Genomic DNA, 144,179 nt, shown 5'->3' with positions numbered 1-144,179 from the left:
TGAGAGGGTGTTCCAGGAGATATCCCGGCTGATGTCGGAACACAGTTATCCCCGCACCGTGGTTCAGTGCCAGGATAAACTGAAGAAACTAAAGAGTGAATATAGGCAAGTGAAGGACCACAACGGACAAAGTGGGGCTAGCCGAAAGCGGTGGAAATGGTACGACCAGATGGACGCTATCTACGGCCACCGTCCGACGAACCAGAGGGACATGGGTCTTGACACCGCAATGTCTTTTTTGGAGGCGATAGATAATGGTAAGTCACGTTTCAGTTATTTTGAGTTACCAATAGCTGCTAGACTTGGTGCAGTTTTAAACACTTTAACAACAAATGCATAGGATACTACATACCAAGCAGTACTGCAGTGTTGTGATGTGTGAACTACGTGTGTGTCCTTTGCTCTGCCATTTTGAGTTAGCAATAGCTGTTACACATTGGTGTGGTTTTTAACACAACAATGAATGCATAGGATAGTACATACCAAGCAGTATTGCAGTGTTGCCATGTGAGAACTACATGTGTGTCTTTTGCTCTGCCTTATTTCATACACCTTTTTTTCTCCCCCCAAAGACTTGGTTGAGGAGGAGTCCGCCTCGGAACTGGCATCCACCTCAGAACTGGCGCCTACCTCGGAACAGTCCGAAAATGTTACTCCCTCCCTGTCTGCGGACTTCAAGCCTGCAGGAGTTTTGACACCGGCATCGGAACCGCAAGTGCTGGCTGTGAGCGCTCCACGTCCTCACGCTGGTATGTGCAAACTAAACATACATCTTGTCTTGTTGTCACAACGAATTGCCTGAATAACTTTACGTGTACAATTCCATTGACTTGTATTCTGGGTTGCAACACAACGCATTTCAACAGTAGCCACTTCACAAGTGATCACAATAGTTCTGGGTACTCAAATCAAACCCAGTCACACCACCAGAAACACTCTGCCACTCCTGTAGAAAATCAGGCATAACATGAAGACATACAGCATTGTAATCTCTAACAAAAGTGAGCTGGCCAGCCTACATTATGTTTGGTATGGTCTCACTGGTTGCAAAGGAATCACTGCATGAAAAATGTCTACTGCCCCCCATTTATATGTTTCTCTTTGAATTTCTCCATTGTTTAGGAAGGAGGAAAAGGAGCTTGTTCCAGGAACAGGGCACTGTCCTGCGTGAGCTGCAAGCGTTCACAGAGGCCCAGCGCGAACGTCATGAGGTGCAGCGTGTGGCCCAGTGTGAACGGCGTGAGGCCCAGCGTGAGGCCCAGCGAGAACAGCGTGAGGCCCGGCGTGAGGCCCATCGGAAACGCCTCTTTGAGCTGATGTTGGAAGACTCCCGTGCTGCGAGGGAGTTAGAATTCGCCGCACGAAGCCACCAGGCAGCTCAGTCTGAAGCCTTTGGGCAAGCACTACTCGGGGTGCTGGACCGGATGGCGCAGGCAATGGCTGCCACACGCACCACAAACCTCTGACTCTGGGTTCCCTGATCCCTGACTACTGACTTTGCACAATGCATAGTCCACTGACCATTGCACAACGCACTTGTATATAGTTCATGCCCATGTACATAGTTTGCACTATTTACCATCGTCGTTGTTTTTTTGTCATTGTATGTTTGTCATTTGAATCACTTAAATTTTGCACCTTATTTTTAATTGCACGTGTTATGGTCACTGGTGAGAGTTTTAATAAACAGTTGTTTTACAGAAAAAAAACAAAATGCCTTGTGTAATAAATGTATTGACCTGGTTCATAATGTGGCAATGAACCCAGCTAACCTGACAACAGGTTTCTGAATATTGCATTGAACCATCCATTACTTAATGGGGGGACCCCAGGTGACCTGACCACTTGACCTTATCAATCTCACAATGAACCTGCCTAATACCCCTGTAATGTGTCATTTACAACCCCAAAATATTCAACCCATACTTAAGTTGGAGAATTATGCAAAGACAACTTATTTCTTGTTCTAGACATGATTTTAGCAGCTCAATTGTAGGTTTCTTCATCATGTTTTCACTTGACCTCAGGTGACCTGACTTCAGGGTTATCAATCTCACTATGAACCAGCCTAATGTCCCTGTAATGTGTCATTTGCATCATTTTCAGTAGACAAAAAGGGGGGGGTGGCTCACACTTGACCTCAGGTGACCTGACTCCAGGGTTATCTAAACATCTGCATTGCTGAGGTTATTTATTTTTTATTTAGCTTTAATTTATTTATTTTTTTTCCTGTCTGTTTTATTAACTTTATAGGCCTAGTTATTCTGCTTAATTTATTTTTGTCTACATACATCCATGTATTTTCTTCATCTGTTATCCTGATTTCTGTGGATTTTAGATTAACTCACAATGAACCAGCCTAATGTCCCTGTAATGTGTCATTTGCATCATTTTCAGTAGACAAAAAAGGGGGGGGGGGGGGGGCTCACACTTGTCCTCAGGTGACCTGACTCCAGGGTTATCTAAACATCTGCATTGCTGAGGTTATTTATTTTTTATTTAGCTTTAATTTATTTATATTTTTTCCTGTCTGTTTTATTAACTTTATAGGCCTAGTTATTCTGCTTAATTTATTTTTGTCTACATCCATCCATGTATTTTCTTCATCTGTTATCCTGATTTCTGTGGATTTTAGATTAACTCACAATGAACCAGCCTAATGTCCCTGTAATGTGTCATTTGCATCATTTTCAGTAGACAAAAGGGGGGCCCTCACATTTCACATGACTCCAGGTAACCTGACCACAGTGACCTGACCATAGGGTTATGAGGCCCCTGTAATGAGCCCAAGGGATAAAATACAAAAAGTGTTTGTGTAGAATATGTTTTAAGATCATTGTATTTATGTTTGAATTGAGATAGTACGTGATAATGTGCATGTTACACATGCATTTCATAAGCGCCAGAAAATGGCAGCTTTGACTGACAACATAAATATACATGATTAAAGACCATCACAGAGGCACCAAGTCAATCAGAATTGAAGATGTGGAGGGATTAGTTATTACATAAAAATATTGAATGACCAAGATTGCCTGTACATACAAGTAACTGAGGCCTACATCTGTAATGAAAATCATAGTTTGGGTTTATGAGATCATGGGATGCTCATTGTCTGTAAACATACTCTGACACTCCAACAGTTACAGCTGGTGAAAACTTGACCATGGAAACAATGCTTCATATGTGCACTTGATATTTGCCTCTTCGTGTATCGTGAATGCTGCACTATGAGACAAACCAAATATATGTTGCGATGTGACTAAAAGCTGAAATCAAAATGCAGATGGATCTATTGCATTGGTGTTTTATTCAAAGATTGATGGCACATTAAAAAAAAAAGGGGGGGCTGTTTCCATGAGCAAGTAGTGGGTGGACAACATCACTGAGGAGAGGGCAGGAAAACTGCAGCACAGGTATCATCAGCAATAACAAAAACTTATATATATATATATATATATATATATATATATATATATATATATATATATATATATATATAAGTGTTACTTCACATTTAACTGTTTGTCAACAAGTAACATATCAACCCCTCCCGAACATCTCTGCCCTCCTCTTCAACCTCTTGTGGCCCTGCAACACCTGGCAGTGGCAATGCTACTGCTGCAGGGTCCCACTCTCTATTGTATTTTTCACCATGACTTTCACATAGGTTGTGAAGAGCACAGCAAGTCACCACCATGGACCTCACCAGTGAGAGATCACAGTCATTCCTTTTCAGCAGACAACGCCACCTCCCCTTCAGTCTGCCAAAGGCATTTTCAACAACAACTCGACCTCGGCTGAATTTCCGGTTGAATGTCTGCTGTTCTGGAGTGAGTCGCCCTGTGTCTTGAAATGGCTTCAGGAGCCAATTCTGCAAAGGGTATGCTGAGTCTCCTAAGATGTAGTACCCGAGATTGACCCCGCCAATGTTCCTGGTGCGAGCAGGAAAGTGGTTTCCTCGGGTGGCTAGCTCCCACATGGTTGACAATCTCAGAACCCTGGCATCATGCAAGCTCCCTGGCATTCCAGCAAAAACATTCCAGAAGAGGCTCTTACCATCAACAACACCTTGCAGGATAATAGAGTGCCAGCCTTTGCGGTTAAAATAGTCACAGTGATAGTCTTGTGGAGCAATGATGGGTATATGAGACCCATCAATTGCACCAACACAATGTGGGAGACCCCATCTGTTCTCATAATATGCTGACATCTCAGCAAACTTCTCCTGGTTTGGAAACCGGATTAGTTCGGGCACCAACAGCGCCTGTGCTGCAGCACAGAAGTCTTGCACACATCGACACACAGACGGGATGCTGACTCCAAAAAGATGCCCAACCGACCTGTATTCAGAGCCAGTAGCAAGCTTCCAAAGCGCAACAGCCACTCTGTTTTTTAAAGGCATGCATCTTCGAAAGGTCGTGTCTTGCAACTTCATAGCTGGACGCAGTTTGTTGCAAAGGTAATCGAATGTCTCCTCGGACATCCGGAAGTTTTCAATCCACTGCGCTGTACTGAAACTGGGCACAATTGCATCCCACCACTCAGATGTCCGGTTGAATGACCACACTGAAGGAGTGCGGTGTGTTCCAATAACCGCCTGAAATGCACACAACACAACACATTTTAGTACTTCACGCCGATCTACAATGTTGTTGCGCTATATGAGACAGGGTGGAAAGCTAGAAATTTAACTGTTAGCTTACCATTACACGTCGTCTCTTGCTAGTGAGCTCGTACTCCGTGTCAGAAACTGTTCCATCGTCTGTGTCTGTGTCGTCCGTATCGTCTGTGTCCTCGTCGTCTTCATTGAGAAGGAATTGAAGAAGTTCCCTCTCTTTCTGAAGCCTTATGCGCCTCGCCTCATCTATACATTCTTGCCAGTATCTGTTGGCATTTTCAGTGACAACAAGCCACAGCAACAAGACCAGCAACACTAACGACTCCATGTCCTCCATGTTTATTGTTTACTATCCGGGTCGTGAGACTTCCGCTTAAAAGGTCACTGATGTCACTGTTTGCGCTGCCTAACTACATCACGTGACGTCCACCCACTTTCACTAACTCCACCCATTGTGTCCACCCACTTTCGCTAACTCCACCCAATGTGTCCACCCACTTCCAGCCAGCACGGTTCAGCGCGGTTGTAGTCAAAATGCAACTCCAACAGCCCCACTCAGCTCGACTCAGCTCGACTCAGCACGGCACGGCTCAGCCCGACTCAGCCGCGTTGGTAGTGGAAAAGCGGCAATAGAGACAAACAACCATTCACACCTACCGTCAATTTAGAGCCATCAATTAGCCTAATGTGCATGTCTTTGGACTGTGGGGGAAACCCATGCAGACACAGGGAGAACATGCACACTCCATGCAAAAACACCACCATCAGCCACTGGGCTCAAACCCAGAACCTTCTTGCTGTGAAGTGACCGTGCTAACCACTACACCACTGTGCTGCCCTGTAAATAAAAACAAAATGTGATAATTTGCAAATCATGGAAACCCAATCTTTCATTGAAAATAGTACTAAGGCAACACATCAATTGTTGAAACTGAGAAATTTTATTGTTTTTTGAAAAATATATACTCATTTTGAATTTTATGTCAGCAACACGTTTCAAAAAAGTTGGGACAGGGGCATGTTTACTACTTTGTTGCATTACCTCTACTTTTAACAACACTCTGTAAATGTTTGGGAACTGAGGAGACCAGTGACGTGCGGTGAGGTTTGTGGCTAGTGAGGCAATGACTTTTTCAAAATCAGATTTTCAAATATGCACCAAAATATTTGCCAACTACCGATTAGTTTCATATCTCATAGCAGCATTCTTTACATAAGGTACATTTGAAAGTACATATTTGGCCAAGGAAGAATGAAAAATGAATGGCGGTTCAGTAGCCTACCTCCAAAAAACACCACGGCGGACCACACAGGCCACACAGCGGGTACCATACACAGAACAAACCACACAGCACCACGGCGGATGCCACAGACAGAACAGGCCACACAGCACCACGGCGGATGCCAGACAAACCACACAGCACCACGGCGGATGCCACAGACAAAAAACACACGAACCACAGTGCTACAGAGAACAAGAGACAGGGATAACAGAAAAGGCGGTTTCTTGTAGCACAGCCACACAGCCAATCTTTTCGGTTGTACCACTCACTTTGAAACGATCAGGTTATCTTCTGCCCAGTCCTTTGAAATAATTCCTTTAGCTCCGGCGACGGCCATCCATTCTTTATCACATCCCGTTTTCCTTGAAAGTCCAACTTTGAGAAACCTTTCAGTTGAGCTATTACATCCTCCATTGTTGCAGTCAATCGGAACAAGCCAACAACAGTCCAAATTAAACAAGAATAACTGAGATCACGTACGCCCTCTGCACTGCGGCAGAGCTACTGCCTGCCTCACCTCATGTCTTTTCAGTGCGGCTTTATGTCAAATTGTTAACACTAAATAAGTGATACACATACCGGCACATAGAAAACATTACATATTATAAGGAAAGTGAGGACATATTATACACATGTCTACAATGTATAAAAAACATTTTAATACAGCATTACGTTGGTAGCATACACAGAGTAAGCAAAAGGCACGCGCTCAACCCAGTTAACAAGGGATTGCGCAATCTGACGTGAGGCACGGCTTGGTGCTGCCTCACGTTGCTGCATATTCGCTGCAATTGAATAGGAAATAGGCAAATATGGCGATTTTGATCGCAAAAATGATTGAAATTATTTGAATCATACAGAAATGGCATATATAGCACAGATGATTGGACAAATCTTTATTGTTATCATTATTTACATTCATTACATCTCATGATGGCTGGATGATGACCGGTGAGGCCCTGCCTCACCTGCCGCCCCTGACTGCACATCACTGGAGGAGACCAATTGCTGTAATTTTGAAAGAGAAACATTGTCCCATTCTCACCTGATATACAATTTCATTTGCTCAACAGTTTGGGGTCTCCTTTGTCATATTTTGCGCTTCATAATGCACCAAATGTATTAAATGGGAGACAGGTCTGGACTGCAGGCAGGCCAGTTTAGCACCTGGACTCTTTTACTACAGAGCCATACAGTTTCAGTATGTACAGAAAGCGGTTTGGCATTGTCTTGTTGAAAGAAAGATGGCCTTCCCTGAAAAATATTTTGTCTGGATAGCAGCATGTTGCTCTGAAATGTGCGTATATCATTCAGCATAAATTATGCCTTCACAGATGTACAAGCGACCCATGTCACCAATAAAACAACAATTTTCACCTTTAAAGTTGTAGGCATGTTGTGTAAATCAAATGGTGCTAACCCCCCAAAATGCATTTTAATTCCAGCTTGTAATGCGACAAAACAGGACAAACACCAAGGGGATGAATACTTTTGGAAGACACTGTATATAGTGTGTGTATCTGTCTGTCTTCATGACTGCTTTCATTAGAATATATTCAACTTTATTATCATTGAGCAGAGTACAGATACAAAACCAATGAAATGCAGTGTCATGTTATCATATTATAGCTATTAAAGCTTCATGTCTGCTGCTGGCCTGTTTGGGGAATTGACTGGTAAAATTGCTATTTAATACACTATGTCCTAATAAATCACAAGAGTGGTCCTGAATTAATTGATTGATTGATTGATTGATTGATTGATTGATTACTTTATTCTGAACAATAAAGAAGAAAGATATAAAAATAAAAATTTAAATAAAAAAAATACAATAATCAAAACATCATCATAAACAAACAGAATAGCGTAGCCACAAGGCAATAACATAACAATGTTCAGAAAGGATTAGGAAGAAGTAATAACTTATCCAATCCTAACCCTCTATACCACCGCTAATCAAATGTCACTTTCCACCATAATAAACTATATATACAAAAGAAAACAAAAGCAATAAACAAAAAAGAAAACATACCAACATACCAAAACATACCGACATGGTATAATATCGACCAAATCAAATCATATATACAGATACTTATGTTATGCATATAGACACACATACAGTGGTGCTTGAAAGTTTGTGAACCCTTTAGAATTTTCTATATTTCTGCATGAATATGACCTAAAACATCATCAGATTTTCACACAAGTCCTAAAAGTAGATAAAGAGAACCCAGTTAAACAAATGAGACAAAAATATTATACTTGGTCATTTATTTATTGAGGAAAATGATCCAATATTACATATCTGTAAGTGGCAAAAGTATGTGAACCTTTGCTTTCAGTATCTGGTGTGACCCCCTTGTGCAGCAATAACTGCAACTAAACGCTTCCAGTAACTGTTGATCAGTCCTGCACACCAGCTTGGAGGAATTTTAGCCCGTTCTTCCATACAGAACAGCTTCAACTCTGGGATGTTGGTGGGTTTCCTCACATGAACTGCTCGCCTCAGGTCCTTCCACAACATTTCGATTGGATTAAGGTCAGGACTTTGATTTGGCCATTCCAAAACATTAACTTTATTCTTCTTTAACCATTCTTTGCTAGAACAACTTGTGTGCTTAGGGTCATTGTCTTGCTGCATGACCCACCTTCTCTTGAGATTCAGTTCATGGACAGATGTCCTGACAATTTCCTTTAGAATTCGCTGGTATAATTCAGAATTCATTGTTCCATCAATGATGGCAAGCTGTCCTGGCCCAGATGCAGCAAAACAGGCCCAAACCACGATACTACCACTACCATGTTTCACAGATGGGATAAGGTTCTTATGCTGGAATGTAGTGTTTTCCTTTCTCCAAACATAAAGCTTCTCATTTAAACCAAAAAGTTCTATTTTGGTCTCATCCGTCCACAAACATTTTTCCAATAGCCTTCTGGCTTGTCCACATGATCTTTAGCAAACTGCAGATGAGCAGCAATGTTCTTTTTGGAGAGCAGTAGCTTTCTCCTTGCAACCCTGCCATGCACACCATTGTTGTTCAGTGTTCTCCTGATCGTGGACTCATGAACATTAACATTAGCCAATGTGAGAGAGGCCTTCAGTTGCTTAGAAGTTACCTTGGGGTCCTTTGTGGCCTCGCCGACGATTATACGCCTTGCTCTTGGAGTGATCTTTGTTGGTCGACCACTCCTGGGGAGGGTAACAATGGTCTTGAATTTCCTCCATTTGTACACAATCTGTCTGACTGTGGATTGGTGGAGTCCAAACTCTTTAGAGATGGTTTTGTAACCTTTTCCAGCCTGATGAGCATCAACAATGCTTTTTCTGAGGTCCTCAGAAATCTCTTTTGTTCATGCCATGATCCACTTCCACAAACATGTGTTGTGAAGATCAGACTTTGATAGATCCCTGTTCTTTAAATAAAACAGGGTGCCCACTCACACCTGATTGTCATCCCACTGATTGAAAACACCTGACTCTAATTTCACCTTCAAATTAACTGCTAATCCTAGAGGTTCACATACTTTTGCCACTCACAGATATGTAATATTGGATCATTTCCCTCAATAAATAAATGACCAAGTATAATATTTTTGTCTCATTTGTTTAACTGGGTTCTCTTTATCTACTTTTAGGACTTGTGTGAAAATCTGATGATGTTTTAGGTCACATTTATGCAGAAATATAGAAAATTCTAAAGGGTTCACAAACTTTCAAGCACCACTGTACAATACATATATACAGTACATACATATACACATACCTATAACTATACACTAAATACAAGAAGACCAGTCACAGACTTACTCTCAATTTCATCATCACCTATATAGTCTGCCTGTCCTCATTCTCATATATTTTTATTAACATGTTTTTATATAATTTTTTAAACAGTTTTATGTTGGTGCTATTTTTGAGTTCATTTTCCAGACCATTCCACAATTTCACCCCACAGACTGTTATGCACATACTTTTCATAGTTGTTCTAACATTTACTCTCTTAAAATTCATTTCCCCTCTCAGGTTATACCCACCCTGCCTTTCCATAAACATATTTTGTACCTCACCCGGAAGAAGGTTATGTCTTGCTTTATACATAATTTGTGCCGTCTTGTGTTTAACCAGATCAGTGAATTTCAGAGTGTGTGCTTTTACGAATAATGCGTTTGTATGCTCAAGATATCCCGTATTATTGACAATTCTTATTGCTCTTTTTTGTAATGTGTATAATGGCTGCAGGTTAGATTTGTAGGTATTACCCCATATCTCCACACAGTAGCTCAGATATGGAAGTATGAGTGCATTATACAGAGTATGTAGTGATTTGTAGTCCAGAATGTGTCTTGATTTCCCCAAAATTGCAGTAATCTTTGCTATTTTTGCTTTAACATGATTAATATGCGGTTTCCAGCAGACTTTATGATCAACAATCACACCCAGAAATTTTATTTCATACACTCTTTCTATGGTTATGTTGTCAATTTTCAATTCAACTTGAGGGTTCGACTTATATTTTCCAAATAACATAATCTTTGTTTTACTCAAATTCAATGACAATTTGTTTACATTAAACCACCTTTTTAATTTATTAATTTCGGTTGTGATTGTTTCCATAAGCTGCTGTGCATTGTCCCCGGCGCAAAAGATGTTTGTATCATCAGCAAATAATATGCATTTCATTATACTTGATACATTACATAAATCATTAATGTACAATATAAACAGTTTAGGACCTAAGACAGACCCTTGCGGTACTCCACATGTTATGGGCAAATACTCAGATGTGTGCTCTCCAATTTTTACAAATTGTTGCCTGTTACTTAAGTAGCTCCTCACCCAGTCCAAACCAACCCCTCTGATACCATACTTCTCTAATTTTTTGAATAGAATGTCGTGATTTATTGTATCAAATGCTTTCTTTAGATCTATGAAAATTCCCATAACATGTTTTTTATTGTCTATACCATTTGTGATTTTCTCGATAAGTTCCATTAATGCCAGGGTTGTTGATCTGTCTTTCCGGAATCCGTATTGACTGTCAGCTAAAAGTTTGTATTTTTCAATGAAGTTGTCTAGTTTTGCTGTGAACAGTTTTTCGAGGATCTTGGAGAACTGAGAGAGTAAAGAAACTGGCCTGTAATTTGTGTTATTAACTCTATTTTGTGGTAAGAAGAACTATGCATTGGAAGAACAATGTGTGGTCCCACTTTAACATATTGTACATGCAATTCAGTGTCCTTTACTCTCCTTTTTCTTTTCTTGGTCATTACTCTGTTCTCTATTTCTTTTCTCTTGCCCTTGCTCTTCATTCTGATTTTGTTATTGGAGCAGAAATTTCCCTCCTGCTGGTTCAATCATCATTCCATCTTTTGATCAACCACTTCTATCTGAAAGACTCTTGTGTGTCACCCCTGGGGGCCAAATAAACCTGAGTCCTTGATCACAGTGCCTTTCATGCACATCTGCTCACCATGTTCTTCATATTTCTCTCTCATAATCCCTGCAGTTCTCTAAAAAGATATCCTTTGACCCCTTCTCTGTTGGTGTGTTTAAAAGTCAGAAAGTCTATGTGAATACATAATTTGCTCCTTTTTGAGCTTGGTGCTCTGTTTATTTTCACACTTATTGTCGTAAATGTTAATCTTTTGACAAAAAGATTAAAAAAAATCAAATCAGTGATTAGTTGTGTCATGCTGCTTAATTTTTTGTAACATTTTATTCACATTTTATTTTGAGTAACAGCATCATTGTAACCAAAAAAAGAACTACATTTCAGGAAACAAAGATGCATACATTTTGCAAAATTTTAACAGAACAAACAAACTAAACAAGTTTAATTATTAACCAATTTTTCTGTATGTAGCAAAATTAATAGAAAATTTGTGTTTAAGGGTTCTTTTTTAATTAAAAGTTTATTTGACAGACAATGCACATTAATAAACATAAAATGTAAATGTGCCAGAACTAGCCAACATGGCTATTTTGCATCTGTTATCCATGGACCGAGTTTAAAAAGTCAAATGCACCTAAAAAAAAACCACACATCACTGTAAAAGGTAAAAGGACACAACACATAAAACAATAAGAATATGATCGATATAAATTGGGGAAAAAATAAGAGAAAGCATGGCAGGAGTTGCATAAGTAAGACAGATAGCAGAGGTGCGCAGAGGAGTTAGCAGTGTGATGTTATGTTGTTAATGTTTAGAGTTGAAAGGTCTGATTGCTGATTAGCCATTTCTTTAGATTGGATATAAATGTGATGTAGGTTTTTATATCTCTATTGTGCGTTGGTAATGTGTTCCACATATGCACCAATCTAATTGAAAATGTGGATTGGCCAAAATGGCTTTTTCTTCTCCAAAGTATACAGTCTCATCTTACTGCACTGTGTGTCGATTTATAAGCAGATAAAACTGTTTTTACAAATTGTCTTAATACTAGAGGAGCCAGTCCATTAATAATCTTATACAACCCCGATTCCAAAAAAGTTGGGACAAAGTACAAATTGTAAATAAAAACGGAATGCAGTAATTTACAAATCTCAAAAAGTGATATTGTATTCACAATAGAACATAGACAACATATTGAATGTCGAAAGTGAGACATTTTGAAATTTCATGCCAAATATTGGCTCATTTGAAATTTCATAACAGCAACAGATCTCAAAAAAGTTGGGACAGGGGCAATAAGAGGCTGGAAAAGTTAAAGGTACAGAAAAGGAACAGCTGGAGGACCAAATTGCAACTCATTAGGTCAATTGGCAATAGGTCATTAACATGCCTGGGTATAAAAAGAGCATCTTGGAGTGGCAGCAGCACTCAGAAGTAAAGATGGGAAGAGGATCACCAATCCCCCTAATTCTGCACCGACAAATAGTGGAGCAATATCAGAAAGGAGTTTGACAGTATAAAATTGCAAAGAGTTTGAACATATCATCACCTACAGTGCATAATATCATCAAAAGATTCAGAGAATCTGGAAGAATCTCTGTGCGTAAGGGTCAAGGCTGGAAAACTATACTGGGTGCCCATGATCTTCGGGACCTTAGACGGCACTGCATCACATACAGGCATGCTTCTGTATTGGAAATCACAAAATGGGCTCAGGAATATTTCCAGAGAACATTATCTGTGAACACAATTCACCGTGCCATCCGCCATTGCCAGCTAAAACTCTATAGTTCAAAGAAGAAGCCGTATCTAAACATGATCCAGAAGCGCAGATGTCTTCTCAGGGCCAAGGCTTATTTAAAATGGACTGTGGCAAAGTGGAAAACTGTTCTGTGGTCAGTCGAATCAAAATTTGAAGTTCTTTATGGAAATCAGGGACGCCGTGTTATTCGGACTAAAGAGGAGAAGGATGACCCAAGTTGTTATCAGCGCTCAGTTCAGAAACCTGCATCTCTGATGGTATGGGGTTGCATTAGTGTGTGTGGCATGGGTAGCTTACACATCTGGAAAGACACCATCAATGCTGAAAGGTATATCCAGGTTCTAGAGCAACATATGCTTCCATCCAGACAACGTCTCTTTCAGGGAAGACCTTGCATTTTCCAACATGACAATACCAAACCACATACTGCATCAATTACAGCATCAGGGCTGCTTAGAAGAAGGGTCCAGGTACTGAACTGGCCAACCGGCAGTCCAGATCTTTCACCCATAGAAAACATTTGGCGCATCATAAAACGGAAGATACGACAAAAACGACCTAAGACAGTTGAGCAACTAGAATCCTACATTAGACAAGAATGGGTTAATATTCCTATCCCTAAACTTGAGCAACTTGTCTCCTCAGTCCCCAGATGTTTACAGACTGTTGTAAAGAGAAAAGGGGATGTCTCACAGTGGTAAACATGGCTTTGTCCCAACTTTTTTGAGATGTGTTGTTGTCATGAAATTTAAAATCACCTAATTTTTCTCTTTAAATTATAAATTTTCTCAGTTTAAACATTTGATATGTCATCTATGTTCTATTCTGAATAAAATATGGAATTTTGAAACTTCCACATTATTGCATTCCGTTTTTATTTACAATTTGCACTTTGTCCCAACTTTTTTGGAATCGGGGTTGTACATAACACAGGAGTTTGTGTATTTTACCAAGATTTCCCAACTTAATTTTTATTTTTTTTAAAATGAGACGGTGGTCATGTACTGTATAGGTTTTTTGTCAAGAACTTTGAGGGTTTGTTTTTACAGGGAGTGGATTGGTATAAAAGAAGTGGTATTGGCCTGAGACAAGGTTGTTAAACAATATGTAATATGAGAGAAGATCCCCCAAAATGCCTGTATTCATTCAGTACTGGACCATATGAAAAACATGCAACCTGAAAAATAGCCTCTATGCAGCTACACCCTGATGACAAGAAAATCAATGAATGTATTTTTCTTTGTGGCAGCACAGTGGTGTAGTGGTTAGCACTGTTGCCTCACAGCAAGAAGGTTCAGGGTTTTTGCCCAGTGTCCAACGGGGGCCTTTCTGTGTGGAGTTTGCATTTTCTCCCCTTGTCTGTGTGGGTTTCCTCCGGGTGCTCCGGTTTCCCCCACAGTCCAAAGACATACAGGTTAGGCTAATTGGTGGGTCTAAATTGACCGTAGGTGTGAATAGTTGTTTGTCTCCATGTGTCAGCCCTCTGATGATTTGGCAACTTGTCCAGGGTGTACCCCACCTCTCGCCCATAGTCAGCTGGCAAAGGCTCCAGCTTGCCTGCGACCCTGCACAGGATAAGCGGTTATGGCTAATGAATGGATGAATTTTTATTTGTGCTGTATTTGTATTGTGAAATTGTATGCTGCTGAAAGAACCATTTGTGGTGTTCTATTTCTCATCCTGCAGAAATGTAGCACAAATGATCCAACATCTTTTAGTTCAGTATGGACATTGATGTGGGTGCTCGGTAACATCATTTTTGTCGTTTCACTTGTGTTATATTTTCATCAACAGTTTGGGAAAATAAAAGTTTTCATGGTGTGTAAATTTTGTTTGATTATTTTGACAGTAATTTCTTCAACGAAATTGACAGTGGCTTAAGCTGGCCATATACTGTTCAATAAGAGAAACTGTAATCTGACTGCTGCTCACACTATATCATAGCTATACTGTAAGAAAACTGTAACTTTTTTTCTAGAAGAAGCCTTTATATATCATCACGTATATACCTTGGAGCAGATAAGGTTAAGGGCTTTGCTCAACAACAGCCCATAAGTAGAGGCTTGGTGTTGAACCACTGACCTTCTGATCAGTAACTCTTAGCCTTTAAAGCACTGAGCCACCACTGCCCATTTGCTGCATGAAAACTGTTACCATGTTGTAATTGAACTGCATAAACATTGTAATTGAACTTTAACTGAACTATACAACATATGTAACTGAACTGTATGAAACATTTACATTTAAATCTATTTCTTTTATAGCAGATACCCTTATCATGAACTGAACTTTACAATAGATGGAACTGAAATGTAATCAAACTGAATTATACAGTTTGTAATCAAACTGTACTCTATGAAAACTGTAACTGTATTGTAACTGACCTGTATGAAAATGAAGTGAACTGTATGAAAACTAACTGACAGCTCCCTTCTTCTGCTCTCTCTCTCCTTTTATAGAGCTCGGTCACTGGGGAAGACACACAAACACAGGTTAACTGACATCAGGTGCAGTGATTCTGCCACTTACCTTCCCTGACTCCACCCTCTGTTCACAGACCAACGCTTGACCACGCTCCCGCTGCCACATACCCCCACCGCCCGACTCAGGCCAGGCAGCCGTCCAGCCTGCAGCTGACTCCACCCCCTGGTGGGAGAGAAAGTCCGCCACGACCATCTGCGCCCCTGGCCTGTGGACCACCTTGAAGTTAAAGGGCTGGAGTGCCAGATACCAATGGGTGATCCGCGCGTTGGCATCCTTCATGCGGTGGAGCGAGCCACTGGAGGGGCGCGTCGTCCGAACAGAGGGTGAAAGGGCGTCCTAGCAGGTAGTAGCGGAGGGCAAGGACTGCCCACTTGATGGCAAGATACTCTTTCTCGATGGTGCTGTACTTGCTTTCATGCATCAAGAGTTTACGGCTGATGTACAGCACAGGGTGCTCCTCACCCTCCACGTTCTGGGACAAAACGGCCCCCAGCCCTCTGTACAATGCATCAGTCTGCAAAATAAAGGGGAGAGAGAAGTCAGGGGAGTGCAAAAGTGGCCCCCCCACACAGTGCAGCTTTTACTTCAGAGAAAGCCTGTTGGCATTGCTCCATCCACTGGACCAGATCTGGTGCCCCCTTTTTAGTGAGATCAGTCAGCGGGCTGGTGACATCCAAATAATTAGGTATAAACCTACGATAGTAGCCAGCCAGCCCCAGGAACTGTCTCACCCCCTTTTTGGTCTTGGGCCTCGGGCAGGCCGCAATCGCTGCTGTCTTATTAATTTGGGGACGCACCCGCCCATTGCCCAAGTGGAAGCCCAGATACCATACTTCCACCTGCCCAATCGCACACTTCTTCGGGTTGGCTGTGAGACCCGCTCGCCTCAGAGACCCAAGGATGGCCCTCAGGTGTTGCAGATGCCGCGGCCAGTCATTACTATAGATTATAATATCATCTAAGGATGTGGCCGCATAAGTGGTGTGGGGGAGGAGGACCCTCTCCATAAGCTGCTGGAACAGGCGCCCCAAATAGCCCAAAAGGAAGTGTGACAAATTTCTCGGGATAATGGAGTCAAGGGGATCTGCCAATAACCCTTTGTCAAATCCAGTGTCGAATAAAAGCAAGCCGTGCCTAGTCGATCCAGCAACTCGTCAATATGAGGCATTGGGTACGCATCGAATTTAGACACCACATTGACTTTTCTACAGTCCACACAGAACCGGACTGACCCGTCGGCCTTGGGAACCAAGACCACCGGGCTGCTCCAGTCACTGTGGGACTCCTCGACAATGCCCATGTCGAGCATGGCCTCGAGTTCTTCCCGAACCACCTTTTTCTTGTGTTTGGGCAGCCTGTAAGGGCGGCTGTGCACTACCACCCCCGGGGGCGTCTCAATGTGGTGTTCTATGAGGCGGGTGCAGCCAGGCAGGGGCGAGAACACGTCCGAAAATTCGGTCTGCAACTGGGCAACCTCCGTGAGTTGGGTCGGGGAGAGATGGTCTCCACAGGGGACCGGAGAGGTAAGCGATGTCAATGTTCCCTTTTGAACCTCTGGCCCCAGCTCTGCCTTCTCCGGAACCAACAACAACGCCACGGGGACCTCCTCATTCCAAAGTTTGAGCAGATTGAGGTGGTAAATCTGTAGTGCCCCACCCCTGTCCATTTGCCTCACCTCATAGTCGACGTCCCCGACTTGCTTTGTGACCTCAAAGGGTCCTTGCCACTTGGTGATCAATTTGGAGCTTGACGTAGGCAACAGCATGAGTACTTTATCTCCCGGTGCGAACTCCCTAAGATGCGTACCCCTGTCGTACAGGCGGATTTGCCGTTCTTGGGCCTGCCGCAAATTCTCCTGGTTTAGGTGTGTGAGTGTGTGGAGTTTTGCACGCAGGTCAATAACGTATTGAATTTCATTTTTGCTCGTTGAAGGTCCCTCCTCCCAATTTTCCCGTAGTACATCTAGGATGCCACACGGCTTATGCCCATATAATAATTCGAATGGGGAGAACCTTGTGGAGGTTTGTGGGACCTCTCACACTGCGAATAACAGGGGTTCGAGCCATTTATCCCAGTTGCATGCGTCCTCGTGTACAAACTTTTTAATTATGTTCTTGAGTGTGCGATTGAACCGTTCGACTAAACCGTCCGTTTGTGGGTGATAAACGCTGGTGCGGATCGGCTTAATTCCCAGTAACCCATACAGTTCGTGCAGTGTGTGTGACATAAACGTAGTACCTTGATCAGTCGGAATCTCTTTGGGGATTCCAACTCGGGAGATGATGTGGAAGAGTGCTTCCGCAATATTACGTGCTGAGATACTGCGAAGAGGCACTGCTTCCGGGTATCACGTTGCATAGTCCACCAGAACTAAAAGCGATACCCTCATGTTGACCGATCTAATGGCCCGATGAGATCCATCCCAATTCTTTCAAATGGGGTCTCGATTAATGGCAGAGGGCGCAAAGGCACTTTTGGAATGGCTGCTGGATTTACTAACTGGCATTCGCGGCACACCGTACACCACCTACAGACATCGCCGCGAATCCCTGGCCAATAGAACCAGGCCATTATTCAGGCTAGTGTCTTATCCTGCCCCAAGTGTCCAGCCATGGGATTAAAGTGAGCCGCCTGGAATACCAATTCCCGGCAGCTCTTTGGGATCAAAAGTTGTGTGATCGGCTCCTTAGTCTGAGTGTCCTGCGTCACTCGGTATAATCTGTCTTTCATAATGGAAAAATAGGGGAAGGATGGGGTGGCGTTTGGCTGGAGCGTTTGACCATCGATTACTCTCACTTGGTCAAACGCATGCCGCAGAGTCTCATCTCGCGACTGCTCTAACAGGAAATCCGTGAGGGATTCCCCGAGAGAAGGAGGAGGAGCCTGCTGCTCCTCACTCTGACGTGGTGATGACGTAGACGGCTCTGTGACAGCTGCTCCCGCCAATGCCACACCAGGACCTCCCCCTGCTGAACTACGGCAGGCCACCCCGTTCCCCCACCGTGGAGGCAGGGGCCAGCTCCACCCCAGCCGGCCCGCCGCACCCGCGATGCCTTCCCATTTCCCACTTCCGTGTCTGTCTCTCCTCCCCCTCCGATGCCCGGGGTTCGGCACCACTGTAGAACTTCGAGCGGGTGGGTGGAGCACAGAAGTATGGCAGGCCAGAACTGAGTTTCCAAAAACTCTTTATTTTTGCACTTTTTCGTGACTTTACAATCTCCCAGCCACACACACACACACACACACACACACACACACACACACACACACATAAGTCGTCTGGTTGGGGAGAGAGCTCCCTTCCTCTGCTCTCTCTCTCCTTTTATAGGGCACGGTCACTGGGGAAGACACACAAACATAGGTTAACTGACATCAGGTGCAGTGATTCTGCCACTTACCTTCCCTGACTCCGCCCTCCGTTCACAGACCGACGCTTGACCACGCCCCCGCTGCCACAAGTGTATATATAGAAAGAGCTTGAAAAACCCTTTAAAATTATACCAAGATCAAGTTTATAAATGAGTAATGTAGGTGCAATTGGTAATTGAGAGATCAATCTCATTAAATCTGAAGGTCTCATTAAGTCATTAAATCAGTCTCATTAAATAATACCTTTAATTTTGGTGCTTAATAATAAATTACCAAACAGCTAAATTATGGTATGTTCCAAATTATTATGATCACTTACCATATTACATAACTCATATACACCTTGGAATTCTTTTGAGATTTGGGCAACTTCAAAAATATTGGGACAACAAATAAACACACACAGTTTCAATAATAATAATGGAATTTATTATTACAAAGATAAAAATGAATAATAACAGTTGAAATCTTCAGCAAACAGTGAGGTATGTATATATGTGTGTGTGTGTTTGTGTGTGTGTATTAAAAGGAAATTAAACATTAAACATGAAACATAGTGTGTGTGTAAAGCCTTCTGACCTACAACGAAGGAGTTAGCTTTGAATGCTGGCTAGGTGTGTGTGTGGGGGGGGGAGTTGACCATGTGTTTCTAAGTAAAACAAGGGAGTTAGCTTTGGTTGCTAAGACAAAAGAATTAGCTTTGTGTTGCTAGCTAAGGCAAAGGAAGGCTAGCTAGCATGTGTTTGTGTGTGAGAGGCCTGGTGACCACATGTTTCTAAGTAAAACAAGAGAGTTAGCTTTGGTTGCTAGCTAAGGTGTGTTATGAGGCCTATGGCCTAGCAAAAAAAGGCTAGTGTAGGATGCTAACTGAGGTGTGTTTGACCACGTGGTGAGGCCTTACAGTCCCTTGGAGACAATACAGTTAGCTCTGGATGCTAATGAGACAGAAGAATTAGCCATAGCAGCTAATCCACTAGCTTTATAACATTACCAAATTCACTGAAATCTTGATGAGGTCAAAATATGTGTAAATAATGAAATTAAAGTGTTCGAAAGAAAAAGGGGGGCATGCAAAACCTATCTATTAAACAATTGAGAGATTAAAACAAAATAGAACAATCATCAATTCAACACGCTGCATGTCTACAGTGTAAACAATTAAAACGTTCCTGAGTTCAAATTCACACTACTTCAAAAAACTAATTCCTAAGACTAGTTTTTATGCCCAAAATGCCAAGTCTTACTTTAGTATCTCGCCCTTTTGTAGAAAGCAGAGAATTCTTGGAGAGGCTGAGTTTCACAGGAGCTCGTGGAGACTTCTGTAGGAAACAGAGAATTCTTGGTCCGATGCTTCGTAGCTCGTGGGAAGAAAAGAGAGTCTCTGATCAGAATAATGTGCACAGCACTTTAATTAGAAGGATCCGGTCACTTCTAACATTAATTAACTGCTTGGTCTGCAGTCCATATGTACATATAATGAATAACTGAAAACCGGTTGTAACTCAAGCTGAGTTTAAAATCGCGCGATTCTGGACTCTACCGTGGCCAGAGGTAAGTAAAAGAAAAGCGCGTTAAATCATGGATCTTGCAAGAAAGAAGAAAAGACGTCTTTATCTGGTTTGCTCGGCGGAGCAAATCCTCTTTTTGCCTGCAGCCAGCTGGTCCAAACAGAAAGAGGAAGAAGGAAGTGTTGCTCAGTTACTTATGAGCTCAGGGAGGAAGTGACATTGGTGATCCTGCCCAGGCGTGACGTAGGTCAACGCGGAAATTGGCTGGGAGTTGTAGTCCTTAGATGGACTGTTGTACTTCTTAGACAGTAGGTGACGACTGTACCTACATTCCCCCTTTTGGTCTCAGGGGTATGATGGAGTCGTAGCACTGAGAGCACAGTACCGTACAGTCCACGTGTCCATAGTCCTTGAGGTAGCCTTGCTCTGTACAGTCCATGGTGTCCTGTGAAAACTGTGTAAACTTATGAGTTCCAGTAAGACAGTTGGAGGCAGAGGCATTTGGGCATATAATCAGGCTATAGGCACTTTGGGCATATAATCACTCTAACTAGGTCAAAACCACATCTATAAAGAGACATTAAACATTAACATGAAGCATGTAGTTTTTAATTCCCTATGCATTACAAAAACAAGAAAAGAGAAGGAATGAAGGAAGAAAAGAAGTATTAGTGTTTGGGTTGGTAAACCTAATCTTCTGGAGACGTAATAGCAGCGGGTGGTCTGGCCAGAAAGCGTGCGCTACTGCGGCTAAAGCTGTCAGGGACGCAGACCATCTTATCCAGCTTGGCGTGTAATGTTGTTATGTATTTGATGTGAAAATGTGACTGGGAATGTTGGTGTACGCTTATGGGTGAGTGAGGCGTACAAGCTAGGTGGACAGGATGGGCCTAACTATCGTCCACCCCCTTTTGGAGTGAGGACTGTTCAAAAGGCTTGATTTGATTGCCATGGAGTTTGATTAGGCCTGGATGTCCTACTGCGATACGCGAAGGGGGACAGTTTTCCCACGATCGAACGGTCTCGACCAGGGTGGTAGGAACTTTGAGATTTGGGCGTAGTAGGCCTTTTGTCCTTTTACGCTCGAATCGAGATTCTTTTGGGCACATGTAAAGGTTGACTGTAGGTGGCATTGTAGGTTGGCGACATATTGATGTGCAGTGTATGCAATTGCGACACTCATGTCCTCTGGTCTGTACAGGAGATGCAGGGGGAGAACCATCTCTCGCCCAGTCATCATCTCAGAGGGTGTGACTCCAGTGGTGCGATGAGGGGTGGACCTAATGGCCCTTAGCACCAAGGGAAGTTTCACATCCCAATCTTTACCATGGTGGGTGACATACTTTCGCAGCATGCTCATAATGGTCTGAATGGTTCATTCAACCTGACCAGAGGATTGAGGGTGGTGCGCGATATGGGGTTTCGCCTCAACACCTAACATGTTCCACAGCGCAACCATTACACCAGCAGGGAAATGGGTGCCTGTAGACGAGTCGATGGATAGAGGGAGGTTTTTCAAAGAATTGTGGCCACTATGGGGAGTCGCGATGTCGGGTGTTTTGACACCAGACTCTGTGTGCAAAGACATGAACTGAAGTTCATCGGAAATTTGGTCTCGCGTGGCGTTTGGTTGGTCGGTGTTCGCACTAATCTCATCGCAACGAGCTTGTGCATGTTTTGTGGGATCCAACGACTGTGGGGTCGTGGTTTGGGCGAAGCTGACTAAGTTTATGTCACAGGGCTTGGTTGGGATTGGGTCACCTTGTGAGAGCTGTGTCTGAGAGATGGTGGCGAAGACCTTAGTGCACATGAGAGGTGCGTTTTGTGTGGTTGCCTTCATCACCAGGGGGGGGGCCCTACATCCTGACCATCGCCTGCTGTTTCACAGGGATTTCCTCCCCCTTTCACAAGATCTACTCACGGTTCCTGGCCTAGTCATGCCAGCGGGTAGCTTTTGTCATTTTTCTTGGGCTCTTTTATCTTATCTGTTGAGGGGTCTGACCTCTGTTGTAACAGTTCTTTAATCTCAGCCAACTGGGCTTTCAAAGAGTCCAGCTCTGAGCGGGACTCACCAGGTTGGTCTGAGTCACTGTGTCGGTCACCTCTACCCCTACGTGGAGAGCTACGGTTGGAGTGCTCCTGCCATCTCTGGCCAGAGCGGGGATGACAATCTTGCTGCCAACCACCTTGCTCCTCATGACCATTTTCATCTGATGAACAGTTGCCATGGTCACTGTGGCCTTGCCATCGGTCTCTCCTGGCCTTACCTTGCCGATTCTCCCACTCACCCTGGTGATGGCTCGGCAAGGGGCGGTTTGGACCGTAGTTTCTCCAGGTGGGTCCCCCTTTTGGAGCTTCACCTCCTTCGAATCGCTTGACATCTTGGGCAAATAGGTCAATTTGCCGTATGTGGAGGGCTTGGTGCATGTCCTTGTGCGGCCTCCTTTGCTCTCCTGAGTACTCACTATCTGAGCTACTTTGGTATCGCTCCCGTTTTGCACGAGATGCGTGGTTTGATTCATCCGAGAATGGATCAGGGAAACTGTATCGCACTGACCTGGATGTGCTATGGGCCTGGGCTCTGGATGAGCGCAGGATGGCTCCACCTTGGCTAAATGACAAAGGAGTCGAGTAGCGAGTTGATGGAGTTTGGCGGGATGTCTGGTTCTCGACCAGGTAATCCACGGTGTCCGGTTCAGACGCCACTTCCCGCTCTGAGCTTCAGCGCATTGTTGGGGGTCTTTCACACCCCTTGCGCCCTTCTTGGGGGGTCTGCTCCTTGGCAGCCCTTTTAGCAGCCTGTTCAGCTTTATCTAGCCTTTCAGCACAATCATCAAGGGAGTTTTTCAAAAGCTCACGCTCCCAATATAAATCATTGACATCGGCTGCCAGCTCAGCATTGCTGGTGGTCAGCCTTTTAACCTCTCCGCGGAGGTGTCTGATCTCTTGATCAGTATCCTGGAAGTGCAACAGGAATAGCTTACCTAGTGCCTCTTGGACACTAATAGTTGTTCTCTTTGGATCTCTCATATGTTTTATGGAGCTATCTATGTTAATCTGGCATTCACCCTGGCTCATGCTCCTAATGTTTGCTTTTTCGGAGGCAGAGCAGTGAATGAGGTCTGCGATGATGTCAAAGAGAGACACGTCTTGAGCGTTGTCTTCAGTTTCTGAGACACGAGGGAATGCCATTTCGCTTAGTTTGGATATTGAATAATTAATTAATCAATGAGTTAATTTATTAATTAATTTTTATTAATTAATATAACTATGTAATTAATTAATCAGTTGATAAGGTTTGTTTTGTTTGACAATGCTATCTCTTATCCTAAGTTATGAATAGGTTATTAGTATTTGTGATATGGTTATCACGCTACTGTTAACCGTCTAACACACCTGGGGGATATACCTTGGCAACTGCTGAATCAAACTGGTAGTTTATCTGTTGTTGCAACAATATTCAAGAAGTCAACACCAATCGCCTCACATGGGGCACCAATTTAACTGTAGGTGCAATTGGTAATTGAGTGATCAATCTCATTAAATCTGAAGGTCTCATTAAGTCATTAAATCAGTCTCATTAAATAATACCTTTAATTTTGGTGCTTAATAATAAATTACCAAACAGCTAAATTATGGTATGTTCCAAATTATTATGATCACTTACCATATTATATAACTCATATGCACCTTGGAATTCTTTTGAGATTTGGGCAACTTCAAAAATATTGGGACAACAAATAAACACACACAGTTTCAATAATAATGGAATTTATTATTACAAAGATAAAAATGAATAATAACAGTTGAAATCTTCAGCAAACAGTGAGGTATGTATATGTGTGTGTGTTTGTGTGTGTGTGTGTGTGTGTGTGTTTGTGTGTGTGTATTAAAAGGAAATTAAACATTAAACATGAAACATATACAGTGGTGCTTGAAAGTTTGTGAACCCTTTAGAATTTTCTATATTTCTGCATAAATATGACCTGAAACATCATCGGATTTTCACACAAGTCCTAAAAGTAGATAAAGAGAACCCAGTTAAACAAATGAGATAAAAATATTATACTTGGTCATTTATTTATTGAGGAAAAATGATCCAATATTACATATCTGTGAGTGGCAAAAGTATGTGAACCTTTATTTTCAGTATCTGGTGTGACCCCCTTGTGCAGCGATAACTGCAACTAAACATTTGTGGTAACTGTTGATCAGTCCTGCACACCGGCTTGGAGGAATTTTAGCCTGTTCCTCCGTACAGAACAGCTTCAACTCTGGGATGTTGGTGGGTTTCCTCACATGAACTGCTCACTTCAGGTCCTTCCACAACATTTCGATTGGATTAAGGTCAGGACTTTGACTTGGCCATTCCAAAACATTAACTTTATTCTTCTTTAACCATTCTTTGGTAGAACGACTTGTATGCTTAGGGTTGCTGTCTTGCTGCATGACTCACCTTCTCTTGAGATTTCGTTCATGTACAGATGTCCTGATATTTTCCTTTAGAATTTGCTGGTATAATTCAGAATTCCTTGTTCCAACAATGATGGCAAATCATCCTGGCCCAGATGCAGCAAAACAGGCCCAAACCATGATACTACCACATCCATGTTTCACAGAAGGGATAAGGTTCTTATGTTGGAATGCAGTGCTTTCCTTTCTCCAAATATAACGCTTCTCATTTAAACCAAAACGTTCTATTTTGATCTCATTTGTCCACAAAACATTTTCCAATAGCCTTCTGGCTTGTCCACATGATGTTTAGCAAACTGCAGATGAGCAGCAATGTTCTTTTTGGAGAGCAGTGGCTTTCTCCTTGCAACCCTGCCATGCACACCATTGTTGTTCAGTGTTCTCCTGATGGTGGACTCATGAACACTGGCTAATGTTAATGTGAGAGAGGTCTTCAGTTGCTTAGAAGTTACCTTGGGGTCCTTTGTGACCTCGCCAACTATTACACGCCTTGCTCTTGGAGTGATCTTTGTTGGTCGACCACTCCTGGGGGAGGGTAACAATGGTCTTGAATTTCCTCCATTTGTACACAATCTGTCTGACTGTGGATTGGTGGAGTCCAAACTCTTTAGAGATGGTTTTGTAACCTTTTCCAGCTGATGAGCATCAACAACGCTTTTTCTGAGGTCCTCAGAAATCTCCTTTGTCCATGTCATGATACACTTCCACAAACATGTGTTGTGAAGATCAGCCTTTGATAGATCCCTGTTCTTTAAATAAAACAGGGTGCCCACTCACACCTGATTGTCGTCCCATTGAATGAAAACACCTGACTCTAATTTCACCTTCAAATTAACTGCTACTCCTAGAGGTTCACATACTTTTGCCACTCACAGATATGTAATATTGGATCATTTTTCTCAATAAATAAGTGACCAAGTATAATATTTTCATCTCATTTGTTTAACTGGGTTCTCTTTATCTACTTTTAGGACTTGTGTGAAAATATGATGATGTTTAAGGTCATATTTATGCAGAAATATAGGAAATTCTAAAGGGTTCACAAACTTTCAAGCACCACTGTAGTGTGTGTGTAAAGCCTTCTGGCCTACAATGGAGTTAGCTTTGAATGCTGGCTAGGTGTGTGTGTGTGGGGGGGGGGAGTTGACCACGTGTTTCTAAGTAAAACAAGGGAGTTAGCTTTGGTTGCTAAGACAAAAGAATTAGCTTTGTGTTGCTAGCTAAGGCAAAGGAAGGCTAGCTAGCATGTGTTTGTGTGTGAGAGGCCTGGTGACCACGTGTTTCTAAGTAAAACAAGAGAGTTAGCTTTGGTTGCTAGCTAAGGTGTGTTATGAGGCTTATGGCCTAGCAAAAAAAGGCTAGCGTGGGATGCTAACTGAGGTGTGTTTGACCATGTGGTGAGGCCTTACAGTCCCTTGGAGACAATACAGTTAGCTCTGGATGCTAATGAGACAGAAGAATTAGCCGTAGCAGCTAATCCACTAGCTTTATAACATTACCAAATTCACTGAAATCTTGATGAGGTCAAAATATGTGTAAATAATGAAATTAAAGTGTTAGAAAGAAAAAGGGGAGCATGCAAAACCTATCTATTAAACAATTGAGAGATTAAAACAAAATAGAACAATCATCAATTCAACACGCTGTGTGTCTACAGTGTAAACAATTAAAACGTTCCTGAGTTCAAATTCACACTACTTCAAAAAACTAATTCCTAAGACTAGTTTTTATGCCCAAAATGCCAAGTCTTACTTCAGTATCTCGCCCTTTTGTAGAAAGCAGAGAATTCTTGGAGAGGCTGAGTTTCACAGGAGCTCGTGGAGACTTCTGTAGGAAACAGAGAATTCTCCAACGCTTCGAAGCTCGTGGGAAGAAAAGAGAGTCTCTGATCAGAATAATGTGCACAGCACTTTAATTAGAAGGATCCAGTCGCTTCTAACATTAATTAACTGCTTTGGCTGCAGTCCGTACGTACGTATAATGAATAACTGAAAACCAGTAGTAACTCAAGCTGAGTTTAAAATCGCACGATTCTGGACTCTACCGTGGCCAGAGGTAAATAAAAGAAAAGCACGTTAAATCGTGGATCTTGCAAGAAAGAAGAAAAGAAAAGACGTCTTTATCTGGTTTGCTCGGTGGAGCAAATCCTCTTTTTGCCTGCAGCCAGCTGGTCCAGACGGAAAGAGGAAGAAGGAAGCGTTGCTCAGTTACTTATGAGCTCAGGGAGGAAGTGACGTTGGTGATCCTGCCCAGGCGTGACGTAGGTCAACGCGTTAGTTGGCTGGGAGTTGTAGTCCTTAGACGGACTGTTGTAGTTCTTAGACAGTAGGTGGCAACTGTACCTACAGTAATAACAAAACACTGGTAATTTGAAACTTGCATTAATTAGAATTATTTTGTCCTTGTTTTCCACTGAAATTAAAAACAAAACTTGTGACTTGAAACATAAAAATAAGACATTTTGTCATAACATATGTTTTTATTTTTGAGTTATTGACTAGCCTAATAAACTGCCTTATGTAAGAAAGTGAAGTTTCTTTAAATGTTTTGGTGTGAAACAGTCAGGAATTATATTTCCTTTCAATCTCTGTCATGATTTACATTCTTGGGCCATGGAAACAAATTTTGTGGGCAATAATCTCATGAGGTCACCATTCAAATTAATTTAACTTTTATTCACTTGTAGTTAAGTACATAAGATAAAAGCCTATTCTAGCTTAAAGACTAAAAACAGTCGGTTTCAGCAAAAATTATGCTTTTGACCCCTCCCAAACAAACAAACAAACAAACAAACAAACAAACAAACAAACAAACAAACAAACAAACAAACAAACTCAAAGAGCTCACCATCACAGCAGTTGAAACTGGAACTAAATAACTGAAATTGAGTCAGAGGTTATGCTTTTTTTCTGATGCTATCATCAATCAGAATCTTTGGAATTGCACAAAACAAGCCAGTTGTTCTGACTTTTCTGGGAACACCCCAAACTGCAAGAGGAAATCCTAATCATGGCTAGCAAAACAAAGATGGTAGCAGAAAATCATGGAAATAGAACGTATCTATTTAAAGTACAAATTTGAAATATTTGTACTTTACTTGCATTTTTATTTTCTGCAACTTTACACTTCTACTCCAGGAGGCTATATCACAGAGGCAAATATTCCACTACATTTGTTTGAACATTTTAGTTACTAGTTACTTTTCAGATTAAATTTTTTATATCAGCTGGAAAATTCACTGATACAAAGATGAAAATAGTCTTTTTTTTGAGTGCAAGAAAAGCTGATTTTTTAGAGGTAAACGGTTCCCACGCATATATAATTAAAATTAGCTCAACCTTATTCATCTACAGCAGCAAAATGCAACATACACAGTGGTGCTTGAAAGTTTGTGAACCCTTTCGAATTTTCAATATTTCTGCATAAATATGACCTAAAACATCATCAGATTTTTACACAAGTCCTAAAAGTAGATAAAGAGAACCCAGTTAAACAAATGAGACAAAAATATGATACTTGGTCATTTATTTATTGAGGAAAATGATCCCATATTACATATCTGTGAGTGGCAAAAGTATGTGAACCTTTATTTTCAGTATCTGGTGTGACCCCCTTGTGCAGCAATAACTGCAACTAAATGTTTCTGGTAACTGTTGATCAGTCCTGCACACCGGCTTGGAGGAATTTTAGCCCATTCCTCCGTACAGAACAGCTTCAACTCTGGGATGTTGGTGGGTTTCCTCACATGAACTGCTCGCTTCAGGTCCTTCCACAACATTGCGATTGGATTAAGGTCAGGACTTTGACTTGGCCATTCCAAAACATTACCTTTATTCTTCTTTAACCATTCTTTGGTAGAACAACTTGTGTGCTTAGGGTCATTGTCTTGCTGCATGACCCACCTTCTCTTGAGATTCAGTTCATGGACAGATGTCCTGACATTTTCCTTTAGAATTCATTGATCTCATCTCATCTCATTATCTCTAGCCGCTTTATCCTTCTACAGGGTCGCAGGCAAGCTGGAGCCTATCCCAGCTGACTACGGGCGAAAGGCGGGGTACACCCTGGACAAGTCGCCAGGTCATCACAGGGCTGACACATAGACACAGACAACCATTCACACTCACACCTACGGTCAATTTAGAGTCACCAGTTAACCTAACCTGCATGTCTTTGGACTGTGGGGGAAACCGGAGCACCCGGAGGAAACCCACGTGGACACGGGGAGAACATGCAAACTCCACACAGAAAGGCCCTCGCCGGCCCCGGGGCTCGAACCCAGGACCTTCTTGCTGTGAGGCGACAGCGCTAACCACTACACCACCGTGCCGCCCGAATTCATTGATATAATTCAGAATTCATTGTTCCAACAATGATGGCAAGCCATCCTGGCCCAGATGCAGCAAAACAGGCCCAAACCATGATACTACCACCACCATGTTTCACAGATGGGATAAGGTTCTTATGCTGGAATGCAGTGTTTTCCTTTCTCCAAACATAACGCTTCTCATTTAAACCAAAAAGTTCTATTTTGGTCTCATCCGTCCACAAAACATTTTTCCAATAGCCTTCTAGCTTGTCCATGTGATCTTTAGCAAACTGCAGATGAGCAGCAATGTTTTTTTTGTAGAGCAGTGGCTTTTTCCTTGCAACCCTGCAATGCACACAATTGTTGTTCAGTGTTCTCCTGATGGTGGACTCATGAACATTAACATTAGCCAATGTGAGAGTGGCCTTCAGTTGCTTAGAAGTTACTCTGGGGTCCTTTGTGACCTCGCCGACTATTACACACCTTGCTCTTGGAGTGATCTTTGTTGGTCGACCACCCCTGGGGAGGGTAACAATGGTCTTGAATTTCCTCCATTTGTACACAATCTGTCTGACTGTGGATTGTTGGAGTCCAAACTCTTTTGAGATGGTTTTGTAACCTTTTCCAAGGTCCTCAGAAATCTCCTTTGTTCGTGCCATGATACACTTCCACAAACATGTGTTGTGAAGATCAGACTTTGATATATCCCTGTTCTTTAAATAAAACAGGGTGCCCACTCACACCTGATTGTCATCCCATTGATTGAAAACACCTGACTCTAATTTCACCTTCAAATTAACTGCTAATCCTAGAGGTTCACATACTTTTGCCGCTCACAGATATGTAATATTGGATCATTTTCCTCAATAAATAAATGACCAAGTATAATTTTTTTGTCCCATTTGTTTAACTGGGTTCTTTTTATCTACTTTTAGGCCTTGTGTGAAAATCTGATGATGTTTTAGGTCACATTTATGCAGAAATATAGAAAATTCTAAAGGGTTCACAAAATTTCAAGCACCACTGTAGCTGTAGTATTAATCCATAAACATCATATATAATAGCAAAAACAAACAAACAAACAAACAAACAAACAAACAAACAAACAAACAAACAAACAAACAAATCCTACTGCCCAATGAGTACTTTTACTTTTGATACTTGAAGTAAACTTCAGTATGTTTGCTGTTTGCTGCTACATACTTTTAGTGCAGAACGGATTTGAATGCAGGACTTTTACTTGTAGTGGAGTATTTTCAAAGTGTGGCATTAATACTTTAACTTAAGTAAAGGATCTGAATACTTCTTCCACCACTGGTGCAGGTCAGCTGTCAAGAACAAGTTAGTGTCAGAAACTGAGGGTCTCTTCTGGAAAGAGAAAAAGGCTTTATGCTTCTTAAAATCAGTTGATACTTGAAATTAAAAACTTGGGTCATGGTCATTAATAGCTCAGTTTAATCAGCACTTCTGTGTTGGACAGCGTTGTCCAGGCTGGGCACCAAAAAAGAAGTGATAACGGTGCTCCGGGTGAAGTAGACCATGCCCCATGCAATGCCCTCCTCCCCCATTTACATCACCCATTCCCAGAATGTTCCGACGTCTCTGTACTTATTCATTAGAATTAACTAAATGTGCTTTTTGTCTTATACTACACTAAAACACATAGATAAATTGAATATGTTTTAACGATATACATAATTAAATTAATAATAATTTCATTAAAATGTAATTAAATCAATTCATCAATAAATCACACTGTTTCATAGAACATACTCGGAACAACGCGAACCAATCAGAAACGGTGATTTTAAGAGCGTGTTTCCTATCAGCCAATCAGAATTCGTTCTTTCTTCGCGGAGCGGAAATATCGTGTCTACTCTCGCGACAGCTGCCGTTACCATAGTGATTCCAATATACAGTTAATGGAAGGTGTTCGATGAGTCAGAAACGAACTCGTTTTTGAAAAGAATTGTACTTTTTAAAACTTGCTTTTGTTTGTTTCATGTTAGTTTCATCTCTATTTAATGTCTTTCAGGTATGACAACACTTTTATCGACATGCAACGTTAAATACTATGCTAACTGTAGGGCGCTAGTAATGGCTAGAACCTAAACGAGTAGGTACAATATTTGCTGAATTTATAGAGGTCCGATGTTTTTAAATTATAATTTATATTTTTTAAATGGATATTTCCAATATATTTACATGTATACCGTATATACAGTATTATAGTATGCATTGCACTATACTCTTATACTGCTCTATTTAGTATATATTCTGTAATTATTGTTATAATAATAATAATAATAATAATAATAATTATTATTATTATTAGCAGCGGCAAGGTGATGTGGTGGTTAGTACTATCACCTCACAGCAAGAAGGTCCTGGGTTCAAGACAAGTGGCTGATGATAGCTTTTCTGTGTGGAGTTTGCATGTTCTCCCCCTGTATGCATGAGCTTCCTCCGGATGCTCTGGTTTCTCCCACAGTCCAAAGACATGCAGGTTAGGTGAATTGGTGGCTCTAAATCGACTGTAGGTGTGAGCATGAATGGTTGTTTGTCTCTATGTGTCAGCCCTGTGATGATCTGGCGACTTCTTTAGGGTGTACCCTGCCTCTCGCCCATAGTCAGCAGGGATAGGCTCCAGCTTGCCCACGACCTTGTACAGGACAAGCGGTTATGGATGATGGATGGGTGGATCATCATCATCGTCATCATCATTATCTCTGTATTACTAGTCACTTTTACAATGTTTACTATTTTCTTTTTTTTACAGGGAGAAGCCAAATCAAGAAGCCAAATCAACAACAATGAATTTAAATGAATTTGTGGTCCTTCCCAACAAGCCCAAATCCATAAAGCTAAATGTCAGGTTGAGTATTTTCCCCCTTTGGTTATGTTTTTAATTTATTATTAGTGTAAATTATGTATTGAGTCTGTTGTGTTAATCACACTTATGTTAATCTCTGGAACATGGCAGATAGATCTTCATCCTACGGTAACAAATTGGCATGAAATAATTTGTCAGATTTGAAGCTTCTTGTCCCAAGACTGCCTGACACACTGCTTCTCTGATTAGTATTTTGTGTGTGTAAAGTGTGTTGTGTACTTTGCAGGAATTTGCATGAGCTGCGTATGGAGACAGCACAGCTCACTCAGGATAACAAGGACACAGAGGGCCGCCTGCAGCAACTCAGAGAGGTCATGAGCTGTGAGAAAGAGGAGAGAGTGTGAGTGACACATATGGGTGGCAGTAGACAGAGGGAGTAGAAAAGGGGAGTCTGATATATTTGCTCCTTTTTTTATGAATATACAACCACAACATGGTATTTCATGGTTCAACCAATGTGCTGTTGAACGCAACACCACAGTTCAGACACATTATTGATAGACACATTAACACTTTAACAGAAAGACACGTTGTTGCATAAATCTTCCAACAATGTCATGTACGGACATATTCAACAGTTATTCTATGAAATCGAGTCGTACATGAACTGATAGCTGACGAAGCACGTAGTGCCAAGTTGGCTATAAGCCATGTACAACGAGCTTGTGGATAGAATAAAACAGTTATTCTACTCATTCACTGGATTTTGAGAAACAGAGCATTTTTATTTTTTGCAAATTCGATAAATAAAAACTTTATACAAAACGTCTGACAAAATAATTTCCGTTTAGAATGTAAACAAACTGGCGAAATGACTAGCAATTTGTGAAAAATGCTATAATAATTCTTGAAAAATAAAAAAAGATATATTCTTACCAGGCGGCACGGTGGTGTAGTGGTTAGCGCTGTCGCCTCACAGCAAGAAGGTCCTGGGTTCGAGCCCCGGGGCCGGCGAGGGCCTTTCTGTGTGGAGTTTGCATGTTCTCCCCGTGTCCGCGTGGGTTTCCTCCGGGTGCTCCGGTTTCCCCCACAGTCCAAAGACATGCAGGTTAGGTTAACTGGTGACTCTAAAATTGACCGTAGGTGTGAATGGTTGTCTGTGTCTATGTGTCAGCCCTGTGATGACCTGGCGACTTGTCCAGGGTGTACCCTGCCTTTCGCCCGTAGTCAGCTGGGATAGGCTCCAGCTTGCCTGCGACCCTGTAGAAGGATAAAGCGGCTAGAGATAATGAATGAATGAATGAATATTCTTACCATCAAATACTTTTATTCCATATTTTGTTTCTTTGTTGTTTTTTTTTGGGGGGGGATTATTTTCAACTAGAGTTTTTATTTTGTCCTTCTTGTTAAGACAGGGTAGGTTCTAAATGCTAAGGGAATCTCATGATTATCTGGAGGTCTTAGACAAACTGAACCCCAGAGTTCTGTTTCATGCCTCATAACTTTCAGGGGTGGTGTGAAACACCTGGATGACATATCCACTGGATAATGTATGCCACTCCCCTGAACATATGCACCGTCTTGAAAGTGCATCTGCTATACCATTGAGTTACTCTCACTGAAGCCAGTAATGGATCTCATGCTGGCCCTGATCATTGATATAGTTGGTCATTGAGACATTTTCTGAGTAGAAAACAGTGTGGGGACATCTCAGAACCAGCAACAAGAACTTCAGGGCCAGGTGGACTGCTTCAGTTGCAGCTGGTTGATGATTGATGAGTTGGGCCCTGCCTGAATCCTAATTGAAAGTTGTCAATAAAGTTCTTGCATTGTGGCATTGCAAACTTGAACAGGTATTGTGCGAAAGAGTGCATTTGAAGTTGTGGGTTGTATTGCACCCACAATATATGCACAATCCACAATGCATGCCACCTTGGCATGCACACCTGCACAATGGGCTATTCAGGTGTTTGTTTATTTTCTACTTTCCATTTATTATAATGAGGGCAGCATGGTACTGCAATAGGTAGTGTTGGTACATACATCAGATTTACATGGTCTGTGGTTCAAGCTTGGGATTTTGTGTATTCCCGTCATCTTCATGTGGGTTTGTTTGACCACTACACACAGGAAGGTAAAAAAAAAAAAAACGTTTAGATGCTGTTTAGTTGTTATGCACTTCTCAAACACTGTGGCCGGCTGTTACTCATACCTGTGTTCAGTGATGGCAGGAAGAGGGCAGGCAGGCAGGCAGGAAGAGGGCAGGTGGTCAGGCAGGCAAGCAGACAAGTAGGCAGGCAAGGCAGGGATGGAAAGAGGTAGATAACAGGCAGGCAAGCAGGTGGTACACGGTGGTGTAAAATCCAATTGTTTGTAGAGATCCACAAAAGGGTTGTTCCAAAGATGTAATTTCCAAAGGGTAAAATCAAAGTAATCTAAGAGTTAAATCTAATTGTTCAAGCATAGATTTGAAGCTTAATGTTCAAGTGTATCTTGGAAACAGTAAAAAACTATTGATCACCAGCATCTTCCATTGTCTAACTGAGACTAGACTGAGCACATGGAAGATGCCATCTTTTACCTGAACAGGTGACCTAAGGGTATGTAAAAAAAAAAGTTCCAAGCTAAGTGCCAGTACTGTAAATCTAAAGCAAAAATATGATACTCTAAACCAAAGCAAGTTTAAACTAAATTTGGCTCGTTCATTTCCGGCCCCTTATAGCAACTTCGTGGAGCATGCTATAACAAAAGATATATCTGCAAAAAAGGGAGCCAATTACTCTTATATTGCAAAATTCATTTTCAGTTCTACTTCTAGAAAAGAAGAGTGCAAATATCACTATGTGTATGTGATGCAGAAGGATGCACGTGCACATTCCATGAGCCTCAGTTCAGTTTTCTACTAAGAGGCATATCTTGTTGATGGGCCTTTGGAGCTGTTTTGTTTTAGTCTGGAGTCGTACCGTACACTATGGACGAGGCCTTTGGAATCCTTTATAGCTTCAATGACTCTTGCCATTACCCATGAGCCTCAGGGTGCTGTAGCATCAGCCACCACAACAATGTCTCCCACACAGAAAGTCCGCTTGACACAGGACCACTTTGGTCACGCCTGCATGAGTGGAAGATACTCCCATATCCAGCATGTCCAGAAAAGATCAGCGATGCATTGTATTTGTTGCCAAGTCATTGGGGTCATCTGAAACAGCTGTCAAAGGACAGCTGTTCAAAATGGATTCTACCTCACACATCACAGTGACAAGACCCTCGTCATCCAAAGGTTGTTGGTTTGTGACAGACAATAAAATCCTTTTTACCATTCAGATTAGTCGTTCCCAAATGCTTCCATGATGGGCACCAGCAGGAGGATTAAATGTCCACTTGACACCTTTTTGTAAGAGACTACGCTTAATCTGCTTCACATTCCAAGACTTCAGTGCTTCCCTCAACTCTTTTTCAGCAGAAATTAAATTAGTTCCATTGTCTGAATTAAATTCTCTTACTTAACCTCTTCTTGAAATGAAGCGCCTGAACAAATGCATTCACACAGGAGTCTGTGTCCATAGAGTGCCCCACTTCCAAGTGAACTGCCCTACTGGTGAGCAGTGAAATCACACCATACTGCTTTGTCATGCCATGCCCTCTTCTCACCTCAATTGGTCCAAAATAATCCACTCTGACATGTGAGAAAGGAGGAAAGTCAGGGGTCAAACAGTCAATTGGCAGGTCAGACATCTTTTATTCACCTGGATGTTGCCATCTGCAGGGCATGCACTCGTTCATGAATTTTCCTTGCCAGGGAATTTGCACAGGGAATCCAATATTTCTTCCATAGGGTCGATAATATATGATTTCTTCCATTGTACCCAACCTGCTGGTGGATATTCTAAAGCACAAGTTTTGAAACATGATGCTCTTTAGGCAAGATGGCAGGATGTTTTTGCTCTTCTGGCATAGCCATTTTACTCTTCTGGCATAACCATTTTGCTCAGACGACCACCAACTCTTAAGATGCCATGGTCAAGCACTGGATCCAGCCTGAAGATGGAGCTTTTTTTTGTCTGTGGTCTTTCTGTTCCATAGATTTACCATTTCCCATGGGAATCCTTGATTTTGCCAGAACTTCACAATGACTTCTGCATGTTCAATGTCCTGAACTGATAGTACCATAGGGCCAGGTTTTAGTGCCTTCATGGTCCCTTTCAGGACATGTTGGACAAGCAAACTCTTCAACTTAAGCATCCATATTACTGCATATCCGAGTTTACGCCATGTTGAAAAATAATTAAGTAGGATGCTCGGATGTTTCTTAGAACACACTGTACAGGTGACGCGTCTTTTACAATCTTTACTCATATGGCCCTTTACTAAACAGCCAAAGCAAATACCCTTCATCTTCAACAATTCAACGCACTCATTCTGAGACTTGGATAACAATTCATCACACAAATCTATGACATGTGTACCATTACAAATGGGACAAAGGTTTGAAGTAATTGACTTGTCATTTAAAGCTTGTTTCTTTAACTTTTCCTGTTCGAGAATCTCAGCCCTGTCAAGTGTGTCTGCCACTGTGGTGATGAAGCTACTGCCTTTGCTTTTATAGGAAAGCTTGGAATCTGGTACAGACTTTGTCTGAAACACTTTGTTAGCGGGGAATGATGGTTGTATATCACCAAAGAGTGGATCTTGCATGATTCTAGCCTACTTCTCAATGAAGTTAACCAGATCAGAGAAAGTAGCTCTTGTTTTCCTATGCTCCAGGACATTAAATATGACAGACCTCCACTTCTCCTTTAACTTGTGCAGGAGCTTTGAAACAAGAAGCCATAGATTAGAAGGTAGGCTAAGCTCTTCCAGATTCTGTGACAGATTATAGCATCCTCGGAGAAAGGGCGCATAACTGGATAATGCTAAAGGTTTAATGTTGCTCCAACTTAAAGGTCATAGGCAATGGTCCGAGGTGAAACATAGAATATCAACTTTATTGTCGAGAAGAATGACGCAAAAAGCAAATTCAATTTTCCTAGTGTTTAATTTGAACCCTAAAATTGAATAAAATGGTTAAAATATACAACCCCGATTCCAAAAAAGTTGGGACAAAGTACAAATTGTAAATAAAAATGGAATGCAATGATGTGGAAGTTTCAAAATTCCATATTTTATTCAGAATAGAACATAGATGACATATCAAATGTTTAAACTGAGAAAATGTATCATTTAAAGAGAAAAATCAGGTGATTTTAAATTTCATGACAACACATCTCAAAAAAGTTGGGACAAGGCCATGTTTACCACTGTGAGACATCCCCTTTTCTCTTTACAACAGTCTGTAAATGTCTGGGGGCTGAGGAGACAAGTTGCTCAAGTATAGGGATAGGAATGCTAACCCATTCTTGTCTAATGTAGGATTCTAGTTGCTCAACTGTCTTAGGTCTTTTTTGTCGTATCTTCCATTTAATGATGCGCCAAATGTTTTCTATGGGTGAAAGATCTGGACTGCAGGCTGGCCAGTTCAGTACCCAGACCCTTCTTCTACGCAGCCCTGATGCTGTAATTGATGCAGTATGTGGTTTGGCACAAACGTGTGTTACTACCATCAGCAGTGCCTACACAGTGTTACCAGTTTGTGATTTCCAATACAGAAGCATGCCTGTATGTGATGCAGTGCCGTCTAAGGGACCGAAGATCACGGGCACCCTCTTTGCAATTTTACACTGTCAAACTCCTTTCTGATATTGCTCCACTATTTGTCAGGGCAGAATTAGGGGGATTGGTGATCCTCTTCCCATCTTTACTTCTGAGAGCCGCTGCCACTCCAAGATGCTCTTTTTATACCCAGTCATGTTAATGACCCGTTGCCAATTGACCTAATGAGTTGCAATTTGGTCCTCTAGCTGTTCCTTTTTTGTACCTTTAACTTTTCCAGCCTCTTATTGCCCCTGTCCCAACTTTTTTGAGATGTGTTGCTGTCATGAAATTTCAAATGAGCCAATATTTGGAATGAGATTTCAACATGTCTCACTTTCGACATTTGATATGTTGTCTGTTCTACTGTGAATACAATATCAGTTTTTGAGATTTGTAAATTATTGCATTCTGTTTTTATTTACAATTTGTCCTTTGTCCCAACTTTTTTGGAATCGGGGTTGTACTGTTTTGCCCAATTTCTGAAGGTTTGTTTACATCTCACTTATGTGCACTTTCACCGCCAGGGGACAGTCATCGTGACGCCATTTAAGCCAAACAGACTGGGAGCAGCTCTGTGTTTACCTGCGAACTGAGCACACGTGTACAGACTTTGGTTATGAGAGGTTGCGTAAAATGTCTGAAAGCGATAGCGATTTTGAAGTAGGAATTCTCCAAATTAAATATCGAGAGGTGAAACCATATATGTATGAACCTATGGCCGTTTCGAAGCAGTCGGTGAATGTGGCTCACTGGTTTGACTGTGCAGCCTCGGAATCGGACAGTGACTCGGCCAACTCTGATCGCGGTGACCCCAGACCTCAGCAAGACTCACGCCCAAACGATTTATCCTGGTAGTTATGATAAATTCCTACTTTCATCGTAATACTAAATAAGAGCCCTTTTGAAGAATAATTAAACTGCCCTCCCTAGTGGATATAGGCAACAATTACTTGACAGTGCGCCGGTAGGCCACATTAGCCTGCCATCCGCGGCATTATATTATTTATAGCCTACTTTAAGCGAGGAAATATCCCTTTGTCTCATTTCCACAATGATTGTACAGGATCCCTCTGGCTTCATGCACACAATCCACTCTCCGCCTCGTGTCCTCTTTCGGAAAAAGCCAACCCACTCTCTCCACCTCTTCTCCTTTTTCGGAAAAAAGCCAACCCTCTCGCTCTGCCTGTTCTCCTCTTTCGGAAAAAGCCAACCCACTCTCTCCACCTCTTCTCCTTTTTCGGAAAACACTAACCCACTCTCTCCGCCTCTTCTCCTTTTTCAGAAAAAGCCAATCCTCTTGCTCCGCCTCTTCTCCTCTTCCAGAAAAAGCCAATCCACTCTCTCTGCCTCTTCTCCTCTCTCAGAAAAAGGTAAAAACTTCTTCCTGAACCGGTCCCGTTGTTACAGTTCACTGCACAACAATAAGGCATGGTTTTTCTTTGGAAATTCCTGAATGCACATCTGCACTCAAGCCAAATGGCAATGTAAGTAAATGGAAGTGGACTCAACTCAAGTGGTTTGTTTGGTTTAAATGATGTCACGCGCCGAGTGGTCACAAAAATAGCCGAACAGAAATTTGCCGCGAACCGTGCTAACTTATTTTAATTATTACTTATTAACAATACTTCTTGGAACCAGAAGAAAATTACAGAGGGTTTTTTAACATATAAAGTTTCAAATGTGCATAAAATTAAAACTGTTGCCTATGAGCTTTAAGGCCATGCATGCACTCATGAGCTTTATTTTATCACCAAAATGATACTCCAACAATCTTTTTGCCTCTTCATATCCCTCATACGTATCCATGTGTAAACAGCTCCTGACCAGTTCCCTTGGTTGGCCGGAAGTGTATTGTTTCAGGTAATACAAGCAGCCCTTGTTACGGATGGCCTTATTTTCAATTCCATGTATGAATGCCTGCATCAAAGTTCAAAGGTTCTGCATCAAACATGGGAATGTCCCTGGTGGGAAGTAAAGATAGCCCTTGTTGTTGAACAATAAGTTTTGCTATGTCATTCAAGCCACTATTTGCATTTAAAGTGCTGATGACACGTTTTTGACATCTTTGGCGATGTTTTATATCATAAAAAGTAATTCCCGATGATCCATATATTAATTCACGAAGGCGCCTATTTTACAAGTTATGATAAAAAACGCGGCTATTTGGGCAAATTTGACGGGGCTGCAGCACCCAGGAGATGAAAGAGGAGGAGGGGCTATATGACGTCAGCGAAAGAACCTTCCTCCTAACTTACCAGTTTGTTGTTGATGCGGCAGGTATTCAGTTTATCATTATTAGTATTTTTATTAGACATTATACATTATTATATATATATGTGGCAGATCACAGAATCCAGGGACACATGTCGGCCCGGGGGCATTTTGAGTTATTGACAGATTCAGAAAGTACAGTTTCTAAGCTTTCCAATGATGCCTTCCATGTGGAGATCTGACAATATTTGAAGAATGTGTGGCCTTTTGAAAGTGTATACTTCTTAAAACAGAAAAGGGAGAAAATCGCCCTCAAAGTTTTCCATCTCAGCTACTCTGGGTGTAGGGTGGGCACATAATGGTGCTCATTTGCATGACATTAAGGAAAGCTCTACCCCCTACGAGCTAGCACGATACTACTTTCATGTAAACAAAGATCACCACGTCAATTTTCCTTCCATGCAAAGTATGCCCAACACAATTATGAAGTACAAAAATAAGTCCTAAAGTATACTTTAACGCTTTGTGGTTGAAAAATTACTCACACCGTAAGAAAGAAAGATAGCACGATGATGACACAACTAACACAACACTAGTTTCATGTAAAGCCTCGGTCACAACCGGCCGTACAGTACGCGCTCCTACAGCCGGTCTACACGCAAAAAACGCAAGAAACACACGGAGAGTGCGCATGAAACGCACGAGAGCGCGCGTGTGAAAAGCACGAGAGCGCGCGTGTGACATGCTGATTTTCGAGCCGCAGACCGGCCGCAGAGGTTCTTTGTCATGTCAAACAAACTCTACAGGCGCTTACGTTTTTTTCAGGTTGCAAGACAAACTTACGGCCAACGCGCGTCTTTCTCCATGAACAAAAAAAAAAACGCAGCGATTTGGGAAATGCCAAAAATCACACGGCCAAAAAATCGTATGTCCGGTTGTGACCTAGGCTTAACCAAACCACAACACTCTCCGTTACATGCAAAAATAACCACACAGCTTTAGATTAATAAACTTACCCCATCAGAAAGAGAAATGGCGCCTTGCACACGCCAATGCCTCCGATGGAATGTAATCCTAGAACGGTCCGTGCATCATCCAATCATTCAAGTATTCCATTCAATCTGGAAAACGAGGTTGCGTTTTTTTTTTTTTGCTAGAAATGGTGATCTCCGATGTAAATACCGTGTGTCTGTTTGCTTCGCGGTGTTTGCTCCTCTGCGCTCTGTTTAGCTTGCTCATTCCATAGTGAAATCACACGCCTGTATGCAGGTTAAGTAGCCATGCGCTCAACTCGGATCATACAGCTGATTCGCGGAAAAAACAAAAAAAAACAAATGACTTTAAATCATCATGTGAATGGCCCATATGGTAATTTACCCACACACCCTAGCAGGCTACAGTCCTGACAAAAACGAGACAATTTGCAACAAAAAATGTATGCTTTTCCAACAAAACAATCTATTATCTGAAATACTGATTGCATTCTTCAAGATCTCAATTTGCACATGATGGAAAAAAACAAAAATCACAAATTAAAAAAAAAAATGCTTCTTTTGCGATTATCTCGGATTCGTTTCGGCCGACATGTGTCCCTGGATTCGGTGAGCGGTCACATATATATCTATATCTATATCTATATAGCTATTATGCCTTCGCGTTGTGTTGCCGGCTTTTGCTCCAAAACCCACAAGGATGGGGTAAGTTTATTCAAGTTTCCCAGAGATCCCGAGCTGCATGCGAAGTGGGTGAAGCAAGTCAGGCGCACTCGTGACAAGTGGGAGCCCTCACCAACATCCATCCTGTGCTCTGAACACTTCGATTTGGATTGTTTTGACACCCTTCCCAGCTTAAAAGAATCTCTTGGGTGTTCAGTTCAGCACAAACGTGTGTTACTACCATCAGCAGTGCCTACACAGTGTTGCCAGATTGGGAGGTTTCCCGCCCAGTTGGGCGGTTTCAAGTGCATTTTGGTGGGTTTTGAACATATTTTGGGCTGGAAAACGTCAGCAGTATCTGTTGCCAGATACTGCTGAAGTTTTACAGCCCAAAATATGTTCAAAACCCACCAAAATGCACTTGAAACCGCCCAACTGGGCAGGAAACCTCCCAATCTGGCAACACTGCCAGTATTCCGGAGGGGGTCTACTAGTAGCTATGCCGGATCCAAAGACAGTCCTCCTGTCAGAACATGTGTTGTGAAACGACATAAGATAAAGGTACGTAGAGCTATAGATTCTACATGATAATCATAAATGTAATCATAAAGTCGGCGTGATATCAGTCATGTATTTGCTTGTGAAAGCTTGCGGCTTTCATGTAACTGCCGCCTAGCAACGAGAGGCAAAGGGTAAAGAGGGTAGGCTATCATAGATTCTATTCGGAAGAGATCAACACAATTCTAGACTCCCAGAAGAGGAAGAGCTAGCACTAGAGAGTTCACCGGCGTTTTCATGCGCCATTTCCATTGAGTAGAACCAGAGTAGAACAGCCAGTGCACCGCAGCGTGTTCTTCCGCTGACGTCACAACATGGCCACGAGCCACGGACCCAGTTTTCTTGCGCTGTGCAATTAAAAGTTGGATATTCGCGTAACAACAGCTTCTTTTCACGTAATTATAACAGAAATCTAACATGTTTGCCATGTTGTATAGTTTATTTAAGAAATTGCATAGAGTCATGTTCGTGTCATCAGCCCTTTAAGTATATTGGATGCGGTGTCGGTGTAGAAGTAGCTGCTGCTGCTGTTGTTGGGGTAGAAGTGGCTACTGCCACTGTTGTTGGTTGATGAGACGTTTCCTCAACCATTGGTGGTTTAGAGGGCAACTGTTTTGGTTTATGAGCTGTAAACAGCTGAAGAGAAAAGTTTTAGGAACCACATGTATAGTTGCATATTCAGTTGATGGCTCTGGATCCAAAGAAATTTCTTTTAGGCATTTTCCTTGTGCTTCCAGTTAAAAATTCATGCCATCTTCGAGTGGCTTCGACTGAGAGACAGATTTTGTTTCATAACCCTTTAGTTGTTTCTCATAATTCTCAAGAACCTGGGCTTTGGCATTTGCTGCAGCTATGCCAGTTTCCAAGGCATTCTGTTCTATTGCAGTTTGCAGTTGCACCTTTTGCATTTCCAGAGCATGTTTCTTTGCAAATCCAGCAGCACGTTCCAGAAGAGCTGCTTTTTCAGCTTCAGCTTTTGCATATGCTGTTGGCACTGAAGATGCACCAGATTTTGAAGAAGTCCAGATCTGTTTGATTTCCTTGACACATTTGAAATGCTGTCAAGGGGAGTAACAATGGGTTTGATTGCCTTTCCATGTTTCCACATCCTTTGAAAATGATGAGAAGGTACTTTTTTTTTGTTTGCTTATACCAGTTAGCATTGTCATTTTCCTTTTCATCACCAGTTAACATTTGCTGCACAGAAACATGAGCTTTATGAGATTCATTCAAGGTGATAATGAGACCTTGAACACCTTTGTCCACATCAGCAAAAGGTATTTATCCATAAGCCCCTTTAATTCATTTTGTTTTCGTGTACAAAAACCCAGTTTCCCTCTACAGGTTGCAATGAACTGACTGAATTTCTTCTCCATCATGATGGCTCCCACTCTCCTCAGTGGGAGAATCAGCAGGCTCTATATCAGTTGATATCGATAGACATGTTTGTAACAATTTCAGTTAGAACACAGGCATGCAATTAATTTCCCAAAAAAAGTTGAATAAGCAAATGGCAACACAGAATATACAGTTCAGTAGTAGGTTCAAATGAAAATGCTTGCACTCAAAATTCAACAAATCCTAAAAAGTACTTAAAGGCAAGTTGCAGCACAAGTGAAGCACACAGTCCAAACAATTCTGATTCAAATCCAAGGTCCAGTTTCATTCAGACAATTCTATTCTCCATCCAGCTGTCTTATAAGCACTTCAAAACCAAGTTTTTAAAATTTTTTTTATTCTAAACTGAGTGGTCAAACAAAGTAAAACAAACAAAAAAAACTTTAGATGCTGTTTAGTTGTTACGTGCTTATCTCAAACACTGTGTCTGGCTGTTACTCATACCTGTATTCAATGATGACAGGAAGAGGGCAGGCAGACAAGTAGGTAGGCAAGGCAGGGATGCAAAGAGGTAGATAACAGGCAGGCAAGCAGGTGGCACACAGTGGTGTAAAATGCAGTTGTTTGTAGAGATCCACAAAAGGGTTGTTCCAAAGGGTAAAATCAAAGTAATCTAAGAGTTAAATCTAATTGTTCAAGCATATCTTGGAAGGAGCAAAAAAAACTATTGGTCACCAGCATCTTCCTTTGTCTAACTGAGACTAGACTGAGCACGTGAAAGACACCATCTTTTACACTGTGAGGGGGGCGCTGCACAGTGGCGACCAGCGGTACAGTCTGTCTGTCTCGTTCTTTGTTTGTTTGTTGAGTGACCAAGTTGTTTGTTTGAGATCATTTTCGGCACAAATTTTAATTAGTTACGCTTTCTTAATCGTAGGCTACCATAAGCCACTATGAGTCGCGTATGGGAGCTTGTTTTATTAGTAGGGTCGATACTGTTTGTTATCAGCATGGCGTGTGAACCGGCCTGTAATGCGGAATCACACGTACGCTACAACAGAGACTTTCTCTTACAACTGAGAGCCTTTGCAGGCGATTGGAATTATACCAATGTACCTGCGGAGATAACAAGAATCCAAGAAAACAAGAGAAAATGAGGGAAGAGGGGAGGAGTGCATCAAAGACTCAGGAGGAGAAAAACAAAAGTCCCACTTCCAACTATCATTCTCTCTAACATCCAGTCAATTAAAAGAAAAGCAGATGAGTTGCGAGTAAACACTCGTTACTTGTATGAATACAGGGAAGCCGGTGTTCTTGCCTTCTCTGAGACCTGGCTCAATGATACCATGCCAAATTCTGAAGTTTGTCCCGATGGATTTAGTATCATGCGCTTGGACCGATGCAGTAAGGCCACAGGCAAGGAACACGGAGGGAGCGTGTGCGTCATGATAAATGACAGATGGTGCAAAACAAATGTGGTAAGACAAAAGATCTGCACCCCGATATTGAACTTTTATCAGTTTCTATGCGACCCTTGTATCTTCCCCGTGAATTCCCACAAATTTTCCTGACACTGCTATATATACATCCAAGAGCAGACACAAACAAGGCAGCAGACATTATCTTTAATATCACCCAAGAATTTGATGAAATCTCACCAGATGCGCCCAGGTTTATAATGGGGGACTTTAACAACTGTACTCTCAAAAAAACACTGTCTACCTATTCGCAGTATGTCACATGTCCAACACGAAAAAACAAAACAATCGACTTATGCTATGGCTCCATCCCCAAGGCATATTCATCTATTTCCAGGCCCCCCCTGGGCGGCTCAGATCACAACACAGTCCTTCTAAGACCCACCTATAAACAGGTTTTGAAAAGGGTTAAACCTGTGGAAAAGCAGATCCAGGTGTGAGATGAGGACAGTGTAGAGACGTTGAAAGGGTGCCTGGAGTGTACATCATGGACCATCTTTGAGGACTCTTCAGCTGACTTGCACGAACAGACAGAGGCTATCTCGGGCTATATAGACTTTTGTGTGAGTGCAGTCATTCCAACCAAGACCATCAAAGTGTATCCAAACAATAAACCATGGATGACAAAAGAACTAAAGGATATATTAAATGAGAAAAAGAGAGTATTTGCTTCAGGTAGCTTACAGAACAGAAAAGACATGCAAAGGAAGGTCAATAAGGAGATTTATAAGGCCAGATGTCAGTACAGGGATAGAGTACAGAGTACCTTGGCCGAGGGGAATTCTAGAGTTGCTTGGACTGGAATAAAGCTGATGGCCAATGCACCCTTCAAGACGGGGAAAAAATTAACTTCATGGATGACACAGCATCTCTTGTGCTGGCCAATAACTTAAACGAATATTTTACCCGCTTTGAATTCAATGGCTGTGGTAACGTCTCTGCTTGGCAACAGACTGTGATGGACGATGCTGGGATGGAGAGCATTTTGACCATCAAGGAGGAGATGGTCCAGCAAGTGTTTGAGAGGACTAATGTACGAAAGAGCCCGGGGCCAGATAACATCGGAGGCAGAGTGCTGAAGCACTGCGCCCCAACTAAGTGGAATTTTTTGTTCTCTCTTCCAACGCTCAATGGACACCCAGGTGGTTCCACTGCTCTGGAAAACAGCAGTTGTGACCCCCCTTTCAAAGGTCTCCCATCCATCCTCATCCAAGGATTACAGGCCCATTGCCTTCACCTCTCTCTTAGTTAAATCATTTGAAAGGATCATAAAAATATACATCATGAACTCCTGTAGACATGCCCTTGACCCTCTACAATTTGCTTACAGATTTGGGAGGGGGACAGACGATGCTATTGTAATGCTTTTCAATTATTTGTATACACATTTGGAAGGTTGCAAAACACATGCTCGAGTTTTATTTGCAGACTTTTCATTAGCATTCAATACAATACTCCCACAACTTTTAGCAAACAGACTCAGAGACAACTTCCAGTTAAACTCAACACTAATTAAATGGATCTTGGACTTCTTGAGTGGGCGGCCACAAAGAGTAAAGGTGGGGAATACATTATCTGGGGTTCACTTCACTTCAATCGGGACACCACAAGGCAGTGTTTTGTCACCATTGCTATACATACTGTACACTGATTGTTGTCGCAGTAGATACCCTGGAATCTCATAATTAAATTCGCAAATGACACTGCTGTGATTAGTTTACTGGAGCGAGACAAATCTGAACATGGTCCAGTGTTGCAAGAATTTGTTGACTGGTGTGAAGCCTCCCACTTGCATTTGAACATATCCAAGACCAAAGAGCTGGTCTTCGATTTCAGACGTGAAGCTCCCTCAACCACTCCGTCTCTGATTAAAGGGGAGGAGATAGAGATGGTGACAGAGTACAAATATCTTGGTCTTATTATCGACCACAAATTATCTTGGGACCAGTGTGCTGATGCTGTTTTTAAAAAGGGCCAACAGTGCTTGTATTTTCTTAGAAAACTTAACTATTTTAATGTTGATAACAAAATTTTGACCATGTTTTACAAGTCCTTTATTGAGAGTATTCTCTCATACTGCATTGTATGCTGGTATGGGCATTCCAAAATCACCCATAGGAACAAATTGGGGAAGATTGTTAAAACCTGTGGAAAAATTATAGGTCAGCAACAGTTAGACCTGTACCAACTATATCTGACCAGATTAGAACAGAAGGCAGACAAGGTTTGCATGGTTATAACTCATCCACTTTCAGTGGAATTCAAGCCGCTCTCTTCTGGTCGTAGATAAAGATACCCCAATGTCAGGACAAATCGAGCAAAAAACTCATTCATTCCCATGGCAATAACTCAATTAAATAAGATGTGGGGAGGGGTAAGACTAGAAGAATATTTGGAGCACTGTGTAGTATTTTCCTTTATTTACGATATTAGGCCTTCTGGGGAAGTGCAATATACTTCTTATTGTATTCTATTTATGGATGTGTGTTATGTATTGATGAATAGTGGTGTAGCACAGCGCAGTAGTTTTATTTATTTATGGCATTAGGCCTTTTAGGGAAGTGCAATACACTATACAGTAGTTTTATTTATTTATGACATTAGTTCTTCTAGGGAAGTGTAATATACTACACAGTAGTTTTACTTATTATGACATTAGGCCTTTAGGCAAGTGCAATATACTCCTTCTTACTCCTTACTGTATTCCACTCATTGATGTGTGCATGTTATGCATTATTCTTTTATGATATTAGGCCTTGTAGGGAAGTGCAATATACTTCATTTCACTGTACTGTACAGTATGTTATGTGTTAGATGAATAGTGCTGCAGATGTCTACTAAATGTCTGTTTTGTCTGTTCTGTCATATGCCTGTACTGTACAGCAAATTGCCTTTCGGGGACATTAAAGTTTTCTAAGTTCTAAGTACCTGAACAGGTGACCTAAGGCTATGTCGAAATAAAAGAAGCTGAGTGCCAGTAAATCTAAAGCAAAAATATGAGTCTCTAAACCAAAGCAAGTTTAAACTAAATTTGACTCCTACACTGTGGGTATTCCAGTTTACTACCACCTTCCAGAAACATGTTGGTAGGTGGATGGGCAAATTATTCAGAGTTATAAGTGTGTGTGTGTGTGTGTGTGTGTGTGTGTGTGTGTGTGTGTGTGTGTGTGTTTGTTTGTTTGTTTGTTTGTTTGTTTGTGTCCTGATCTGGACTGGTATCGTGTTCTAGGTTGTATTCCTGCTTTGTCTTTTTTGAGAAAAAAGCTTACTGAAGATAAATGAATGAATTAATATTTAAATCCATCAATAACACACATATACTACTTTCACACTGTCCACCATGTTGATAGACAAGATTTAATACTTAGATTTCTCAAAAGTACAAAGTTGTGGTAAATCCAATCAGTGGGGTTGTGGATTGGGTAGCTTTTGTCAGTAAAGTAAAAGCAAATAAAGGGAGCCAAAATTAGGCAGGAAAATTAGGTTCCGTTAAAAAAACAAAACCAAACAAAAAACAAACAAACCCACAACTCTGTGGTTATTACCGTACTTTGGCAGTTCCCACCTCCTAAGAGTAACCCCTTGCAAAATTTCATTAATAACACTCAGATGTGACCTTGGTATGATTATAGTGTGGGGCTTTTAGGGGCTTAAATCAGGATATATGAGCTCATAACTCACCTGGGGTGAAGGAGAGAGGCATGTTTGTTGTGTACACACTCCATCGTGATGAATCACTACTGAGGTGAAGGGATGGTTGAGATGAACTTAGCCATGCCTTTATATCTTGGCATTGTGTGTGTTTTGCAGGTCATTCAAGAATTAAAATGGTGTAATGACAGTGGAAGATTGATATTGCATAATAAAATGAAGATGGTTTCTGTATGTTGTTCTTCACACAGGTTGCACACTGTCAATTAAGACCTCATGCATCATCTGAAATAATACAGCTTTTTCAGTGTACTGTGCTGTATTTTACTATTTACTGTGCTCCTTTAGGGATTAGGCTAGTTGCGTAGGGTGCATTTGTGGGCAGCATATATGCTTCCAACATAAAACATCCAAACAGAAGGCAGCTGCTAAATACATGTACAGTGCCCTCCACAATTATTGGCACCCCTTGTAAAGATTAGTAAATTATTAATGATTTCCAGAGGTACCAATAATTCTGGTAAATGTGTTTTTGTTGAAAATAATTATTTCTTGATGAGGAATTTTTGTTTTTCACTGAATTTTTATTTTTCAATTAAAGGGTGGATTTTTTTCTTATTTTTTTCAGTGTGATGATGATGCAATGTCACCAAAAGGTGGATTTTTTTCTAACCGTTTTTACTAGTGCTGTCAAAAATGTCGCGTTATTAACGCGTTAACTTGACTCAGTTTTAACGGCGATAATTTTTTTTATCGCGAGATTAACGCTCTGTGACATGATGCCACGCCCCGCACAGCCAGAGTCCTCTGCCCTCCCCCGAAGAGCCACGGTGCTCGGCTTAGGTTTCGTTTTCCCATCGGTGGCTCCAGCCCCACTTTGCAGTGGCTGTGACAAGACGTGTTATGCTCTGCAATAAAAAAAAAAAAACATTGGTACAACCAGTGTTCGAACTATGCCGATATTTTCGGGGGGTCCCTTTTTTTCCCTTGGGGGGGGGTGCTTGCGCTTGTCTCAGAGCGCGGATCTCCATCGCGCGCTCACTTCGGATATGCAAATGCTTCCCGTTACACACGATTACTATGTCAATAAACATCATTTTGCCAATATTTTAGAGACCCCCCCAACATTTCCCAAATCATGTTTTCAAGGGATCTCATGTCTGTTTCAGGGGATCTCGGATCCCCTGAGTACCCCTGTAGTTCGAACGGTGAGCAAGCCTATTCACTTTTTTATGCTGATAAGAGAATTACAATGGTTTTTCATGTGACAAAAATGTGCGATTAAATTGCGATTAATCGCGAGTTAACTATGACAGTCGCGACATTAATCGTGATTAAATATTTTAATCGCTTGACAGCACTAGTTTTTACTAATCTTTACAAGGAGTGAAAATAATTGTGGAAGGCACTGTATTTAGTATATTTAGTCAGTCACACCTAGTCGTCATTGATTAACTAAGTTTAATTGATTAAAGGAAGTAGAATCAGGCATGGCTCCTATTTGGTTTTAATGAAAACTGGTGTCCAGTCCTGTCATAGATAACTTTGAAGAACCCTGATCTAGAACTGTGAGGTTCAGCTTCCTGCTTTAAATCATAGCATGAGCTCGTACTTTAAAGTATATATGCAGAGCCATGGCCTCACTTTTGTTTATAAATGCCTTGAGCCCTCAAGAATGGCACAGGAATAGTTTTAAGCATTAACAATAAATCTCATCTCATCTCATTATCTCTAGCCACTTTATCCTGTTCTACAGGGTCGCAGGCAAGCTGGAGCCTATCCCAGCTGACTACAGGCGAAAGGCGGGGTACACCCTGGACAAGTCGCCAGGTCATCACAGGGCTGACACATAGACACAGACAACCATTCACACTCACATTCACACCTACGGTCAATTTAGAGTCACCAGTTAACCTAACCTGCATGTCTTTGGACTGTGGGGAAAACTGGAGCACCCAGAGGAAACCCACGCGGACACGGGGAGAACATGCAAACTCTGTACAGAAAGGCCCTCGCCAGCCCCGGGGCTCGAACCCGAACCTTGCTGTGAGGCGACAGTGCTAACCACTACACCACCGTGCCGCCCGAATTCATTGATATAATTCAGAATTCAGAATAGTAATTTTTATGATTAAAGTGATTTATATAGGTAGTGGTCTGAGTGAATGACCTTGACGTCCATAACGTCACAACAGGAAGTCTATCGGTCTCATCGCCATTTCTGCTATACTAAAACACAGAGCTGACTGCAACTCCAATCCTCCATTTTGAGCTAATTTATCGCCATGCCACGTAGATGTGTTGCTGGCCGGTGCAGCAACATGACAGAAGCTGGATTTACATTGCATTCATGGCCCAAGAATGTTCAAACTGCAAAGATTTGGACGTGTTTTGCAAGAAGTTCCCGGGCACATTGGGCGCCTACAAGGTGGTTTCTCCTCTGCTCTGCACATTTTACTGAAGACTTGTACGAAGCCTCTGATCTGTTGAGGCGTGTTGGCCATAAGCCTGTATTGAAAGAGGGTGCAGTATCAACAATTAAAGAAAAATAAAACTACAAGAAAAGGAAAGTATTTATTTATTTTATTAATTTTTTTTAAAAGGAAAGTGAGTTCAGTTGCACCAATTCTCCCGGAGTGAGCCGAGGGTTGTTGCTAAAACCCGGGACGGAACGGGACGGGACACATCGCTCGGGCCTCCCTGCAGTTGCTAAAACTGGTGACATCCCGTTACATCCTGGGTTTTAGTAATTGCCTGAGCCCAGCAGTAATGGCGGAATACACAGTATGAAGAAAGGTGAATGAGTGGAGCAGCCGTCTGATTTCTTAACTGGATATTGCTGCCATCTCTCCCTTACGTCGAAGAAGTGAATGAACGGAGAACTGAACGAACAACTGAAAGTCAGATTGTTTCAAAAACAGTCGGCCACAAGATCAGCCTTCAAGAAGCGAGGCCTTGGTTCGCTGTTGGTTATGCCTGTGCTCCTAGCTATGGACTGCAGTGAGCTCATTGCTGTTTTAATATCGTGGTTGTCCAGTGCTCTGTGTGGCGATGCTTTTGTGCTTGGCGTAGTGTTCCGAGCGATGTTGCTCAGTGGCATTGTGGCTGCTGTGCAGGTGGTTTGGGACATACCACCACTCTGCATGGCGGTATTTCTTTGCTCACTTTGTGGATCCATGGCGCAGTGTTCCGAGCGATGTTGCATGGCAGCAGCGCGGCGGCTATGTAGGTGGTGTGGGACTTGTTTTCGTGCGCCTTTTGGTGGGACTGTGGTAGCTACACCATTGGAATGACATCCTGACCTTCTTTTGGTGGACTTTTTTCCCCCCTTAATTGTAAAGTGACCTTGGGTATGAGAAAGGTGCTATATAAATTCAATTGATGATTTATTATTATTATTATTATTATTATTATTATCTTTGGCACCATCAGTCACGGGTGACCATGGTCTGTTCCTGGAGTAGTGGCTAATTGTCAGCGCTGGTGCAGCTCCTGTTATGGCTGTACAAGCCGATACAAGACAAACATACTTTGCCACAGTTACCGCACTTGTAGACAGGGTCAGTAGGTACAGTTTGTTTGTTCTTTCGGCATTCTCTTTAGGCTTCTGCCTCAAGCTGGAGTCTCTCCTCACCCCTCCATAGGCACTGGTTGAGTTCTTGTGTCCAGTGGCAGCGATCCTGAGCAAGGCTTTCCCATCCATCAATGTCCAGATCAAGGGCCTTCATGTCTCTTTTACAGACATCCCTGAAGCGGAGCTGGGGGCGGCCTCAAGCTCTCTTGCCTGTTGCAAGCTCTCCATACAGTAAGTCCTTGGGGATCCTGCCGTCCTGCATTCTGCAGATGTGCCCTAGAAATTGGAGGCGACGTTGGTGCAGCAGAGTGTAGATGCTGGGTGTGGCAGCACACCTGAGGACCTTGTTGTTTGTTATATGGTTGGACCATTTGATACCCAGAATCTGCCTTAGGCTGCACATGTGGAAGGTGTTTAGTCTCCTTTCTTGCCTGGAGTACAGGGTCCATGACTCGCTGCCGTAAAGGAGGGCACAAGCTCTATAGACAGTTGTCTTTGTCTTCAGAGTCAGCTTGGCATTGTTCCAAACCCATTTTGTGAGCCTGGCAAATGTTGAAGCTGCTCGGCCAATCTGTCTACTGACTTTGGAGTCCATTGAGAGGTTGTCAGTTGCTGTTGAACCAAGATACAGTGGTGCTTGAAAGTTTGTGAACCCTTTAGAATTTTCTATATTTCTGCATAAATATGACCTAAAACATCATCGGATTTTCACACAAGTCCTAAAAGTAGATAAAGAGAACCCAGTTAAACAAATGAGATAAAAATATTATACTTGGTCATTTATTTATTGAGGAAAATGATCCAATATTACATATCTGTGAGTGGCAAAAGTATGTGAACCTTTGCGTTCAGTATCTGGTGTGACCCCCTTGTGCAGCAATAACTGCAACTAAACATTTGTGGTAACTGTTGATCAGTCCTGCACACCCAGGGAGGAATTTTGGAGGAATTTTAGCCTGTTCCTCCGTACAGAACAGCTTCAACTCTGGGATGTTGGTGGGTTTCCTCACATGAACTGCTCACTTCAGGTCCTTCCACAACATTTCGATTGGATTAAGGTCAGGACTTTGACTTGGCCATTCCAAAACATTAACTTTATTCTTCTTTAACCATTCTTTGGTAGAACGACTTGTATGCTTAGGGTTGCTGTCTTGCTGCATGACTCACCTTCTCTTGAGATTTAGTTCATGTACAGATGTCCTGATATTTTCCTTTAGAATTTGCTGGTATAATTCAGAATTCCTTGTTCCAACAATGATGGCAAATCATCCTGGCCCAGATGCAGCAAAACAGGCCCAAACCATGATACTACCACCACCATGTTTCACAGAAGGGATAAGGTTCTTATGTTGGAATGCAGTGCTTTCCTTTCTCCAAACATAACGCTTCTCATTTAAACCAAAACATTCTATTTTGATCTCATTTGTCCACAAAACATTTTCCAATAGCCTTCTGGCTTGTCCACATGATCTTTAACAAACTGCAGATGAGCAGCAATGTTCTTTTTGGAGAGCAGTGGCTTTCTCCTTGCAACCCTGCCATGCACACCATTGTTGTTCAGTGTTCTCCTGATGGTGGACTCATGAACATTGGCTAATGTTAATGTGAGAGAGGTCTTCAGTTGCTTAGAAGTTACCTTGGGGTCCTTTGTGACCTCGCCAACTATTACACGCCTTGCTCTTGGAGTGATCTTTGTTGGTCGACCACTCCTGGGGAGGGTAACAATGGTCTTGAATTTCCTCCATTTGTAAACAATCTGTCTGACTGTGGATTGGTGGAGTCCAAACTCTTTAGAGATGGTTTTGTAACCTTTTCCAGCCTGATGAGCATCAACAGCGCTTTTTCTGAGGTCCTCAGAAATCTCCTTTGTCCGTGTCATGATACACTTCCACAAACATGTGTTGTGAAGATCAGACTTTGATAGATCCCTGTTCTTTAAATAAAACAGGGTGCCCACTCACACCTGATTGTCGTCCCATTGAATGAAAACACCTGACTCTAATTTCACCTTCAAATTAACTGCTAATCCTAGAGGTTCACATACTTTTGCCACTCACAGATATGTAATATTGGATCATTTTCCTCAATAAATAAGTGACCAAGTATAATATTTTCATCTCATTTGTTTTACTGGGTTCTCTTTATCTACTTTTAGGTCTTGTGTGAAAATATGATGTTGTTTTAGGTCATATTTATGCAGAAATATAGGAAATTCTAAAGGGTTCACAAACTTTCAAGCACCACTGTACATAAACTCCTTCACCACATCCAACTGATAATTATTTATAGTGATGGTTGGGGGGCTTTCAGTATCCTGACCCATGATGTGTGTTTTCTTTAGGCTGATTGTCAGTTTAAAGTCTTTGCAGGCTTGGGAGAAACAGTTAAGGAGGTTCTGAAGCTCCTTCTTGTGAGCTGCCAGGCGGCATCGTCTGCAAATAACATGTCTCTAATAAGAACCTTTTGGATCTTGGTCATTGCTTTCAGTCTAGACAAACTGTAGAGTTTTCCATCTGATCTGGTGTGGAGATAGATTCCTTCAGTTGATGTTCTAAAGGCCTGCTTTAGCATGACTGCAAAGTAGATGCCAAAGAAGGTGGGAGCAAGTATGCACCCCTGCTTGACTCCACTCATGATGTCGAATGCGATTGATGTTGACCCATCGAACTGGATTACTCCCTTCATGCCTGTATGGAAAGACTGGATCACCTTCAGTAGCTTTCCTGGACATCCAATCCTTTCGAGGACTTTGAATAGGCCTTCTTGGCTCACAAGGTTGAAAGCCTTAGTCAGGTCTATGAAAGCTATGTAGAGCAGTTGCTTCTGCTCACTATATTTGTCCTGGATTTGTCTTAGGGAAAAGATTATGTCGATTGTGGAGCGTTCCGACCTGAATCCACATTGTGATTCTGGGTGCACTCTGTCGGCTAGCATTTGGCGTCTGTTTAGAACTACGCGGGCGAAAACTTTCCCGACAGTACTCAGCAGTAGTTATTGCAGTTGCTGCAGTCTCCTTTGTTCTTGTAGAGGGTGACGATGTTACAGTCATGCATGTCCTGAGGAACTTCACCCTCCTCCTTGCACTGACAGAAGAGTACATGGAGGTGTTTAAGGAGTGGTCCTTTTGCACTTTTTATGACTTCTGCCTGGATTCCGTCCAGCCCTGGTGCTTTTCCTGTGGGCAGTCTGTCAATGGCTTTACTAATCTCTTCTAGACTAGGCGTCTCGTCAGGCTCCTCCATCACAGGCAAGCGCTCCACTGCTTCCAATGTGGCATCTGACATGGTACTTTCCCAGCCGTAAAGGTCTGAGTAATGCTTCACCCACCTCTCCATTTGCTTGCTCTTATCTGTGATAGTTTTGCCAGTGGTTGCTCTAAGTGGGGTTATTTTAGTAAATGTTGGTCCAACGGCCTTCTTTATACTGTCGTAGACACCCCTTAAGTTTCCCATGTCTGCTGCCAATTGGATGCTCTTGCAAAGTTGTATCCAATAGTTGTTGCCGCATCTTCTGACCGTGCACTGCACTTTGCTCCTAGCTGTTCTAAGAGCTTGCAGCGTCAATTGTGTTGGCTGTCGTTTATATTCCAATAGTGCAGCACGCTTTCGTTCAATTACAGTGTTGAGAACTGAGGCATTTGCCTCAAACCAGTACTGAGTATGCCCCTGTTTCCTGCCAAACACAGAGAATGCTGTTCTATGGATTGTGTCTCTAAGATGGTTCCATCTCTGCATTGAGTTCCCCTCAGGGGGCTTTGCTTGCAGGGCATCTTCCAGGCTCCTGGCAAGTGTCTCTACCATCTCCAGATCCTTCGCCTTGCTGATGTCAATGCGAGGCTTCCCTGGTGGCTTAGCATGATGAAGCTTCTTTGGCTGGATCCTGATTTTGCAGCAGACCAGTGAGTGGTCTGTGTCGCAATCTGCGCTGTGGAAGGAACGAGTAACAAGGATGTTTTCTCAGCTGGCAGCGCCGGGTGAGGACTAGGTCCAGCTGGTGCCATAGTTTTGAGATGTCGCCACGACACCTTGTCCTGTGGTTTTGTTTCAAAGAAGGTATTGGTGATGCAAAGCTCATAAAGTGTGCATAACTCAAGTAACCGTTGCCCATTTTTGTTCATAACGTCCAAAACTTCCAAAATGTCCCAGGCATTATGGGCAGGAGACATGGTCAGCACCAACATGTGCGTTAAAGTCACCAAGTACAGTGGTGCTTGAAAGTTAATGAACCCTTTAGAATTTCTAATTCTGAGGACCTCAGAAAAAGCATTGTTGATGCTCATCAGGCTGGAAAAGGTTACAAAACCACCTATAAAGAGTTTGGACTCCACCAATCCACAGTCAGACAGATTGTGTACAAATGGAGAAAATTCAAGACCATTGTTACCCTCCCCAGGAGTGGTCGACCAACAAAGATCACTCCAAGAGCAAGGCATGTAATAGTCAGCGAGGTCACAAAGGACTTCAGGGTAACTTCTAAACAACTGAAGACCTCTCTCACTTTGGGTAATGCTAATGTTCACGAGTCCACCATCAGGAGAACACTGAACAACTATGGTGTGCATGGCAGAGTTGCAAGGAGAAAGCCACTGCTCTCCAAAAAGAACATTGCTGCTCATCTGCAGTTTGCTAAAGATCATGTGGACAAGCCAGAAGGCTATTGGAAAAATGTTTTGTGGATGTATGAGACCAAAATAGAACTTTTTGGTTTAAATGAGAAGTGTTATATTTGGAGAAAGTAAAACACTGCATTCCAGCATAAGAACCTTATCCCATCTGTGAAACATGGTGGTGGTAGTATCATGGTTTGGGCCTGTTTTGCTGCATTTGGGCCAGGACGGTTTGCCATCATTGATGGAACAATGAATTCTGAATTATACCAGCGAATTCTAAAGGAAAATGTCAGAACATCTGTCCATGAACTGAATCTCAAGAGAAGGTGGGTCATGCAGCAAGACAACGACCATAAGCACACAAGTCATTCTACCAAAGAATGGTTAAAGAAGAATAAAGTTAATGTTTTGGAATGGCCAAGTCAAAGTCCTGACCTTAATCCAATCAAGATGTTGTGGAAGGACCTGAAGCGAGCAGTTCATGTGAGGAAACCCACCAACATCCCAGAGTTGAAGCTGTTCTGTACGGAGGAATGGGCTAAAATTCCTCCAAGCCGGTGTACAGGACTTATCAACAGTTACCAGAAATGTTTAGTTGCAGTTATTGCTGCACAAGGGGGTCACACCAGATACTGAAAGCAAAGGTTCACTTACTTTTGCCACTCTCAGATATGTAATATTGGATCATTTTCCTCAATAAATAAATGACCAAGTATAATATTTTTTTCTCATTTGTTTAACTGGGTTTTCTTTATCTACTTTTAGGAGTTGTGTGAAAATCTGATGATGTTTTAGGTCATATTTATGCAGAAATATAGAAAATTCTAAAGGGTTCACAAACTTTCAAGCACCACTGTAGAAACAGGCTTTTAGTGGAATTTTTTGGATGGTGTCATGTAGTTTTTCACAAAACTCATCTTTTGCCTCTTGGGTTGAAGTGAGGGTGGGGGTGTAGGCGCTGATTAGGTTGATAGGCCCATCTGTTGTGTGCAGACGTAGGGTGAGTATCCTGTCTGTCTTCTCCCCAGCAGGCTCTACTGTGTTCATCAGTGAGTTGTTCACAGTGAATCCAACTAGACTAGAGACTAGTCTCTAGTTTCGTCTGCAGCTTTTCCACTCCAGAAGAAGGTGTAGTCCTTTTCTGAGAGAGAGACAGATTTGGCGAGGTAGGTCTCTTGTAGTGCTGCAATATCTACTTGTAGCCTGAGCTACACTGCTGTCTTTTGTGTGTCGCTCATGTCCTGTAGGTCTGCTGACAGACCTGTTGTCATAGTCCTTACATTCCAGGTACCAACTTTTAGTGCTGGCTTGTTTCTTTTGTCTGTTTTCTTGTCAGGTGCTTGGGTTTTACAGGCTGCTTGTCAGGCTTATTACAGCCCTGAGCCTCAAGCACCTAGTAAAGCAGTAAAGCAACTGTGGCGGGATAGCACCTGACTGGGGTCTGCCCAGTTTTAGCGGGCGGTAGCTATCCAATGAGGCATGATGCCCCCTCCCACTGTCAGAAGTAACCCCTTGCATCTCACTCATCGCCAGTAGAGTGCTGAGACTTATAACTTGTAACTACCACTTCCCATGTTGTGTCACCGCTTCCCAGCGGTGCTGGAGTGTCCTCTCCAGGGCACAGGCCTGGGCAAAGGTGTTTCAATGATTAGGGGACAGGCTGTTGCCCATGTAGCAAGTCCCCCCTCTCCACTACACCAGTGTGGTCCAAGGGCGAGGCAGGAGCCAATGCAGCTTGGCACTAGTGTAGTCGCAGGTTTGATTTCGGGGTTTTCCTTCCCCTAGACGGACTGTCTTCCGAGGCTGACGAGCTGCGTCTGCCCGTGCTATTTACCCATAGCTGGGGGTCTGGTTCATGGGCATCAGGGCGTGTCCACACACCAGTGGGCCATGCATGCCGCATGTCTGGGGGCCAGACCTCCTCTGAAGTCCCTGCAGTTTAGCCTGGGGCCTTGCAGTGCCCAGTTTCTGTCTGTAGCTATGAGGAGGCACTGCATAGGACTTGCTGTGGAGAGGCTATGTACTGGCAGGAGAGACTTACGCACTCGGCTCTCTTTTCATGGCACTGTACAGGACTGCTAGCCAGCGGTGAAGGCTGAAAGCAAGAGGTGGCGAGCACACAGACGTTTTGCCTACACACTAGACGCATCGCACAGCCATTTACAGATATTATTATTATTATTATTATTATTATATATGCTTGTAACTTGCATTTGTGGATGCAGTGACAAACTGTGTTCACAAACGATGGTTTTTGGAAATGTTTCTGAGCCCATGCAGTGATTTCCACTCCAGAATCATGCCTGTTTTAAGGCGGTGTCGCCATGGCACTAAATTCAAAATGAGTATATATTAAAAAAAAAAAAACAGAAAGATTTCTCAGTTTCAATATTTTTATGTTGTCTTTGTACTATTTTCAATGAAGTATAAGGTTTCCATGATTTCTTAATCATCACATTCTATTTTTTTTTTATATCTGTTTTACACAGCATCACAACTTTTTAGAATTGGGGTTGTATCATATATACATAATCTTCAAGAAGATTTAGATCAGGGGTATCAAATATATGGACTGACCCAGTGAAAGTTCCAGCATACGAAATGCAGCCCAACAAATTAATTTAAAATGTGTTCTAAAATTAACTGGTCTTGTGAACTGTTATTAAACGACAGATTAGAAAAAAGTGATTTGTTAATCTACTAGAGAGCAATGAACCATATCTCTTTCCAAAAGAACTAATTTAGGGAATTCACAGTGATGTATATAACTTCAATGGATTTGTACATGTAATTTCATTACATTTAAATACTTACCATTTTTGTACAAAGGGAAATCCTAACAGAGTTCAGTTGCTCATCTTCATTCATTGTTTGTTAATACAAGAAGTAGATGCTGGACACCAAACATTTCTAATCAGGTATATTTGCACTAAATGCCACCACACACACACACACACACACACTCTCTCTCTCTCTCTGTCTCTCTCAACAGAGCTCTATATTGCAGAGCTCTTCACCTGAATGTGCATGTAGACTTAGGCTACATCCACACGGCAACGAGATTTTTTTTTTTAAATATCGCGTCCACATGGGCAACGGATCAGTAAAATATCAGGTACATATTGCAACGCAATGCTTGCTGAAAACGATGCAATACACATGCCACACCTCTACGTGCGCTGTAAGACGGTCCCATCAGAGACACCAGAACAATAGAAGAAGTAGATGCATGCGCATAAACCCCTTCTTCTGTAGCATTAGCCACATAAAGTTTTGATTATTAATCAGTAGCGTAAAACGAAAGACGCGGAAAGAGGAATGAATGGGGGTAGATGGAAGCCGGTACGCCAACATTCTGATATCCTCCAGAATTCTTTAATGGTCCGGAATAAATTGAATGCTACACGTTGATGGATTACTTTGTTCTTCTACGCCCTTTTTGAGGAATGTATTGTCGGACTTAAACCAACATCTGAAGAGGTGAGATCGCTCATTTTTTTTCCTATTTTTGCTGGCGGGATTGTTTTTGTTTTTGGAAAGCGCACGGGCGGTGCGCGGTTTGGTTATACTCAGTACTTCCGCTGTGTTTGGACTAAAGACTCTGCCCTAAGGGCTATTCTCTCTCTCTCTCTCTCTCTTTCTCTCTCTCTCTCTCTCTCTCTCTCTCTCACTTTGCACCATTACACAATAAATATTCACAGTGAAAATATTTTGTAAGCGCGTTTCATGAACCAAGTTATAGGATTTATTGACAACTCGCATCGAGTTCGTTACACTTCTACCCGGCGTGAAGCACTGACAGTCATGTGGTTGTGACGTCATCGTAAACAAATCCGTTCTACTCATCCAGACGACTTCGCAACAGCGCCGTTGCCAGATTTTTCCACTCTGGAACCCGTTCTCAAAAGATTTCGTTTTGGGGCACCCAAAACGCCGGTGCCGTGTGGACGCCAGGCCGAAACGATAAACAATTTTATCAGATTCACCTGAATCCGTTGCTGTGTGGACAGGGCCTTAGACTTGACTCACTGTGTGTGTGTGTGTGTGTGTGTTAATCTGCCTGATGATAGCACACTGTCACATTGCTGTATTCATCTCTGAGTGTCTTTAATCCTCAGCCCAAAACGAGCCTCTCACTTGTTGATGACCAGCTGATAAACTGAGTGGACAGAGAGAGAGAGAAAGAGATTCTCTCACCTGCTTTCTGTCTCTTGCTGTTGTCTCAATCTGTCTTGCCATGCCTCTTCTCCCTCTTGCATTCATGATTATGTTACTCTCTTTCCCTTTTTTATTTTATTTCTTTCTCATTTCAATTTCTCTTTCTCTCCTTTATTTTTGCTTTTTTCATATTCATCATTTCTCATAATTCTTTTTCTTTTTCTTCCCCTTTCTACTTTCTCTTTCTTTTTTACAGGCTCTCTTTTTCATCCTTTTCTAACTCTGTCTCTTTCTTTGTCATTCTCTGCTAGCTTTTCTTCTCTCTCTCTCTCTGTCTCTCTCTCTCCCCCCGTTTTGTTCTCATTATCATACTCATCTCATCTCATTATCTCTAGCCGCTTTATCCTGTTCTACAGGGTCGCAGGCAAGCTGGAGCCTATCCCAGCTGACTACGGGCGAAAGGCGGGGTACACCCTGGACAAGTCGCCAGGTCATCGCAGGGCTGACACATAGACACAGACAACCATTCACACTTACGGTCAATTTAGAGTCACCAGTTAACCTAACCTGCATGTCTTTGGACTGTGGGGGAAACTGGAGCACCCGGAGGAAACCCACGCGGACACGGGGAGAACATGCAAACTCCGCACAGAAAGGCCCTCGCCGGCCACAGGGCTCGAACCCGGACCTTCTTGCTGTGAGGCGACAGCGCTAACCACTACACCACCGTGCCGCCCCCATTATCATACTCACTTTCTATTTCTTAGATTTTTGTCACAATCTCTGTCTTTTTCCTCTCGATCCTCACTCTGTGACTCTGTCTTTCTCTCTCTTTCACTTTTGAGGTAAATTTATTTTATTGTTATTTATTGAAGGTTATAAATTCCTCTTTAACTGTGATTTCTCATTTGGCTTGTTTTAAAAGTGATTTATGAACTTAACCTCAGAGTTTGAACATAACAGTGGCTGTACATCGAAACATCACAGATCACATGTTTCTAACAGGAAGAATGATGCTCTTCACTGGAAATCTGCTCAGACCCAAGATGGGACAAGGGACAAAGAGAAAAAGCTGAACAAAGTGAGGATTCACTCTGCCATACATTCAGTTCTGAAAGTCAGTAACTTTTCCAAAGCACTGGCTATGTCTCAATTAATGCATTATTTTCTTATACTATGTGCTTGCCAATCTAGTGCATGGATTTTGAAGGACTGTGCCTTAAATCACTATTGTTTTACACTAAAAACTAAAATGACAGATCATTGTTATTTACTTGCACTAGAACACGGGACAATTGCAAAATTTAAAACACAACATGGCTGTTAAAACTATTTGGTCCCGATTTGCATTTATGGCATAGTGCCACCCTTGTTGTGCTGAGTGGACTAAACTGGGAAGAAAAAAAAACAGCCATGCTGATATTCAATATAACAGCATGACCTTCGAGTGTGTTATTGCTTTTATACAACAAAGCAAATTCTCATCTCATCTCATCTCATCTCATTATCTTTAGCCGCTTTATCCTTCTACAGGGTCGCAGGCAAGCTGGAGCCTATCCCAGCTGACTACGGGCGAAAGGCGGGGTACACCCTGGACAAGTCGCCAGGTCATCACAGGGCTGACACATAGACACAGACAACCATTCACACTCACATTCACACCTACGGTCAATTTAGAGTCACCAGTTAACCTAACCTGCATGTCTTTGGACTGTGGGGGAAACCGGAGCACCTGGAGGAAACCCACGTGGACACGGGGAGAACATGCAGACTCCACACAGAAAGGCCCTCGCCGGCCCCGGGGCTCGAACCCAGGACCTTCTTGCAAAGCAAATTCTCATCTCATCTCATTATCTCTAGCCGCTTTATCCTTCTACAGGGTCGCAGGCAAGCTGGAGCCTATCCCAGCTGACTACGGGCGAAAGGCGGGGTACACCCTGGACAAGTCGCCAGGTCATCACAGGGCTGACACATAGAGACACACAGACAACCATTCACACTCACATTCACACCTACGGTCAATTTAGAGTCACCAGTTAACCTAACCTGCATGTCTTTGGACTGTGGGGGAAACCGGAGCACCCGGAGGAAACCCACGCGGACACGGGGAGAACATGCAAACTCCACACAGAAAGGCCCTCGCTGGCCCCGGGGCTCGAACCCAGGACCTTCTTGCAAAGCAAATTCTCATCTCATCTCATTATCTCTAGCCGCTTTATCCTTCTACAGGGTCGCAGGCAAGCTGGAGCCTATCCCAGCTGACTACGGGCGAAAGGCGGGGTACACCCTGGACAAGTCGCCAGGTCATCACAGGGCTGACACATAGAGACACACAGACAACCATTCACACTCACATTCACACCTACGGTCAATTTAGAGTCACCAGTTAACCTAACCTGCATGTCTTTGGACTGTGGGGGAAACCGGAGCACCCGGAGGAAACCCACGCGGACACGGGGAGAACATGCAAACTCCACACAGAAAGGCCCTCGCCGGCCCCGGGGCTCGAACCCAGGACCTTCTTGCTGTGAGGCGACAGCACTAACCACTACACCACCGTGCCGCCCGCAAAGCAAATTCTATGAATAGGAAATTAATACTGAGTAGGTGGCACTTTGGACATGGCGAAATGTTCCATTTATTTTTGCTCAGTGAGTGGAGATAGATCTTGAAGAAGCCCCACTCACTTTATAGCGCATCGACTCGCTGGCTCACTTGCTCACACCAATTTGTACATTCCCGTTAGTGGTGCTTCCGGTAAAATTGGCATCCCTTCGTCCTTTTCATATTCATTTGACAAGCTTTCATATTTTAAGTCAGAAGTTATCTCATCTCATCTCATTATCTCTAGCCGCTTTATCCTTCTACAGGGTCGCAGGCAAGCTGGAGCCTATCCCAGCTGACTATGGGCGAAAGGCGGGGTACACCCTGGACAAGTCGCCAGGTCATCACAGGGCCGACACATAGACACAGACAACCATTCACACTCACATTCACACCTACGGTCAATTTAGAGTCACCAGTTAACCTAACCTGCATGTCTTTGGACTGTGGGGGAAACCGGAGCACCCGGAGGAAACCCACACGGACACGGGGAGAACATGCAAACTCCACACAGAAAGGCCCTCGCCGGCCCCGGGGCTCGAACCCAGGACCTTCTTGCTGTGAGGCGACAGCGCTAACCACTACACCACCGTGCCGCCCGTCAGAAGTTATATTCCTGAAAAGTAACATGTCCACTGGTGATGTCATGAACACTACTATAATAACCATTTAGAAGTAGGAAGTGGAATTTTACATAATAAGCGGAATGATGTACACAGTGAAACGTCCCAGTGCTTTTGTTGCAAAAAATATCAGCACTCTTGGAACGCTGCTTGACCAGTCAAATTAGTGGACCAGAACTAACTGCTGTATAATTATTCTTTTTATCATTGAAATTATTTCTTTTACGCCGTTTTGATTGGCTGAGTGAACTGCAAATAACTGCCTACACATAATGGTCTGCTCATGTGCATGATGGTGGAAAGCCATTTTGCTGCAAATATTGGTCTGGTCATGCACAGTTACTTTGCACTTTTGTCAACATAGCTCAATTTCTTTGTTATCGTTTGACTCATCACGTGAACTTTATAATGGGTATTTCAAAAAAAATAATTTGAATGATAAAACAATTATTGAACTTGGTTTTCGCAAAATATCGTGATTTGTTAATGTCTCGCAAACAATTATTTGCTTCTGCCTTCAGCATCGGCAAATAATTGCTTGCTGACCACTAACAAATCATGATATTTTGTTCAGCCTCGTCCAATGATTGCTTATTGTTAAATTATTATTATATAACAAATATAAGACGATTAATTCTAATTCTAGACATATTTACTCATTTCAAGCTTAAAATGGTCTCATTCTATTGGCAGATAATTATGCTTCTTTTTTGAAATAAATGCTTAACATAAGTAAAATTATATCTGCCAATACCACAAAACTTTTTCAAACTTGTATATCAGCATATATGAAAATTTCTTGAAATATACTTAATAATCTTATATATTTTAAAAACAATCCAATAAAGAGAATGATTAGTCCATACTCCATACTTAATATATTGGTACTTGCTCAGTATATATATATATATATATATATATATATATATATATATATATATATATATATATATGCGGCGTGTATATATGTGTGGGATATTTATGCGAGATATTTATTTCAGGTTTTTTGAAATAAATTTTTTTATTTTTTATTGATTTATTTATAAATTGGTTTTAAATAATACATTCTTAGTCAGGGTCAGCTGAGGAAATTACTGCAGAATAATTTTTTGATAAATGATTAACATTTTTTTCCAGAGGCTAAAAAAATGGAATTTTTGCTTGTTTTGGGGCTGTCCATGTCCAGCATTAATTTTATTTTTAATGTCACATTCGACAGTAGTGGTTAATAGCTCATATGAAAGTAGACACTTTAGGCTTTAAGAATTTGCAGTTTTTCACAAGTATTTCTTTTTTAATCTGGCCTACTAGGTTTAAAGCTGCCATAAACTGAATGCTGAAATGTCCAAGTACAACGCCAATAATTATTTTTAAAAATATTATAATTTTATTGTGTCAGTTGTGTATAGGTGTTTTACTATCAGAAAATCTTAGTTGTGCTGTCCGTTTTATCTGTGTAGTAATGTTATTATGGAGAGGTGTGAATTGTTTTCTCAGCAGGGGGCTCACACCCCTGTCAGTCCTGCGCGCTGTGGTGCATGCGCCTGAAGGCACGCCTCGGGCTGCACGCGCACCGAGTGAGCTCCAGTATGCTCGCCGTGAACAAGGCGCACCTGAACTCAATTAGAGCACTATGTGTTTGGCTATTTAAGGATTGCGCTGATACAAGTGCGAGGCGAAGTATTACGTTACGTTAAGTATGCATTACTGAGCCTTTCTGCCTTTGTTCTTGTTTTCCTGGTTTCTAGTTCTTGTTCCTGTTTCTAGTTCTTGTTCTCGCCTAGCCTCTGACATACTGTTTGCGCTTCGACCAACCCTTTGCCTGTTTTCATGTTTCTGATCTTGCCTGCCGTTTTGGACTGTTTGCCTTTGTGTGTGTTTTATGTACTTTGTGTATATATTGCACTGTATTAAACTAAACACTTCTGCACATACATCTGCCTCCCTCGCGTACCTGACAACCCCTCCCGTTTTTCATCACCCTGTTCACCAGCAGCTAAACAAAGAGTCATGATACTCTACACACAGAAATCCAGCTGTGTCCTGACTAATCTGCTAAAAGACTTGCAATACTAAAGTAATTCATTAGTTTATACTGATTGAAAATGTCCGATAAATTGATTTCGAGATCGAGAAAGGGTTAAGCACAAGAGTCATTAAATCAATTAATACTAAATTGATTTAAAATAGAAGTTTAGAAGTTATTCTAGAATTATGGATGATATAAATTGTGTGTATTTGTGTGTTTTCGAGCAGAATTCCCACAGCAAGATAAAAATAAGAGCACTGAAGGATGAGCCTCTGCTAGGTAAGTGTGTGTGTGTTTAAGCTAAATTGAAACTGAGTGAATGTGTGTGTGTATTCCTGCCTTGTGCCCAATATTCCTGGGACCCACCAACATCTTGACCATCAGTTACTGAAGATGAATGAATGAATGTGGAGTTACTCCAGGGCTAAAACATACCACCTTGGTCAGTAGAACCAGATTTAGCAAATAGCATGTGTCTACTTTGGTTGCTTCTAAGGAATGTCCTTTTTTTTTCATCAGGTACTTCTTGAATTTATTCAGTTCAAATTACTACATAATGCCCAGGAGGTACAGAAATATATAGAACCCTGATTCCAAAAAAGTTGGGGGACAGTACAAATTGTAAATAAAAACGGAATGCAATGATGTGGAAGTTTCAAAATTCCATATTTTATTCAGAATAGAACATAGATGACATATCAAATGTTTAAACTGATAAAATGTATCATTTAAAGAGAAAAATCAGGTGATTTTAAATTTCATGACAACAACACATCTCAAAAAAGTTGGGACAAGGCCATGTTTACCACTGTGAGACATCCCCTTTTCTCTTTACAACAGTCTGTAAACGTCTGGGGACTGAGGAGACAAGTTGCTCAAGTATAGAGATAGGAATGTTAACCCATTCTTGTCTAATGTAGGATTCTAGTTGCTCAAGTGTCTTAGGTCTTTTTTGTTGTATCTTCCATTTTATGATGCGCCAAATGTTTTCTATGGGTGAAAGATCTGGACTGCAGGCTGGCCAGTTCAGTACCCGGACCCTTCTTCTACGCAGCCATGATGCTGTAATTGATGGAGTATGTGGTTTGGCATTGTCATGTTGGAAAATGCAAGGTCTTCCCTGAAACAGACGTCATCTGGATGGGAGCATATGTTGCTCTAGAACCTGGATATACCTTTCAGCATTGATGGTGTCTTTCCAGATGTGTAAGCTGCCCATGCCACACGCACTAATGCAACCCCATACCATCAGAGATGCAGGCTTCTGAACTGAGTGCTGATAACAACTTGGGTCGTCCTTCTCCTCTTTAGTCCGAATGACATGGCGTCCCTGATTTCCATAAAGAACTTCAAATTTTGATTCGCCTGACCACAGAACAGTTTTCCACTTTGCCACAGTCCATTTTAAATGAGCCTTGGCCCAGAGAAGACGTCTGCGCTTCTGGATCATGTATAGATATGGCTTCTTCTTTGAACTATAGAGTTTTAGCTGGCAACGGCAGATGGCACGGTGAATTGTGTTCACAGATAATGTTCTCTGGAAATATTCCTGAGCCCATTTTGTGATTTCCAATACAGAAGCATGCCTGTATGTGATGCAGTGCCATCTAAGGGCCCAAAGATCACGGGCACCCAGTATGGTTTTCCGGCCTTTACCCTTATGCACAGAGATTCTTCCAGATTCTCTGAATCTTTTGATGATATTATGCACTGTAGATGATGATATGTTCAAACTCTTTGCAATTTTACACTGTCGAACTCCTTTCTGATATTGCTCCACTATTTGTCAGGGCAGAATTAGGCCAAGTTTACATTAGACTGTATCTGTCTCGTTTTCTTTGCGGATGCACTGTCCGTTTACATTAAAACGCCTGGAAACGCCGGGAAACGGGAATCTGCCAGGGTCCACGTATTCAATCCAGATCGTGTCTGATCCGGTGCTGTGTAAACATTGAGAATACGCGGATACGCTGTGCTGAGCTCTAGCTGGCGTCGTCATTGGACAACGTCACTGTGACATCCACCTTCCTGATTCGCTGGCGTTGGTCATGTGACACGACTGCTGAAAAATGGCGCGGTCTTCCGCCTTGTATCACCTTTCATTAAAGAGTATAAAAGTATGAAAATACTGCAAATACTGATGCAAATACTGCCCATTGTGTAGTTATGATGGTCTTTAGGCTTGCCATCCTTTCACTTGCAAGTGGTAAGTGACTTGCGCACAGCGGCTCAGTCCCGAATCACTGCTCGTGCACTACACTTGCACGCTCTGTGAGCTGCGCAGGGCCGGAGTGCGCACCCTCCAGAGGGCACTTGCTGTTCAGGGCGGAGTGATTTGGAGCGCAGCCGCTGAGGAGGAAGCGATGAGCCGCACTGATACATTTCAACTTACGTGCCGAATTAGTCATGTGATTAGCATATCCGTGTATTGGCGTTGCTGTGTGCACGCTAATCGTTTTTAAAAACGTTAATCTGATGATCTGCTGATACGGTCTAATGTAAACCCCACCTTAGGGGGATTGGTGATCCTCTTCCCATCTTTACTTCTGAGAGCCGCTGCCACTCCAAGATGCGCTTTTTATACCCAGTCATGTTAATGACCTATTGCCAATTGACCTAATGAGTTGCAATTTGGTTCTCCAGCTGTTCCTTTTTTGTACCTTTAACTTTTCCAGCCTCTTATTGCCCCGTCCCAACTTTTTTGAGATGTGTTGCTGTCATGAAATTTCAAATGAGCCAATATTTGGCATGAAATTTCAAAATGTCTCACTTTCGACATTTGATATGTTGTCTATGTTCTATTGTGAATACAATATCAGTTTTTGAGATTTGTAAATTATTGCATTCCGTTTTTATTTACAATTTGTACTTTGTCCCAACTTTTTTGGAATCGGGGTTGTAAATATGTAATCTGCATAAACCCCATACTCACTGATAATTTGACCAAATGGCAGCATATAAAAGGAAAACAAAACAGTTCAACTGTGGAGAGCACTGCAGACCAGCATAGATCATCAGTACAGTTAGTTCTGATCATGGTCAGAGAGTGTAGAATACTGAAGAATATTCTTTGTATAGGTTGAATATAGCAGCTATGTGAAGTGCAACTCAAGGCAATTTTCAAACCAGACTACTTCTGTTATCATATAATCACTGACACTTACAGTATGTAACAAAAATAAGTGTTAAAAATCATTGATGAACAGATGGCCATCCTTATGCTACCATCAGTTTCCTGAACCAGTACAGTTCAGTTTACATGAGCATTGCCAGTGATGATTCTATAAAGTAGGATAAATTACAAAGCAGCAGTTATAAATTTTGTGTAATTTCATAAACATTAGGATTAATAAATGTCACTTTGCATGAAGTGTATTTAATATACTTTTGTTGTGTTATGCTACATTATCATGCTGAATGCTGTAGCCTGCATGAAAAGGAGCAGAATATGCACTAACACAGCTGAAGGGAGGTGGATTTTCCCAAGGCTGCACACAGTTTATTATAGATAAATGAAACTTTATAACACAAACCATATTTGAACTTGACCTATGTTAACTTCAAATTCATTGTCAGTTTCCATTTAGAAACGTGTGTAACCAAATCAGTAATATTATAAATAGTAATATATATTTATATTACTGGAGAAGGTCTGTGCTTGTCTGGAAATTATTTGCATAAGTACCCAGTTTGTATTAATCATGCATAGCGTTCTAAATTATTTAAGATGTGTGAGATTGTGTCTGTTTGTTCTAGTTGAAAGGGTGCCAGAGCCTCCACCTTCAAAGGATGGACAGAGCAGAAAATCCAGGCTGAAAAGAAAGGCATGTGGCCAGTGTGAAGCTCAAACCGCTGGACTGGTGAGTCATCATTTGTCCGTATTCTACATGAAATAGTAGTTTGTCTCTCTTGTTTAGATGTGGTGATTTCTGTGTTACCATATGTTTCCACTTCACAATCTACTCATTGAGGAACGCATGCATGGAAGAGGGCAGCCTGCTTACCCACAGTATGGGGCCAGCAACCCTTAGTTGTGGAAATTTTACCCACTACAGACCCAATTATATCTAACAAGCAACTACAACATCTGTGTCATATACCTGGGCAGTGTAACAGCGGTTATGATGGACTCCGGGTAAAGCCTCGAGGACCCTGCAGTTCTGATCAGCCCAGATCTGTGCGCAAATATCCAAATCAAGTTAAGGTAGCATCTTTGAACGTTTGGACTCTGTCTGATGCACCAACATCTAAGTGTCAGGCTCCAGAGTGCTGATCAGCATTAGTAGCTACTGAGCTCAGACGCCTCAAAATCAATACAACCTGTCTAAGCAAATGCCAGATTCCAGAAGAAGGTGAAACTGTAGAAGGGAGACTACACCCATTTTCCATTCCGGAAGACCATCCAATCAACCAAAGCTTGAAGGAGTCGCCATTGCTGTAAAGACCAAACTTCGCCCCTACATGATCAACTGGAAGAGGATCAGTTCTAGGGTGATGAGTATGAGAATCAAGTCGGATAAGTTCATGGCCACATTTATAAGCATCTATGCTTCAACTTACAAATGCCCATCTGAAGAGAAAGCTCTGTTCTATGACCAGCTGTCCGAGGTCACATTACATTCACATTATCTCTAGCCGCTTTATCCTTCTACAGGGTCGCAGTCAAGCTGGAGCCTATCCCAGCTGACAACGGGCGAAAGGCGGGGTACACCCTGGACAAGTCACCAGGTCATCACAGGGCTGACACATAGACACAGACAACCATTCACACCTACGGTCAATTTAGAGTCACCAGTTAACCTAACCTGCATGTCTTTGGACTGTGGGGGAAACCGGAGCACCCGGAGGAAACCCATGCGGACACGGGGAGAACATGCAAACTCCACACAGAAAGGCCCTCGCCGGCCCCGGGGCTCGAACCCAGGACCTTCTTGCTGTGAGGCGACAGCGCTAACCACTACACCACCGTGCCACCAGCTGTCCGAGGTATTAACTGCAATTCCCAGACTCAACAGAGTTTTCCTGTTTGGTGACTTTAATGCCTGTGTCAGAACCAACACAGAAGCCTGGCCCAGTGTAATCGGCCAGCACGGTCTTGACAACGTCAATGAACAGGGAACCCTGTTGCTAGAACTGTGCACCAGCTTTGGCCTCTGAATTACCAACACACTTTTCTCTCATGCTGATATACATAAAGGGAACTTGGCTTCACCCAAGATCGAAATGATGAAACCTTATTGATTTCATCATCAGAGCACTATAAGAGTGATGTCCTCAATTCAAGAGTACACCACGGTGCTGACTGCTGGTCAGATGGTGCTAAGATGGTGTGTGCCTGCTTGAGACTTTGTTTCCACATATCTGCCCAAAAGTGAAGAAATAATGCACTAAAACAACTAAATGTCAAGCATCTTAAAGACTCAGCCATAACACAACAGATGCAGGAGTCATTTTGCAACAATCTGTCCAACAACTGCACTGAAAACTAGACTCTTGACCAGCAGTGGGAGAATCTTCATGATTTCCTTTACACCAGTACCAAGAATACTGTTGGTTTTCAAAAGCGTATTCATCGTGACTGGTTTGACGAAAATAACTTTACCATCATGGAACTAATGCATAGGAAGCATGCTGCTTTCCAAGCAGTTCATAGCAATGACACCCCAGCTAACTGAGATTTACAGTGGGACAAAAAAGTATTTAGTCAGTCACCAATTGTGCAAGTTCTCCCACTTAAAAAGATGAGAGAGGCCTGTAATTTTCATCATAGGTACACTTCAACTATGAGAGACAAAATGAGAAAAAAAATATCCAGAAAATCACGTTGTCTGATTTTTAAAGAATTTATTTGCAAATTATGGTGGAAAATAAGTATTTGGTTAATAACAAAAGTTCATCTCAATACTTTGTTATATACCCTTTGTTGACAATGACAGAGGTCAAACATTTTCTGTAAGTCTTCACAAGGTTTTCACACACTGTTGCTGGTATTTTGGCCCATTCCTCTATGCAGATCTCCTCTAGAGCAGTGATGTTTTGGGGCTGTCTCTGGGCAACACAGACTTTCAACTCCCTCCAAAGATTTTCTATGGGGTTGAGATCTGGAGACTGGCTAGGCCACTCCAGGACCTTGAAATGCTTCTTACGAAGCCACTCCTTCGTTGCCCGGGCGGTGTGTTTGGGATCATTGTCATGCTGAAAGACCCAGCCACGTTTCATCTTCAATGCCCTTGCTGATGGAAGGAGGTTTTCACTCAAAATCTCACGATACATGGCCCCATTCATTCTTTCCTTTACACGGATCAGTCGTCCTGGTCCCTTCGCAGAAAAACAGCCCCAAATCATGATGTTTCCACCCCCATGCTTCACAGTAGGTATGGTGTTCTTTGTATGCAACTCAGCATTCTTTCTCCTCCAAACATGACAAGTTGAGTTTTTACCAAAAAGTTCTATTTTGGTTTCATCTGACCATATGACATTCTCCCAATCCTTTTCTGGATCATCCAAATGCTCTCTCGCAAACTTCAGACGGGCCTGGACATGTATTGGCTTAAGCAGGGGGACATGTCTGGCACTGCAGGATTTGAGTCCCTGGCGGCGTAGTGTGTTACTGATGGTAGCCTTTGTTACTTTGGTCCCAGCTCACTGCAGGTTATTCACTAGGTCCCCCCGTGTGGTTCTGGGATTTTTGCTCACCGTTCTTGTGATCATTTTGACCCCATGGGGTGAGGTCTTGCGTGGAGCCCCAGATCGAGGGAGATTATCAGTGGTCTTGTATGTCTTCCATTTTCTAATAATTGCTCCTACAGTTGATTTCTTCACACCAAGCTGCTTACCTATTGCAGATTCAGTGTTCCCAGCCTGGTGCAGGTCTACAATTTTGTTTCTGGTGTCCTTTGACAGCTCTTTGGTCTTGGCCATAGTGGAGTTTGGAGTGTGACTGTTTGAGGTTGAGCCTCTTAAAGAAGTTGTTACAGGTCTGTGAGAGCCAGAAATCTTGCTTGTTTGTAGGTGACCAAATACTTATTTTACCGAGGAATTTACCAATTAATTCATTAAAAATCCTACAATGTGATTTCCTGGATTCTTTCCCCCCGTTCTGTCTCTCATAGTTGAGGTGTACCTATGACGAAAATTACAGGCCTCCCTCATCTTTTTAAGTGGGAGAACTTGCACAATTGGTGGCTGACTAAATACTTTTTTGCCCCACTGTATATTGGTGGGCTATGAACACCTGTCAAAAGGAGCTTCACTGCCTTCAAAACCAATGGTGGCTGGATTGTGCTAAAGAAGTTGAACAGCATGTAGAAAGACATAATTCCAGGTCATTCTTCCAGGTGGTTAAATTTGTGTTCCAGTGGCACCAAAGTGATATCAGCCCTATTACTGATGACCCTAGCAACAGGTTAACAGAGAAAGAGAATATCTTGGCACATTGGAAGCAGCATTTCATCGATCTCCTGAACCAGCCAGGAATAGCAAATTTTAGCGTCATTGATGAATTAACAGAGAATGACTTACTCAGTAACCCTGTGATGACCTGGCGACTTGTCCAGGGTGTACCCTGCCTTTCGCCCGTAGTCAGCTGGGATAGGCTCCAGCTTGCCTGCGACCCTGTAGAAGGATAAAGCGGCTAGAGATAATGAGATGAGATGAGACTTACTCAGTGAGCTTGAAATACCCCCAAGCATCGAGGAAGTTAAGTCAGCCCTCACTTACCTGGCTGACAACAAAGTCCCAGGCCCAGACTGCTTACCAGCAGAGGTTTTCAAAGCAAGTGGACCAGCTCTCCTCACTGAGCTCTTAAACAACCTCCTGTCCATCTGGGAGGCAGAGTGGGTCACACAAGAACTGAAGAATGGCCACATCATCCCTATCTTTAAGAAACATTACCATTTCACCTGTGGTAACTACAGAGGGATCACACTTCTCTCTGTCATCAGCACACTATTTGCTCAGGTCATCCTGAATAGAGTGTGGCTCTGCATTGAGAAGCACCTCCTGAAGGTGCAGTGCAGCTTTAGGGAAAGACATTCTACAAGTGATATGATGGTTGTTATTTGACAGCTCTTAGAAGAGTGCAGAGAACAACATCAGGAATTGCACATAGTCTTTGTGGACTTGGTTAAGGTGTTCGATTTGGTTAGCAGACCCCTCATGTGGACACTGCTACCTAAGATTGGAATACCCCCCAAAATAGTCACCATCATCCAGAGTTTTCATGATGGTATGGTAGCGAGAGTTCTGATTGGCGGGGAGCTCACTGAACTGTTCAAAGTAACCAATGGCCTGTGTCAAGGATGCATCCTAGCACCCACGCTGTTAATCTTTTACTTTACCTTTGTCCTTTCCCATACCCCTGGAATTTGGTGTGGAAATCACACACAAGCTCAATGGTAGACTTTTCAACCTTCAAATGCTTAAAACTAAGTCAACAGTAACCACAAAGCTTGATGACTTCCTCTATGCTGATGATGCCGCTTTGGTAACTATGACTCCTGAATCTTTACAAGAAGGTATCATTACATTAAATTACTTTTGCAGCGCCTGGGGTTTGGCAAGCAGGAAATCCAAGACTTAGTTAATACATGTTCAGTGTGATCAACCACTCACTGTTATGATTGATGACTCTGAGTTGAAGTGTGCAAAAACATTGACATACATTGGCAGCAGTATGTCTAACGATGCAACTCTCAATTGGGAAATTCAACGCAGACTCTCTCACAATGCGACAGCTTTCAGTGCCTTGCGATCCAGATGATGACACAGGGGAGTTCTTACTCTATCTACCAAGCTGACTGCATATAAGGCAATAGTTCTACCATTGCTCCTTTATGGATCCTAAACATGTCCAACCATAGCTAACCACATCCGCCATCTGGAAATATTCCAACAGAGATTTCTTTGACAGATATTGAATGTGAAATGGTGGTGTAACAATTCCCTGAGGTGGGACAATAAGGAACTGGGAACAGGCATGACAGTTCAAGGTGCACTTTATTTTAATGCTCACTTTTCAGTGACACACATGTAAACACACATACATACACACATTGGGGAACAAGAATCACTCTCTTGTTAGTGGCCATCTGGAAGGCACACAGAGACACACATATTAACAGACAGCCAGTAATTAGACACAGGTGTAAGTCATCACATGGCCGTTCACAGCTGACTTTTGATCACACCCTTGCTGCCACATACGCCAACCACCTGACTCAGGCCAGGAAGCCATCCAGCCTGCAGCTAACTCCCCCCTCCCAGCAGGAGAGGTAATCTGCCACCACCATCTGTGCCCCTGGCCTGTGAACTACCTCAAATTTGAAGGGCTGTAGGGCTAAATACCAACGGGTGATCTGTGCATTGGCATCTTTCATGCAGTAGAGCCATTTGCACAGGGCATGGTCTGTGTACCATGACTGTGGTTGCCACAGATCAATTTAGTCTAATTTTAATTGTATGATTTTTCTCTTTTATACCTTCAGGGAAACGCCTTGCATGGGTTGCCCGTTCGCGTTCTCCCCTTTGGGCTGACTTACTTTATTATGTTTATTTTTATGTTTATTTCTTTTTTTTATGTTTATTTTGTAACAGTCCAATAAAGTTGGTAAAATAAAAATAAAAAAAATAAAAAAATAAAAAAAATAGAACAGATGGTGAAAGGGTGTCCTATCAGGTAGTACCAGAGAGTGAGGACCACCCACTCGATGGCCAAACACTTGTTCTCTATGGTGCTGTACTTTGACTCTTGCATTGAGAGTTGCAGCTGATGTACAGCACTGGGCGCTCCTCCCCCTCCACCACCTGGGACAAAACAGCCCTCAGCCCTCTGTCTGACACGGCAGTCTGCAAAACAAAAGGGAGAGAAAAGTCAGGTGACTGCAACAGCAGGCCCACTCATAAAACTGCTTTAACTTGAGCAAAAGCCCATTCGCATGGCTCCGTCCACTGGGTCAGAGCTGGTGCCCCCTTTTTAGTGAGGTCAGTCAACAGGCTGGTGATGTCAGAAAAATTAGGCGTGAACTGCCTATAATAGCTAGCCAGCCCCAGGAACTACCTCACCCCCTTTATGGTCTGAGGTCTTGGGTAGGCTACAATTGCAGCAGTCATCAATTTGGGGACACACCTGCTTATGACCCAAGTGGAAGCCCAGATACTGTACTTCCACCCATCCAATTGCATGCTTTTTTGGGTTTGCCATGAGCCCAGCACACCTCTGCACCCTCAGGACAGCCCTGAGATGTTGTACAGTGTCTAAACAGAATCACATCAAGTGATCAAAATGGTTCATCACAATGGGTAAGGTCATGTTTTTTCATTTTCATTTTTTTCATTTTTCACAATGGGTAAAGTCATTCCAACACAGTTCGAAAACTGCTTTTTACAACAGTTTCATTTATCTGTTATTTTTTAAAGTACAATCATGACATACATACTACTTAGATATTATTGTAGCTGAATACAAAAATGTCATATGACTTTGAAAATACTGCTTAGACTTGTTGAAATTGATAACAAAATCAGAGCATGCCAAAATCATTAGAGTGCCAGAAAATACCCTGCGACCCCAGAGGGTTGAAGGGAAACATTTAAATGTCTTGGAATGGCCTAATCAAAGCCCAGACCTCAAGCCATTGAGAATCTGTGGCATAACTTGAAAATTGCTGTACATCAATGCAACCCATCTAACTTGAAGGAGTTGGAGCAGTTTTGCCTTGAGGATTGGGCAAAAATCCCAGTGGCTAGATGTGCTAAGCTAATAGGGAGATACTCCAAGAGACTTGCAGCTGGAATTACAGTAAAAGGTGGCTCTACAAAGTATTGACTTTGGGGGGGGAATACCTATGCACACTCCAGATTTCTGTTTTTTTCATCTCAATTATTGTTTGTGTCACAATAAAAAAAAAATGCAGCTTTAAAGTGGTAGGCATGTTGTGTAAATCAAATTGTTCTAACCCCCCAAAAATCCATTTTAATTCCAGCATGTAATGTGACAAAACAGGACAAACACCAAGGGGGATGAATACTTTTGCATGACACTGTACATCCGTCTGTCACCCTTACATGACAGAAACTGTCAACTGTCCAACAGGCTAGTGGACTAATAAAATAGTTTTAACTAGTTTTATATGAAACTGTTGTGAATATGTAAAATGCGTTGGTAAATAATCACAATTTTTTTTCAAAAGCAAATTAAAAATAAGCCCAAGATAAAAACCCATCTACAAGTGGTGCTTGAACGTTTGTGAAAAATTTAGAATTTTCTATATTTCTGCATAAATATGACCTAAAGCATCATCAGATTTTCACACAAGTCCTAAAAGTAGATAAAGAGAACCCAGTTAAACAAATGAGACAAAAATATTTTACTTGGTCATTTATTTATTGAGGAAAATAATTCAATATTACATATCTGTGAGTGGCAAAAGTATGTGAACCTCTAGGATTAGCAGTTAATTTGAAGGTGAAATTAGAGTCAGGTGTTTTCAATCAATGGATGACAATCAGGTGTGAGTGGGCACCCTGTTTTATTAAAAGAACAGGGATCTATCAAAGGCTGATCTTCACAACACATTTGTGGAAGTGTATCATGGCACGAACAAAGGAGATTTCTGAGGGCCTCAGAAAAAGTGTTGTTGATGCTCATCAGGCTGGAAAAGGTAACAAGACCATCTCTAAAGAGTTTGGACTCTTTAGATTGTGTACAAATGGAGGAAATTCAAGACCATTGTTATCCTCCCCAGGAGTGGTTGATCAACAAAGATCACTCCAAGTGCAAGGTGTATACTGTAATAGTCGGTGAGGTCACAAAGGACCCCAGGGTAACTTCTAACCAACTGAAGGCCTCTCTCACATTGGCTAATGTTAATGTTCATGAGTCCACCATCAGGAGAACACTGAACAACAATGGTGTGCATGGTAGGGTTGCAAGGAGAAAGCCACTGCTCTCCAAAAAGAACATTGCTGCTCGTCTGCAGTTTGCTAAAGATCACATGGACAAGCCAGAAGGCTATTGGAAAAATGTTTTGTGGATGGATGAGACCAAAATAGAACTTTTTGGTTTAACTGAGAAGCGTTATGTTTGGAGAAAGGAAAACACTGCATTCCAGCATAAGAATGTTATCCCATCTGTGAAACATAGTGGTGGTAGTATCATGGTTTGGGCCTGTTTTGTTTCATCTGGGCCAGGACGGCTTGCCGTCATTGATGGAACAATGAATTCTGAATTATACCAGCAAATTCTAAAGGAAAATGTCAGGACATCTGTCCATGAACTGAATCTCAAGAGAAGGTGGGTCATGCAGCAAGACAACGACCATAAGCACACAAGTTGTTCAACCAAAGAATAGTTTAAAAATAATGAAGTTAATGTTTTGGAATGGCCAAGTCAAAGTCCTGACCTTAATCCAATGAAAATGTTGTGGAAGGACCTGAAGCGAGCAGTTCATGTGAGGAAACCCACCAACATCCCAGAGTTGAAGCTGTTCTGTTTGGAGGAATGGGCTAAAATTCCTCCAAGCTGGTGTGCAGAACTGATTAACAGTCACTGGAAACGTTTAGTTGCTGTTATTGCTGCACAAGGGGGTCATACCAGATACTGAAAGCAAAGGTTCATATACTTTTGCCACTCACAGATATGTAATATTGGCTCATTTTCCTCAATAAATAAATGACCAAGTATAATATTTTTGTCTCATTTGTTTAACTGGGTTTTCTTTATCTACTTTTAGGAGTTGTGTGAAAATCTGATGATGTTTTAGGTCATATTTATGCAGAAATATAGAAAATTCTAAAGGGTTCACTAACTTTCAAGCACCACTGTGTGTGTGTGTGTGTGTGTGTGTGTGTGTGTTAAATTTCACATAATACAGAAAATAGACTTTCTATGCAATTGATTTTATAATGGTTAACAGAATAAGTCCCAAAAACAAATTGTTCGACTGAATCACTTCATGTTTATTCAAGATAAATGTATGAATCAGTAGTCGAAGACAGCCAATAATGTGGGGGGTGGAAGTCATTTAATTAATGTTTTATGGATAAATTGGGTCAAAAATATACATCGAGCATTGCTATTGGTGAAAGTTTGTTATAATTTGCATTATTGTTCAAAACTGATTCAATAAAGATTTCTTTTGTGGAAAATAACAAAAGGTTTATCCTGGAGACATGAAATATACCCAGAAATCTAGAATGCCCTGTATATTGTATTATCTATCAAGCTGCCGCCCACTTTACTATAGTATACTATTCTAGACTACTATAAAAAAAGGAAAATAAACTTCCTTAGATGAGTGGAGAAACATTTTGAAGAATATAGCACAGTTTCTTTGACTCATTTTTGCTCCATCCATCCATCCATCCATCCATCCATCTGTCAGTGTAGTTCACATATATAAGTAACAGTGAAGAGTTTGTAGCCCTTTTTGCACAGCCTGTTCAAGGTGGGAATCTTGTGACTTTATAAGATATACAACCCCGATTCCAAAAAAGTTGGGACAAAGTACAAATTGTAAATAAAAACGGAATGCAATAATTTACAAATCTCAAAAACTGATATTGTATTCACAATAGAACATAGACAACATATCAAATGTCGAAAGTGAGATATTTTGAAATTTCATGCCAAATATTGGCTCATTTGACATTTCATGACAGCAACACATCTCAAAAAAGTTGGGACAGGGGCAATAAGAGGCTGGAAAAGTTAAAGGTACAAAAAAGGAACAGCTGGAGGACCAACTTGCAACTCATTAGGTCAATTGGTAATAGGTCATTAACATGACTGGGTATAAAAAGCGCATCATGGATTGGCTGCGGCTCTCAGAAGTAAAGATGGGAAGAGGATCACCAATCCCCCTAATTCTGCGCCGACAAACAGTGGAGCAATATCAGAAAGGAGTTTGACGGTGTAAAATTGTAAAGAGTTTGAACATATCATCATCTACAGTGCATAATATCATCAAAAGATTCAGAGAATCTGGAAGAATCTCTGTGCGTAAGGGTCAAGGCCGGAAAACCATACTGGGTGGCCGTGATCTTCGGGCCCTTAGATGGCACTGCATCACATACAGGCATGCTTCTGTATTGGAAATCACAAAATGGGCTCAGGAATATTTCCAGAGAACATTATCTGTGAACACAATTCACCGTGCCATCTGCCGTTGCCAGCTAAAACTCTATAGTTCAAAGAAGAAGCCGTATCTAAGCATGATCCAGAAGCGCAGACGTCTTCTCTGGGCCAAGGCTTATTTAAAATGGACTGTGGCAAAGTGGAAAACTGTTCTGTGGTCAGACGAATCAAAATTTGAAGTTCTTTATGGATATCAGGGATGCCGTGTCATTCGGACTAAAGAGGAGGACAACCCGAGTTGTTATTGGCGCTCAGTTCAGAAGCCTGCATCTCTGATGGCATGGGCAGCTTACACATCTGGAAAGACACCATCAATGCTGAAAGGTATATCCAGGTTCTAGGGCAACATATGCTCCCATCCAGACGACATCTCTTTCAGGGAAGATCTTGCATTTTCCAACATGACAGTGCCAAACCACATACTGCATTAATTAGAGCATCATGGCTGCGTAGAAGAAGGGTCCGGGTACTGAACTGGCCAGCCTGCTGTCCAGATCTTTCACCCATAGAAAACATTTGGCGCATCATAAAACGGAAGATACAACAAAAAAGACCTAAGACAGTTGAGCAACTAGAATCCTACATTAGACAAGAATGGGTTAACATTCCTATCCCTATACTTGAGCAACTTGTCTCCTCAGTCCCCAGACGTTTACAGACTGTTGTAAAGAGAAAAGGGGATGTCTCACAGTGGTAAACATGGCCTTGTCCCAACTTTTTTGAGATGTGTTGTTGTCATGAAATTTAAAATCACCTAATTTTTCCTCTTTAAATGATAAATTTTCTCAGTTTAAACATTTGATATGTCATCTATGTTCTATTCTGAATAAAATATGGAATTTTGAAACTTCCACATCATTGCATTTCGTTTTTATTTACAATTTGTACTTTGTCCCAACTTTTTGGGAATTGGGGTTGTACCTCATGTTCTGAATAAAACATCCAAATGCAGAATGGGGGTCTGTGTTGTTCCACGTCTGAGTTGGAACGATTGGTAGTAACAGAGCTGTATAGATGAAAGTCTTCCGTATTTACCCGGAAATCCGGATATTTGACAAAACTCTTGAAAATCTCTGGTTTTCCAAATAGAGAAATTTATTTTTTGGATTTTTCGCGTTCCGTTTCATAGAAATTCGGTTTTGCGATTGCGTGGCTTGTTTACGTTCGGCGACAGGGCGCCGCCATTTTTGTAGTCTCGCAATGCTTGCTGGTGTGTACGAGACCTTATATGCTTATATATATACCTCATGTCATGTGAACGAGATTTTATCACGATATCGTGTTTTAGAAAACGCAGTCTTTCTTTTGTGTACCTGTCTATTGCACGAGACAATTGAAGAGCCTTCTCTATTGAAATGTGCTTACCGATTCAGCAGTAATAATGTACAAACAAGTTGACAGGTCGGCGGATATCCGTAGCATAGAAGGAAAGGTAAAAACAAGTGGTGTCCGTTTCACCGCTGGTTTTCACTTACCCTAGCAGACTGTCTTCTTTGGTTTTTACAAAACCATGAACTTTGCAGTGCATTCCATGTCACACACATACACTCACACACACACACACACACACACACACACACACACACAGTTCAAACTATGTTTTAGTGCATTATTAATAGTTTGAAATCTTTAAAGTGGCATGATAATAAAAAAATATTCTTTCTGATAATAGTTTTAGTGTTGAATAAGCTCAATTTTACAAGATAATGTGGCTGATTTATCTTTTCTGTTCTGAATGAGTTTACTGTTACAATAAATATATATTTGATTAATAAGACTGTTTTGATATTGAATCAATTCAATTTCATGAAAGTGTGAACTATTTAATATCAGTTGAATTATTATTTTCTAAACATATATGCAGTATTGCATATAAGATGTGGCAGCATCACTTTATATAAGTTTTGACATCCAATAGTGAAGATTCTGAATTTAGAACAATGCACTCCTGAAAATTAATCATTAACTAGGGGAATTAAATTTGATATTTTTGACATGTTAATCATTAATGTACATGAAAGAAAAAGGCTTAAAAGTTATAACTTGTTTTAGTGAAAATAAGTGCTAAAATGCACTAGAATGCAGGGTTTTGCGTGTTATGTTATTAAAATTTTTTCGGGGGATGTTGCCCCTCCTCCTCAATCTTAGTTTGACTTTCAAAAGTTCAGGATTTTTTTCTTTGCTCCACTTTTATCTCTAGAGCTGGAATTGATGTCTGTGTACAAGAAACAACAGGGATGTGACAGTTTTGACACTGACATTCTTCTTTCCGTGTCTAGAATGAATTCAAACATCTCTGTCTACGGTGTTTAAGGTCTGCACACTTTTTTGCCTCAAAATGCTTCCTACTTCTCTTTACTTTCTTTTCAGCATATTTCTGACTGCACAAAAAAAATGTTGCTTGCATGAGTCTCTCCACTCCTCTCTTCCTCATTACTCTCTTTCTCTCTTTGTTTGCAAGCACAGTTTTCTATCACAGACTTTTTTCCCTCAAAAAAGCCAGCTCAGTTAAAAGACACAAACGTTATATATAAAGACTGTTACTTCCCTTAAACATGAATTATTTAACAAAAGTGATTACATGTTGTATATTATGCTCAGCAACTTTGCTTGTGTTTGAAGAGTGGTATAAATGTGCATGGTTAATAAAAGCACATCAACATTCAATTCACCCATCCTTGTTTTGAAAGCTATGCTCAGGGTATTCATATTTCCGATGAGCAGATATGCCACCCTAGATGCCGAAGCTCTGTAGTGACACCTTTAACCTCTGGTTGCAAAATGCCAGCTCGTGATATAAAAATACACACTGGTGTGGCTTCATGCCAGCTTTATTTGGTTCAGTGTAAACAACCAAAGCTGGAATATTGAGGTGTCTTCTTTACAGCAGTATTGCAGAATATTTGTAAAAAGGGCTTGGGTGTGAGCCACACTGGCAAAGTTCAGGGACTCTTTGACTGTCTGAGTTGGAGGAAATGGGATGACTGATGCGTGTGCTGAGAGAGAGAGATATGGGACTGTCTTTCTTCATTACCATGGTGGATTATGGTGTTATGAGGCCTGTGTTCACTACTAATACTACACACACACACATATACTCACGCAGTATGATGATGACTCTGCACTTTTATCTTTCTCTAAACACACACTTCTGCACTTCAACCTCCTCTTGCAGTGGTCTCAAAATTTAGGGGAATAAAAGAGTACGAGGCAGAGAAAAAGAGGGTTCAATTAAAAAGGCTGAAGCCCTTCACCTTGAACCATGGGTGAGAAAAATGGAAAACTGGAGTTATCTGAGATACAGTTTCAAGGCATTTGGGGAAGAATTTCCAATTTATTGTAAACAGCAAAATAGAGTCTGAAGTGATGGTAATTAATACTAAAAATTTTAATAGAACTGCCATATAGCAATGAATCAAAAAGAAATTTGACAATACAAAACTTTATATATTTTTGATGTTTACAAAATCAAGTAACAGTTGCAATAACTTGATTTTGTAAACATCAAAAATATATAAGGTTTGTATAGTCAAATTTGTTTTTGATTCATTATTCAATTTCTGAACAATCTGAGTATTGAGCTAATCCTAAAGCTTCTATATCAGTGTCTGTAGTGATATCAGGTACTCAACTTGATTCAGGTTATTTACATGTTCTATCTTCCCCTTTATCCTTCTTTTCTTTGAAAGGAACTGCTCTGTTGCCTTTTGCACAAGTCTATTCACAACAGATGAATTCAAATTAGGTCCAAATTATATATATATATATATATATATATATATATATATATATATATATATATATATATATATACAGTGGTGCTTGAAAGTTTGTGAACCCTTTAGAATTTTCTATATTTCTGCATAAATATGACCTAAAACATCATCAGATTTTCACACAAGTCCTAAAAGTAGATAAAGAGAACCCAGTTAAACAAATCAGACAAAAATATTATTCTTGGTCATTTATTTATTGAGGAAAATGATCCAATATTACATATCTGTGAGTGGCAAAAGTATGTGAACCTCTAGGATTAGCAGTTCATTTGAAGGTGAAATTAGAGTCAGGTGTTTTCAATCAATGGGATGACAATTAGGTGTGAGTGGACACCCTGTTTTATTTAAAGGACAGGGATCTATCAAAGTCTGATCTTCACAACACATGTTTGTGGAAGTGCATCATGGCACGAACGAAGGAGATTTCTGAGGACCTCAGAAAAAGCATTGTTGATGCTCATCAGGCTGGAAAAGGTTAAAAAACCATCTCCAAAGAGTTTGGACTCCACCAATCCACAGTCAGACAGATTGTGTATAAATGGAGGAAATTCAAGACCGTTGTTACCCTCCCCAGGAGTGGTCGACCAACAAAGATCACTCCAAGAGTAAGGCGTGTAATAGTCGTCAAAGTCACAAAGGACCCCAGGGTAACTTCTAAGCAACTGAAGGCCTCTCTCACATTGGCTAATGTTAATGTTCATGAGTCCACCATCAGGAGAACACTGAACAACAATGGTGTGCATGGCAGGGTTGCAAGGAGAAAGCCACTGCTCTCCAAAAAGAACATTGCTGCTCGTCTGCAGTTTGCTAAAGATCATGTGGACAAGCCAGAAGGCTATTGGAAAAATCTTTTGTGGATGGATGAGACCAAAACAGAACTTTTTGGTTTAAATGAGAAGCGTTATGTTTGGAGAAAGGAGAACACTGTATTTCAGCATAAGAACCTTATCCCATCTGTGAAACATGGTGGTGGTAGTATCATGGTTTGGGCCTCTTTTGCTGTATCTGGGCCAGGACAGCTTGCCATCGTTGATGGAACAATGAATTCTGTATTATACCAGCAAATTCTAAAGGAAAATATCAGGACATCTGTCCATGAACTGAATCTCAAGAGAAGGTGGGTCATGCAGCAAAACAACGACCCTAAGCACACAAGTCATTCTACCAAAGAATGGTTAAAGAAGAATAAAGTTAATGTTTTGGAATGGCAAAGTCAAAGTCCTGACCTTAATCCAATCGAAATGTTGTGGAAGGACCTGAAGCGAGCAGTTCATGTGAGGAAACCCACCAACATCCCAGAGTTGAAGGTGTTCTGTATGGAGGAATGGGCTAAAATTCCTCCAAGCCGGTGTGCAGGACTGATCAACAGTTACCAGAAATGTTTAGTTGCAGTTATTGCTGCACAAGGGGGTCACACCAGATACTGAAAGCAAAGGTTCACATACTTTTGCCACTCACAGATATGTAATATTGGCTCATTTCCCTCAATAAATAAATGACCAAGTATAATATTTTTGTCTCATTTGTTTAACTGGGTTCTCTTTATCTACTTTTAGGACTTGTGTGAAAATCTGATGATGTGTTTTAGGTCATATTTATGCAGAAATATAGAAAATTCTAAAGGGTTCACAAACTTTCAAGCACCACTGCATATATATATCCATCTTCTACCACTTATCTGGATCCGGGTCGTGGGGGTAGCAGCCTAAGCAGAGCAGCCCAGACTTCCCTCTCCCCGGCCACCTTCACCAGCTCTTCTGGGGGAATACCGAGGTGTTCCCAGGCCAGCCAAGAGATGTAATCTCTCCAGCGTGTCCTGGGTTTGCCCCGGGGTCTCCTCCTGGTGGGGCATGCCCAGAAAACCTCCCTTGGGAGGCAGCCAGGGGGCATCCTAACGAGGTGTCTGAACCACCTCAACTGACTCCTTTCGATGTGGAGGAGCAGCGGTTCTACTCTGAGTCTCTCCCGAATGACCAAGCTTCTCACCCTGTCTCTAAGGGAGAGCCCAGCCACCCTGTGGAGAAAACTCATTTCTACCACTTGTATCTGTGATCTCATTCTTTCGGTCACTACCCATAGTTCGTGACCATAGATGAGAATGGGAACGTAGATGGACCAGTAAATTGAGAGCTTTGCCTTTTGGCTCAGCTCTCTCTTTACCACAACAGACCGGTTTAGCATCCGCATCACTGCTGACGCTGCCCTGATCTGTCTGTCCAATTCCCGCTCTCTCTTACCCTCACTTGTGAACAAAATCCCAAGATATTTAAACTCCTCCACTTTAGGTAGCAACTCCCCCCTGACCCGGAGTAGGCACTCCACCCATTTCTGGCTGAGCGCCATGGCCACAGACTTGGAGGTACTGATCCTCATCCCAGCTGCAAACCGTCCCAGCGCATGCTGTAAATCACAGATAGATGAAGCCAACAGGACCACATCATCCGCATAAGGCAGAGACATGATCCTGCTGCCACCAAACCGGAAACCCTCCGCCCCTTGACTGTGCCTAGAAATTCTGTTCATAAAAGTTATGAATATAACCGGTGACAAAGGGCAGCCCTGACGGAGTCCAACATGCACTGGGAACGAGTCTGACTTACTGCTGGCAATACGAACCAAACTCCTCCATACAGGGTCCGAATGGCCTGCAGTAGTGGGCCCTGAACCCCATATTCCCGAAGCACCCCCCACAGGGCACCATGAGGGACATGGTCGTAAGCCTTCTCCAGGTCCACAAAACATATGTATACCGGTTGGGCAAACTCCCATGCACCCTCTAGTACCCTTGCAAAGGTAAAGAGCTTGCCCAGTGTTCTAGGACCAGGACGAAAACTGCATTATTCCTCCTGAATCCAAGGTTCGACTATCGACCGGACTGTCTTCTCCAGCTCCCAAGCATAGGCTTTCCCAGGGAGGCTGAGAAGTGTGATCCCCCTATAGTTGGAACACACTCTCTGGTCCCCCTTTTTAAAAAGGGGGACCACCACCCCAGTCTGCCACTCCAGAGGCACTGTCTCTGACCTCCACGCAATGTTGAAGAGGCGTGTCAGTCAAGACAGCCCAACAACATCCAGTGCCTTCAGGAACTCAGGACGAATCTCATCCACCCCCCGGGCCCAGCCACCGAGGAGTTTTTTAACCACCTCGGCAACCTAAGCCCCTGTGATGGGCGAGTCCTCCCAAGCAGCCTCAGACTCTGCATCCTTCTCAGACAGTATGAAGGTGGGATTGAGGAGATCTTCAAAGTATTCCTTCCACTGTCAGATGATGTTTCCCGGTTGAGGTCAACAACGCTCTATCCTCGCTGTATAACAGTAGGGACAGAGCACTGCTTTCCCTTCCTGAGCCGCCAGACAGTTTGCCAGAATCTCTTCGAGGCCAACCGAAAGTCACTTTCCATGGCCTCACTGAACTCCTCCCACACCAGTTTTTGCTACAGTGACCACCAGAGCCGCATTCTGCTTGGCCTGTCAGTATCTGTCAGCTATCTCTGGAGACCCACAGGCTAATCAAGCCCGATAGGACTCCTTCTTCAGCTTGATGGCTCCCCTTACCACAGGTGTCCACCACCGGGTTTGGGGATTACCGCCACGACAGGCACCAACAACCTTGCAGCCGCAGCTCTGCACGGCCGCCTCAGCAATGGGGGTGCGGAACATGGTCCACTCGGACTCAATGTCCCCATCCTACCCTGGTACGCAGTTGAAGCTCTGCCGGATGTGGCAGTTGAAGATCCGATGGACGGGAGCTTCCACCAGACGTTCCCAACATACCCTCACTACTCGTTAGGGCCTGCCAAGTCTGTCCGGCCTCCTCCCTGGCCATCTGATCCAGCTCGCCACCAGGTAGTGATCAGTTGACAGCTCTGCTCCTCTCTTCACCTGAGTGTCCAAGACATACGGGTATAGATCAGATGAAATGACTACAAAGTCAATCATCGATCTACGACCTAGGGTGTCCTCATGCCACATGCACTTATGGACACCCTTATGCTCAAACATGGTGTTCATTATGGCCAAACCATGCATGGCACAGAAGTCCAACAACTGAACACCACTCAGGTTCAGATTGGGTAGGCCATTCCTCCCAATCACACCCCTCCAGGTCTCACCTTCATTGCCCATGTGAGCATTGAAGTACCCCAGTAAAACAATGGAGTCCCCTCATGGTGCACTGTCTAACATCCCACTCAAGGACTCCAAGAAGGCCAGGTACTCTGAACTACCATTTGGCCCATAAGCACAAATGACAGTCAGAGACCATTCCCCAACCTGAAGGCGCAGGGAAACGACCCTCTCATTCACTGGGGAGAACTCCGATGTTAGCGTGCTGAACTGGGGGGCTACCAATAGCCCCACCCCTGCCCGGCGCCGCTCACCCTTGGCAACTCCAGCATAGAAGAGAGTCCAACCCCTCTCCAGGAAATTGGTTCCAGATCCCAAGCTATGCATTTAGGTGAGCCCAACTATATCTAGTCGGTACCGCTCAACCTCACGCACAAGCTCAAGTTCCTTTCCCACCAGAGAGGTGACATTCCATGTCCCAAAAGCCAGTTTTGTCAACCGGGGTTCAGTATGCCAGGGCCTCCGCCTTTGGCTACCACCCAATCCACAATGCACTGAACCCTTACGGCACCTCCTGTGGGTGGTGGGTCCACAGGAGGGTGGTTCCATGTTTCTCATTTGGGCTCTGGCCCCACGGACATAGGCCCGGCCACCAGGCATTCACCGATGAGCCCCTCCCCCAGGCCTGGCTTCAGGGTGGGGCCCCGGTATCCCTGGTCCGGGCGAGGATACTCAGATACCTGTTTTTCTTTTCATAAGGGTTATTTTGAACCGCTCTTTGTCTGACCTCTCACCTAGGACCTGTTTGCCTTGGGAGACCCTACCAGGGGCAATTGCCCCGACAACATAGCTCCTAGAATCCTTGAGGCACTCAAACCCCTCCACCACTTTAAGGTGGCAATTCAAGGAGGGGTATTTATACAGTGCTCAGCGTAAATGAGTACACCCCCTTTGAAAAGTAACATTTTAAACATCTCAATGAACACAAACAATTTCCAAAATGTTGACAAGACAAAGTTTAATATAGCATCTGTTTAACTTATAACGTGAATGTAAGGTTAATAATATAACTTAGATTACACATTTTTTCAGTTTTACTCAAATTAGGGTGGTGCAAAAATGAGTACACCCCACAACAAAAACTACTACATCTAGTACTTTATACGGTATGGCCTCCATGATTTTTAATGACAGCACCAAGTCTTCTAGGCATGGAATAAACAAGTTAGCTACATTTTGCAACATCAGTCTTTTTCCATTCTTCAACAGTGACCTCTTTTAGTGACTGGATGCTGGATGGAGAGTGATGCTCAACTTGTCTCTTCAGAATTCCCCATAGGTGTTCGATTGGGTTCAGATCAGGAGACATACTTGGCCACTGAATCACTTTCACCCTGTTCTTCAGAAATCCAACAGTGGCCTTAGATGTGTGTTTAGTCATGTTGGAAAAGTGCACGACAACCAAGGGCACGGAGTGATGGTAGCATCTTCTCTTTCAGTATAGAGCAATACATCTGTGAATTCATGATGCCATCAATGAAATGCAGCTCCCCGACACCAGCAGCACTCATGCAGCCCCACATAAGGACACTGCCACCACCATGTTTCACTGTAGGCACCATGCATTTTTCTTTGTATTCCTCACCTTTGCGACGCCATACAGTTTTGAAGCCATCAGTTCCAAAAACATTTATCTTGGTCTCATCACTCCAGAGTATAGAGTCCCAGTAGTCTTCATCTTTGTCAGCATGGGCCCTGGAAAACTCTAGGCGGGCTTTTTTGTGCCTGGGCTTTAGGAGAGTTTCTTTTGTGGATGGCATCCATGCATGTCATTCCTCTGCAGTGTACGCCGTATTGTGTCACGGGAAATAGTCACCCCAGTTTGGCTTTCTACTTCTTTAGATAACTGCAGTGAACTTGCATGCGGATTTTCTTCAACCCTTCTCATCAGAAGACGCTCCTGTCGAGGTGTTAACTTCCGTGGACGACCTGGACATCTCTGTGAGATGGTTGCAGTTCTGTCTTTCTTAAGACTCTCCATCCAGCATCCAGTCACTAAAAGAGGTCATTGTTGAAGAATGGAAAAAGATTGATGTTGCAAAATGTCACCAACTTGTTCATTCCATGCCTAGAAGACTTGGTGCTGTCATTAAAAATCATGGAGGCCATATGAAGTACTAGATGTACCGTAGTAAGTTTTGTTGTGGGGTGTACTCATTTTTGCATCACCCTAATTTGAGTAAAACTGAGAAAATGTGTAATCTAAGTTATATTATTAACCTTACTTTCACGTTATAAGTTAAGTAGATGTTATATTAAACTTTGTCTTTTCAACATTTTGGAAATTGTTTGTGTTCATTGAGATATTGTTTAAAATGTTACTTTTCAAAGGGGGTGTACTAATTTACGCTGAACACTGTAAGCATGTGATATCCCCTTTATATTAAGCAGGTTCAGAGTTCAAAAGATTTTTCAGATATTTTGAAAAAAAATATCTGAATTAATTTATCACAGTATTTTCATTTGGCATTATATGTTATAATAAGTGAATCTATATTCATCTGACAACGAGTGACAGTTCTTGCAACAGCAACTATAGAAAAACAAATACGCATAAACTCATATATATTTATAATTTTAACGATTACTGTTAGCATTAATTGCATGACAGATGTCAAGTCTTGATATGTGACTCCCCTACAAAAATACATTGTTTACATTTTGACTTGCAATGGAAGGCGATGTCAATGCGCCAAGCATGTCGAGTGGGTGGGTTTGACCCAAAACAGGCCATATACAATCATGGGATAGCGATCGATATTTATTTATAATTTAATATTTAGCCGACCAGCATTTATACATGGACCCATACACAGAAGTATTCAGGGGTGGATCCAGAAAAATGGGAAGGGGGGTCAACCCAGTAAGGCCAGGGGTCCAGGGGGCCGCCAGAGTCCCCTGGAAACTATGCAGTTTTGAAATGTCCAGAGACGCATTTTGAGCTGTCAGAGACATGCTGTAAATGAAATCTCTGAAAGAAAATTACCATATCAAAATGTTTTAAAACTAGGAACTTTCAAAACCATTTTATTAGTCACTGAAAATGATATTGTCAGAGTTGCAGGTATATGCGTAGAACATAATTACAACTGATATTTTGGTCATATTTATGAAAGTTGCATTGTCATATAATGCATTACCACATGACACATGAAGATATTTATCTAATAATTCCATGACCTACTCATTCTAAACCTGCCGAGCTTCACTGGAGAAGCTCTTGACCCCAGAGGGTTAAAATATGATGGAAAAAAAAACAAAAAAACACTTTGTCAGGGTCCAAAACCTATAGTAGTCTATTTTCTTTTAATGTTAGTGGTAAACCTACCCAGCTGATAACAGTGTCGCGTGGTGTCATGCCATAATGCACTCCTACTTGCTGATGAGAGGCAACTTGTCATGCATCGAGAGCGCCTGCGGTCAGCCAATCACGTGCCATGTTATGACATAATGTATTCACCCAGTGTAACTTTTGGAAGAAAATTAGAAGTTGATTAGACCCATATCTTTACCATTTTTCATGGACCATCTGGTTTGATGCTTTTGAAATACAGACAGACAGATGTAAAAATTACTGGTCAATGTCCGCCGGTCTGGCCTTATTTCCACACTGTTATTATGCCGATGCGTGAAGTTCCTGTGCCCTGTTAAAATCCAACAGGACTCGCCCAGCTCGCTTTTCACTGCATTTGTGTCACAAGTGAAAAAACCTATAGGACCTACTAGTAAATATAAATTTATACCATAAACTCTTCAGCTCAATCCCACATAACAATTTATTTTGTTTATTTTTTTAAAAACTTTATTAATTAAATAAAAATGGCGGGCATATCTCGGCATCTGCAATACTAAAACTTTTTTTTTTTGGACAGGGGGGCGTGCTGGGTGTGCACCCCCTTAAATCTGTGCCAGGTATTTCACTCGGTAATCATAGTGATGGCTAAAATTAAACTTACCCGTGGTTCGAATCCTTTTTGAAAACCAGGCATCTAACATGCTTCTCCGCTTCTTAGTCGCCATTTCTAGCCATGTGATAGCACAGCTCAATCACAGTACATGAAACATTGTCAACACCTTGTCAGCCAATCATATTACATCTTAGTTACAGCACATGGCAGCATAATGGCTGCCTCTATTTCCTTCGGATGTGTTAGTATCTGGTCATTATTTAGTTGAATAAAACTTAGTTTCACATCACACACTACTCAGTTTTGTACAGATATATAAACAAAAATATTTTTTGTTACTCTGAAAAATAGGAGGCGGCAAATCCTACTACAGACGGCGATTTGCCACCGCCGACCGGCTACTTTTGAGACCTCTGCCCCTGTAGACTGCTATTTCAAACCCAGTCACCTTCTTCTCTCATAGATTTTATGGAGCTCAGTTGTCCTACTTTGTCTGAAACCCATCACCTCATTCTTTTCACTGGTCCTCTGTGTGTATGTGTGTGTGTGTGAGAGAGAGAGAGAGAGAGACAGGCAGTGCAGTCTTGACTTTGCACATAAAGCCCGATTAAGGTGAGCAACATCATGTTGTATATCTTGATGCTCCAGCATCAGTGTAGATTGAGAGAGAGAAAGTACTGGTGACATTTGTAACTCACTAGTGCTGATTTACTGCCCAACTACACTATATGGCCAAAAGTTTGTGGACATTTGATCATAATACTTTGACAAAGTTGGAATCCACAAAGTTGGAAGCACACAGTTGTATAGGATGTCTTTGTATGCTGTAGCATTACAATTTCACTTTGCTGGAACTATGGGGCCCAAACTTGTTCCAGCATGACAGTGAACCTGTGCACAAAGCAAGATCTATGAAGTCATGGTTTACCATGGTTGGTATGGAAGGACTTGAGTGGCCTGCTCTGGGCTCTGACCTCAACCCCACTGAACACCTTTGGGATGAACCGGAACACTGATTGCATACTAGGCCTCCTTACCCAACAACAGTGCCTAACCTCACTAAAGCTCTCTTGGCTGAATGTGTACAAATCCCTACAGCCATGATCCAAAATCTAGTCAAAAGCCTTCACAGAAGATTGGAGGTTATCAAGCAAAGTGGGACTAAATCTGGAATGAAGTGTTCAAAAAGCACATATGGGTATGATGGTCAGGTGTCTACAAACTATTGGCCCAATAGTGTATATTAGTTGGCTCACTCTTTGCAACTTTTTGCTGTTTAAAAAGCCAAGCTATGTTTGTGTCTAAACTAATATGTGGTGATAGCATCGATTAGGTACTCCTAAGCATATGTCCTTGGTTCATCTTGAAGCTATCATACATACATTGCTCTGCCACACATCTCTAGCCTCCAGGTACCATCCTGGGGTGTAACTTCAGCTAATTGGGGGTCTTTATTGAATGCTTCACTTGAAGACTTATCATATCGATAAGTCTGATGCCATTTCTTTGATATCTGACTTGACATTTAAAATGCATAGGCTTGGCTGAATTCAGCCAAAATCTAAATTCCATCCTTTGCTCCAATAAGCTTAAGAGGAAATTCTAAGTAGTGACATTGTGATGCAGTTGCATTGTTTCTTCACAGCTCCAGGGTCCTTAGTTCTGAGCCTGGGTTACTGGAGTTTTTGTGCATGTTCTCCCCATGTCTGTGTTGGTTACCACTTGGTTTTACAGTTTCCAGTGGGTGGACTGGCTTGCTAATTTGCCCCATTTTTGGATGTGCATGCATAGTGCTTTCCCATGGACTGGCATCTCATCCAGGTTGTATTTGCACCTCACACCCAGCGTTCCTTGGATCCACCACAACCCTGACCAGGATAAAGTGATTAATGAAGATGAATAAATGAATGAATGAATGAATTAAAATTATTACTGATGTTTCATAGACTCTCTCCACATAGGGGATTGGCTGGTAATATGCCATCAAACACCAAACATTATAGAATTGATATCAGAAGACCTCAAGGTCAGTGTTGTACATCTCATCAATATCTAAAGACTGAGATCACACAGTTCATGACACATACCGTAGCATAGTTCCTCTACGCTTTATAACAGTTCCATATTTACTCTCCTTGCCATAGCTTCAGTTGCAGGTGTGGTCTTTTCTGCTGTAACTGATCAAATCACACATTTCTGATCACACAAACATGTTGCTTGCACGAGTCTTTCCACTTCTCTCTTCCTCATTATCTTTCACTGTGACACTTTTTTCCTCCTGAATAGCCGGCTTGACTAAAGGACCAGGGTTCTCAAGAAAATCTAAAGTAGCCGGCTAAAAAAAAGCAGTAGTAGGCGGCTCTGGAGTTTGTGGCAGTGAAGCCACAAATTGTGGCACTGAAGGCATGCTAATGCTAGGGGTGTCATCCCTCACAGAAAATTTTGAAATTTACATGCCTTCTGGGTGGCTTCTGGTGCATTCTCAGCTAATAAATTGCTAACCATTTCCTTGTAAAATACTTGCAAAATATGTATGAAATTTCCCTCTAGATGTATGTGTGCTTGGCTTTCTCAGTTACCTTCTGTAGTATGCTGCCTGGCTCTGTAACGTAACTACATGGTGAGCTTATTTGGCGCATGTATAATGTGCTTGATGTGCTTCTGGTGTGGTATTGTGTATTCTTGTATAATTTTAATTTCAACATAAATATTTGCACACAGTTATTTGTACTTGCACTTTATAAGTATGAAGCCTTAGCTAAGGGACCATACATCTCTATGGGAACTTAGGCACTCTGGGTAGCTTCTGGATATGAAAACAACAATTAGAATCATAAAACACGGGACGAGATGTTAAACAGTCCATTGTGCCATTAGATATGAAAATATTAATTATGATTTGTATGTACAAACCTGCAGAAAACATGGACTTTATATTTATTTGGCCCACTGAATGTTTTAGTTTCTTCTTGGGTGGCATTTTGTGAAAACAGTGAAATTGTCTGCAACAACCACCAACTGCGTCTTTACCATATGCTACGATGTGGTCATGTGGTCCGGCTCAGCCAGTCAGAGCGCGAGAATTGATCAACAGAGAGAGAGAGAGATAGCATATTGCTGCATAAAAAAAACAAAATTGGCTTTCTTCTTTTATAACTATTTTGGCCTTGTCTCAAATCACATTCCTCATCTCATCTTCACTTGTTTCCTATTTGAAAACAAATAATGAGCTCCCTGAAGATACAGACATCTAGTGTTTCCCCCCATTTCAATATTTATTAAGGCCAAACCAGAATGAAAGCAAAAGCTTTCCCTGCATGAAGTATGCATGAAGCCTGAAGTTTTTGCCCCCTGTTAAGGTTACCCACTAAGAAAGACTTGATCAGTCTGTAATTTTAATGGTAGGTGTATTCTAACATGTGGAGACAGAATATCAAAAAGAAAATCCAGAAAATAACTTTTAAATATCTATATTAATTTATTTGTATTTTATTGAGAAAAAGAAGTATTTGATCCCCTAGTAACCATCAAGAGTTCTTGTTAATACAGACAAGTTAGACTCTCCAAATTACCTTGTCACCTAAATTGAAGACACCTGATATAACTAATGACTTGTATAAAAGCCACCTGGCCACAGAATCAATCAGTTTGTCAGACTCCAAACTCTCCAACATGGGAAAGACTAAAGAGCTTTCTGTGGATTTAAGGGAGAAGATTGTAGACCTGCACAAGACCGGTATGGGCTACAAAACCATTAGCAAGAAGCTGGGCGTTAAGGTGACAACTGTTGGTGCAATTGTGCGCAAGTACAAGACTCACAACATGATCATCAATCGACCTAGGTCTTGGGCTCCAAACAAGATCTCACCTCGTGGGGTTTCCAGGATCATGAGAACGGTGAGAAATAGACCTAATACAACATGGGCAGAGTTAGTGGATGATCTTAAAGCAGCTGGGATCACAGTCACCAAGCAAACAGTTGGTAACACTTTACACTGCAATGGTCTAACATCTTGCAGTGCTCGCAAAGTACCCCTGCTTAAGAAAGCACATGTGCAGGCCCGCCTGAACTTTGCCAATGAACATCTGAATGACTTGGAGAGTGACTGGGAGAAGGTGTTATGGTCAGATGAGACTAAAGTTGAGCTCTTTGGCATCAATTCAACCCGTCGTATCTGGAGGGAGAGACATGCTGCTTATGACCCCAAGAACACCATCCCCACTGTCAAGCATGGAGATGGTAACATTATGCTTTGGGGGTGTTTTTCTGCACAGGGCACAGGGCTACTTCACCGTATCAACGGGAGGATGGACGGAGCCATGCACCATAAAATCCTAAGTGAAAACCTCCTTCCCTCTGCCAGGAAGCTTAAAATGGGTCGTGGATGGGTCTTCCAGCAGGATAATGACCCAAAGCATACAGCCAAGGCAACCAAGGAATGGCTGAAGAAGAAACATATCAAGGTCATGGAGTGGCCCAGCCAGTCTCCAGACCTGAATCCTATAGAAAATCTATGGAGAGAGCTGAAGCTCAGAGTTGCCAAGCGACAGCCACGGAATCTTGATGCTTTAGAGGTCATTTGCAAAGAAGAGTGGACCAAAATTCCTCCTAATATGTGCAGAAACCTGGTCATCAACTACAAAAAAACGTCTGACCTCTGTGCTTGCTAATAAGGGGTTTGCCACAAAGTACTAAGTCCTTTTGGCAAGAGGGTTCAAATACTTATTTTCCTCAATAAAATGCAAATAAATTAATACAAATTCTTTAAAGTCGATTTCTTGATTTTCTTTGTGATATTCTGTCTCAGCATGTTAGACTACACCTACCATTAATATTACAGACTGATCGAGTCTTTATTAGTGGCCAAACCAACAAAATCAGCAAGGGATCAAATACCTGTTTTCCCCACTGTATGTATGTTTATAAACAACCCCTCCCCCCCCCACACACGCATGCGCACACGCGCACACACACACACCAGGCTAAGAGTTGAGTTTTTTTGGCAGTGTTTGTTGACACCTTGCTTGCTATCTAATCATAATCATATGACAAGCTTGAGTTTTCCTTTTTGTTTGGGTTGTCGTTGTGGGTGGAGTTTGGTTGCTGATGGAAATAGAGATCTCACAGGACCAAACTTCAAATTTAAAGAAAAATTATCATAAGTTGTCTTAGTAGAACAAAATCTCCCATAAGTGCTCAATTGGGTTGAGATCTGGTGACTGTAAATGTCATGGCACATGATTGATCATATTATCAAAAAATTTGATACTGATGAATAACATGAAAAGAAATAACATATGGTGAGATGTGCTATTATAGGAAAACAATCCACAATATGGTAGGATGATTTACATTTAATTTTGTAGAAATTTTCAAGAGACAAGACAAGAAGCCTTTATTTATCACACATACACTCAGGCACGGTGGTGTAGTGGGTAGCGCTGTCACCTCACAGCAAGAAGGTCCGGGTTCGAGCCCTGTGGCCGGTGAGGGCCTTTCTGTGCGGAGTTTGCATGTTCTCCCCGTGTCCGTGTGGGTTTCCTCCGGGTGCTCCGGTTTCCCCCACAGTCCAAAGACATGCAGGTTAGGTTAACTGGTGACTCTAAATTGATCGTAGGTGTGAGTGTGAATAGTTGTCTGTGTCTGTGTGTCAGCCCTGTGATGACCTGGCGACTTGGCCAGGGTGTACCCCGCCTCTCGCCCGTAGTCAGCTGGGATAGGCTCCAGCTTGCCTGCGACCCTGTAGAACAGGATAAAGCGGCTAGAGATGATGATGAGATGAGATTATACTATTTATACTATTACTATAAACAATTTTTCCCTCACCAGTTTCTGATTTTTTCTCATTTTTGAAGTTAATAAGACAAAAAACTCATCATATATTCTGAGAAACTGGAAACGAAAAAAAAAAGTCTTCGGTCCTGAAGGCTGTCTTGTAGTGGAAAACTTACTGACTGTTACAATATACTGACACCTGAGACTGCAATCATAAATGATGATTGTCTCCTAACTTTTTTTTTAATAGCAACACATTGAAACAAATGTTTAAAAGTTATAAAACAACAAATTAATTTCTGTGGAGCATGTTAAAGAAAAATAAATTGTAAATGTTGCTATTTTAAAAACATTTTTCATATTTGACCATTTGTGTTTGTGTGTTTAAAGGTGTGTGCAGAATGCGCAGAGAATTACTGTGTTGGCTGCTTTGCCAAATTCCACCAAAAGGGGGCTCTAAGGTTCCATCATATCATTCCCATGCAGGTGAGAACCAGCTCTCAGATGCAGAAAAAGAAAATATTCACACACAAATACCACACACACGTGTACACATGTCTTGGCGCAGACACGAGCAGTGATTTTGCTTGTCCTTCTCCATCTTGCCATCAGTGGCCTCTCTCACTGCATCCTTTGATTACACACACCTGTATACAGGACTGGAGAGTAAACACATGCTCACACACACAGTCAGGCCATCAGAGGGGAGCAGATGAGTGCAAATGCAAACACACAAGCGTTTGCTTTAGAGATTGCAGAAGCTGCACAGTATTTGAACCGAAACTTTTATTGACATAAGTCTGCGAGTTATTGTGACTATGTGTGCATTTAGCATGTATTAAGCTTTTAGTGAGGACCAGATGACCCAATGATGATGATATGAATCCAGGGCAATTTGGACATTGTGGAGACTTTAATTTGTCCCCAAGCAGGGTCAGGGTAGGCATTTCCAAAAGTTGTGGTTACATGTGTCTCAGAGGAAGCATGTTTTAGCCTTTACTATCCTTGTTGGAAGCTGTCAGATAACAGGGGAGAGTTAACTGGTAGGTGGGAATAGGTGGATTGCATCCAATGTTACATCCTCCTCATTAGATATGCAAGACATGAAATGGTGGTCAGATAAGCTCACTGTTCCCAAAGCGTTACTATCACTGGGATGCCTTGCTAGTTGTTAAAATGCCCTATGCTTGTGTTGTTTTGGGCTGCTTGAATCAAGCAAATCATGAAACTGATAAAAGTTCCGCATTCCCCATAAAGTGATAAAAAAAGGGTGAAAGAGCAAAGGATTTTACCAAAAGACAACAAGATTGGTTGCTCTTGAACCTTTTGCTGCAGTTTAAGGTAGCTACCGTAAGTCAAAGAATGCTTGAGTTTGCAGTGATCACTTCGTGAAAGGTTTGTAACTTCCTCCGATTTATTTATGGCTTTTCTTACCATTTTCCGTTATTTTGTGATGTTTTGAAGTTCAGGAGATGCTTAAGTCCTCAGATGTGTTTTTGTTTACTGTTTGATCATGGTCGCCATATTGGAAAATGACGCGTATGTTTTCACTTTATTTATCAGGATATCCTAGCAATCTTTACAAGGACGATGATGTAGATTGGGCTCCTAAACTGAACTAGATAGATAAGATTCAGCATCGGCAAATTGCTTACTCGCCACTAACAAGTCACAATATTTTGTTCAACCTTGTCCAATAATTGCTTATTATTAGTTATCTAATAATTTGGTTAAATATTATCATAAATATATAATTTGCCAACTAGCTTGGTAGTTAGCTATGCTTACTCTACAAAATATTAAAGGGTTCAGTAAAGTAAGGTATTAAAGAAGCTGGTGTTATACCAAAAGGTATTTGCTGCAGTACCTACACAATTTAAATAGCTAATGTCACGTATTTGCTGGAATCCACTCAGAACTCCACTTCCTAGTGCACACTGAAGCCTACAGACATGGCCACCACAGAGGATGTTTCCCAGCAACTACTTTTACACTCAGTCACCTGATTACTGATTGCACTCGCCTGGACTCAATCATCAGAATCAGAATCAAAATTACTTTATTAATCCCTGGAGGGAAATTCAAATTTGCAACCAAGCTCCTGAATCAAAGAAGTAAACATGTCTAAGAATAGAAGATAAAATAGTATTTAAAAAAAAAATAAAAATAAAATAAATTTAAATAAGTTCAATAACTTTAGTAAAAGCAAAATGAAGTGATTTTATATACAATGATTCTGATATACATATATGTGACCCCTCACCGAATCCAGGGACACATGTCGGCCGAAACAAATCCGAGATAATCGCAAAAGAAGCATTTTTTTTCGAAATTTGTGATTTTTGTTTTTTTCCATCATGTGCAAGTTGAGATCTTGAAGAATGCAATCAGTATTTCAGATAATAGATTGTTTTGTTGGAAAAGCATACATTTTTTGTTGCAAATTGTCTCGTTTTTGTCAGGACTGTAGCCTGCTGGGGGGTGTGGGTAAATTACCATATGGGCCATTCACATGATGATTTAAGTCATTTGGTTTTTTTTTTCCGCGAATCAGCTGTATGATCCGAGTTGAGCGCATGGCTACTTAACTGCATACAGGCGTGTGATTTCACTATGGAATGAGTTACTAAACAGAGCGCAGAGGAGGTGAGACACCACGAAGCAAACAGACACTCGGTATTTAAACGCGACCTCGTTTTCCAGATTGAATGGAATACTTGAATGATCAGATGATACACGGACCGTTCTAGGATTACATTCCATCAGAGGCATTGGTGTGTGCAAGGCGCCGTTTCTCTTTCTGATGGGGTAAGTTTATTAATCTAAGGCTGTGTGGTTATTTTTGCATGTAACAGAGAGTGTTGTGGTTTGGTTAAGCCTAGGTCACAACCGGACGTACGATTTTTTGGCCGTGTGATTTTTGGCATTTCCCAAATCTCTGCGGTTTTTTTTTTGTTCACAGAGAAAGACACGCGTTGGCCGTAAGTTTGTCTTGCAACCTGAAAAAAACGTAAGCACCCGTAGAGTTTGTTTGACATGACAAAGAACCTCTGCGGCCGGTCTGCGGCTTGAAAATCAGCACATCACACGCACGCTCTCGTGCTTTTCACGCGCGCGCTCTCGTGCGTTTCATGCGCGCTCTCCGTGTGTTTCTTGCGTTTTTTGCATGTAGACCGGCCGTAGGAGCACATACGGCCGGTTGTGACCGAGGCGTTACATGAAACTAGTGTTGTGTTAGTTGTGTCATCATCGTGCTATCTTTCTTTCTTACGGTGTGAGTAATTTTTCAACCACAAAACGTTAAAGTATACTTTAGGACTTATTTTTGTACTTCATAATTGTGTTGGGCATACTTTGCATGGAAGGAAAATTGACGTGGTGATCTTTGTTTACATGAAAATAGTATCGTGCTAGCTCGTAGAGGGTAGGGCTTTCCTTAATGTCATGCAAATGAGCACCATTATGTGCCCGCCCTACACCCAGAGTAGCTGAGATGGAAAACTTTGAGGGCGATTTTCTCCCTTTTCTGTTTTAAGAAGTATACACTTTCAAAAGGCCACACATTCTTCAAATATTGTCAGATCTCCACATGGAAGGCATCATTGGAAAGCTTAGAAACTGTACTTTCTGAATCTGTCAATAACTCAAAATGCCCCCGGGCCGACATGTGTCCCTGGATTCTGTGATCTGCCACATATTGCACCTGAGTTAAGGATACATGGTAAAACAATGTACCACAGTTATACAGTGGCATTGTACAGCTTGACAACAACAGGTAGGAATGATTTCCTGTGTCTCTCAGTTGTGCAGCGTGGAAGAATCAGCTGTTTACTGAATGTGCTCCTGTGGCTGATCAGCTCCTCATGTAGAGGGTGGGAAGGACAGTCTAAGATTGTTTTTATTTTAGACAGTGTCCTCTCCTCCAACACCACTGTCAGAGAGTCCAGTTCCACGCCTACAACATGTCCGGCCTTTCTGATGATCTTATTGGGTCTGTTAGTGTCCTTCACCTTCAAGCCGCTGCCCCAGCAGACGACAGTGTACAGGATGGTGCTAGCCACAACAGACTCATAGAACGTCCTCAGCATCGTTCAACAGATGTTGAAGGACCTCAGCCGTCTCAGAAAATAGAGACGGCTCTGGCCCTTTTTGTATACAATGTCCACATTTTTGGACCAGTCCAGTTTATTATCCAAGTACACCCCCAGGTACTTATATTCCTCCACCACATCCACACTGACCCCTTGGATGTTAACAGGGTTCACCGGAGCCCTGATTCTCTTCAGATCGACCACCAGTTCTTTCGTCTTCATCACATTGAGCTGTAGGTGGTTCTTCCTGCTCCACGTGACAAAGTTGTCCACCAGCATCCTGTACTCACTCTCATCACCACCGGTAATACGTCCAACCACTGCAGAGTCATCAGAAAATTTCTGGTGGTGGCAGGTCTCCGTGCAGTAGTTGAAATCAGTAGTGTAGAGAGTGAAAAGGAAAGGAGAAAGGACAGTCCCTTGTGGAGCCCTGGTGTTGCTGATCACTCTGTCCAACACACAGCACTGCAAGCGCACGTACTGTGGTCTGCCAGTCAAATAATCTACAATCCAGGACACCAGTGGGGCATCCACCTGCATCGCTGTCAACTTCTCAGCCAGCAGAGCCGGCCGGATGGTGTTAAAAGCACTGGAGAAATAAAAAAACATGATCCTCACAGTGCTGGCTGGCTTGTCCAGGTGGCCGTAGACTTTGTTGAGCAGGTAGATGATTGCGTCCTCTACTCCAAGACAGGGCTGTTAGGCGAACTGAAGGGGGTCAAGAAGTGGTTGGACCATAGGCCAGATCTGCTCCAGGATGAGTCTCTCAAGGGTCTTCATAATGTGTGATGTCAATGCCATGGGCCTGTAGTCTTTGAGGTCACTGGGACGCGGCTTCTTCGGTACAGGGATGAGGCATGACATCTTCCACAGCACGGGGACCCTCTGAAGACCCAGGCTCATGTTGAAGACATGCTGAAGTACTCCACTTAGCTGGAGGGCACAGGTCTTCAGGGTCCTGGGGCTAGCACCATCCGGGCCTGCTGATTTTCCTGCATGGAGTCTCTTCAGCTGTCTTCTCACTTGCTCCTTGCTGATGATCGGTGTGGGGGTGATGGGTGGGGGAGGGATGAAGGTGTTTCTTGGGGGGGGGCTCAGCCATGGGGTCTGTTGAGGAGGTGCGAGCGAGGTCATGAAATGGGGATGAGGTTGGGCAAGAAGAGGCAGGGGAGGGGAGATAATGTAAAGTTTGTGGTTGTAGCCATCCCGCAGAAGAGTGGTGGTGGTGGGTTGGGGTCACGCCATCGAATCTGTTAAAGTAGAGATTTAGCTCATTCGCCCTTTTCACATTGCCATCCACTCCTTCACTGTTGGTTGGCTTGTAACCCCCACTCTCTATAAGTACGCTCAGTAACATTCAATGTTGCTGATACCTGATCTTACCGAGCTCTATATTCTTGTGTTGTTTCTCTGTTTTTTCTTTCTTTCAACTTTGCCTGGTTTCCCTGTTTTTTTGCCCTCTTGTACTCAGGACGCCTGAGTGATCACCTGACCTTTACCTGCTCTTGACTACTCCTTTGTATCACGTTTTTGGATCTTGTCTACCTTTTCCAGTAAACTCCAAACTGCATGTGCATCCACCAGCTCTGTGCCTCTCTGACAGCTAAATCAGCATCATAAATAGATGTGTGTACCTGCTTTGCTAGAAAAGTTAGAATAGTAATTAAACATAGTACAATTATGCTTTTTTAAAATATCTTGATAACTTTGAAATTACCTGTGTGTGTGTGTGTGTGTTATATTACAGTATCATTATTAAATTAAAAGTGTGAAGTTACTGATGCAATCAAGGCCCGAAGTAGTTGCACTGTATGTTGGAACAAATGAACACACACATACAGAGAGAGAGAGACCCTTGATGCACATGCACAAAAAAATCTCAGTCTCTGACACACTGCTGGTGATGACAGGGCTTTGTGTGGCTGGTGTGTGTGAGAGAGAAAGGATTAGGCTGTGCTTGTGCTGATTTTGAGGTGGCTGTAATGAGCTGCTCTCCTCCTGCTGCTCTAGTTCAGAGCTGCTGAACCACAGGCCAACACCTGAACACAGACACATTTGCAATGGAGGTAGGTGTCAGCTTCTATTATACAGTACTAGGTGTTCCAGAACAACCCCCCCCCCCCCCCACACACACACATTCATGTACTTTTGTCTTTGTTGGGACACTCATTAACAATGCATTCCCAAGCCCTGTACCCTAACCATCACAACTAAATGCCTAACCTAAATCTAATGAAGCTGAACCCTTAAACTAAGTCTTAACCCTGAAACATCCCTGTGAGGACCAGCTAAAATGTCCTCACTTCCCCCCAAAAATGACCTACCTCTGTTGGTAAAAAATGTATTCCAGTCCTCAATATGTAGCAAGGACACACACACACACGCCAAACTGATCACTTTATGGTCACCTTCAGAGAATACAGCACATTCCAGCCAAAGCCGTAATGTGTGTTTGTGTCCATGTTACATAAATGTTATTTATTCATGTACTATATCTGTGTTAGAAAACGGTGTAAGCTTGTCATAAAGCACCCCTGTGTCTTTTCAAATTAATATTTACATTGAAATCAGTCACAATTTCAAAAGCAACCAGTGCAACAGCAATCACTGGGTGTGTAGAAAAAGTTATGGTAGAAGATAATGGGACAACATGCAATGTGACAGCTTAATTTTAGAAAATAAACAAATGTAACAAGATAAGTTGCTAGCAGGCATTCAATAAACTACATTTGAGGAAGGCTTGGATTGGGGAATAACTGAAATGCATAACAAAATGCATAAAAATGTGGGCTGTATGGTCACACTGCAGGTTGCTTCCTAACAGCTCAAGAGTACAGGGTTTGATCCTCAGCATGTGTTACTGTTTTTGCAGTTTCACATTTTCTCCCTGTGTCTGTATGGGTTTCTTCTAGGTACTTATTTTTTTTTTGTCACCACACAAACCCTTGATACTGGATGGATTAGCTATTTTAAAATTTTCCTATATGTCAGTGTGTCTGCTGGTGTGTACTGTTTGTGTGATGTCCTCATATGGACTGGCATTGCATCCTTGTGTTCCTGGAATATGCTCCGGATCTGCCAGGACCCAGATCACGGTTAAGCAATCACTGAAAACGAGTGGTTAAAAATTCCGCTAGCAGCATTCAGGTTCAAATGAAGCTTTAGGGGAAGCCTCAAGGTTAGAGAAGCAGCTTTGGGACCAAAAGGTCACTGGTTTGATTCCCTGGACAAGCAGGAATGGCTGAAGTGCTCTTGAACAAGACACCTAACCGCTAACTGCTCTCCAGGCTGCCCACTGCTGTGGGTATGTCAGAGTCCTGTTGTATGTCGCTCTGGAAAAGAGCATCTACTCAATGCCTGTAATGTAATGTAAATGAAACACTCTTTGGATAATTGCTGCTTTGACTGTCATGCCATGGCAGCTAATCACAAACATTGGAATGCCATGTCAGTGTGCTCTGCTCAGAACTAATGTTTGAGCCATAATGAAATAACATCAGGATTCATGAGACACAAGACTGAATTATAATGTAAATGGGCCAACACTTTCAGACAAAGCATAAAAGAGTGCAACATGATTATAAAAAATAGCTAGTAAAATAAAAGTGGCATTGGCAGATGCTGTTGAGAGTTTGGCTTGGATGGCTTTGTGAAGAACTTTCAAACATTTAGTTCTACAAGCCTTTCAAAATATAGGCACATTAGAGTTATGGTTAGATTCAGGTGTAGTGTAACATTAATTAGCTGCATTAATAGTTTATGTATGTCAATAAAAAATCCTCACAAGGACAGTAAGATAAAAGGTGGTGTGTGTGTGTACATGCAAAAGAGAAAAAGCTTAGCCAGAATCAAAAGTGAATGCTTGGCAAGCCACGCTGAATCTGGATTAGAGGAATGTGACCACTAAGGCAGGTTTCTGCGCTCTTAATCCTGTTTGAGTTGCCTTCATCGAAAAACAATAAAAAAGGAAGTTGAAAAAAGAATCACAGCACACATGGATTTTCTCTTGAATTTGATCCCTCTGGTGTGAGTCCTGTTTCACTAGAGATGCAGGCCTTTTCTGACATCAATTTTGTTTTCTTTTGTTAGATTGCATGGTGTTTTAGATTTACAGTGGTGCTTGAAAGTTTGTGAACCCTTTAGAATTTTCTATATTTCTGCATAAATATGACCTAAAACATCATCTTTCACACAAATCCTAAAAGTAGGTAAAGAGAACCCAGTTAAACAAATGAGACAAAAATATTATACTTGGTCATTTATTTATTGGGGAAAATGATCCAATATTACTTATCTGTGAGTGGCTAAAGTATGTGAACCTTTGCTTTCAGTATCTGGTGTGACCCCCTTGTGCAGCAATAACTGCAACTAAACATTTCTGGTAACTGTTGATCAGGCCTGCACACTGGCTTGGAGGAATTTTAGCCCATTCCTCTGCACAGAACAGCTTCAATTCTGGGATGTTGGTGGGTTTCCTCACATGAACTGCTTGCTTCAGGTCCTTCCACAACATTTCAATTGGATTAAGGTCAGGACTTTGACTTGGCCATTCCAAAACATTAGCTTTATTCTTCTTTAACCATTCTTTGGTAGAATGACTTGTGTGCTTAGGGTCATTGTCTTGCTGCATGACCCACTTTCTCTTGAGATTCAGTTCGTGGACAGATGTCCTGACATTTTCCTTTAGAATTCGCTGGTATAATTCAGAATTCATTGTTCCATCAATGATGGCAAGCCATCCTGGCCCAGATGCAGCAAAACAGGCCCAAACCATGATACTACCACCACCATGTTTCACAGATGGGATAAGGGTCTTATGCTGGAATGCAGTGTTTTCCTTTCTCCAAACATAACAGGGTTCTCGCCAGCGCTTTATATGGTTGCGGCCCGCTACGCTAAAATTTCAGACCGCAACGGTAATTTCCCCCCGCTACGCTAAATTTTTAATATAGCGTAACGGTTGTTTTCAGTTGTTCATCACCATCGCCAAAAGTTTTTTTTTTCCTGCGCACTTGAGCAGTTTTCAAGGTGTCAAAATCAGCCTACGTTTGTTAGGAAACCCATGCCTGGAAATCAGTTCCGAGAGAGAGAGAGAGAGAGAGAGAGATCCTGGCGATAACTTTCTCTTGAGCTGGACTTCGGTGAATGACAATGGATGACGGACCCCCTCGCAAAAAAAGAGACATTCGCTCTTTCTTCACAGTTAGAAATGTAAGTGCACCACTTCTACAGGTTTTCCATCACGCTTGAAAACTTAACCCAAAGCCCTTTGATGAATGAAAACGTCTACTTTGTAAGCAGGTTTAGCAATATGACAGGGCACACGTATCGGATGATTAGCGCTAATTTACTAGATCCCACTGTGGCTAACATTAACACACTGGTAATCTGCCTGCATGCCATCCATCGTTATATTTCTATAAGGAGACAGGCACAAGAGAGGTTGGAGGAGATGAAGGAAAGGACATAGGAGGCAGAGGAAAGGAGGTAGCAGATAAACGGGCAGAGGATGGAGGTAGGCCTAGTGGGGGAGAGCCCGCTGTTGGAGATAGAGGAGGAGATGGAGGAAGACGAGCAGAGGCTGGAAATTCACAGGTGAGAATGAGGTTAATGATATGATTTTAGTCATGGGATCCAAAGATGTAACAATTTTCCATCAAGGATATACAACATAAAAAATGCAATTTATCCCCTCCAGGAACGTCAAATATGGCCAATTTTGGGCATGATTTTTCAAAATCTCCGCACCATCCCCCCGCTCGGTCGCTACGCTCCCTCGCCATAACCCATTACGCTAAAAAAAAATCCTGGTGAGAACCCTGCATAATGCTTCTCATTTAAACCAAAAAGTTCTATTTTGGTCTCATCCGTCCACAAAGCATTTTTCCAATAGCCTTCTGGCTTGTCAATATGATCTTTAGCAAACTGCAGACGAGCAGCAATGTTCTTTTTGGAGAGCAGTGGTTTTCTCCTTGCAACCCTGCCATGCACACCATTGTTGTTCAGTGTTCTCCTGATGGTGGACTCATGAACATTAACATTAGCTAATGTGAAAGAGGCCTTCAGTTGCTTAGTAGTTACCCTGGGGTCATTTGTGACCTTGCCGACTATTACACTCCTTGCTCTTGGAGTGATCTTTGTTGGTCGACCACTCCTGGGGAGGGTAACAATGGTCTTGAATTTCCTCCATTTGTACACAATCTGTCTGACTGTGGATTGGTGGAGTCCAAACTCTTTATAGATGGTTTTGTAACCTTTTCCAGCCTGATGAGCATCAACAACGCTTTTTCTGAGGTCCTCAGAAATCTCCTTTGTTCGTGCCATGATACACTTCCACAAACATGTGTTGTGAAGATCAGACTTTGATAGATCCCTGTTCTTTTAATAAAACAGGGTGCCCACTCACACCTGATTGTCATCCCATTGATTGAAAACACCTGACTCTAATTTCACCTTCAAATTAACTGCTAATCCTAGAGGTTCACATACTTTTGCCACTCACAAATATGTAATACTGGATCATTTTCCTTAATAAATAAATGAACAAGTATAATATTTTAGTCTCATTTGTTTAACTGGGTTCTCTTTATCTACTTTTAGGACTTGTGTGAAAATCTGATGATGTTTTAGGTCATATTTATGCAGAAATATAGAAAATTCTAAAGGGTTCACTAACTTTCAAGCACCGCTGTAATTAGTTTATTAAAGGAGAACTGAAGGCAGTTTTTTATTATCAAAATTCTATTTATCTTATTTTATTAAATATAGGAATGCATTTTTGATAGCTAGTTTGTCAGTGCTATAGCAAGTTGTGAGTGTTTGAAATATGGTATGTAATACATCAGTCCATATGTCAAAACAATGGCCGTAAAAGAGATTCGTTGAGACCTGTGTGAGATATCGTAGGACGGAAGTAAAATGTACAGCGGAAATCCAAGTGACTAACATTTGCCAACGCTGTCAAAAGACTTGTGCACCCTCTTTCAAATGCTGATGTAATCAAGATGGAAGTTTTGTTTGTTTTGATAGCAATCAGGAAAGTTTGAAAAAGTAGACAGTAATCATCACTTAAACTTGTTTTTGTGCAATATTTCATTTGGAAAACAGTTTTCAAAATGGCAGCACTGACACCTGGCTGACACTTCACGTTTCGAAGTCTCACACAAGTCTCATGAAGATCACGCAGATAAGCGATGCCTGCCGTAGATCAAACAAACTAAATTCAACATAGCTAAAAACTGAATAGGATAATAAGTATAATGTTTAATTGCTATTAGTTGCCAATACAAGTCACAATATAAGGTTACTAAAACCGAAAACACAATTGAATAACACGTTAATTAAAGGGGAACAGAGGGCAATATATAGAGTAAATATAACAATAAAACACACATTGATGAACCTTGTTCAAGACTTACAAAAGTTTTTTGTTCTAAGGTTGGAAAGTTATAGTGTTTTGAAAGTAGCTCGAGCAAACTATTTCCGCAGTTTGAACAGCTCGCCATGATATTAATTTTATCCAATCAGAATGCACGTTCATTTTCTCTGCGTAACACTCATGACGTATGTATGTGCCCAGTTGTGTTGGCTCATTGAGGTTGGGAATAGCACGTGTGAAATACCTGTTTCTGCCTCTTGCAACAATTTCGCAAGTCCACGGGTGGCGCCTATCTCATTGCAGCAAATAAATTCTGCTGGACTCGTGAGCAACTCCACGTTACATTTTCTGCACGAGCACCACGCCGTGTCACCTGCACGCAGACGCTCTGCCCCACGCTCGCCATGCCCATGGTCAGCATCAGTCTCATCCTCGCCGTCATCCGAGCTTTCTTCTCTTATTTCATCACTGGAGTCGAGAGTACCTCTCCTAGGTTCAAACTGGTACCCTTCTAAGCCATAGCCTGCTTGCAGTGTGTCTTGCGGGATCTCTTCGTATGATTCGACAGAGCTGTCGCTTTCACTTGATGCGCCCGACGCCATGATTACACGCTTATCTCCTCTATTTCGGAGAGTTCCGCTAGTGCAGTGGGTAGCGCTGACGTCACAGTCTTTTAAAAACGGCGACTCTTGTGCGGTTTAGCGTATAAAGTATTATATTTACAATTACCAAGATATTTCGTTGTTTTCTAGTACATAAATTTGATAGAATACTTAAGAATACGTTACTTTGTCACATCAGCAACCGTATATATTATATTTTGTACCCCTTTAAGAAATAAAGCAAGTTTAAAAATGATTTCAGTTCCCCTTTAAGATCTGCCTGTGTGCAAAGTGCCATGTGATGTCTGTATAAATGAACCTGTTCTGGAAGGACCCTGACTCTGCAACAGTACTAAGCAAGCAACATGAAAACCAAGGAGCACTAAAAACAGGTCAGAGACAAAGTTGTGAAGAAGTATGGATCAGGGTTGGGTTCTAAAAAATATCCCAAACTTTGAATATCCCAGGGAACACCAATTAAATCCATTATAGCACAATGGAAAGAATATGCCACCACTACAAACTTAACAAGAGAAGGCCACCCACCAAAACTCACAGACCAGGCAAGGAGGGCATTAATCAGAGATGCAACAAAGAAACCAAAGACCGCACTGAAGGAGCTGCAAAGATCCACAGCGGAGATGGGAGTATCTGTCCATAGGACTACTTTAAACTGTACACTCCATAGAGTGGGGCTTTATGAAAGAGTGGCCAGAAAAAAAAGTAATTGCTTCAGAAAACACATTTGGAGTTTGCCCAACAGCATGTGGCAGAGTCCCCAAACACATGGAAGAAGATTCTCTGGTCAAATGAGAGTAAAACTGATCTTTTTGGCCATCATGGGAAATGCCATGTGTGGTGCAAACCCAACACCCTGAGAACACCATTCCTACAGTGAAGCATGGTGGTGGCAGCAGCCTGCTGTTAGGATATTTTTCATCTGCAGGGACAGGAAAGCTGGTCAGGACTGAAGGAAAGATGGATGGCACTAAATACAGGGCAATTCTGGAGGAAAACCTGTTTGAGTCAGCCAGAGGTTTGAGACTGGGACAAAGGTTCATGTTCCAGCAGGACAATGACCCTAAACATACTGCTAAAGCTACACTGGAGCGGTTTAAAGGGAAATATTTAAATGTCCTGGAATGGCCTAGTCAAAGCCCAGACCTCAATTCAGTTGAGAATCTGTGGCATAACTTGAAGATTGCTGTACACCAACACAATTCATCTAACTTGAAGGAGTTGGAGCAGTTTTGCCTTGTGGAATGGGCAAAAATTCCAGTGGCTAGATGTGCTTATCTAATAGAGAGATACCCAAAGAGACTTGCAGCTGTAATTGCAGCAAAAGGTGACTCTACAATGTATTGACTTTGGGGGTTGAGTACCTATGCACACTCCAGATTTCTGTTTTTGTATCTTAATTATTGTTTCTATCACAATAAAACAACAATTTGCACTTTTAAAGTTGTAGGCATGTTGTGTAAATCAAATGGTGCTAAGCCCCCCAAAATCAATTTTAATTCCAGCTTGTAATGCAATAAAGCAGGACAAACACAAAGGGAGATGAATACTTGCAAGACACTGTATATTTGGGCTCTGAGCCGCAGAGTGATTTATATACAAGCTTCAAGATTTTCAAATAAATTCTCTGACTCACAGGTAGCCAGTGTCAAGATTTTAGAACTGGAGTAATGTGTTCATATTTCCTAGTTTTTGTCAAGACTCTAGTGATGGCATTCTGAATAAGCTGAAGTTGCCGAACAGCTTGTTTTGAAAGGCCTGCGGAGAGACCATTGCAGTAATCTAATCTACTGGAAATAAAGGCGTGGGTGAGCTTTTCAAGGTCTTACTTTGACATTATTCCTCTGACTCTAGCAATGTTTTTTCAGTGGTAGTAAGCAGATGAAGCTACTGATTTGATGTGGCTGTGGAAATTTAAATTTGAGTTGCAATGGAAATTTCTAATAAACACTTCAGAACGCTTAACAGTTGTCTTTTCAGTCATTTATTATAGTAGATCATATAAAAGAGATATAAAATAGGAAAGGAAAGAGAAGAATAGAAGAAGACATCACTTCTGATGATGCCGAGAGTACGCGTACTCTGAGTTGTGTTTTAGGAATGTTATCTATTATACTCTGAAAGCATTCGCTCACTGCTTGTGTCTTCACGTGATTGGCTCAAGATTTTCTATGAAGCTTTGTTAAAGCGTGCACCTGGCGTGCTCTGGTATGTGCAGGCGGATGCGAGTTAGGGAGAGCTCAAGCTCCCTGCTTATTACCACCAAGGTCACAGAAAAGCGATTACAACATGTGGAAAAACATCTCTTCTTAGTAACTAAGCCACTTTAGTTCAGCATACAGAAACACAGAGAATAATAATGTTCATCCATTAAAATTCCCTCACAGAGTCCAGCATAATGCCAAGCTTTCTGACTTGACTTAGTTACATGCAAGAACTAAGAGAGTTATAAGTGTCTTGTCAAAGCAGACTGCCTTGGTGAGCTGAAAGAGCTTACTCTGCAAAACATTATATCTTTGATCATATAAAAAATATGGCAGATGGGGACAGATGATGATGCAACATGTCAATGGGTCAACAGAGACAAAAACAGGGTAGGCCAGGAGGGCTTTTAGTATGCAAATGTACAAATGCCTAAAAGAATTGATTTTACTCATAAAGCACAAATCCAGCATTTTCCTCATTATTATTTATGCCCCCATGATTTGATTAAATTAATGAAGACTCTGTATATTGTACAAAATAATTCTTTCCAGGTTGAGCTCCATACCTCTATCAGCACAGTGGATGTGGTGAATCATTTTCAGAAGAAGATTCAAAGTGAAGAGGAAGACATTTGTTCGAATCATGGTGGTGATGGGGGAACAGATACAGAATGCAGAGCAACATCTACACATCTCCAGCCTGTTTCTGATAATCAGATGCACAGCACACGAGTGAGCCTCTCTCTCTCTCTCACACACACACACACGCACGCAGAGTGTGTCTTACAGTCCAGAAAATATGGTTATGAACTTAACTCCTTTCATCTGCAGTAAAATCTTAGTGTTTCAAATGCAGTAAAAAAGGCAACAACCATAAAACATTCAAAGTAAAGTAGATAAACACACTTACCTAAAAGGGGCACTTAGCTGAAAGTGTTTAATCTGTACAGTGTGCATTAGGCAGAGGTGGGTGAAGTTGAGGAAATCATTCTTAAATAAAAGTGCTCAGGTAGAGATGATAATCAGCCATGTTTCCTTGCACACTGTACAGATTAAACACTTTCAGCTAAGTGCCCCTTTTAGGTAAGTACATTTATCTACTTTGAGTGTTTTATGGTTGTTGCCTTTTTTTACTGCATTTGAAACACTCTGCTATGTTATGTTACATTATGCATTATATATATACCATCTGGTGAGCATTTTCTGTTTAATATCTGGGTAACATGGGTATTGTTTGCAGTTAACATTATAGCCCTGGGCTGTCAACTTCTGTTAAAATCGCATTCAAATTTTAAGTACCTTGCAGCTCAGTTTGTTCCACATGCTTTCTTGTTTCTCTCTCCTCCAAACCAAATAAAAAGAACCACGTTAATTATACACAGGCGTATGCTTATTCCTGAGGGGAATCCTCACAAATAGGGGATGGACAGACACCTTCCCACCCTCCCCTGTCTCCCTGATACAGAGCTGACATTGATGGTCCTGGAACTGACTCCCCAACCAGCACTGCGCATATCCATCCACGAATATCAATTTAATAATATCTGAAAATCTTGCCAATTTGTCTCTAGAATCAGTGGATGGTTGAGGTGAGGACTAACTGCTGCCTCCACACTATACTTTTGAAATAAATATTGATGGGCACCAGTAGATAGTCTTGAATGTCCCCATGCACACACTTCACCCTTCATTCACATTCACCTGACATCCATTCACTTACCATGAATTAGGCCTTGGTGGATTGAGATTTGTATACAGCTTTAATCCACCAGTCCATGATATGTACTCCCTTCATATATATTCTGTCCATCCCAACTTGATTGGGGGAAGCCTGTGGCACTTTTGGGAGCTGGAGCCTTGTTCTTGGACATGTCTGGGATCTCCCAACACCAACCTGCCTGTCTGGGTCTTACCCCAGAACCTCTAGCTACCTGAGTGACCACTTGTGGACTTGTTCTACACCAACCTCTGTGACTCACACAAGGCCACCCCCTGCCCCCACCTGGTACACACAGACCACCTCTGTGCCCTGCTTATCCCAGCATACAGGCCACTGTTGAAATGCTCCAGGCAAGTACAAAGAACCATCAGAGTGTGGCCGGAAGGAGCTACAGGACTGCTTTGAGAGCATGGACTGGAACATGTTCAGGGAAGCTGCCATCTATGACCAGCACATCGACCTGGAAGAATATACAGATTTCTGTGACTGGGTATATAGAGAAGTGCATTGAGGATGTCACTGTTGAAAAGACCATAACCACGAGTGCCAGCCAAAAACCGTGGCTAACAGCTGAGGTCCGTGCCTTTCTCAGAGTAAGAGACAACACCTTCAAGTTGAGAGAGGAAGGGCCTCTCAGGTTGGCAAGGGCTCAGCTTTCCAAGGCCATCAGGAAAGCAAAACACCAGTATGCACAGAAGATTAACAATCACTTCTGTGATACTAAGGAACCCAGACACATGTGGCAGGGCATCCAGGCCCTAAAAGATAAAATCTTTTACATCTCTCCTGTCATGGAGTGAGCCGTGACGCTCGCGCACACACACCTTCACACACACACACCTCTCACGCAAGCACACAGCGCATAGGCAGCAATCTGCCGGCAACGTTCAAACATCTTGGCTGACCTGTCGCTGTGAGTTGCACTTCATTTCCATTACTGTTTTCTGTATGGGTATTACTGGTTTTCAAGCATTTCATACTCCACCGTTTGCCATAGTTTCTAACGAGAGCAGCATTTGTTACGAGTGCAGGGGAAGGCCTACCGGCATTCTAGTAACATTTGTTTGGCTCCACTCATATGTAAAACGCATCACACATTTCTAAGCATTTTCATCTCCCATCTGTTAAGCATTGTCAATGGTCTAGGAAACACACGTACAAACTGGTTATTTCTAACGTCAAGTTTATTTAGTTCTAGCATTTTTATAACACAAAACAGTTTTCAGTAACTCATCACGCGAACTCCACATACTTCCTGTTTGTTGTGAGAAACCGAGGGACTGTACTATTGGCTTGTTATGGAGGGGTTTCGCGGGTGTTTGGTAGAACGGGCTATTTTAACGGGGGTGTTTTACTGGTGTTGGGGAAACATGAAACTGAAGGGTTTTTGGTTAATGAAAATTATTTTGGATGTTTGTATATCTTGTGTTTTTTTTAATTGTTATTTTGTATTTAGGATGTCATTATTTAGTTGATTGATTAATTTTGCAATTTGGGCTCAACTGTGGGAGAGGCTGCGGGTATGTAAGCTCTGCAGTAGCTCCAGAGCCTCAGTTGTGGTTGGAACGTCTTATTTGAAGGTACTGTGGTTTGGCTGACTAATAGTTTTGTTCAGGGTCTTTTTGATTTAGTCTGGCAAACTTGAAGCCTCTTTATTTTTGTGTTTTTTTATTTTGTTTGTATAGTTTTCTTTTTGGCAATTTGAACCTTTGGTTGGCGCACTGTAAATATTTGCACTATTTTAAGAAAAGTTTTGAAAATAGAAAAAATAAAAAATATATTTTTGGAAGAAGAAGTTTTCCGGCTGTCTCTCTGCTCCACCGCCATCCATCCTTGCAACATCTCCCTCTTCACACTCATCACACCTGCCTTACCTCTTGTATTATTTAATTAATGTTTACTGTTATGTCGTGATACTTGTTGATTGCACCTTGGTCCACTGAGAATGACATTTGATTCTTCTGTATACTGTGTATGTGGAAGAATGACAAAGTTGAGTTGAGTTGAAATCACTGGAGAGCCTAGTCCTGAAGCACCTCCATTCATTCCTTGAGCCTCTGCAGTTTGCCAACCAGCCCCGCACTGGAATGAAAGATACCATCATCTTTCTGTTGAATAGGGCTTTTACTCACCTGGATGAGGCAGGCAGGAATGTGAGAGTAATCTTGTTTGAATTTACAATTGCTTTTAACACCATAAGTCCTGCCCTGCTCAGGACTAAGTTACCGGATGCAGGTGGATGCTCCACTAGTGACCTGGATCACCAGCTACCTCACAGGTCAGCCATAGTTTGTGAGACTGTAGAGCAACAGGTTGGACATAATACTGAGCAGCTCAGGGGCACTTCAGCGGACAGTTCATGTCTCCCTTTCTGTTCACTTTCAGATACTGCTCACAGTCCTGCAACCTGCAGAAGTTTTTGGATGACCCATTGTTGGTTGTTTCAGCAGCAAAGAGGAGACTGAGTGCAAGAGTGTGGTGGACAGTCTTGTGAAGTGGTGTGAACTAAATCACCTCCACCTCCAACGGGTGATCTGCGCGTTGGCATCCTTCATGCGGTGGAGCCACTGGAGGGGCGCGTGGTCCGAACAGAGGGTGAAAGGACGCCCCAGCAGGTAGTACCGGAGGGCGAGGACCGCCCACTTGATGGCCAGACACTCTTTCTCTATGGTGCTGTAGCGCCCCTCACGCACCGACAGCTTCCTGCTGATGTACAGGACGGGGCGGTCCTCCCCCTCCACCTCCTGGGACAAAACCGCCCCCAGCCCTCTGTCCGACGCATCGGTCTGCAACGTAAAGGGGAGAGAAAAGTCAGGGGAGTGTAAAAGTGGCCCCCCACACAGTGCAGCTTTTACCTCAGAAAAAGCCCGCTGGCACTGCTCCGTCCACTGGACCAGATCTGGTGCCCCCTTTTTAGTGAGATCAGTCAGCAGGCTGGTGACATCCGAATAATTAGGTATAAACCTACGATAATAGCCAGCCAGCCCCAGGAACTGTCTCACCCCCTTTTTGGTCTTGGGCCTCGGGCAGGCCGCAATTGCTGCGGTCTTGTTAATTTGGGGACGCACCTGCCCGTTGCCCAAGTGGAAGCCCAGATACTGTACTTCCACCCGCCCAGTCGCACACTTCTTCGGGTTGGCTGTGAGACCCGCTTGCCTCAGCGACCTAAGGACGGCCCTTAGATGTTCAAGGTGCCTCGGCCAGTCATTACTATAGACGATGATGTCGTCGAGATAGGCGGCCGCATAGGTGGCGTGGGGGCGGAGGACCCTGTCCATCAGTCGCTGAAACGTAGCGGGCGCCCCAAACAGCCCAAATGGAAGTGTGACAAATTGGTGTAAACCAAACGGTGTGGAAAAGGCAGTTTTTTCTCGGGATAATGGAGTCAAGGGGATCTGCCAGTATCCCTTCGTCAAATCCAGCGTCGAATAAAAGCGAGCAGTGCCGAGTCGATCGAGCAACTCATCAATACGAGGAATTGGGTACGCGTCGAATTTAGACACCGTGTTGACTTTTCTATAGTCCACACAGAACCGGACCGACCCGTCGGCCTTGGGTACCAAGACCACCGGGCTGCTCCAGTCACTGTGGGACTCCTCAACGATGCCCATTTCGAGCATGGTCTCAAGTTCTTCCCGAACCACCTTTTTTTTGTGTTCGGGTAGCCTGTAAGGGCGGCTGCGCACTACCACCCCTGGGGGCATCTCTATGTGGTGCTCTGTGAGGTTAGTGCGACCGGGCAGGGGCGAGAACACATCCGAAAACTCGGTCTGCAACTGGGCGACCTCCGTGAGTTGGGTCGGGGAGAGGTGGTCTCCACAGGGGACCGGAGAGGCACGTGATGTCAATGCCCCTTTTTGAACCTCTGGCCCCAGCTCCGCCTTCTCCGGAACCACCGACACCAACGCCACGGGGACCTCCTCATTCCAGAGTTTAAGCAGATTGAGGTGGTAAATCTGTAGCGCCCCACCCCTGTCCCTTCGCCTCACCTCATAGTCGACGTCCCCGACTCGCAGTGTGACCTCAAAGGGTCCTTGCCACTTGGCGATCAATTTGGAGCTCGATGTGGGCAATAGTATGAGTACTTTCTCTCCCGGTGTGAACTCCCTAAGGCGCATACCCTTGTTGTACAGGCGGGCTTGCCGTTCTTGGGCCTGCCGCAAATTCTCCTGGGTTAGGTGGGTGAACGTGTGGAGTTTTGCGCACAGGTCCATAATGTATTGAATTTCATTCTTACTTTGTGAAGGTCCCTCCTCCCAATTTTCCCGCAGCACATCTAGAATGCCGCGCGGCTTACGCCCATATAATAATCCGAACAGGGAGAACCCCGTGGAGGCTTGGGGGACCTCTCGCACTGAAAACAACAAGGGCTCGAGCCACTTATCCCAATTACGTGCGTCCTCACTCACAAATTTTTTAATGATGTTCTTGAGGGTGCGATTGAATCGTTCCACTAAACCGTCCGTTTGTGGGTGATACACGCTGGTGTGGATCGGCTTAATCCCCAATAACCCATACAGTTTGCGCAGTGTCCGTGACATAAATGTGGTGCCTTGATCAGTCAGAATCTCTTTCGGGATTCCAACTCGGGAGATAACGCGGAAGAGCGCCTCTGCAATACTGCGTGCTGAGATATTGCGCAGAGGCACTGCTTCCGGGTATCGCGTTGCATAGTCCACCAGAACTAATATAAAGTGGTACCCTCGTGCTGACCGATCTAATGGCCCGACGAGATCCATCCCAATCCTTTCGAACGGGGTCTCGATTAAAGGTAGAGGGCGCAAAGGCGCTTTTGGAATGGCCGCTGGATTTACTAAGTGGCATTCTTGGCATGCCGTACACCACCTACGAACATCGCCGCGAATCCCCAGCCAATAGAATTGGGCCATTATTCGGGCTAGTGTCTTATCCTGCCCTAAGTGTCCAGCCATGGGATTAAAGTGAGCCACCTGGAATACCAATTCCCAGCGGCTCTTTGGAATTAAAAGCTGCGTGACTCGCTCTTTAGTTTGAGTGTCCTGCGTCACTCGGTATAACCTATCCTTCATAATCGCGAAGTAGGGGAAGGACGGGGTGGCGTTTGGCTGGAGCGTTTGACCATCGATTACTCTCACTTGGTCAAACGCATGTCGCAGAGTCTCGTCTCGTGACTGCTCTAATGGGAAATTTGCGAGGGATTCCCCAATAGAGAGAGGAGGGGCCGGCGGCTCCTCACTCTGACGCGGAGATGATGTAGACGGCTCTGTGACAGCTGCTCCCGCCAAAGTGACACCGGGTCCTCCCCCTGTTAAATGGCAGGACCCACTCTATACTAAGCGTGTCATTAAACCCCGAAATCCCGGCCAATCAGTCCCCAAAATTAAAGAGTGGGTAAGGCGAGGATTAACCGCCGCCTTCACTATAAATTTTTCCCCTCGGAAAAAAATGTGGACTGACACCAAAGGGTAGCTGTGAACGTCCCCGTGCACACACAACACCTTCACCCCCTGCGCTCCCCCCAATGCCTCGTGTTGCACCAGGCTTTGGTGAATTGAGGTCTGATTACAACCAGAATCCACCAACGCCTGATATGTATCCCCTTGGATACTCACCGGTATGCGATACGCTCCGGCCCGATCAAGGGCGGCTTCTGGCGCATTGGGGATCCGAACCACCGCACCCACCTCCATTGCCGTGCACTGCTGTTGGAAGTGGCCCGGTTCCCCGCAGCGCCAGCAAACCGGCCCGGGCTTCCTCTCTGCACCGGTGTTCTGGGGCTCACTCACCTGAGGGGGGGGAGAGACAGACACAGAAGGGAGGGCACCGCGGGTGCGGCGGGCTGGCTGGGGTGGTGCCGGCCCCCGCCTCCACGATGGGGGAATGGGGCGAGGACGGGACACAGGAGGAGGGAGAGAGAAGAAGAGAGAAGAGAAGAGGCGGTCTGCTGTCCTGCCGCCGGAACAGCCGCCAAATGGTCCTCCGCCAGCTCGATGGCCTGATCCAGCGACGCCGGGTGGTGGCACTGGACCCACTCCGCGGTTCCTGCTGGCAAGCACGCGACGAACTGCTCCAACACCATCTGATCAATGATCTCCTCTGTGTCGCGGTTGTTGGCCCTCAGCCACCGCCAACAGGCGTCCCGGAGTTGCTGGCCAACCGCGAACGGCCGGCCGACTTCCTCCAAGCGCAAGGCGCGGAAGCGCTGGCGCTGCTGTTCCGGGGTGTGCCCCACGCGCTGGAGGACGGCCCGGCGGAGGTCCGCGTAGGCCAGCCGGCAGTCGGCGGAGAGCTGTAGCGCGGTCAGCTGCACCTCTCCCGTTAGCAGGGGGAGGAGGCACGCTGCGTGCTGCTCTATCGGCCACCCCGAGGCCTCTGTGACTTGCTCGAAGAGCATGATAAAAGCCTCGGAGTCGTCCTGCGGACCCATCTTGGTTACGGTGAGGGGGGACGGGCCCACGATGGGAGCGCTGGTGGACCCCGCTGCCGCGAGGAGGTGCCGGAACGCCTCCCGATCTTTTTGCTGGCCCAGCACCAGGGCCTCAAAGCGGCGTTCTTGTTCCTTTCGGAGGGTGACTAGCGCCTGGTGCTGGCTTTGCTGGGCCGTGGCGAGGGCGTAGACCAGGTCGGTGAATGGGGAGGACTCCATGGGGCTGATCGGCTGCTGTGCTCCACAAATTCTCCCAGGTTTCGGTACCACTGTAGCGGTTCAGTATTGGTGAGTGGAGCACAGAGGACAGCAGGACAGAGATCAGGTTCAAAATAGCGTTTATTGCTAGACTTTTCAGTTTAACAATACATCACTCAAACAGACACACACACACACACACACACAACTAGCGTCTTGTTCAGGGCTGAGCTCCTCTGCTCTCTGCTCTCCCTGCCTAAATAGGGCACGGTCACTGGGAAGACACACACAAACACAGGTTAATTGGAGTCAGGTGTAGTGATTCTGCCACTTACCTTCCCTGACTCCGCCCTCCTGTCATAGACCGATGCTTGACCACGCCCCCGCTGCCACAGTAAGCTTTGGGTCGCTGTCATGCTGAAAGATGAAATTCCTCTTCAGCTTCCGAGCAGACGCTTGATGGTTTTGTGCCAAAATAGACTGATATTTGGATCTATTCATGATTACATCCACCTTGACTAAAGCCCCAGTTCCAGCTGAAGAACAGCAGCCCCAAAGCATGATGGTACATCCACCATGCTGCACTGTGGGAATGGAGTGCTTTTGATGATGTGCTGTGTTATTTTTGTACCAAACAAAACTTTTGGAATTATGGCCAAATAGTTCAACCTTGGGATCATCAGACCATAACACATTTCTCCACATGCTTGTGGAAGACTGGATAGACCTTTTTTGCAAAGTTTAGTCGGGCTTGGATGTTTTTCTTTGCGAATAAAGGCTTTTGTCTTACCAGCCTAGCCCACAACCCCAAAGAATATGGCTGATTGTTGTTACATATAGGGAACAACCAGTACTTTCCAGGAAATCCTGCAGCTCCTTTAATGTTGCGGTAAGCCTCTTAGTGGCCTCCCTGATCAGTTTTCTCCTTGTTTTCTCATCAGTCTTGGAGGGATGCCCTGATCTTGGTCGAGTCACTGTTGACCCATATTTTCTCCATTTGTTGCTGACCGTCTTCACTGTGTTCCATGGGATGTTTAATGCTTTGGAAAATTGTGTACCCCTGTCCTGACTGATTCATTTCAATGATGAGATCTTGTTCACGTTTTGAAAGCTCTTTGCGGACCATGGCTTTTGGAGTATGATGCAACCAAGATGACATCAGAATACTGTAATTCTACAGGAACAGTCAAACTTGACCTGAGGTCAATCAGAGCCACTTTAATTGATGTCAGGTGTATGCTAGCTACTATTTAAGGTGAGATTGAATGTGATCGGTTGATTCTGAACACAGCCACAACCTTGATTATTAAAGGGTGTACACAATTATGCAGTCAGGTTTTTGTATGATTTTTATTTTAATTTTTTACCCTAAACAGTTTCAGATTTGTTTTCACCTTTTTTGTATAGATTGCAACAGTGTTGTAGTCGAGTCACTAAACCTCATGTCCGAGTCCAGTCTCAAGTCCCCAGTGTTCAAGTCAGAGTCAAGTCCATGTCATAAAAAAAAATTAGAGTTGAGTCCAACACTCCAATCGCACCAAGATGGTTCTGTTTTAGCGCCATTAACATTAGTTTGTTTCTGAACATGACGTATGAACAGGTGAATGTGCATTCTCTTTATCAAGTAGTGTGAAGTATTCTGTCAGAGATAGTTGGGAGATGGATGTAAGTGCAGAAGGTGTGTTTATTAATACAAGTGAAGACAGGTAAACAATCCAGGGGTGGGTTTCCCGAAAACCTCTAAAGGCCAAGAGTCTTCTTCTTTTCGTGTCTTTGAAGCTGGTTGGTTATATTACAGTTTCCCATTTCTTTACACAGTCCTTTGCATTTTTATTGAACACTGCAAGATCCTTTGAGCTGCACTGATTGGGTAGTAGGGGGCAGACAAGGCAGTGCTGCATTTTATGGTCCTCTTCTCCACATTCACAGATGGTTTGGCCAGTTTCATAGCCCCATCTGGCCATGGCAGCTTTTGATCGCCCTGTTCCTGTTCTCAGGCGGTTGAGCGTCTTCCACTGGACCCATGGTGCTTCTGAGCCCAGAGGGAGGGCTTCAGAAGGGGGGATGCCCATGTCAATGGGAGGGGGACCATCCTCAAGCCTTTTTGTCCATAGTTGGAGTCTGGTTTCTTCCCGTGATGCTACTAGGGGCTGGACATGGCTGAGAAAGCTTCTCCTGGACTTCATCTGTTGGGCCAGGGGTACACATCTGTAGAGGAGGTGGTGTTCATCACTGGTGGTCTTAGTCATCTCTACTCGGCTGGCAACTTCCCATCTCACATCAGCAGGGGCAGTGCCAGCGAGGAGGTACAGGTTGTTTATGTTGGTGGGCTTCAAGCAGCCAGTGATTAAGTGGCAGGTGTTATTCAATGCTGGGTCTAGTTTATTGGCATGGGGTGATCTCTCCCAAACAGGACATGCATACTCCGCAGAGGAGTAGCACAGAGCCAGAGCAGTAGATCTTAGTGTGTGCGCTGTGGCTCCCCATTTGGAGTTGGTCAGCTTCCGGAGGATGTTATTTCGGGAGTTAACTTTCAGTTTGGTGGTTTTGATGTGTTCCTTATAGGAGAGAGTGCAATCCAGTGTTACACCAAGGTAGACAGGGTTGGTACAGTGCTCAAGAGGTGTTCTAGACCATGTGATGTTAAGGGGTCGGTTTGCTTCCCGGTTCCTGAGATGGGACGAACAGACTTGGGTCTTCGCAGGGTTTGCGTGTAGGTGGTTGCACTCATAGTAGAGGTGTAGCTCGTCTAGGGCTGAGGTGAGATTTGCTTCTACAGCTTCAAACGTACTCTCTTGGGATGTTACACAGAGGTCATCAGCATAGATGAACCGCTGAGTGTTCTGTTCCATTGGCTGGTCATTGGTGTAGATGTTATATAGTAGTGGAGCCAGCACGCTACCTTGAGGCAAGCTGTTCCGTTGTCATCACCAGTGACTTTGCTTATTGTTAAGGACAACATAGAAGCACCTATCTTTCAGAAGGGCTCCGATGAGGTCTGTGAGCGCCAGGTCTTTTGTCATCTCCAAGATCTTTTTCAGGAGGGGGTGGTGGTTCACAGTGTCATACGTGGCAGATAGATCAACAAAGACGGCTCCTGTCACCAGTCCTTTCTGGAACCCATCTTCAATGTGCTGTGTGAGATTCAGAAGTTGACTTATGGATTTGCCAGGTCGGAATCCAGCTTGTTGAGGGATGATGGCTGGTTCAATGACTGGGGCAAGCCTGTTAAGGATCAGGCGCTCAAACAGCTTGTATGGGTGACATAGCAGGGAGATTGGGCGGAAGCTCTTTGCATATGCTGGATCTTTACCCGGTTTTAGAAGAGTGATGATTGATTCTGGTTTTCCTCCAGATCTTTGGGATGTTTCTTGTCAGCATACAGTTGTTCATCAGCTCAAGGACCCACTTCCGTGTCAGAGGTCCAAAGTGCTTGATATCCTCTGTGAAAATATTGTCCAGGCTGATGACTTTGCTGGTTTTAAGGGCTTTGATGCTGATATTGAGCTCTTCAGGGGAGAACAGCTCAGTCAGTCCAGTGATTTGGGAGTGCTGAGGTCAGTCTACCTTTGGTCTTGGCTGTTTGGTGGTGGATTTCCCATTGAGCAGCAACTGATGCGCAACTTGGTTGGCCGTGGTGGTATACTGTTGCTGTGTTGGGGTTGATGGGTCATTGCTGATTTTTCGGATGAGGCTCCATGCCTTTTTGCTGTTTTTTGCCATATCAGTTGTCTCCAGTAGAGTTTGCCATTTCTGTTGGTGGCTTTCTGATAGGGAGGTCATGAGTCTCTCACCTACTTCGATGGTGCTTTCAGCAAAGGGGTCAGATTCGTAGAGCTGTTGGTATTGCTCATATAATTCGCTGCTTGGAGCATCAAGGCCGGGGATGTATTGAGTGCAGCAGCCTCTTGGGATGTTCTTCCGGGCTGCCTGGTGCACTAGCTTAGTGAAGATTTCATAGTTTTTGGGGACCACTGGGAGGTGGGCGACCTTCCGTTCAAAATCTTTTTGGAAGCCAGGCCAATTTGCTTTCCCAAAGTTGAATCTTCTCTGGAAAGGAACTGTGGCTGGGGTAACTGCAGCATTGACTGTAAGGCCAATGGGGCGATGTTGGGTTTTTGGCAGTGGCTCCAGTACCAGCTTCTTGCTCAATCCAGAGATGCTATGGCTGACAAACACAATATAAGGGTTGTAGCTTGCTTTCCATCGCCCGCTATTGAAGGACTTTGGTTGTTTGGCATCATGGATCAGGTTGAGCTGGTTGGTTTCGGCCCATACTTCCACTGCATCTCCATCTGCGTTGTTACCGGCGTATCCCCATTGTGAGCTGTGGCTGTTGACGTCTCCAATCACTATCCTTGGTTTCCCAGATGATGGTATTTCTGGCATCAGGAAAGGTGTAGGAGGTGGTTTGTAGATGGAGGTGACGGTAGTTCCTCTGAGCTCAGCGGTTAAGACCTTAATGTTGTTTTCATTGCTCTTTGATGTTAATTCAATTGATTGTCCCATTTTTTGCTAGCATGATGCTTCCATGTTTCTCATGTGGTCTTTCTATGAGGGTGGTCATGCCTTCCACTTGAGGGTGGAGATGTTTGGGTCCACAGTGGGTTTCTTGAAGGCAGAGAATATCACACTGATGCTCTCTGCAGAGTTTGGCAACAAGTTCTTCTTTAGTTGCAGACAGTCCTTCAACATTTAGAGATATGATGGTCAAAGGCGGGCGTTGGCCTCTCTTCCTGTTCCGGGCTGATGGGCTACTGCCATTTATTGGGCTTCTGGGCATCATTTAAGGCCAAGAGTGTTTTTAATATATTTAACATATATTAATATATTTAATATAATTAACATAGAGTTAATTATTAAATAAACATATGAAAAACATTATTAATATATTTCAATATGGTCTGCATTCTCTTTATCTACTTTTAGGATTTGTGTGAAAATCTGATGATGTTTTAGGTCATATTTATGCAGAAATATAGAAAATTCTAAAGGGTTCACAAACTTTCAAGCACCGCTGTATGACTTAAAACGTCATCAGATTTTCACACAAGTCCTAAAAGTAGATAAAGTGAACCCAGTTAAACAAATGAGACAAAAATATTATACTTGGTCATTTATTTATTGAGGAAAATGATCCAATATTATATAGCTGTGAGTGGCAAAAGTATGTGAACCTTTGCTTTCAGTATCTGGTGTGACCCACTTGTGCAACAATAACTGCAACTAAATGTAACTGTTCATCAGTCCTGCACACCAGCTTGGAGGAATTTTAGCCCATTCCTCCGTATAGAACAGCTTCAACTCTGGGATGTTGGTGGGTTTCCTCACATGAACTGCTCGCTTCAGGTCCTTCCACAACCTTTTGATTGGATTAAGGTCAGGACTTTGATTTGGTCATTCCAAAACTTTTTCCAATAGCCTTCTGGCTTGTCCACATGATCTTTAGCAAACTGCAGACCAGCAGCAATGTTCTTTTTTGAGAGCAGTGGCTTTCTCCTTGCAATCCTGTCATGCACACTATTGTTGTTCAGTGTTCTCCTGATGGTGGCCTCATGAACATTAACATTAGCCAATGTAAGCGAGGCCTTCAGTTGCTTAGAAGTTACCCTGGGATCCTTTGTGACCTCGCCAACTATTACTCACCTTGCTCTTGGAGTGATCTTTGTTGGTTGACCATTCCTGGGGAGGGTAACTATGGTCTTGAATTTCCTCCATTTGTACACAATCTGTCTGACTGTGGATTGGTGGAGTCCAAACTCTTTATTGGCCTCCAGCCAATAAGGTGTTGCCCCGCCACTGTCCGCTAACTGCACTGGGTGTATGCAGTTTAGGGTCAAACTGAAAAGCAGATCGATAAACCCTACACCACGAGCTACTAGAAGAAAATGCCTTGCCCTAAAGTTGGGTACCTGGAACGTCATGACGATGATGCCTGGCTTCACAGACAACCTACAAGATGTAGACGACGCTCGGAAGACAGCTGTGATTGACTCCGAACTGAACAGACTGCAGATGGACATTGTTGCTCTTCAGGAGACAAGACTTCCAGAATCAGGATCCATCCGATAAAGAACTACAGGGTCTTTTGGCAAGGAAAACCCACCAGTGCCAGAAAAGAGCATGGCATTGGATTTGCTGTTCACAGTGCACTACTGAATGCTGTGGTTCCACCAGCAGAAGACACGTGTTCCGAAAGGATTGCCAATCTGCAGCTCCAGACTTCTGTAGGACCAGTAAGATTGATTAGTGCTTATGCACCCACACTGACATCATCTCAAGAAGCCAAAGACATGTTCTATGATGACTTGAGTTCTGCCATCAGCCAAGTCTCCAACACAGAGCTCTTGTTCATCCTCAGCGATTTCAATGCCAGAGTAGGAGCAGAATACAACTCCTGGCCTACCTGCCTGGGACACTTTGGCATCGGTAAGATCAACAAAAATGGCCAGTGCCTGTTAGAGCTCTGCTGCCACCACAGTCTGTGCATCACGAACACCTTCAACTGCAAGCCTCAGTACAAGGTGTCATGGCGCCACCCCAGGTCCAAGCACTGGCACCAGCTCGACATGGTCCTCACCAAACACTCAGATCTGTCAACCATTAGGATCACCCAAAGCTACCAGAGTGCTGAGTGTGACATGGATCATTCTCTAGTCTGCAGTAAAGTGAAGCTCCAAGTCAAGAGGATCCACTGCTCAAAGAAGACTGGGAGACCATGTATTGATGTCTGCAAAACTCGTATACAGGAGAGAGTCAGTGAATTTAGAACTGCAGTGCAGGGATTTCTCATGGAACCTCCAACCACAAGTGCAAAAGAGCGATGGGAGCACTTTAGAGACAATATCCATGCATCTGCAATGTCCTGCTTTGGAAAGAAAACAAGGAAATCAGCAGACTGGTTTGAAGCACACTCTCAAACCATGATACCAATCATTGATGAGAGAAACAGAGTGCTAGCAGCCCACAGAGCATCTCCTAGTGACCAAACCAAAGAAGCCGTGTGCTTTGCCTGCAGCAAAGTCCAGGCAACAGCCCGCCGTTGTGTCAATGACTATTGGATGGAGCTATGCAGAAAGATCAAAACAGCAGCAGACACTGGCAGCATCAGAGGCATGTACCGTATGAAGGCATCAAGTTGGCTGTCAACCCTGTCCAGAAGAAGTCTGCGCTCCTGAAATCCATAGCTGGAGACATCATACAAGACTGAGAACTCCAAATGAAGCGCTGGGTAGAGCACTACTCCGAGCTCTATGCTAGAGAAAACCAAGTCTCAGAAACAGTACTCAACACCATCGAACAGTTGCCTGTTCTAGAGGAACTCAATGAAGAACCAACAGAAGGAAAACTACTTAAGGCCCGGAAATCGCTTGCCTCTGGTAAGGCACCAGGAACAGATGGCATTCCAGCCAAAATCTTGAAATGCTGCCAGGAAGATGTGCCGGAATTGCTCCATATTCTTTGCTTATGCTGGAGAGAAGGTCAAGTGCCACAAGACATGAGGGATGCTAGCATTGTGACGCTGTATAAGAACAAAGGTGACCGTTCCGACTGCAATAATTACCGCAGTATCTCGTGGGAAAGCTGTTTGCCAGAGTCACCTTACAAAGGCTCATGGTCCTTGCTGATCGAGTCTACCCTGAGTCACAATGTGAGTTCAGAGCAAAGCGATCCACCATTGATATGATCTTCTCTGTACGCCAGCTGCAGGAGAAGTGCCGTGAACAACAGCATCCACTGTACCTGGACTTCATCGACCTGACAAAAGCATTTGACCTTGTCAGCAGGGAAGGACTGTTCAAGATCCTCACAAAGATTGGATGCCCCCCAAACTCCTCAGCGTCACTGAATCCTTCCATTCAAATATGAAAGGCACAGTGGTCTTCGACAGTTCTGTCTCAGAAGCGTTCGAGATTCGCAATGGTGTCAAGCAGGGATGCATGCTCGCTCCCACGCTATTTGACATCTTCTCTGTACTCCTGGAATATGCTTTTGGCTCTGCCACAGAGGGCATCTATCTCAGAACAAGAAGTGATGGAAACTTGTTCAGCCTCTCAAGACTACGTGCCAAGACTAAGGTCTGGACTAAAAGCCTATGGGACTTCCTGTTTGCTGATGACGCTGCCATCAGTGCTCATTCAGCTGAAGAGCTACAGTGCCTGATGACTTGCTTCAGTGATGCCTGCAACCACTTTGGCCTCACCATAAGCTTGAAAAAGACACAAATCATGGCTCAGGGTGCTGAAGGAATCCCTGAAATCAAGATCGGCGAGCATACTCTGGATGTAGTCAACACCTTCACATACCTTGGCTCAACAATAGCAGACACCCGCTCTCTGGACTCTGAGCTGGGAAAGTGCATCGGGAAAGCTGCCACAATTATGTCCAAGCTGTCCTCCAGGGTATGGACCAACAACAAGCTAAACCTGAAAACCAAGATCCATGTCTACCGAGCATGCATCATCAGCACTCTCCTATATGGCAGTGAGTCTTAGACACTAAAAGCCCACCAGGAAAGGAAACTGCAAACCTTCCACATGCTCTGCCTCCATTGCATCCTGGGCATCACCTGGAGAGACTGCGTCACGAACACTACTGTGCTACAGCGCACCGGTATGTCCAGTATGTACAGCCTGCTAAAACAGCGAAGGATGAGGTGGCTAGGGCATGTGGAACACATGGAGGATGGCAGAATACCAAAGGACCTGCTGTATGGTGAACTAGCAACAGGCAAGCATCCCACTGGAAGACCGCACCTGAGATATAAGGATGTGTGCAAGTGGGATTTGAAAGCCCTAAACATCGATGCAAGTGCCTGGAAGCAACTAGTGCAAGATAGAGAGAGGTGGAGGAAAGAGGTGGGAAAGAGCCTTGCGGTGCTTGAAGAAACCATCGCCAACAAGCACGAAGAGAAACAGCAGTGCAGGAAAGCACCACCACCAATACAGACTGCTACAGCTTTTATCTGCATGAGCTGCCAGCGGGACTGTCGCTCAAGGATAGGACTACATAGTCACAACTGCCACTGCTCAAGGACATAACATAATCTCTGAGCACAATTCCATAGTCTCCCGAGACTGATGGATGCCATATATATATATACAGAGACTGAAGTATATAATAGGCTGATTACTCATTTGTGAGTTCTCTATCTTGTGCTCACATGCCTGGTTATCTGGGCCTATATATAGGCCTTTTCCAATGCAGGCTTGTGTGCAATATATGTTTCTAAACCAGGTTTATCCATGAAATGATTCACTGACTGTGCCTGTATTATATCGCATAACAGTTTGTGCTCTTTACAACAAACACATTTAGTGCTGGTTTTCTGCTTGGCACACTTTCCACATCGGCACCAGATAGCTGCCGAACCCTTTGACCTGCCTTCCTGACTTTGCACTTGCAAAGCACCTCCTTTTTCATCATTAGAATTATCTGATGATTTACTGATTAAATAATTCCTTTTTCCCTTTTATCATTTTTCCGAGGTTCATCCAGATATCCAGTTTCTCTGCTATCCATTCTGCCTTGAAGATAATGCTTTTTCATCTGACTAAATCCAGGCAGGCAAGTATGTTTACATGTCCGTCTGTCGCCATCCTCGTAGTTGAGGGTCAGTGATCCAAGCTGACCTATCAACTAGCTTCCCTGGATTCTCTTGGGTGATTATAGCACACCAGAGGGACCCAAACCCTCATCTGGTGGCAGGTACACATACACACCTATGGGCAATTTAGAGTAGCCAGTCGACCTAATCCATATGTCTTTGGACTGTGGGAGGAAACTGGAGCACCCGGAGGAAACCCACGCAGACGTAAGGAAAACATGCAAACTCCACAGAGAAAGGCACCCGTCGACCACTGGACTTGAACCCAGAACCTTCTGAGGTGACAGTGCTAACCACTACACCACCGTGCCGCCCTGTGTTTACATGGGCTATACTTAACTTCCAGTACCTAACTATCAATGATTTCATGTCATCACAGCCTGGGTGGCGGTTGCCCATGTGCAATAAAGTTTGACATGCTTAAGGACTTTTAAGCACTTAAAGCTACTTATGCTCACTAATCAGGTGACTGTACTTGTGTGCGTTATTATAATTAGGGCTTGTACTATCGATATGGATCATATTTAAGGGGAACAGAGGGCAATATATAGAGTAAATATAACAATAAAACACACATTAACGAACCTTATTCAAGACTTACAAAAGTTTTTTGTTCTAAGGTTGGAAAGTTATAGTGTTTTGAAAGTAGCTCGAGCAAACTGTTTTCGCAGTTTGAACAGCCCGCCATGATATTAATTTTATCCAATCAGAATGCACGTTCATTTTCTCTGCGTAACACTCATGACGTATGTATGTGCCCAGTTGTGTTGGCTCATTGAGGTTGGGAATAGCACGTGTGAAATACCTGTTTCTGCCTCTTGCGACGATTTCGCAAGTCCACGGGTGGCGCCTATCTCATTGCAGCAAATAAATTCTGCTGGACTCGTGAGCAACTCCACGTTACATTTTCCGCACGAGCACCACGCCATGTCACCTGCACGCAGACGCTCTGCCCCACGCTCGCCATGCCCATGGTCAGCATCAGTCTCATCCTCGCCGTCATCCAAGCTTTCTTCTCTTATTTCATCACCGGAGTCGAGAGTACCTCTCCTAGGTTCAAACTGGTACCCTTCTAAGCCATAGCCTGCTTGTAGTGTGTCTTGCGGGATCTCTTCGTATGATTCGACAGAGCTGTCGCTTTCACTTGATGCGCCCGACGCCATGATTACACGCTTATCTCCTCTATTTCGGAGAGTTCCGCTAGTGCAGTGGGTAGCGCTGACGTCACGGTCTTTTAAAAACGGCGACTCTTGTGCGGTTTAGCGTATAAAGTATTATATTTACAATTACCAAGCTATTTCGTTGTTTTCTAGTATATAAATTTGATAGAATACTTAAGAATATGTTACTTTGTCACATCAGCAACTGTATATATTATATTTGGTACCCCTTTAAATGTTGTACACGTACTACTTAACTGAGACCCATCTCTGTTGTCAGCAAACTTTTGATATTAAACCTTCACTGCATGCACAAAACTGAATATAGCCCATTGTTTTCAGAATTTAAAAGTTAAGTGAATGCTATACAATCAGTTACCCACATCTGGCTTTAGGTGTTGTTTGTGAATGATACGGATGAGAAGAATGAAGACTCTTTATTGAGAAGCAATTTTAATGAAGTGGAATCTCCCAGAAGTTTTCAGCAGGCTCTGAATGAGTGGAGAGCAGGAAGCACACATGGCACCAGGGAAGATCATGAACTCAAACACAATGTTCAAACTGCTCAACCAGGTAATATGCATATTTTACAGTGAAAGGGCACAATGACATGCTATCTGACACACACACACCACAGTGCTATATCCTGTTCATGCATATTTGGCTCACATCATATGCCATTTGTTGCTACTTAAAATCTGGGCCATCCATGATACAACACTGTTTTCCATTTTTAATGTCTGTTTTTTAATTATGCACAAACAAGAAGTTTCTTGGAAAACAGATGAATGTAAATCCACTAATGAACCTGTGTGTATCATATTCCTCTGCTCTGGTCACTACAAAGCAGTTGTTATTTTATCACATATTCTCTATCCAATTAACAGGGTTTCACTAATGTGTCTAATTTTCTAATGTGTTTTTGATATCTCTCTTTTTCCCTATTGGCCTCTTTGTTCACTTTTTCTTTCCATGTATCATGCACTGTCTTTTTTTTCCCGCTTAAACAATAATACAGGTGCATTTCCAAAATCTGGCTTATAAAGCATGAGAATATTACCAATTAATAAAATTAGACAAAAGTCTGTGAAAATTGTAAAACATTGTAAATTAAAAAAATAAATAATAATAATAATAAAGTTAAGTTTATGGATGCAGCAATACCAGTACTAGTATCTAGCATTAGTCCTGTACTATGCTTATTAACTCATATTTGTCCTTACACAAAAATCTCTAATAGCAACATTCAGTACCATGTGATACTACACTATATGGCCAAAAGTATAAGGATATGTAACCATCATAATCAGATATGCTTGTTGAACATCCCATTCCAGAATTTGTCCCCTATTTGCTGAAGTCTCCACTCTTCTGTGAGGGCTTTATAATAAGTTTTGGAGGTTAAGGCAGGGATCACACTGACCAATGGTAGTACCAGCAGAAGCGGCAGATTTTCTGTTGTTTGCTGTGGTTTGCTAGCAGAATACTTGACACCGCTAGCATTACACTAGTGACGTAGGAGCAGCATGTTGATTCAAGTTATTGGTTCAAAATTGTAATGAATTTTGTGCTTCCAACTTTGTAGCAACAGTTTGGAAAAGGCCCACATTTGGGTGTGATGGTCAGGTGTCTGCATACTTTTGGCCATATAGTGTATGTGATGTAATGAGCAGACAACATTAAGTGAAAATCTGTGAATATGTTGAGAAGAGTTACTACAACATCTTTCTTCATACAGGTAACCTAATAAAACATCTTAAACATGAAACTCATCAAAAGGAGTTTATTGCTAGCAGCACAACAGCAACCGACACTGCAGTAATTGCTACTTAGATTTAATATATTTTCCTGATAAAGGTATGGGGCCTTTCACATGACATCATCGTAACTGTGGATTTGTTTATGTGGTCATGTTGCCAGGCAAGCTTTGTGTTTAACAACGACTGGTACAAGTGTGCGCGAGTGATTGTAAGCCCAATTCAGTAAACATCTACAGATAAACTTGGAGAAGTTATGTCTAAAAGAACAATAGCAGAGACCTATAGTGTGTTTGGATGTAATAACAGATGTGGAAATTATCCTGGTTTAACTTTTCACCGCTTCCTGGCAAACCCAGAAAGATGAGAAAAATAGCAGGCTGCAGTTAAACGGGAAGACTAGATGCCAACAATGCATTCCTATGTGTGTAGAGAACATTTTATATCAGGTTAATATGAAAGCTCTGTACACCTGATATTTCTCCTAACATTTTTTCTAGCTCAATGCCATTCATTTATATAAAGTCCCATAGATCTAGATCAAGCCTAGGTGTACTCAAGTTAACATTTAACAAGTCCATAAGTTGGCATAACATGGACAGAACTTTGGTCTAGATAGTAAAGCTTTTAACAGGTTGCATGGTCTGGCACTCCTTAGTACAGTCTACTGGTACATACACAAGTGTATTATGTACTGATAATGTAGACCAGGCTAAACACCATAAAATCTTCTAGATCTAGGCCCTGGCTTGTTTATTACTGTTAGAAGTCTACGTTTGAGCTTACCTTTTTCGTAATAAGGTATTTTTCTTTATCTGGAATTTCCCATAACATTCTGGCATGCATGAAACTTGCTTCGGAATATTGGTAGGCATCTGCTTTTTTGTATGCCTTTAGTATCTTTCCAATGTATTTAGAAGTCCCAAATACTAAATAGTTCAGAATGTCATAGTATCTCAAATCGGTAGCTGGTTTGCCATACACTTTTTAAGTGGAATAAATACATTTGTGAGTAAATTAAGAACAAGTCTTTATTTTTGTCACATGTACACTCAAGCACAACAAAATTCCTCCTCTGCATTTAACCCATCTGAAGCACTGAACATACGCACATGTACACAAGTGATCAATGAGCGCACACATATCCAGAGCAGTGTGCAGAATAAATAATAAATTAATACATGTGTGGGTAAATTATATGGATCTGTGATGCCTGCATGTTTCAGCTTTTGGATGTAATGCAATCTGCTGGTATAAAATAAAATTTTAATTATTTCAGACAGATTGTACTGACTGCAGTCATCTTGATTTTCATTCTTAACTGTCACGGCTCCGTGTCTTTGTTTACCCTGGGTGTGGCTGATGCTGCGTGATAAACAGAAACCTGTGATGTCAGTGAAAAGCCCCAAAAGGGTCGATTTTCCAAAGTGAAATAAAACCTGCTCTTTGCCATTGCAGTCCTACTCAATCCAAGGTAACTAATGTAGCTTGCTAATGTCCTTCATTTAAAATAAACTAGTTAATACTATTTTTAAAATGAGCCGAGTAGCATATGTGCATGCACTTGTGCTTTTCATGGTCGCTATTTCAGGGAAAGTCATTTCTGTATCAATATCAGCACTGGTATAGATAGGTATCAAAATACATGTACTTGTATATTCACCTAAAAAAATGGTTTCACTGTATCACTAGTTAAAACTACACAAAAATAAACTAACAGGGTTTCTGGGAGTAGCAAAACCAAAAACTAAAGATCTGCAACCTGGTCACACTTTGTCTTTTCTCTCATAGTAAGCATGGAGGTGATGGGGACCCAAGCTGGAGGAAGAACTCCCATATGCATTGAGTTTAGGGATCATGGACTAAGCTACATGGAAAGGCTGCTGCTGAAGAAACACCGTAGATCAGGACGGCTCTCTTTATAAATTACTGCCCTAAGAGATGCTAAATAGTCTCACTTAACTTCCTGGGCTTTACTTAAGATAGACAGTTAATGATTTTCCCTAGGTTTAAAAATCTCCCTGAACCCTTGAGACAGTATTCCTTCAGGAATGGAAATCAAACCTGTAACAGTGTTCTTTGATGCTGCATTGATGCTAATACATTATGAATTAGGGCAGAACTGGAAGGTATAACTCCAACATGAAGGCTTTTCTTGAGATATGGAATGTGATTTTGCTCTTGCTCATCTCCCTACTTCACATACTTTTTCCACTCACAGCTATGTAATAGCTGGATCATTTTCCTCAATAAATAAATGACCAAGTATAATATTTTTGTCTCAGTTGTTTAACTTGGTTCTCTTTATGTACTTTTAGGACTTGTGTGAAAATCTGATGATGTTTTAGGTCATATTTATGCCGAAATATAGAAAATTCTAAAGGGTTCACAAACTTTCAAGCACCACTGTACGTATTATGCGTGTGTACATGCATGTGTGTGTGTCCACAAGGATAGGAATATCTAATACTTCATTTTATGGGGACATTTGGCTGGTCCCCATGAGAAAAAAATTTTTTTTCTCTATTTTATGTATTTATGTATGCATTTATTATGTATGTATGTATGTATGTATGTATGTACTTAAGTTAGGTCCATAAGTATTTGAACAGTGACACAATTTTCATAATTTTGTCTTTGTATACCACCAAAATTAATTTAAAATGAAGCAATCAAGATGTGATTGAAATGTAGACCTTCAGCTTTAAGACATTGTTTCAACAAAATATCACATTAACGATTTAGGAATTATGTGATGGAAACTTGTTCACAACAGAAATTCAAAGGCCAAGGAGTTACAGAAAAGTAGACTTTTATTAAAATCAAATAATAAAAACCAAGACAGTCTGCAGAGTGATCTGAATCATCAATCATAAGGTTTATCATTTTATATAGCTCTAACATATCACAGTGTAAATGTCCCTGGGAGTGCGTGGAACACTGAAGCACAAGCAGGCGGGTAGTGGTGGTAAATGAGCTCGTTTTATTCTTTTGAACAGCTTTTCAGCTATGATGACTGTGTGTTACTCCACACACACACACACACACACACTCCATTCAGGAGAAAAGATGCCAGCTCTCTGCTCTACAAAAATTGCAAAAGCACTGTAAAAACACACACACCACATCAATTAACCACAGGTGCGATCAATTTGACACTCACTTTCCCTGACTTCACCCTCCATTCACAAACTGATGCTTGACCACACCCCCACTGCCACATACTCCCACCGTCCAACTCAAACTGGGGAGCCGTCCGGCCTGCAGCTGACTCTCCCAGCTAATGGGACAGATCAGGGACGTCACTAGGTTTGAGAGACAGGGGTAGCTTAGCACCCAGAGGAGAAAAGGTATTGTGCGCGCGCAGCGCGCGCCGAACATTTTTCAGAGCACCTACTAAGGCTGTCAATCAATTCATTATTTCAAGAGCATCACACCTTGGGGACACACTTCCCACCATTTCTATTCTATTTTAAAATTGCTTTCATCATTTAATTGCTTGCTGAAGCAACTTCACCAGCTAACAAACCCAACTCAATGGAAGCCCGCACCGCGCCTGCTGCAGAATGCCCGCGTAGTTTTTTAAGTCCTACTAGCCTACCACTCGACGTGACGCTTGACACAGAGCCAATGAGGAGGAATCATAACGATATTAATAATATTGCATTAAACAATAAATAAGCAAGCAGAAACTGTTGTTCGGATTAACTTGCGTTCTTGATGGCTCATGTTCAGTGCTTTACTGCCTTTGTTTTTTTTTGGGAAAAAAAAAATATATAAATAATTTAAAAAAGGGCAAAAAATATAGGGTGGCTTTGCCATAAGATAGGGTGGCTGGAGCTACCCTAAAATGGGTCTGGCGACGTCTATGGGACAGAAAGTTCGCCACCACCATCTGCACCCTCGGCCTGTGGACCACCTCGAACTTCAAAGGCTGGAGGGCTAGATACCAACAGATGATCCGCACATTACTATCTAGTAGTAGTAGATAACTTTATTGTCCCTGAGGGGCAGTTGGGATTGCAGCACAATCACAAGGCACTTCATGACAGAACGTCAAACATATAACACAAACACATAATACATACATCAGACACCAACAGAAATAACAACATTCATCATGCACTATGCACCATTGGGTATGGCCAGACCAGCTGGATGTCTAGCTACTTCAACTGATTTAAGGCTTTTATGGCTTGTGGTACAAATGAAAATTTGGATCTGTTCTTAGTCAGAAAAGGTGAACAAAAACAATGCCTAGATGGCAGTAGTTTAAAAAAAAAGAGGCCAAAGGGTGTGTGAAGTCACAAACAATAATTTGCCTTTATCACCAGTCTATCTTTATAAATTTGTTCTATACTTGGTAAAGTGATCCCAAGTAACTTGCTAGCAGTTTTAACTATCCTTCTGATTGTCTTTTCCTGTGACTCAGTGGCATTTCCAAATCAGCAGATGATACAGCAAGTTAAAACACTTTCAATAAAAGCAGTATAAAACATTTGGAGCATTTTGTTGTTAACATTAAAAACAAGCAATTTATTTAAAAAGTACATTCTTTGCTTTGTCTTAGTGTACAAAAGATCAGTCCATGAGCCCCATTTAAGCTTATTATCTAGCACAACACCAAGGTATTTGTAGTTTGTGACAACCTGAATAGTCTCCCCATTAATAACAGTGTCTTTAATGCAGTGGAGCCACTGGAGTAGGGTGTGATCTGAATAGAGGGTGAAAGAGTGCCCCAGCAGGTAATATTGGAGGGTGAGGACCACCCATTTGATGGGCAGACACACCTTGGCGCTGTACTTACTCTCTTGCATTGAGAGCTTGTGGCTGATGTACAGCACCGGGTGCTCCTCCACCTCCTGGGATAGAACGGCCCCCAGCCCTCTGTCTGATGCATCCATCTGCAAAATAAAAGGGAGAGAGAAGTCAGGGGAGTGTAAAAGTGCCCCCACCCCACAGTACAGCCTTTACTTTAGTGAACACCTGTTGGCACTGCTCCATCCACTGGATCGAATCTGGCACACCATTTTTAGTGAGATCAGTCAGCAGGCTGGTGATGTCCAGATAGTTAAGTACAAACCTGTGATAGTAGCCAACTAGCCCCAGGAACTGTCTCACCCCCTTTTCGGTTTTGGGCCCCGGGCAGGCTGCAATTGCTGCAGTCTTGTCAATTTGGGGATGCACATACCCATAACCCAAATGGAAGCCCAGATACCATACTTCCACCTGCCGAGTCACACACTTTTTTTTGGGTGAGCTGTGAAGCCTGCATGCCTCAGTGACTCCAGGACGGCCCTGAGGTGTTTTAGGTGCCACGACCAATCATTGCTATATATAATGATATCGTCTTGGTAGGCTGTGGCATAGGTGCCATGCGGATGGAGGATTTTGTCCATGAGCCGTTGGAACATGGCAGGAGCCCCGGATAACCCAAAAGGAAGGGTGACAAATTGGTGTAATCTGAACTGTGTGAAAAAGGCTGTTTTCTCTCAGGACAGAGGAGTCAAGGGGATCTGCCTATATCCCTTTGTCAAATCAAGTGCTGAATAAAAACAAGCAGTGCCGAATCGATCAAACAACTCATCAATGCAAGGCATGGAGTATGTGTAGAATTTAGACATTGCATTGACCTTTCTGTAGTCCACACAGAACCAGACTGACCCATCGGTCTTGGGGACCAAGACCCCTGGGTTGCTCCAGTTGCTCTGTGACTCCTTGATTATTCCTATCTCAAGCATGGCCTTGAGTTCATCCCAAACCACAGTTTTCTTGTGTTTGGGTAAGGGGTAAGGGCAGCTATGCACCACCACCCTGAGGGTGTCTCAATGTGGTGTTCTATGAGGTGAGTGCAGCTGGGGAGGTAATGTAAGAACATGTTGGAAAAATCCACTTGCAACTTGGCCACCTCCGTGAGTTGGGCCGGTGAGAAGTGGTCTCCACAGGGGACTGGGGTGGACCGAGCAGTTACTTTCATTTTAACCTCCAGCCCCAGCTCTGCCCTCTCTGGAAATGCCAATGCCACGGGGACCCCCTCATTCCAATGTTTCATCAGCTTGAGGTGGTATATCTGCTATACCCTGCCTCTATCCATTCACTTCACCTCATTGTCGACGTCCCCGAGTTGCCATGTGACCTCAAATGGCCCTTGCCACTTAGTGAGTAATTTTGAGCTCAACATGGGTAATAATATGAGCACTTTATCTCCTGGAGTGAACTCTTGGAGGCATGCACCCCTATTGTATAGCTAGGCCTGATGTTTTTGCGCCTGCTACAAATTCTCCTGGGTTAGGTGTCTAAGTGTGTGGAGTTTTGTACACAGGTCGAGAAAATATTGAATTTTGTTTCTACTGATGGAAGATCCCGCCTCCCAATTTTCCCGCAACACATCCAGGATGCCGTGAGACTTATGCCCATACAATAATTTGAATGGGGAAAACCCTGTGGAGACTTGCAAAACCTCTCGTACTGCAAATAAGAGGGGCTCAAGCCATTTATCCCAATTGTGTGTGTCTTTGCTTTAAAACTGATTAATTAATTAACCTCCACCGGATCATCACCTTGTCATGGTATGACGGCTTGTGTGTCTCGATGACCCTGAGAGCTATGCTGTAGATTCAATCATATCGGACAGGTCGAGGGGTAGAGACCAGACTAAGATGATCCCTGGTCCTCCAGGTTGGGGGTTGGGCATAGGGCGAACAACCCCATCCCATAATAAACTGTAGGGGATCTTCGGAGCTACAGTGGTCCCCAGAGGCCAAATGTGCAGGCTCACATGGAGTGACATGCCCTGCATTGGCCAACCACTGTCCCGCTGCCTTGTGGGTAAGTCGAGGATGACAAAGGCTAGGGGAGCACACCCTGAGAGAAAAGCAACGTGTGGCAGCGTGCAACAGGCGGTTCTCCGAAAGACTGGAGTTCTGGCAGTCTCCTGCAGTTGTGGAAGAGTGCTGGTTGTCTTGGGCTTTCCCTCGCCACCAGGTCCCACCCTCTCACGGTGAAGAAGTGCTGCTGGGACATGCGCACCCCCAACGGCACTCTAAATAACGTCTCTGCGCAGGTATCCACCTCTGCCTTGGTGAGACCAGCAACCGGAAATGGAAAGTCTGGTGGTGATAGGGTGTCTGGTGATGGGAGCAGGTTTGAATGCACTGGGAGCTCCTAGTCAGATCCCCCTGGGACAGGGCTATTTATGGTCGCCAGCAGCTGGGCTGAGTGGCAGCTGCTCTTGGCAGACCCCTGTGTGACTGAGCAGCCCTATTTAGGAGCCAACTTGCTCACCCCAAGTGGGGAGGGGCCTAGAAAAGGTGGCCTAAATATTGCCCACTCAGAGTATCCTGGATAGGCTACCGCACCTATCGGGACATTCCACTCTGCGGTCAAAATAAATGCAAGAAAACTGTCCCTCTTAAACTGGCAACATGGAACATTTGAACCCTGCTGGATGCCAATGACAAAAGACCTCAGCGAAGAACTGCACTCACTGCAGCGGAACTCAACCACTACAACATTGACATTACCGCTCTGAGTGAGACAAGGTTCCTGGATGAAGGCTCCCTGAAGGATGACACCTACACCTTCTTCTGGAAGGGATACCCTGCAGGAGGACAACACCAGCATGGTGTACAACTTGCAATAAAAAATAGCCTCCTACCAAGACTCACTGAAACACCGATTGGCATAAGTAAAAGGCTCATGTCACTCAGGATCCCTCTGGCTAAGAAATGCTACACTACCCTCCTAAGTGCCTATGCACCAACACTACCATCAGGGGATAACTTGAAGGACCGCTTCTATCAATCACTAGATGAGGCTCTCTGTCGTATACCCAAGGAAGACAAGATCCTGTTGCTGGGCGATTTCAATGCTAGAGTGGGGAAAGACAACAAGGTATGGAGTGGTGTCATTGGTGGGCATGGCATTGGTCATGTCAATACAAACGGTCTGCGTTTGCTAAGCCTCTGTGCTGAGCATGGCCTGACCATCACAAACACACTCTTCCAGCTCAAAAATAAACACAAAACATCCTGGATGCACCCATGCTCCAAACATTGGCACCTGCTGGACTACATCATTGTGAGACAGTCTGAGATAAAAGACATCTTACTCACTTGTGCAATGAGAGGTGCTGAGTGCTTGAGAACTCACCAGCTCATCATGACTAGGCTCCTGGTGAAAGTACGCCCTGCTGTCCATCTCCAGAAGCCATGAAAGAAGAAGCTGGACTGTATCCAGCTAGAAAAGGCTGAGATCCGGAATAGCCTCCGTCTCGCTCTGGCTGAAAACCTGGAAGACATTGAGCTTCTCCTGAGCACAGATGACTCCATAGATGAGAAGTGGTCTTCTGTGAGCTCTAGGCTCTACGAGGCAGCTTCCCAATCCATCGGGTACAAGGGTACAACACGGGCACAATAACTTCCATACTGAAAGGCATGCACATAGTGCTGTCCTCACGAATCCTACATCAACTGCTCTCCTGCAAAAATGACAAGAATCCAGGAGAGAGGTGCGGTCAAGATTGCATGCCCTGCAGAATGAGTGGTGGATATCAAAGGCAAATGAAATACAATCTCATGGCGACAGAAATGATACGCACAACTTTTATGATGCAGTGAAAATGATCTATGACTCAAGAAACTGCTCCATCTCCCCCCTGAAGTCTGGTGATGGTACCACCCTCATAAAGGACCAGAACCTGATCTCAAAAAGGTGGGCAGAGCACTTTCAAGCTCTGCTGAACCAGGCCTCCCCAGCAGATCCCTCAGTCCTGGATGAACTACCTGTCTGCCCCACCATCCAAAACCTTGACCATCTACCAACCCTTGAAGAGGTTCATCGTGCAGTAAGGTTGCTAAAGAACAACAAGACCCCTGGCCCTGACAACATCCCTGCGGAGATCTTCAGACAGAGAGGCTACCTCTGCACCCGTGCACTTTTCCTCTTTATCTCATACGTATGGAAGACCGAAACCATCCCCAGCAGTGGAAGGATGCTGACATCATCCCCATATACAAAGGCAAAGGAGACAAGTCCCTCTGTGGCAACAGCCATGGATATCACTCCTGGCTGCTGCTGGAAAAGTCCTGGCCAAAGAGGCTCGTGAAAAACATCTCAGAGGAGCTGCTGCCTGAGTCTCAGTGTGGGTTCAGGAGAAACAGGAGTACTGTGGACATGGTATTCACAGCACAGCAACTCCAGGAGAAGTGTAGGGAGCAACATCAAGACCTCTTCATAGTCTTCATTGACCTGTCAAAGGCCTTTGACACAGTCAACAGGGAGATCCTATGGAAAATCCTTCTGAAGTTTGGCTGCCCACAAAGGCTTGTTAACATCCTCCAGCAGTTTCATGAAGGCATGATGGCACATGTGACCATCGGAGGCCAGGAATCCGAGCCATTCAGGTGTACTGGTGTACGTCAGGGGTGTTAGGGTTTTGAACCCGGGTCGCTGGTGTGATAATCCAGCAAACCCCCACTAGGCCACCAGGGGGATGACTCAAGTGCAGAGGCATGAGGTATAGGTAGAGTATCAAAAAACAGTTTATTTACAATATTTACAATCCAATGGAAAAAACAAAAAGAAAATCCAAAAGCTCAGAAGATGACCAAAAATAAAAATATCCAAAAGGTTCATAGTCCAAAAAACAAAAGGAAAGGCAAAAATGCTGAACGCTCAGAAGATAAATACAAAGTCCAAAGAAAGCAAAAACATCAAAAACACAAGGGCACAGGCAATATACGTGGGACAGAGGAAACTAGCACTAGACAGCATAACAAAGACTCCGTGACAAGGGAACAAACAGAGGGATATTTATACACAAACTAATTAAGGAACAGGGCGGGGCAGGAAACAGGCAATCAAGACAAACACGAAACACAGTGTCGGCCTCTAGAGGCCAAAACAACCATGACAAGATAAACATAACAGCAGCCTCTAGAGGCCAAAATAGTCCCAGTCCTAACAGATCAAATCAAATCAAATCAAGTTTATTTGTACAGCGCTTTTAACAATAAACATTGTCGCAAAGCAGCTTTACAGAATTTGAACGACTTAAAACATGAGCTAATTTTATCCCTAATCTATCCCCAATGAGCAAGCCTGTGGCGACGGTGGCAAGGAAAAACTCCCCCAGACGACATGAGGAAGAAACCTCGAGAGGAACCAGACTCAAAAGGGAACCCATCCTCATTTGGGCAACAACAGACAGCCTGACTATAATCTTAACAGTTTTAACAGGTATAACCCTCAACTGTCCTCATGGGGCCGTCCTTCACAGGAGTGGGGCGATAAAACTCCGACCAGACACAGGGCACCAGGATGGATCAAGCAGGTCCGAGGGGCAGAAGAGGCCAGCATCTCAATCCCAGGATCAACATGTAACTCAGAGGGACAGATGGGGGGGGAAAGGGGCTAACAGGACCCCCTCCCCCCCCAGGAGCGTCTCCTGACGTTCCCAGGGCGATCCGGATGGGCCGAATGGAAGTCCCGGCACAGTCCTTTATCTAAAATGTCCCGGGCGGGGACCCAACAGCGTTCCTCAGGGCCATAGCCCTCCCAATCTACCAGATATTGAAGCCCGCCGCGGACCCGGCAGGAGTCAAGCAGGCGATGCACGGTGAACACAGTCTGACCCTGGAAGATGCGGGGGGGGGGGGATTCCTAGGGGCAGGGGCATACCTGGGCGTAAGTACGGGCCGCAACAGGGAAACATGGAATGTGGGGTTGATCCTCAGAGTCCGGGGCAACTGGAGCCGGTAGGCGACAGGGTTCACCCTGCGCACCACCTTGAAGGGGCCAATGTAGCGAGGAGCAAGCTTGCGGTTCTCCACCCGCAGCGGAAGGTCCTTGGTGGACAGCCAAACCCGCTGCCCAGGGCGGAAAGCGTGGGCAGGTCTTCTATGGTGGTTGGCCTGAGTCTGGTTGGTTCTGGAGGTCTGGATGAAGGTCTTTCTGACCTTGCTCCAGGTCTTGCGACACCGTCTCACATATCGGTTGATCGAGGGCACCCCTGCGTCCTCCTCCTGGTCCGGGAACAGAGGTGGCTGGAACCCGAATTGGCACTGGAATGGCGACAGCTTGGTGGCCAATGACTGCAGGGT

General features: G+C 42.9%; 1 protein-coding gene across 2 annotated transcripts; it reads left to right on the top strand.

Moving 5' to 3' along the window:
* Nucleotides 1-31,113: 31,113 nt before the first annotated feature.
* Nucleotides 31,114-135,334, top strand: zbbx (zinc finger, B-box domain containing). 2 transcript variants are annotated; one of them, XM_060922994.1, is made up of 11 exons: nucleotides 31,114-31,241; nucleotides 31,986-32,081; nucleotides 32,326-32,439; nucleotides 61,968-62,043; nucleotides 66,446-66,497; nucleotides 69,975-70,078; nucleotides 98,327-98,422; nucleotides 112,782-112,961; nucleotides 131,716-131,893; nucleotides 134,458-134,551; nucleotides 134,869-134,941. In XM_060922994.1, the coding sequence occupies exons 1-10, from the start codon at nucleotides 31,231-31,233 to the stop codon at nucleotides 134,511-134,513; spliced, it is 963 nt and encodes a 320-aa protein (XP_060778977.1). In that variant the 5' UTR covers nucleotides 31,114-31,230; the 3' UTR covers nucleotides 134,514-134,551; nucleotides 134,869-134,941. The 2 variants fall into 2 exon arrangements, with proteins under 2 accessions (XP_060778977.1, XP_060778976.1); XM_060922993.1 differs by lacking the exon at nucleotides 134,458-134,551 and having other exon boundaries at nucleotides 134,869-135,334.
* Nucleotides 135,335-144,179: the final 8,845 nt, after the last annotated feature.

This window comes from Neoarius graeffei, chromosome 6 (genome assembly GCF_027579695.1).
Source record: "Neoarius graeffei isolate fNeoGra1 chromosome 6, fNeoGra1.pri, whole genome shotgun sequence".
NCBI classification, from domain to species: Eukaryota; Metazoa; Chordata; class Actinopteri; order Siluriformes; family Ariidae; genus Neoarius; species Neoarius graeffei.
The sequence above is the reverse complement of the archived record's forward strand: the minus strand, read 5'-3'. Positions and strand labels throughout refer to the sequence as shown.

Bases quoted from the DNA above. Each gene is read 5' to 3' on its own strand.
- zbbx (XM_060922993.1), top strand. The intron at 32,082-32,325 runs GTTGAGTATTTT...TGTACTTTGCAG, and splicing joins TCCATAAAGCTAAATGTCAG to GAATTTGCATGAGCTGCGTA. The intron at 131,894-134,868 runs GTAATATGCATA...TTTCTCTCATAG, and splicing joins TGTTCAAACTGCTCAACCAG to TAAGCATGGAGGTGATGGGG.